Source organism: Periophthalmus magnuspinnatus, chromosome 2, assembly GCF_009829125.3.
Source record: "Periophthalmus magnuspinnatus isolate fPerMag1 chromosome 2, fPerMag1.2.pri, whole genome shotgun sequence".
Taxonomy (NCBI): Eukaryota; Metazoa; Chordata; class Actinopteri; order Gobiiformes; family Gobiidae; genus Periophthalmus; species Periophthalmus magnuspinnatus.
In genome coordinates, this window is record NC_047127.1 from 10,551,119 (window position 1) to 10,689,800 (window position 138,682).

The 138,682-nt window shown below is 38.9% G+C and overlaps 7 protein-coding genes, 1 long non-coding RNA gene and 1 other non-coding gene across 9 annotated transcripts; 5 read left to right on the forward strand and 4 right to left on the reverse strand.

Annotated features, from left to right (window-relative positions):
* The first annotated feature begins 4,521 nt into the window (after positions 1 to 4,521).
* On the forward strand, positions 4,522 to 26,065 carry LOC117382810 (uncharacterized). The gene is made up of 7 exons (XM_055228665.1): positions 4,522 to 4,678; positions 4,798 to 5,052; positions 6,392 to 6,439; positions 9,798 to 9,878; positions 22,697 to 22,728; positions 23,202 to 23,267; positions 25,928 to 26,065. The coding sequence occupies exons 1-7, from the start codon at positions 4,522 to 4,524 to the stop codon at positions 26,018 to 26,020; spliced, it is 732 nt and encodes a 243-aa protein (XP_055084640.1). The 3' UTR covers positions 26,021 to 26,065.
* LOC129456763 (uncharacterized) lies at positions 19,700 to 22,336 on the forward strand. The gene is made up of 3 exons (XR_008648923.1): positions 19,700 to 19,780; positions 21,132 to 21,223; positions 22,276 to 22,336. It is a non-coding gene; the product is annotated as an uncharacterized LOC129456763 (long non-coding RNA).
* A 16,859-nt stretch (positions 26,066 to 42,924) lies between the features above and the next one.
* LOC117383487 (protein jagunal homolog 1-B) lies at positions 42,925 to 49,060 on the forward strand. Its single transcript, XM_033980676.2, has 4 exons — positions 42,925 to 43,067; positions 44,139 to 44,236; positions 45,278 to 45,350; positions 46,640 to 49,060. Exons 2-4 carry the CDS (start codon positions 44,148 to 44,150, stop codon positions 47,027 to 47,029), a joined length of 552 nt encoding a protein of 183 aa, XP_033836567.1. The 5' UTR covers positions 42,925 to 43,067; positions 44,139 to 44,147; the 3' UTR covers positions 47,030 to 49,060.
* nfkbiz (nuclear factor of kappa light polypeptide gene enhancer in B-cells inhibitor, zeta) lies at positions 49,046 to 62,925 on the reverse strand. The gene is made up of 12 exons (XM_033980665.2): positions 62,852 to 62,925; positions 59,774 to 59,959; positions 57,215 to 57,294; positions 56,118 to 56,225; positions 55,204 to 55,598; positions 54,784 to 54,889; positions 54,515 to 54,661; positions 53,054 to 53,117; positions 52,005 to 52,180; positions 51,496 to 51,606; positions 51,103 to 51,270; positions 49,046 to 49,927 (listed from the first exon to the last, which is right to left on the reverse strand). Exons 2-12 carry the CDS (start codon positions 59,847 to 59,849, stop codon positions 49,889 to 49,891), a joined length of 1,470 nt encoding a protein of 489 aa, XP_033836556.2. The 5' UTR covers positions 59,850 to 59,959; positions 62,852 to 62,925; the 3' UTR covers positions 49,046 to 49,888.
* Positions 62,926 to 66,565: 3,640 nt separating this feature from the next.
* On the reverse strand, positions 66,566 to 87,481 carry gk (glycerol kinase). The gene is made up of 21 exons (XM_055227253.1): positions 87,294 to 87,481; positions 84,162 to 84,235; positions 83,968 to 84,074; positions 83,351 to 83,428; positions 83,181 to 83,260; positions 82,227 to 82,364; positions 82,044 to 82,153; positions 80,843 to 80,909; positions 80,623 to 80,640; positions 78,307 to 78,342; positions 78,161 to 78,228; positions 77,917 to 77,959; positions 77,583 to 77,663; positions 76,052 to 76,130; positions 75,366 to 75,462; positions 74,488 to 74,572; positions 74,287 to 74,407; positions 70,454 to 70,597; positions 70,256 to 70,342; positions 68,637 to 68,723; positions 66,566 to 66,951 (listed from the first exon to the last, which is right to left on the reverse strand). Exons 1-21 carry the CDS (start codon positions 87,387 to 87,389, stop codon positions 66,941 to 66,943), a joined length of 1,707 nt encoding a protein of 568 aa, XP_055083228.1. The 5' UTR covers positions 87,390 to 87,481; the 3' UTR covers positions 66,566 to 66,940.
* Positions 87,482 to 87,662: 181 nt separating this feature from the next.
* On the reverse strand, positions 87,663 to 87,734 carry trnae-uuc (transfer RNA glutamic acid (anticodon UUC)). Its single transcript has one exon. It is a non-coding gene; the product is annotated as a tRNA-Glu (tRNA).
* An 818-nt stretch (positions 87,735 to 88,552) lies between these two features.
* wbp4 (WW domain binding protein 4) lies at positions 88,553 to 94,769 on the forward strand. The gene is made up of 10 exons (XM_033979975.2): positions 88,553 to 88,662; positions 88,781 to 88,853; positions 88,930 to 88,992; positions 90,157 to 90,280; positions 90,882 to 91,118; positions 91,200 to 91,270; positions 92,335 to 92,410; positions 93,105 to 93,298; positions 93,676 to 93,881; positions 94,127 to 94,769. Coding segments are annotated over exons 1-10 (1,254 nt in total). The 5' UTR covers positions 88,553 to 88,660; the 3' UTR covers positions 94,335 to 94,769.
* A 529-nt stretch (positions 94,770 to 95,298) lies between these two features.
* mtrf1 (mitochondrial translational release factor 1) lies at positions 95,299 to 100,278 on the reverse strand. Its single transcript, XM_033982190.2, has 9 exons — positions 99,776 to 100,278; positions 99,512 to 99,600; positions 99,201 to 99,282; positions 99,013 to 99,120; positions 97,980 to 98,152; positions 97,268 to 97,385; positions 96,655 to 96,791; positions 96,142 to 96,240; positions 95,299 to 95,506 (listed from the first exon to the last, which is right to left on the reverse strand). The coding sequence occupies exons 1-9, from the start codon at positions 100,149 to 100,151 to the stop codon at positions 95,372 to 95,374; spliced, it is 1,317 nt and encodes a 438-aa protein (XP_033838081.1). The 5' UTR covers positions 100,152 to 100,278; the 3' UTR covers positions 95,299 to 95,371.
* Positions 100,279 to 100,555: 277 nt separating this feature from the next.
* Positions 100,556 to 104,673, forward strand: LOC117384994 (coiled-coil domain-containing protein 122-like). Its single transcript, XM_033982202.1, has 6 exons — positions 100,556 to 100,571; positions 100,911 to 101,023; positions 101,555 to 101,953; positions 102,968 to 103,084; positions 103,664 to 103,737; positions 104,577 to 104,673. The coding sequence occupies exons 1-6, from the start codon at positions 100,556 to 100,558 to the stop codon at positions 104,671 to 104,673; spliced, it is 816 nt and encodes a 271-aa protein (XP_033838093.1).
* The last annotated feature ends 34,009 nt before the right edge of the window (positions 104,674 to 138,682 follow it).

Here is a 138,682-nt window from a genome sequence, read left to right on the forward strand (position 1 = left end):
TGTTTTCCCAGTATAAAAGAACATACCTTACAGATTTGACCTTAACTGGAGGAGATTTTAATCCAGCACCTGATGAATCTTGATAGACAGTATTCTTGGATTAAACCCAATGGAAGTACTACGTCTAGAATTGGTCCGTATCTTTTAGTAACTATTGCAACAGGTGGGATTTTTTAAGTTTAAGGTCAGGCAGATTTCAGTACACTTTGGTAAAGAGAGGTGCAGATACTTGAGAGAACAGGAACTAAAATGAATTCAAGGTGTGGATGACTATTGTAAGAGAAGCCCCATGTTGGATTCGGATAAAGCTGCTTTTCTCAATCTCGAATCTAAACTGGACAAATTAAGCACAAGGAGAACCAGAGGAGCTTTCAAAATAAATAAGGAGCACATAACCAAACCATGAGTGTCCCAAAATAAACATGAATCAACTAAATCTACAAACGAGGGACTAACAACTAAAAGAGACAGAGAAAAAATGGCATACTGGCCACAAAACATATCAGATACTAATAAATGAAAGAACTTAAGGCCTAGGGACGTAACAATCCCTAAAAGTGGCAAAGACAAGAAATATTTGGACGACTTGAGGCTGATATAAATTGTTAGCTCATGTTATTGCAAAGAGGCTTAAAGAGGGTGTGTCACAAATGATCAGAGAATCTCAGTCTGGTTTTCTCAGAGGTCGGTCAGTCCATAAAAACATCAGACTTGTACTTGATTTATTAGATTATTGTGACAAATTGAAGATGATGGTTTTACATTATTTTTTAGATTTCTGTAGGGCTTTCGATAGTAGAGGCCTGTCTGCTTTAACCTAAGTGCTGTTTTGGTTTCTCCACCCAGACACACACACCTCACATAATGACAACTACAGTCTCAGCCTGTGTCTCCCTCTCCTGGACACATGATGCACACACAGTTGAGTTTGTTTTATTTGGATCAACTCCTCTGCAGTATATTTACAATTATAATGATATGATCAGACTGCAGTGTTTTCTATGGGCTGTGGAGAACAGGTCACAGCACTTTGAGTTTGAATGTTCCATAAACAAATGTGACCAGACCAGAATTAGGGTATAGTCTACTGTGTGTGAGACAAAGCTGAGGGGGACTTTAAACCAGTGATTAATCCTCTGAAAGTATTTTGGCTCAACTTACAACAGATGTGAGCTAAATTGAGGCAGGTCTCAGGTTAATTGAACCACCAGACTGTGGACCAAAATTAAAATATCTGTATTTATATTATTCAAAACGTCCAAAGTGAGATTTTATACAGAAAAAATGAATATAATATAGATTTTTTAAATATGTAACCCATCTCAGACACTCCAGTTAGTAGCCTAAATTCTTGGACCACTACTTTGTACTTGTACTTGTATAATATCATGTTGAAGTAATGGTACTTTTACTTACAGTACAGTTGTTACTACTGTCCCACCTCTGTCAAAGAGTTGTGTGTTTTGTTTCATGATGGTGTCAGTCTAGAAGACTCCTCCTCTGCTACACAGAGAATCAACTTCAGTGTTAGCAGCTCCTTCCCTCAGTGCGCCCTCTGCTGGCTTCAGTGTGACACTTTGACTTGTTTTGTTTTTAATACACTTAGATACTTTTAAAGAGCATGTCCCTGTTTTTACTCCATGTATTTGACCTAAATGTGTCTTGTCCAGTGCAGATATTTTGTACAAGCAGCTCTTGAGGTCAAAATAAGACCACTGTGTACTGTCTGCATCTAGTTATTACTATACTAGGATCAGGAAGTGCACTGTTAGCACACTAGTCATTGTTAACTTTACAGTGATGGTAAAACTTCACTCTGGTCTGTGAAAGTTGTGAAAAATGCTTATAAACTCATCATGGTGAAAAAAAAAATGTTTAAAATATTTTAAATGTTTTTTCAACTATCCTCCATTTTCTTTCTCTTTATCTGGGACCCCCACACTTCTCTTTCCACACACACCTCCTCCAGCTCCTCTGGGGGGATCCTGAGCTGTTCCCAGACCAGCTGAGAGACTCCAGTGTGTCCTGGGTCTGAGCCTCCTCCTGGTGGAACATGCCCAGAACACCTCCCCAGGGAGGAGTCCAGGAGGATGCCTGAGCCACCTCAGATGTCTCCTCTTCACTTGAGGAGCAGTGGCTCTACTCCAAGCAACTACAGTGTGACTGAGGTACTCAATCCCATCTTTAAGGGAGTACCCATCCACCCACTGAGGAAACTCACTTTGAGTGCTTGTTTCATGTTCTTGTATAATGTATTACCAGAAGCAAAGCTCTTATACATTTCTAGCCGAAAAATCAAGACAAATCAAGGAGACCCCGAAATACTTGAACTTCAAAATGTGAGGAGCAGCTGAAGTCTCTTGGAGGAGGCCCCGGGGAAGACCCAGGACATACTGGAGGGACTATGTCTCTCGGCCGGCTTGGGAACGCCTTGGGGTCCCACCGGAGGAGCCGGATAAGAGGAGGAAAAGTGATGGATCGAATTCAAGGAGTTTTAGAGACAAAAACTCTCCTGAACAAGCAGTGAATATAAAAGTCTGTCCTGTAAAATAACATAAAACACTCATTTGATTAAAATGAAAAAAGTTTCAAATGATAAAAACATTAAAACACATGAGTCTAAGTTTCGTATCATTAGTACCACAGATGTAGTGACGTCTGATGTGTGAAGAGGAAGTTTTAAAGAGAGGAAGAGTGTGAGAGAACAGGACTCATAGACATGATGGCCATGGCTGTGTTCAGACCTGTGCTTGTCTTTCTGAGTCTTCTGCACTGCACAGGTAAGAGACAATAACCTGTTTAAATGGAGCTACACTTATTGTCTAAATGTTTTATTCTTCATCTGAAGGTTTAAAATGTCAAACCACAAAAGTGTGTCTCAGTTTGTATAACATAGTTTTTGTTTCATCTGAATGTGAACTCTTGTTCACTTTCTGTCTTATGCATTTTGTTCATGCATTTATTTCATTCATGATACAAAAGAGGAACTATCAAGCTCCACATCTGAACATCATTAGAAAAAAGTCATTTCCAAATTTAATGATGTGACTTTCATTTTGAACTTTTCATTTGTATCTGTGTTGAGACTTTTAAAAAACACCAGACACCAGAGGCATCAGAGCTGCTCCTGCAACACGAGCCTCTGTATATTCTCACGTTTAAACACCAAACTGTTTTATATTGTTTCATTGTTGATCAGATGAATTACGTCTTAAAACTACACACAAATTGACCAGAGGGACGATGGTTTGCAGCAATAATGAGCCGTGGCTGTGGTGTTTGCATTAATTAGTCGACTTACAGTGTCTTTTCCTTCATAACTTGTCCTTGTAAAGTTGCTGTCTGACGTGGTAAAGTGTTATATTATTTTTATCCCCCACAGCTACAAACCATCCATAGTCCATCATGACATTGTCCCATTGTCACATTTTTTCATCCTATGGGTCTTTACAAAATAGATTTATTTTCTTAGCAAAACTAAGAAAATTAATCATGAACACAAAACTAATCTAGACTGAACACAACACTAAAGACACGACTTTTAACCTTGAAGTGAGCACATTTGAAGCCCAAACTCTGCAGTAAAGTGTCACAGTTCTCATCTCGGTAAAGAGTGACACTTCTTCAGTAACACGTTTAAAAACAGCTCACATGAACATTATCAAACTCTATATGTTATTGTTTAGTCTGGAATGTTCCACAGAATTAATATGAAGTAATATTAGTTGCCATTAAACTGATGGATCTTGTGTTCTCTGGTGGTGCAGTGGTTTAAGTGTTGGACATGTGTTTGCTGAATGTCTCCACCCTCTCTCTCCCCATTTCACACCAAGACTCTGCTGTTAAATGAAACTTTTAGATAAAAAAAAATTACACTCATTTTATTTATTTTTTTATCTGAAAAACAGAACTAGTTCATCTAAATGTTTTGCAGTGGCCCAAAGTTCTTCCTCACTGACCTGATGTTTTCAGAGCATCATAATTATTCATTGCTGAGTTTATAAACACGTTTCACAACTTATAGATACGAGATGTGTGTGATTTAACAACAGAGACTAAAGCTAACGGACTAAGAAATAACACTGCAGAGAACATTCAGTCTATACCTGCTCTTGATCTACCAGCAGTAACATGGCTCATGTGTTTTGCCCAAGGACATAAAAGCAGCAGTATGCAATGTCACTAGAGGGAATTGAACCAGCAACTGTCTCTACCAACTGCTCCCTCTTGAACAGTTTAATTTCTGGAATATTCTTCTCTTGCTGAAGGTTGCTGGTTCAATCCCTGTAATATAACCAATATTTTCTTATTTTTTTCCTTTATGATTTCTCTTCCACAGAATCAGTCTCAGCTCCACATGAGTTTGTGGAAGAGGGAGGAAAAATCACTTTGTCCTGTAACAATGTAAGAGAGAGACAAAGGAAATGTAGTGGAACCGTATGGATTTTCAACTCAGCCAAAAAAACAGAATCAACTCAAGAACTTATTACACTTGGAGAGGTCAACTCTGGGGTCACAGAGATGTCAAATCGACTCAGAGTGAATGAAAACTGTGGTCTGGAGATTCAAAATGTCCAGTCTCAGGATGCTGGACAGTTCTACTGTCAACAATACGATACATCTGTACAATCAGGACGCCTAGTGCCTGATGCTCCTGTGTATCTGTCTGTGGTCTCAGGTGAGTATTTTGTTATTAGATCAGGAGTCTAACCCACAACCTCCTGACTGAGAGGAGGAGACAGGAGAACCACTCTGCCACAGTAACACAGATTGACACAAGTGTCTTGTTTTTCACAGTGACTAAAAAGAACAATAAGGAGAACGTTCAGTTAAGATGTAATGTGTCCTCCTTTTTCTCTGATGTCAAAACAAAATGGCAGTTCAACGGCCGAGATGTCAATAATCTAACATTAATCACAACAGACCGTCGAGATGCCACCAGTGTCACAGTTCCAAAATCACATTTCTATTACAAAGACGTGGATCTGTTCAAATGTGAAGTGTCTCATGGAGTGAACAAGAAGATCTTCTCTCTCAGATCCAACAAACCAGGTGAGACCAGGAGGAGGAGTCAGTTTGGGAAAAATACAAATTTATTAAAACTGAAATCCACCACAGACGACAGGATTTTTCAGTCTTAAACTATTTATAAACGTGTGTCAAAAAGCACAGACCACAGAGGAGAATCATGTGAGATTCACTCTGAGATACTAAAGTGTTCAGAAGGTCAGAGCTTTGCACTTCTACTTTAGATTCAAGTCAGAACTGTGTCATTATTTGTGAAATGTGGTGTGATAGTTCAGATAAATGTTTTTAATGCACAGAGGCTGGTGATAAACTACAGGAAGTAGAGTCAGTGTCACTAATCTGCAGCAGCTTCACCCTGATCCTCCTGTGTGGATGTAAACACACGTGAGGATCTACTCTCACTTTTCACATTTAAACACTTCAAACTGGATTCATAGTGCTGTTTTGTGGACTGGGGTCATTATTTGCAGAGATTTACAAGAGCTGAGTAATGAAGTCATCTTTAAATTATTTCCACCATTTCCTGAGTTTGTATCTTGAGCCTCTGTGTCCATCACTCCGTCTGCCCCTGACGCTCTGTTTTATTGTCTGGTGCAGTGGAGGTGATGTTTTGTGGTTATGATAGACCGACCAGACGTCCCTATTTACCCGGGACAGTCCCAGTTTTGAGCCCTGTGTCCCATGTCCCAGCAGATTTATACAAAACCACTGATTTGACCCAGTTTAAGAAATTGGAGAAACAAAGTCAGAGAAGCAAATCAGGGCCTAAATGGAGCAGATGATCCTGTCGTGTGCGGCGGCTTAAGTACTACTAGGTTTTACAAACATTTGAACAGTAATAACCAGGACACTAAAATAAGAGTTCATTTACAAAACCAGATATTTGACTAAACTGTCCAAGGCTTAAAACTGTTTTTCTGAGATTGTTTTTCCATCCGTCCTTGAGTGAAACCTCAACTATACTGTTATTAACAATGTGAGGAGAAGATGGTGATATAAACATGAACTCTTTAACATGTTTTATTCATTTCAGGAGAGACTCCAACAACAACTACTACTACTACTACTACTACTACTACTACTACAACTACAACAGCCCTGACAAATAAAGGAGAAAAAGACTCCAGTGAAAACCATGCACCAAATCCATCACCACAGACTGAAGCAGGTCTACAGAGAACTAAACCTGTAGTTTTTCTTACACAGTAAATGTCATTTGTTTTATAAACCAACAGACTAAAGTTTGTGTAAGTCTAAGAAATCAGGGTCAGTGTAACATCACAGAGCTGTGTGTCTGACTTTGTGTATTGGGAAGAATAGAGGCGTCTGATAAGGACTAACCCTCCATCTCTTCTCATTTCAGAGGAAGCTCAAACTACAGCCTCTCCACAGAACAAGAGCACATATGGAGGTAAAGGAAACACTACGTCTGACCTGACACAGGACAGAGTGTGGGTTAAGTGTCCTACACTGGACACAGGACAGAGTGTGGGTTAAGTGTCCTACACTGGACACAGGACAGAGTGTGGGTTAAGTGTCCTACACTGGACACAGGACAGAGTGTGGGTTAAGTGTCCTACACTGGACACAGGACAGAGTGTGGGTTAAGTGTCCTACACTGGACACAGGACAGAGTGTGGGTTAAGTGTCCTACACTGGACACAGGACAGAGTGTGGGTTAAGTGTCCCACACTGGACACAGGACAGAGTGTGGGTTAAGTGTCCAACGTTGAAATATATTTTGGTTAATAAATTGCTTCCTGCTCCACGTCTGTGTTTGATCTGTCCAATCACAGATCAGCGTTTGGTTTGGGTGGAGCCAAAGGTGAAGCACCTGAACAAACCAAAACAAACATGGCGACGCAGACAGACGTACTTGAGCCGATTTGAGAAGAAATACAGACTAAGAAATACAACCACTTCAGACATGTTTCTGATGAGGGAAAAATGTTATAACATGGCAGAAAGCTCCAAAAAATCTATTCATAAAACCTTGCATGATAATGTTCTTCCCAATTACGCCCCTCCAGGTGATACTGTCGCTACACCTGGAGGGGTGTGGGGAAATGCCCGGCCACAAGGAACTCACTCTCGAGCACCCACCACTGGCTCCAGAGTGGGGCCCCGGTGATGCCATTCCAGGTGACAGTCTATTGTTGTTTCACTCATCAGAGAGGGGCAGAGCTGTCACCACCTGGTGGTGAGTTGGATCTGCTGGCGGAGGAGGAAGCCAGATAGACCTGTCAATCGTATTGTGAGGGTCTGCTGGGAACATCTGGTGGAGCCTTCGACTCATGCCTCCGGGAATGCTTCTCCCTGATCCCGGAGGAGGCTGGCGATATGGACTCTGACTGAGCCATGTTCTCTTCCTCTATTGTCAATGCAGCTGCTCGTAGCTGTGGGCGTAAGGTCTGTGGTGCTTGAAGGTCTGCGGTCCTTGTCGTGGCGGCAACCCCCGAACCCGCTGGTGGACATTGGAAGTGAGGGATGCTGTCAGGCTGAAGAAGGAGTCCTATCGAGCCTTGTTGGCTCATTGGACTCATGAGGCAAATGACGAATACCGGCGGGCCAAGCATGCTGCATCTTGTGCTGTCACAGAGACAAAAACTTGGGATTGGGAGGAGTTCGGAGAGGTCATGGAGGAGAACTATCGGACAGCTTCAAAGAAACCGTCCAACACCTCAGAAGGGGGAAGCAGTGCTTCACCAACACTGTTTACAGTGCGGGCGGAGAGCTGCTGACCTCGACTGAGGATGTTGTCAGGTGGTGGAAGGAATACTTTGAGGATCTCCTCAATCCCACTGTCACATCTTCCAAGGAGGAAGCAGAGACTGGGGACATAGGGGTCAAACTTGTCCATCACCCTGGCTGAAGTCACTGAGGTGGTTGGCAGGCTCCAAGGGTGGATGAGATCCGTCCTGAGTACCTCAATTCAATTCAATTCATTTATTTTTGTAACGCCCAAAATCACAACAACAGTTGTCTCGAAGGGCATTCATGTTTTGGTTGATGGGGGAAACCGGAGTACCCGGAGGAAACCCATCCAGGCACGGGGAGAAACATGAAAAACTCCACACAGAAAGGCCTGGCGACCCGGGGATCGAACCAAACCCTCTTGCTGTGAGGCATGAGTGTTGCCACTCAGCCACAAGTCTCTGGATGTTGTGGGGATGTCTTAGGTGACACGTCTCTACAACACTGCGTGGCAGTCAGGGACAGTACCGCTGGACTGGCAGATTGGGGTGGTGGTCCCTCTCTATAAGAAGGGGACCCAGAGGGTGTGTTCCATTTATAGGGGAATCACACTCCTCAGCCTTCCTGGTAAGGTCTATTCCAGGGTACTGGAGAGGATTGCAGGGTGGTTTTCGTCCCAGTCGTGGAACACTGGACCAGCTCTATATTCTCCATCAGGTCCTTGAGGGTTCATGGGAGTTTGCCCAACCAGTCCACATGTGTTTTGTGGATCTGGAGATGGCATTTAACTGTGTCCCTTGTGGTGTCCTTTGGGGGGTGCTCCGGGAGTATGGGGTCCGGGGCCCTTTGCTAAGGGCTGTCTGGTCCCTGTATGACCGGAGCAGGAGCTGTGTTTGCATTGCCGGCAATAAGTCAGACCTGTTCCCAGTGCATGTTGGACTGTTCATTATATTTATGGACAGAATTTCTAGGCGCAGCCAGGGGCGAGAGGGGGTCTGGTTTGGGAACCACAGGATTTCATCTCTGCTGTTTGCAGATGATGTTGTCCTGATGGCTTCTTCGAGCCAGGACCTGCAGCAGGCACTGGGGCGGTTTGCAGCCGAGTGTGAAGCGGCTGGGATGAGAATCAGCACCTCCAAATCCGAGGCCATGGTTCTCGACCGGAAAAAGGTGGTTTGCTCTCTCCGGGTGGGTGGAGAGTCTCTGCCTCGAGTGGAGGAGTTCAAGTATCTCGGGGTCTTGTTCACGAGTGAGGGAAGGATGGAGCGTGAAATTGACAGGCGGATCGGTGCAGCGTCTGCAGTGATGCGGTCGCTGTATCGGTCTGTTGTGGTAAAGAAGGAGCTGAGTCAAAAGGCAAAGCTCTCGTTTTACCGGTCAATCTACTTTCCTACCCTCACCTATGGTCATGAGCTCTGGGTAATGACCGAAAGGATGAGATCGCGGATACAAGTGGCCAAAATAGGTTTCCTCCGCAGGGTGGCTGGGCGCTTCCTTAGAGATAGGGTTAAGAGCTCAGTCATACGGGAGGAGCTCAGAGTAGAGCCGCTACTCCTACACATCGAAAGGAGTCGGCTGAGATGGCTCAGGCATCTGCTCAGGATGCCTTCTGGAGGCCTCCCTAGGTAGACATGTCCCACCGGGAGGGGGCTCCGAGGAAGACCCAGTACACGCTGGAGGGACTATGTCTCTCGGCTGGCCTGGGAACGCCTTGGAGTCTCACTGGAGGAGCTAGAGGACGTGTCTGGGGTGAAGGAAGTCTGGGAGTCCCTGCTTAGACTGCTGTTGTTTTAAAAGGCTTTGACAAATAAACATGTTACCAATAAAACATGTTTATTTGTGGTCCCTGGTTTTACAGTGTAGATGTGTCTGATCTGTCTCCCTTAGTGCTGTATTCCAAGTGGAGAAGTTTGTAAAAGTAGAGTAGTGGACAGAAGAGACATCAGTGTGTCAGCAGAATCTGGGCTGTGTTTCCCTGAGTAGAAAGCTCCAAAAAGTTCATTTAATTTAAGTACTATTACTTGTGATTGTGTAGAGGTAAACGTGTGTGAACTGTGTTAAACTTGTGTGTGCAGGTTGGCTGTGGGCAGTGAGGGCGGCTGTAGCTGCAGTACTTCTCACTGTGGTGGCCCTGGTCACACGGTGGAGAGTCAGAGGTAAAACAACTAAATACTGTATTTATGTGTCACAGAACACAGGACTGAGGTCAGAGGAGGAGCCTGTTTGTCTCCCACCAGAGTAGATAGAGTAGCCAAAAATGTACTCAAGTAAGACTGACGTTACTTTAAAATAACATTACTCAAGTAGAAGTAAAATGGTTTTCAGGAAAGTAAGAGTAACTTAAAGAGTAATTGTCAGAACGCAATATCTGATTTATATTTGATGTTAATATAACTGGAAGAACCTAAATAATGCACAAAACCAGACACGCAGAAACACAGAAGTTCAAATCATTTCATATTGTCGACATAAACCTTTTGTCACTTGTAGACTTAAGTCGTTTTCACACTACCTCATGTTAGGTCAATGCTCTGAGACCGGTGCACTTGGGCCATTGTGAACCTGACAGTCGCATTTTGGACCACATTAAAATCCTGCTCTGAGCTTGAAACAGGTGGTCTCGGAGCAGCTCCACTCGTGCTCTGGAGCAGGGCAAGTGCAGGTGAAAGAAAAGACCACAATCTATGAGCACGTATTCACAGGGCTCTGTCAGCTTGAAGCCTGTCGCCATGGAAATAAGTTCTGCGATGAGCGGATGGACTCTCATGAGGCTCATGGTGCGTGTTTGGGACACATGATGTGTGACATATGTGAACAAGGCCGACCCTAAAGTAAAGGATGTAATCTAGTGCACACTGGGGTCAATCCACAGAGCCACTAACGTGTGAAAACAACCTTACTCACTGTGTGAAGAGTAAACACTACTTTTGCTAAAGGAAGTGTACTGTTACTTCAAGAAATATTACTCAAGTAGGAGTAAAAGTATGCTGCTACAAGTAAATGTAACTGAGTACTACCCACCTCTGTCTGTCACCGGCTTGTATCCATGGAGATTTGCGGAGTGTGGTGGCACCTCCACCAGCACCACCGCACTGCATGGTATAGTCAGTAATATTTTCCTTTTCATTTAAAATGTCAAACCATATTTTTGATTCAGATTTGACAATGTTATTTTACTGCTGCTCTCATTGTACGTTTCAATCATAGACTGTATATAATGGACATGGCAAACGTGCAGCTGCCACACTCAAAACTGGAAGTGAGAATGGTCTTGAAGTGGTTCCTTCGAGGTCTGGCTGCAGTTTACTTTCCATTGAAAAGCCGTTACCCCTGTTTCTGTAACTGTCATCCTGACCTGAAAATGTTTGTTTAAACCCGCTCTAAATGATCCTGGTGTTTTTATTTTGTAAATCATGATGAACATTAATAACGAACCAGTCTGGTGCCTTTATTCTTCAAGGTCACTCCCGCTAGTATTAGTAACAGGTTTGATTGACAGCCTCGTTGCTAGGCATCTGTTGCCTGCCAAACCTCTCTGCAAAGCAGGAGACAGCAATATATGGTCCTTTTTTAGTCGCTGTAACTCCTCACCTCAATGATCTTCTTTTGGCTGGAGCCAAACACTATGGACCCCACACTCCCTCAGTCCACTTCTATATACAGTCTATGGTTGCAACACTGTACTTTTCTTGTGGGACAATTAAATATTTTCTTATCTTATTTATGAACTACATATGTGTTTGTTTACAGTGAAGTCTGAGGACACCGGAAACGACCCCCCTGTGAGTTTAACATTTTATTTTATAATCATAAATGTGCTACAGATCAATCATTTTTGTACAGCCCAATGATCGGATTGAACAGATAGACAAGTATGCTATAGTGGGCGGGGCTTACACAAATGTGAGATAACAGAAAAAAAAACAGGAATTTGTCAACTCTGCTTTGGTCAGTGTCTTCTGTGGTTGTGTTATTGGGCAAGACACTTCATAAATGTCATGACTCGGGGGAGGACATTGTTACAGACTGTGGTAGATAAAAAACTTAACTGAAAATATAAGATAAATATCTAATGCAGGTGAACTGCATGGTTCACAACTAGTGGGTCGATATTTAACCTTCCACACCAAGATGGATTCTCTCGATATTTGTGAGTTTATAAACTCACGAGAATCCATCTTAGTATCCATCCGTAGTATTTCAAGATCAGGACTAAACCAGGACTAGACTAGTGGTGCCAGGACTAAATCCAGGCCACCCCAGGACAAAGAGGGTTTAAAGCAGGACATATGTTTCTCTGGGTGTAAAGAGGATGTGGTGGAGGACGTGTGATCATGATCTAACAGACTAGTATGGTAACTATGGTAACTTGACTAACTGTATTTAAACAGACCAAACCTGTTCTCTGGGAGTACCATAGGACCACCAGCTCAGGAGTACCTAGCTGTAGGATTATTGTGCATGTTTGGGTTGTTGAAGTGACACACACTCTGTAAATGAACCAATAACTCAACTAACTCAGTGGGCCAGGTCTTGGTCTGTGAACCACACAGTTACTGCTGAGGTGCCGTTGAGCAAGGCCCCAGTCTCACAGGTTGTGCTGAGAACAGTAGTCCACTTGTCCCAGGACAGAGATTGTAAAAACAGCTCTTCAGGTCAAAATATGTCCACTGTGTAATGTCTGAATCCAATGCTAGTTTTTCATAGCGTTGCCGTCACAGTAAAACACTCTGGTCTCTGAGAGTTGAGAAAAGTGCTTAGCTCATCACTGTGAATAATTAGGATGCTCATATTGCATAAGGTAAATGAGGAATAACTAATTCTGTTTTGTTCTGTTTTTGATGCTTTTAAAACAGTAAAAATCAGGTAGAGTGTCTTTAATACAGATGAGGGAGGCTTAAACTGCAACTGAGAATATGCAGATTTATGTTGTAATACAGCAGGTTCAAGTTTATATGATCAGGTTCAACATTTGTGTTTTTCTAATAATCTCATGCAAACAAATATGTTCTTTATTAATGTAAGATATTGTCCTGTCCCTCTGCTCAGGTCAGACCGAGTGAGGAGGCAGTGACCTACAGCTCAGTGAAATACACCACTGTGGAGGATCCTGATCAGATCTATGTCAATGAATGAACCGACAACCAACAACAACCAACCCGCCCAAAACTCACCGACCATCAACAAATACACAATCAGCCCATCTACTGTCTACAAATGAACCAACAACCACACAACCAGCCCAGCACACACAAAACAACTCATTTTGACTGGTTGTATCTTCCATCTTGTCCTGTATGTGATGTAGCCTGTTTAACCTGTGCTATAAAGTCACAAAAGTAATAGTAGCTGAAGCCTAGTACTAGTAGTAGACCTAGAAGCAGTACTAGCAGCTTGAGTAGCAATAGTAGTAATAGCATATTCGGAGTATAAATTGCCTAGTAATCGTGATTGTAGTTGTCTTAGAATAGTAAGTAAGTACCTTGTAGCAGTGATTTTTTTATTTTTATTTTTTTTCATTTTAAGTCAATTTGAACCTATATAGTGCAAAGTGCTACAATACAAATCAAGAAATACAAACAGATATATTTATTTAGACGCATTTATATGTATTTCCCATAGCCTGTAGTAGTAGGAGCAAAGTTGTAGCTGTAGTAGTAAGAACTGAAAGTCACATAGAGGAGGAAAAGGAAAGAGGGGCAAAGGACGTCAGCCTCCTCTGCTTCCTGTTGGTTTTGTTGTTTTTGTTTTTTTTATAATTATATATAACATTTATAATCACACCTGCAGCTTTTTAATGTTTTAAATGAGCCTATGCATCTTTTTATTTGTATTGTCAGTATTTTGTATTTGTTTCTTTTGTTTGTACTGATACTTTACAGTGACATGACTCTGGGGGGGGTTCTACATTTATCTGTATGTTGAAATGTTCATCAGTTACCATGGTTACACAATGCCACATTAACATTTTCAGGAGCCTGTGATCAATACAAGTTTGATTTTCAACAAAATGGTGAGAGTGACTAACTGAAAAACTGCTAATGTGAGTAATGTAATTATTTAAGTTTAACTCAACTCTCCTGTTGTAGTTCCAGCTAAGTCAGTTTTTTTATGTTCAGATTGTGTTAAAACAAAGCTCAGACTAAACTCTAACTTGATGAACAGTTTCAGACAGAGCAGTGCCTACAGTTAGCATCACTCCTCCAGGTAATGATGATGACCTCAGCTGCAAAGTATCAACTGACAGAGCGATCATGAAAAAGTATGTATGTACAGTATTTCAAAAAGTAAACTGGAAGAAAGACTTTTTTTCATTGTAGTTGTTTTTATTTCACTGAAAAACTTGCATCCTTCATCTCCACAAAACATGTTCTCAGGAAGGAATATATCACTTTATTTCTGTATTTCAGTAACTCCAAGTCACTTTTCACTACTTAAAACATCTGTGTATTTTATACTTTTCGTTGCTGTGAGGTTATGTTCTGAAATCCAAGCTGAATCTTATTTCATTGAACAGAAGGGGTCGAAAAAGACGATCTATTTTTGTACCGTAAAGGGTTTAAATGCCATTGTGTCCTTCAAGCCTTTGTCGCCACCTACTGGACGATGCAATTTGGGAGACAACAGATCTGCTGGAGTTGCCATCTGCTTTAACACGTTTCATTTAAAGCTGATGACGATGGATACTGGTGGACAGATGTTATTAATACAGACAATGTTTCCATAATCTTATCAAATATCTGTGGGTACAGTAATAACACTCAAAATAAAGCTCTATTACAGGAAATGACTCATGTGTTTTCCCAGTATAAAAGAACATACCTTACAGATTTGACCTTAACTGGAGGAGATTTTAATCCAGCACCTGATGAATCTTGATAGACAGTATTCTTGGATTAAACCCAATGGAAGTACTACGTCTAGAATTGGTCCGTATCTTTTAGTAACTATTGAAACAGGTGGGATTTTTTAAGTTTAAGGTCAGGCAGATTTCAGTACACTTTGGTAAAGAGAGGTGCAGATACTTGAGAGAACAGGAACTAAAATGAATTCAAGGTGTGGATGACTATTGTAAGAGAAGCCCCATGTTGGATTCGGATAAAGCTGCTTTTCTCAATCTCGAATCTAAACTGGACAAATTAAGCACAAGGAGAACCAGAGGAGCTTTCAAAATAAATAAGGAGCACATAACCAAACCATGAGTGTCCCAAAATAAACATGAATCAACTAAATCTACAAACAGAATCAAATGACAAAAAACAAGTGACACAAAACAGAAATAAACTAGTGTCTCCAACACAGACAAAGTTTGACACAGGGACAAATGAGGGACTAACAACTAAAAGAGACAGAGAAAAAATGGCATACTGGCCACAAAACATATCAGATACTAATAAATGAAAGAACTTAAGGCCTAGGGACGTAACAATCCCTAAAAGAGGCAAAGACAAGAAATATTTGGACGACTTGAGGCTGATATAAATTGTTAGCTCATGTTATTGCAAAGAGGCTTAAAGAGGGTGTGTCACAAATGATCAGAGAATCTCAGTCTGGTTTTCTCAGAGGTCGGTCAGTCCATAAAAACATCAGACTTGTACTTCATTTATTAGATTATCATGACAAATTGAAGATGATGGTTTTATATTATTTTTGGATTTCTGTAAGACTTTTGATAGTAGAGGCCTGTCTGCTTTAACCTAAGTGCTGTTTTTGTTTCTCCACCCAGACACACACACCTCACATAATGACAACTACAGTCTCAGCCTGTGTCGCCCTCTCCTGGACACATGATGCACACACAGTTGAGGTTCTGACTAGTTTTATCTTGTTTTATTTGGATCAACTCCTCTGCAGTATATTTACAATTATAATGATATGATCAGACTGCAGTGTTTTCTATGGGCTGTGGAGAACAGGTCACAGCACTTTGAGTTTGAATGTTCCATAAACAGATGTGACCAGACCAGAATTAGGGTATAGTCTACTGTGTGTGAGACAAAGCTGAGGGGGACTTTAAACCAGTGATTAATCCTCTTAAAGTATTTTGGCTCAACTTACAACAGATGTGAGCTAAATTGAGGCAGGTCTCAGGTTAATTGAACCACCAGACTGTGGACCAAAATTAAAATATCTGTATTTATAATATTCAAAACGTCCAAAGTGAGATTTTATACAGAAAAAAATAATATAATATAGATTTTTTAAATATGTAACCCATCTCAGACACTCCAGTTAGTAGCCTAAATTCTTGGACCACTACTTTGTACTTGTACTTGTATAATATCATGTTGAAGTAATGGTACTTTTACTTACAGTACAGTTGTTTCTACTGTCCCACCTCTGTCAAAGAGTTGTGTGTTTTGTTTCATGATGGTGTCAGTCTAGAAGACTCCTCCTCTGCTACACAGAGAATCAACTTCAGTGTTAGCAGCTCCTTCCCTCAGTGCGCCCTCTGCTGGCTTCAGTGTGACACTTTGACTTGTCTTGTTTTTAATGCACTTAGATACTTTTAAAGAGCATGTCTCTGTTTTTACTCCATGTATTTGAGCTCAGTGTGTCTTGTCCAGTGCAGATATTTTGTACAAGCAGCTCTTGAGGTCAAAATAAGACCACTGTGTACTGTCTGCATCTAGTTATTACTATACTAGGATCAGGAAGTGCACTGTTAGCACACTAGTCATTGTTAACTTTATAGTGATGGTAAAACTTCACTCTGGTCTGTGAAAGTTGTGAAAAATGCTTATAAACTCATCATGGTGAAAAAAATTGTTTAAAATATTTTAAATGTTTTTTCAACTATCCTCCATTTTCTTCCTCTTTATCTGGGACCCCCACACTTCTCTTTCCACACACACCTCCTCCAGCTCCTCTGGGGGGATCCTGAGCTGTTCCCAGACCAGCTGAGAGACTCCAGTGTGTCCTGGGTCTGAGCCTCCTCCTGGTGGAACATCCCCAGAACACCTCCCCAGGGAGGAGTCCAGGAGGATGCCTGAGCCACCTCAGATGTCTCCTCTTCACTTGGAGGAGCATCGGCTCTACTCCAAGCAACTACAGTGTGACTGAGGTACTTCAATCCCATCTTTAAGGGAGTACCCATCCACCCTGCGGAGGAAACTCACTTTGAGTCCTTGTTTCATGTTCTTGTATAATGTATTACCAGAAGCAAAGCTCTTATACATTTCTAGCCGAAAAATCAAGACAAATCAAGGAGACCCCGAAATACTTGAACTTCAAAATGTGAGGAGCAGCTGAAGTCTCTTGGAGGAGGCCCCGGGGAAGATCCAGGACACACTGGAGGGACTATGTCTCTCGGCCAGCTTGGGAACGCCTTGGGGTCCCACCGGAGGAGCCGGATAAGAGGAGGAAAAGTGATGGATCGAATTCAAGGAGTTTTAGAGACAAAAACTCTCATGAACAAGCAGTGAATATAAAAGTCTGTCCTGTAAAATAACATAAAAAACTCATTTGATTAAAATGAAAAAAGTTTCAAATGATAAAAACATTAAAACACATGAGTCTGAGTTTCGTATCATTAGTACCACAGATGTAGTGACGTCTGATGTGTGAAGAGGAAGTTTTAAAGAGAGGAAGAGTGTGAGAGAACAGGACTCATAGACATGATGGCCATGGCTGTGTTCAGACCTGTGCTTGTCTTTCTGAGTCTTCTGCACTGCACAGGTAAGAGACAATAACCTGTTTAAATGGAGCTACACTTATTGTCGAAATGTTTTATTATTCATCTGAAGGTTTAAAATGTCAAACCACAAAAGTGTTTCTCAGTTTGTATAACATAGTTTTTGTTTCATCTGAATGTGAACTCTTGTTAACTTTCTGTCTTATGCATTTTGTTCATGCATTTATTTCATTCATGATACAAAAGAGGAACTATCAAGCTCCACATCTGAACATCATTAGAAAAAAGTCATTTCCAAATTTAATGATGTGACTTTCATTTTGAACTTTTCATTTGTATCTGTGTTGAGACTTTTAAAAAACACCAGACACCAGAGGCATCAGAGTTGCTCCTGCAACACGAGCCTCTGTATATTCTCACGTTTAAACACCAAACTGTTTTATATTGTTTCATTGTTGATCAGATGAATTACGTCTTAAAACTACACACAAATTGACCAGAGGGACGATGGTTTGCAGCAATAATGAGCCGTGGCTGTGGTGTTTGCATTAATTAGTCGACTTACAGTGTCTTTTCCTTCATAACTTGTCCTTGTAAAGTTGCTGTCTGACGTGGTAAAGTGTTATATTATTTTTATCCCCCACAGCTACAAACCATCCATAGTCCATCATGACATTGTCCGAGCTCCTGTTCCAGTTTCTCTGTGTCTGATGCACTTACTCTGTTTCTGCTTTGGTGTAAATTGGGGCTAAAACTTCATAAAGAGGAACATGTGAATGTAAATATGCAGCAGTAATGAAGACGATTTGACGGCAGAAATGCTGAAAACAAGTCTAAAAATGATGCATTTTCATAACAAAACTAATCTAGACTGAACACAACACTAAAGACACGACTTTTAACCTTGAAGTGAGCACATTTGAAGCCCAAACTCTGCAGTAAAGTGTCACAGTTCTCTTCACGGTAAAGAGTGACACTTCTTCAGTGACACGTTTAAAAGCAGCTCACATGAACATTATCAAACTCTATATGTTATTGTTTAGTCTGGAATGTTCCACAGAATTAATATGAAGTAATATTAGTTGCCATTAAACTGATGGATCTTGTGTTCTCTGGTGGTGCAGTGGTTTAAGTGTTGGACATGTGTTTGCTGAATGTCTCCACCCTCTCTCTCCCCATTTCACACCAAGACTCTGCTGTTAAATGAAACTTTTAGATCAGAAATATCTTTAAAAAATATTAAACTCATTAAAAAGGGTTAGGGTTAGGAAAAATCTGAAAAACAACTAGTTCATCTAAATGTTTTGCAGTGGCCCAAAGTTCTTCCTCACTGACCTGATGTTTTCAGAGCATCATAATTATTCATTGCTGAGTTTATAAACACATTTCACAACTTATAGATACGAGATGTGTGTGATTTAACAACAGAGACTAAAGCTAACGGACTAAGAAATAACACTGCAGAGAACATTCAGTCTATACCTGCTCTTGATCTACCAGCAGTAACATGGCTCATGTGTTTTGCCCAAGGACATAAAAGCAGCAGTATGCAATGTCACTAGAGGGAATTGAACCAGCAACTGTCTCTACCAACTGCTCCCTCTTGAACAGTTGAATTTCTGGAATATTCTTCTCTTGCTGAAGGTTGCTGGTTCAATCCCTGTAACATAACCATTGTCTTTTTTCCTTTATGATTTCTCTTCCACAGAATCAGTCTCAGCTCCACATGAGTTTGTGAAAGAGGGAGGAAAAATCACTTTGTCCTGTAACAATGTAAGAGAGAGACAAATCAACTGTAGTGGAACCACATGGATTTTCAACTCAGCTAAAAAAACAAAATCAACTACAGAACTTATTAGACTTGGAGAGGTCAACTCTGAGGTCACAGAGATGTCAAATCGACTCAGAGTGACTGAAAACTGTGGCCTGGAGATTCAAAATCTCCAGTCTCAGGATGCTGGAAGATTCTACTGTCAACAATACGATACATCTGTGCAACCACATCGTCTCCTGTCCTCTGATCCTCTTGTGTATCTGTCTGTGGTCTCAGGTGAGTATTTTGTTATTAGATCAGGAGTCTAACCCACAACCTCCTGACTGAGAGGAGGAGACAGGAGAACCACTCTGCCACAGTAACACAGATTGACACAAGTGTCTTGTTTTTCACAGTGACTAAAAAGAACAATAAGGAGAACGTTCAGTTAAGATGTAATGTGTCCTCCTTTTTCTCTGATGTCAAAACAAAATGGCTGCTCAATGGCCAAGACGTCAATAATCTAACATTAACCACAAGAGACCTTCGAGATGCCACCACTGTCACAGTTCCAAAATCATATATCTATTACAAAGACGTGGATCTGTTCAAATGTGAAGTGTCTCATGGAGTGAACAAGAAGATCTTCTCTCTCAGATCCAACAAACCAGGTGAGACCAGGAGGAGGAGTCAGTTTGGGAAAAATATCAATTTATTAAAACTGAAATCCACCACAGACAACAGGATTTTTCAGTCTTAAACTATTTATAAACGTGTGCCAAAAAGCACAGACCACAGAGGAGAATCATGTGAGATTCACTCTGAGATACTAAAGTGTTCAGAAGGTCAGAGCTTTGCACTTCTACTTTAGATTCAAGTCAGAACTGTGTCATTATTTGTGAAATGTGGTGCGATAGTTCAGATAAATGTTTTTAATGCACAGAGGCTGGTGATAAACTACAGGAAGTAGAGTCAGTGTCACTAATCTGCAGCAGCTTCACCCTGATCCTCCTGTGTGGATGTAAACACACGTGAGGATCTACTCTCACTTTTCACATTTAAACACTTCTAACTGGATTCATAGTGCTGTTTTGTGGACTGGGGTCATTATTTGCAGAGATTTACAAGAGCTGAGTAATGAAGTCGTCTTTAAATTATTTCCACCATTTCCTGAGTTTGTATCTTGAGCCTCTGTGTCCATCACTCCGTCTGCCCCTGACGCTCTGTTTTATTGTCTGGTGCAGTGGAGGTGATGTTTTGTGGTTATGATAGACCGACCAGACGTCCCTATTTACCCGGGACAGTCCCAGTTTTGAGCCCTGTGTCCCATGTCCCAGCAGATTTATACAAAACCACTGATTTGTCCCAGTTTAAGAAATCGGAGAAACAAAGTCAGAGAAGCAAATCAGGGCCTAAATGGAGCAGATGATCCTGTCGTGTGCGGCGGCTTAAGTACTACTAGGTTTTACAAACATTTGAACAGTAATAACCAGGACACTAAAATAAGAGTTCATTTACAAAACCAGATATTTGGCTAAACTGTCCAAGGCTTAAAACTGTTTTTCTGGGATTGTTTTTCCATCCGTCCTTGAGTGAAACCTCAACTATACTGTTATTAACAATGTGAGGAGAAGATGGTGATATAAACATGAACTCTTTAACATGTTTTATTCATTTCAGGGGAGACTCCAACAAGAACAACAACAACAACAACAACAACGACAACAACAACAAAAGCAACAACAACTACAACAGCCCTAACAATTAAAGGAAAAAAAGACTCCAGTGAAAACCATGCACCAAAACCATCACCACAGACTGAAGCAGGTCTACAGAGAACTAAACCTGTAGTTTTTCTTACACAGTAAATGTCATTTGTTTTATAAACCAACAGACTAAAGTTTGTGTAAGTCTAAGAAATCAGGGTCAGTGTAACATCACAGAGCTGTGTGTCTGACTTTGTGTATTGGGAAGAATAGAGGCGTCTGATAAGGACTAACCCTCCATCTCTTCTCATTTCAGAGGAAGCTCAAACTACAGCCTCTCCACAGAACAAGAGCACATATGGAGGTAAAGGAAACACTACGTCTGACCTGACACAGGACAGAGTGTGGGTTAAGTGTCCTACACTGGACACAGGACAGAGTGTGGGTTAAGTGTCCTACACTGGACACAGGACAGAGTGTGGGTTAAGTGTCCTACACTGGACACAGGACAGAGTGTGGGTTAAGTGTCCTACACTGAACATGTTTTGGTTAATAAACTTGTTGAATTACACAAGAATCCATCTTGTGCTGCTCCACGTCTGTGTTTGATCTGTCCAATCACAGAGCAGCTTTGTGGTTTGGGCGGAGCCAAAGGTGAAGCACCTGAACAAACCAAAACAAACATGGCGACGCAGACAGACGTACTTGAGCCGATTTGAGCAATATAAGGAATACAGGTTATTCTGTTTGAGAAAAATGTGCAGAAGGAAATGTTTGCGTTTGAGCTTTTCTCTCAGATGGAGCTAACATTCCATGATAATAAAGCTAAAAACAACTAGCACGTTAACAGTGCACTTGCTTATTATCAGACAATAAAACACTTTATAATTAGATGCAGACAGAACACAGCTGTCTTATTTTTACCTCAAGAGCTGGTTATACAATGTATGTGAACTGAGGAAAGACAGATTTTGCTTAAATACATGAAAACAAAAACAGGTACATGCTCTTTAAAGAGGGGGCATTTTAGGGGCATGTTTCTGATGAAGGAACAACGTTATAACATGGTAGAAAGATCCAAAAAGTCTATTCATAAAACCTTGCATTATAACTATGACTATGACAAATAATGATGTTACCAACCAATAAAACACACTGTAGATGTGGAAATGTGATTCGAGCCCCTGATCTCTCTGTCTAAGTGCTGTATTCAAAGTGAAGTTTGTAAAAGTAGAGTAGTGGACAGAAGAGACAGTGAGGTATCAGTGTGTCAGAGTCTGGGCTGTGTTTCCCTGAGTAGAAAGCTCCAAAAAGTTAATTTAATTTAAGTACAGTACTATTACTTGTGATTGTGTAGAGGTAAATGTGTGTGAACTGTGTTAAACTTGTGTTTGTGCATAAGTTCAGTACTTTTATTCTTGTATTTATTTACTGTGTCTGTGTTAAACTTGTGTGTGCAGGTTGGCTGTGGGCTGTGGTGGTGGTTGTAGCTGCAGTACTTCTCACTGTGGTGGTTCTGGTCACATGGAGGAGACTCAGAGGTGAAACGACAAAATACTGTATTTATGTGTCACAGAACAGAGGACTGAGGACAGAGGTTGGACTGTTTGTTAAACCTCCACCCTTCCTGGTGGAGGATCTGCCACTAAAGTAAAAACAAGATAAAACAAGGACCAGCTAAATATGGTCCCTTGTTGCAGATTAGTCGCTATAACTGTTCACCTCAATGATCTTCTTTTGGCTGGAGCCAAACACTATGGACCCCACACTCCCTCAGTCCACTTCTATATACAGTCTATGGTTGCAACACTGTACTTTTCTTGTGGGACAATTAAATACTTTCTTATCTTATTTATGAACTACATATGTGTTTGTTTACAGTGAAGTCTGCGGACACCGGAAACGACCCCCCTGTGAGTTTAACATTTTATTTTATAATCATAAATGTGCTACAGATCAATCATTTTTGTACAGCCCAATGATCGGATTGAACAGATAGACAAGTATGCTATAGTGGGCGGGGCTTACACAAATGTGAGATAACAGAAAAAAACAGGAAGTTGTTGGCTCTGCTCTGGTCAGTGTCTTCCGTTGTTGTATTATTGGGCAAGACACTTCATAAATGTCATGACTCGGGGGAGGACATTGTTACAGACTGTGGTAGATAAAAAACTTAACTGAAAATATAAGATAAATATCTAATGCAGGTGAACTGCATGGTTCACAACTAGTGGGTCAATATTTAACCTTCCACACCAAGATGGATTCTCTCGATATTTGTGAGTTTATAAACTCACGAGAATCCATCTTGAGAGTCTCTGCTGTGAGGTTAAGTGGACGAGCAGAACAATCACAGAGCAGATACATTTGAATGTTTTCTTCAAAGGTTGAACCTGAAGAGGGAGTGTCCTACGCCACCGTCAGCTACAAGAGGAACAACCAGAGAAATGAGGTAAGAACTGGACCAGGACAAGACCAGGACTAAACCAGGACTAAACCAGGACTAAACCTGGACTAAACCAGGACTAAACCAGGACTAAACCAGGACTAAACCAGGACTAAACCAGGACTAGACTAGTGGTGCCAGGACTAAATCCAGGCCACCCCAGGACAAAGAGGGTTTAAAGCAGGACATATGTTTCTCTGGGTGTAAAGAGGATGTGGTGGAGGACGTGTGATCATGATCTGACAGACTAGTATGGTAACTATGGTAACTTGACTAACTGTATTTAAACAGACCAAACTTGTTCTCTGGGAGTACCATAGGACCACCAGCTCAGGAGTACCTAGCTGTAGGATTATTGTGCATGTTTGGGTTGTTGAAGTGACACACACTCTGTAAATGAACCAATAACTCAACTAACTCAGTGGGCCAGGTCTTGGTCTGTGAACCACACAGTTACTGCTGAGGTGCCGTTGAGCAAGGCCCCAGTCTCACAGGTTGTGCTGAGAACAGTAGTCCACTTGTCCCAGGACAGAGATTGTAAAAACAGCTCTTGAGATCAAAATGACCTCTGTGTATTGTTTGAATCTAATTAGAAAGCATTTTATTGTCCAATATCCAGGTAGCACTGTGGATCATGGGATCCTCTTACAGAGACTAGGGGACTGGGTGGGCATCTCTGGTACAGCACTAAACTGGTTCAAGTCCTATTTAGAAAACAGGGAGTACTTTGTTGAAATTGGAAAATGTATATCAGATAAAATGTCCCTGACCTGTGGGGTGCCCCAGGGTTCAATCCTGGGACCCCTGCTGTTCAATCTCTACATGCTGCCGTTAGGCCAGTTAATACGCAGCAATAATGTGTCTTACCACAACTATGCAGATGACACTCAGATCTATGTCTCACTAGCAGCAGGTGAATATGGACCAGTGGATTCACTCTGCCACTGCATCCAACAGATCAGTGTGTGGATGCAAAACAACTTTCTTCTGCTAAACTCAGTCAAGACTGAAGTCATCATCTTTGGCCCACAGAAACATAGAGAAAGTGTCAGCAGTCACCTCCAGTCTCTCTCTCTAAAACCTTCAAATCAGGCTAGAAATCTAGGGGTAATAATGGACTCAGACTTGAACTTTAACAGCCACATCAAATCAATAACATCTGCAGCTTTTTACCACCTAAAAAACATTGCAAAAATCAAAGGTATACTGTCAAAGCCAGACTTAGAGAGACTTATCCATGCATTTGTCTCCAGCAGGTTAGACTACTGTAATGGCCTGCTCACTGGCCTCTCCAAACGAGCCTTAACACAGCTGCAGTACATCCAGAACGCTGCTGCTCGAGTCCTGACTAGAACCAGGAAGTATGAGCACATAAGTCCTGTGCTCAGGTCTCTGCACTGGCTCCTGTAGCTCAAAGAATAGACTTTAAAGCAGCTCTGCTTGTGTATAAGTCTCTCCATGGCCTAGGTCCAAAGTATATCTCCGACATGTTAGTGTCATATGAACCATCTCGCAATTTGAGGACCTCAAGGACCGGCCTCCTGCTGGTGCCCAGTGTCAGGACTAAACATGGGGAATCAGCGTTTAAGTTTTATGCAGCTAAAACTTGGAACAGTCTTCCTGAAGATGTGAGACAGGCCTCTACTTTGACAATGTTTAAATCCAGGCTCAAAACTGTTCTGTTTAGCTGTGCATATGACTGAAAGATTTTTATTCTGCACTCTTCTCTTTTAATGTTAATTTTATGATGATTATTTGTGATTATTTATGTTTTGATTTGTGTGATTTTAATGTATTTCTTATTCTGTAAAGCACTTTGAATTACCTTGTGTACGAATTGTGCTATACAAATAAACTTGCCTTGCCTTGCCTTGCCTAGTGGACATTATAATGCTAGTTGTCTGTGTAAACCCTAAGTCGTCCAGGTCTGATCCATGGCAAAAGACGAAGTTCAAATATGGAGTTGTAGATGGGGAAGAGATTATGTCTCAGGCCTCCATTCCTGTTTAAGGAAAACTTCAGAGAATTTTCAGACAGTATGAGATTCCTGTCTTTTCAAACCCTCAAACACTTCAAGACAAAAACTGGTTCACCAAAGGACAAATCATGAGCCTTAAACTAAATAATGTATCTACTCCATTCAGTGTAGTGAAGAGTGCAGTGAGCGTTACACTGGACAAACTAAACAGACACTCCATAAGAGGATGTACCAACACCGGCGTGAGAGCTGCTCTGGACCCCAGTCTGCTGTACATCTACATCTAAAAGACACTAACAACTCCTTTGAAGATAGTGAGGTTCAGATCTGAGCCAGAGAAAAGAAATGGTTTGAGAGAAGAGTTAAAGAAGCTGTTTTTGTTGAAAAGACAATCCTTCCTTAAACAGGAATGGAGGCCTGAGACATAATCTCTCCCCATCTATAACTCCATCCTCAGACCCAGAACAATGAGAACAATAGCAGGGTCATTAAGGGCAGTAAAAATCAGGTACAGTGTCTTTAATACAGATGAGGGAAGTTTAAGCTGCAACTGTGAATATGCAGATTTATGTTGTAATACAGCAGGTTCAAGTTTATATGATCAGGTTCAACATTTGTGTTTTTATGAGTAAATAGAATGTGTTTTGTTCTTTACCAATGTAAGATACTGTCCTGTCCCTCTGCTCAGGTCAGACCGAGTGAGGAGGCAATGATCTACAGCTCAGTGAGGAACACCACTGTGGAGGACCCTGCTCAGCTCTACGCCACCGTCAAGAAATAAACAAACAACCAAGACACGAAAAACTAATACACCAGCAACTAAACAACCGACCCAGCACATCTAAAACGACTCATTTGGACAAAAGTAATAGTAGGTGAAGCCTAGTACTAGTAGTAGACCTAGAAGCAGTAGTAGCAGTTTCAGTAGTAGCAGTAGTGGTAACATATTAGAAGTATTAATAGCTTAGTAAAAACAGTAAATGCAGTAGTCTTGTAATAGTATAGATAAGTAATAGCAGTAGCAGTATCCCAGTAGAAGTGAACTTTAACATTTTAAGGTCAACTTGAACCTGTTTGGTGCAAAGTGCTGTACAATACAAATTAATAAACACAAACAGTTTCATTTATATGTATTTCCCATAGTATGTAGTAGTAGTAGTAGTAACTTAGTTTTTGCTGTAGAAGTATAATAACTTAGTAGTAAAAGTTCTCATCGCAGTAATATTTTTGTTCTGCAAAGTTGATGTTGAGCTAAAGTTTCTGAGAAAGAAGAAGGAACTTGCCTGAATATGTGAGAAAGAAACAGTAAAGTCACACAGAGGAGGAAGAGGAAATAGGGTCAAAGGACGTCAGCCTCCTCTGCTTCTGGTTTGAGTTTTTACCACAGATGAGTGTCGTTTTGCTTTGACGAGGGAGAAACTAACACACAAATAGACACAGTTCTGGAGTCACAGACCACAGCATAAAGTTAATCAAAACTGGACACATTGGCACCACTTCTGCCTTTCAATAATGTGGTGATAAACATTTATAATCACACCTGCACCTTTTTAATGTTACAGTGGCATCACACTGGGGGGTTCTACAATTATCTACAGTGAGGCAAAAAAAAAGTATTTAATCAGCCACCAATTGTGCAAGTTCTCCCACTTAAAAAGAAGAGAGAGGCCTGCACTTTTCATTATAGGTACTTCAACTACGAGAGACAGAATGAGGGGAAAGAATCCAGGAAATCACATTGTAGGATTTTTAATGAATTAATTGGTAAATTCCTTAGTAAATTAAGTATTTTGTCACCTACAAACAAGTAAGATTTCTGTCTCTCACAGACCTGTAACTTCTTCTTTAAATGCTCCTCTGTCCTCCACTCGTTACCTGTATTAATGGCACCTGTTTGAACTCATTATCAGTATAAAAGACACATGTCCACAACCTCAAACAGTCAGACTCCAAACTCCACTATGGTCAAGACCAAAGAGCAGCCAAAGGAACCACAAACAAAACTCTAAACCTGCACCAGGCTGGGAAGACTGAATCTGCAATAGGTGAGCAGCTTGGTGTGAAAAAATCAACTGTGGGAGCAACTATTAGAAAATGTAAGACACACAAGACCACTGATAATCTGCCTCGATCTGGGGCTCCACACAAGATCTCATCCTGTGGGGTCAAAATGATCACAAGAACGGTGAGCAAAGATCCCAGAACCACACGGGGCGACCTAGTAAATGACCTGCAGAGAGCTGGGACCAAAGTCACAAAGGCTACCATCAGGAACACACTACGCCACCAGGGACTCAAATCCTGCAGTGCCAGACGTGTCCCTCTGCTTAAGCCAGTAATAATAATGCTGAGTTGCATCCAAAGAATGCAACACCTGTGAAGCATGGGGGTGGAAACGTCATGCTTTGGGTTTGTTTTTCTGCAAAGGGACCAGGACGACTGATCCGTGTAAAGGAAAGAATGAATGGGGCCATGTATTGTGAGATTTCGAGTGAAAATCTCCTTCCATCAGCAAGCGCATTGAAGATGAAACATGGCTGGGTCTTTCATCATGACAGTGGTCCCAAACACACCACCCAGGCAACAAAGGAGTGGCTTTGTAAGAAGTTTTTCAAGGTTCTGGAGTGGCTTAGCCAGTCTCCAGATCTCAACTCCATCCCTCATACCTTTTGAGGGAGTTGAAAGTCCATGTTGCCCAGCAACAGCCCCAAACATCACTGCTCTAGAGGAGATCTGCAGGAGGAATGGGCCAAACTACCAGCAACAGTGTGTGAAACTTTGTGGAGACTTACAGAAAACGTTTGACCTCTGTCATTGCCAACAAAGGGTGTATATATAACGAAGATGAGATGAACTTTTGTTATTGACCAAATACAAATTTTCCACCATAACTTGCAAATAAATTCTTTAACAATCAGATAATGTGATTTTTTTTAATTTTTTTTTCTCATTCTGTCTCTCACAGTTGAAGTACCTATGATGAAAATTACAGACCTTTCTCATCTTTTTAAATGGGAGAACTTGCAGAATTGGAGGCTGATTAAATACATTTTTGCCTCACTGTATATGATGGAATGTTCATCAGTTAACAAAGTTACACAATGAACACATTGGCCAAAACCGTTTTAACCTCCTAAGACTCAAACTCTTGCATCACATGCTTTATTCATTTGTCTTTGTTTTTTGGGCTGGTTGGGACCTGATGAGTGTAAAACAAAGAATTATCTTTTTACATTATGAGAAAAAATATGTCCACATATGAGACATTCACATTTGAATAATGATTTACATTTATTATTTGCAGCTATTTATTAAATGCCTAAACACAGCAACATTTTTCTTGGGTGAAAAAACAAAATGAGAACCAACAATTATGTCTCATTTGAAGTGTTGCCAACAGGTGCAGGAAGAAATATGCCTTTAACAAAGTCACAAAGCCAAAAATATGTTATATATACATATGAGGACGCCAGGCCCTAGGAGGTGAAGATAGTTTGAAAACTCAAGAAAGTGGATTTCCTGTTTAGGAATTTGATTTTCACAATAAAGGTGAGAGTGACTCACTTTAAAACTGCTAACGCTAGCTAGTTTGTGACTGTAATTCTGTGGGAGAGACTTTTTTAAGTCAGTTCTTTTTGGTCAGATTGTATTAAAACAAAGCTCAGATTTAAGTCAAACTTGAACAAAGCTTTAGACAGAGCAGTGCCCCAGTTAGCATCACTCCTCCAGGGAATGTTGATGACATCAGCTGCAAAGAATCAATTGACAGAGCGATCATGAAAAGAGAGTGTGGTTCTGTCACTGGGCTCTCCCTGTATATGAATAAATGAAATGAATAAAAAGAGCGCACACACACACACACACACACACACACACACACACACCCCCACACACACAGTGTTTTCTGTCAGACATGTGTTCTAATATATGAACTAGAGATTTTACTCACGACTTAAGGCCACAGTTAAAATATACTTTATTTTGCCCAACCTGAATTATACGTCTGTTAAACTTTGTAACTATCTGACATTAAAGAAGACATGTTGTACTTTTGTCTGCATATAGTTATAATCTATGACTCCTGTGGATCATTATGTTATAATTTGTACATTTATAAACCACAGGATGTAAAAAAAGTAAAGTAGAAGAAAACATTTTTTCATTGTGGTTGTTTTTATTTCACTGAAAAACCTGCATCCTTCATCTCCACAAACCTGACTCTTACTTGGCCTGGAGGAGGCCTCCTCCTGCTTGTTTCCATGGGAATGTTATTGCTGTTCCATAGTATGGCATTAAACCTATCTCCATGGAAGTGATGAAACTTTTTATTTCCATGGAATCATGCAGGTGACACGCCTCCGGAAAGTCATGTAATATATCTTTATAACATGGTTAAAAGCTCTAAATAAAATATTTCCACTTTAACCTAAGTGCTGTTTTGGTTTCTCCACCCAGACACACACACCTCACATAATGACAACTACAGTCTCAGCCTGTGTCGCCCTCTCCTGGACACATGATGCACACACAGTTGAGTTTGTTTTATTTGGATCAACTCCTCTGAGCAAAGTTAATAAAATAAAGCAGATGGATGTCTTATAATCCTGCAGTATATTTACAATTTCTTGTGAGTAAATATGATCAGACTGCAGTGTTTTCTATGGGTTGTGGAGGACAGGTCACAATTCTATGGTGGAGTTTGTTGTGTAATTGTCATATTGCAGATTTGTTGACCTGGTTTATGGTTAATATCTCTGTAATTACTGGATCTGTCCACATGAAACAAAAACTGGCCCAAAGTTGAACATGTTCTATAAACAGTCTATGGATGAGACGTGACCCTCTCAGTGTCTGACTTTTCTGATTCTTTTCTTCTTGGCAGCAGGATATTGGAATTCTCGCCTCATGACCAAACGGACTCAGGTTCGACTCCCAGGACTGAGGTGTTTGTGGAGTTTGAATGTTCCATAAACAGATGTATTTGTCTAGAGCAGAATTAGAGACAAAGCTGAGGGGTCTTTAGAGGATCCATCACTGGATTAAGTGCTTTTGTGTTGAAAATTTAAAAAAGTATTTTGTCTCAGCTTGGAGCAGTTGTGGGGTAAATCTCGAGGTAAATTGAACCACCAGATTAAAGCCTGACTTGTGGACCAAAATTAAAAAACTTTCATTTATAATTTTCAAAGTGGGATTTTATACAGAAAAAAATTGATACAATATGTAATATTTACTACTTTTAATGTTTTGTCTTCCAATTACTTTAAGTTACTCTTGCTTGAGATTTTTCCCTGAATACTTTTTACTCCTGCTAACTTCCTGGACCACTACTTTGTACTTGTACTTGTATAATATCATGTTGAAGTAATGGTACTTTTACTTACAGTACAGTTGTTTCTACTGTCCCACCTCTGTCAAAGAGTTGTGTGTTTTGTTTCATGATGGTGTCAGTCTAGAAGACTCCTCCTCTGCTACACAGAGAATCAACTTGTGTTAGCAGCTCCTTCCCTCAGTGCGCCCTCTGCTGGCTTCAGTGCCAGACTTTGACTTGTCTTGTTTTTAATACACTTAGATCATGTGTGTCAAACTCAAGGCCCCTGGGCTAAATGTGGCCCCCGACGTCATTTTATGTGGCCCACAACAAGATAAATTAAAAGGTTTGACCATCTTAAAATGTCATTTTATCAGGAGATACAGTTACACAGTCATATTTTTACATTTACGGAAATGTATATGTGATATTTGTAACTCGAATAAGAAATAAATACAGAGACGGTTAATGAACAAGTTAAAAAAGTTGTTTATTTGGATTACATGTGGACCTTTGAGAGTGGCCGTATTGCTGATGTGGCCCTTTGTGAAAATGTGTTTGATGCCCCTGACTTACATGCTTTTAGCATGTCCATGTTTTTTCCTCAATGTGTTTGAGCTAAATTGTACAAGCAGCTCTTGATATCAAAATAAGACCGCTGTGTACTGGATGCGTCTAATTATTAAGTATTTTACTATAAGAGAACCAGAAAGTGCACCGTTAGCACACAAGTTGTCGTTCACTTAACAGTGATGGCAAAGCTTCACTCAGGCCTGTGAAAGTTGTGAAAAATGCTTATAAACTCGTCATGGTGTATAAATTAGTTTAAAATCTTTTAAATAGCTTTTGAATTTAAGATGATTTCAACAATCCATCCATTTTCTTCCTCTTACTAAATACCATTCCAGATGCCTCCTGGACTCCTCTCTGGGGAGGTGTCCCGGACATGTCCCATGCGGGAGAGGCCCCGGGGAAGACCCAGGACAGGCTGGAGGGACTATGTCTTTCGGCTGACTTGGGGTCCCACCGGAGGAGCTGGAGGGAGTGTCTGGGGATGAGTGGGATTCTGGTGGTCTCTGCTTACACCTCTCATTTCTGATGCATTCATTTAAAAGTGTTTGGAGAAAACACATTTTCTAAACACTGAAGCCTTGAATACAGAACAATACAGGATTATTCAAACATGCACTTAACAGATTAACAACAAATCAATACATCAGTTGGTCATTAATAAAGATTCAAATATAAAAAAAATTAAAACACATGAGTCTAAGTTTCGTATCATTAGTACCACAGATGTAGTGACGTCTGATGTGTGAAGAGGAAGTTTTAAAGAGAGGAAGAGTGTGAGAGAACAGGACTCATAGACATGATGGCCATGGCTGTGTTCAGACCTGTGCTTGTCTTTCTGAGTCTTCTGCACTGCACAGGTAAGAGACAATAACCTGTTTAAATGGAGCTACACTTATTGTCTAAATGTTTTATTCTTCATCTGAAGGTTTAAAATGTCAAACCACAAAAGTGTTTCTCAGTTTGTATAACATAGTTTTTGTTTCATCTGAATGTGAACTCTTGTTAACTTTCTGTCTTATGCATTTTGTTCATGCATTTATTTCATTCATGATACAAAAGAGGAACTATCAAGCTCCACATCTGAACATCATTAGAAAAAAGTCATTTCCAAATTTAATGATGTGACTTTCATTTTGAACTTTTCATTTGTATCTGTGTTGAGACTTTTAAAAAACACCAGACACCAGAGGCATCAGAGCTGCTCCTGCAAAACGAGCCTCTGTATATTCTCACGTTTAAACACCAAACTGTTTTATATTGTTTCATTGTTGATCAGATGAATTACGTCTTAAAACTACACACAAATTGACCAGAGAGACGATGGTTTGCAGCAATAATGAGCCGTGGCTGTGGTGTTTGCATTAATTAGTCGACTTACAGTGTCTTTTCCTTCATAACTTGCCCTTGTAAAGTTGCTGTTTGATGTGGTAAAGTGTATAATCTTAACAGTTTAAAAAATGCTTACATGGACATTATCAGCGTCTATATGTTATTGTTTAGCCTGGAATGTTGTGTTTTGCCCAAGGACATAAAAGCAGCAGTATGCAATGTCACTAGAGGGAATTGAACCAGCAACTGTCTCTACCAACTGCTCCCTCTTGAACAGTTTAATTTCTGGAATATGAATATTTGATTTTAGATGTTTAGATCCTTCTTCGCTTGCTCAAGGTTGTTGGTTCAATCCCTGTAACATAACCATTGTCTTTTTTCCTTTATGATTTCTTTTCCACAGAATCAGTCCCAGCTTCATATGAGTTTGTGAAAGAGGGAGGAAACATCACTTTGTCCTGTAACAATGTAAGAGAGGGACAAAGGAAATGTAGTGGAACCACATGGATTTTTAGCTCGGCCAAAGAACCAAATGTAACTAAAGAACTTATTAAACTTGGAGAGGTCAACTCTGAGGTCACAGAGATGTCAAATCGACTCAAAGTGACTGAAAAATGTGGTCTGGAGATTCAAAATGTCCAACCTCAGGATGCTGGACTGTTCCACTGTCAACAATACAATACATCTGTGCAACCACATCGTCTCCTGTCCTCTGATGCTCGTGTGTATCTGTCTGTGGTCTCAGGTGAGTATTTTGTTATTAGATCAGGAGTCTAACCCACAACCTCCTGACTGAGAGGAGGAGACAGGAGAACCACTCTGCCACAGTAACACAGATTGACACAAGTGTCTTGTTTTTCACAGTGACTAAAACGAACAATGAGACGTCAGTTCAGTTAAGATGTTCTGTGTCCTCCGCTCTCTCTGATGTCAAACCAAAATGGCTGCTCAATGGCCAAGACGTCAATAATCTAACATTAACCACAACAGACCGTCGAGATGCCACCATTGTTACAATTCCAAAATCAGATTTACTTTGCAAAGACGTGGATCTGTTCAAATGTGAAGTGTCTCATGGAGTGAACAAGACGATCTTCTCTCTCAGATCCAACAAACCAGGTGAGACCAGGAGGAGGAGTCAGTTTGAGAAAAATATAAATTTATTAAAACTGAAATCCACCACAGACAACAGGATTTTTCAGTCTTAAACGATTTATAAACGTGTGTCAAAAAGCACAGACCACAGAGGAGAATCATGTGAGATTCACTCTGAGATACTAAAGTGTTCAGAAGGTCAGAGCTTTGCACTTCTACTTTAGATTCAAGTCAGAACTGTGTCATTATTTGTGAAATGTGGTGCGATAGTTCAGATAAATGTTTTTAATGCACAGAGGCTGGTGATAAACTACAGGAAGTAGAGTCAGTGTCACTAATCTGCAGCAGCTTCACCCTGATCCTCCTGTGTGGATGTAAACACACGTGAGGATCTACTCTCACTTTTCACATTTAAACACTTCAAACTGGATTCATAGTGCTGTTTTGTGGACTGGGGTCATTATTTGCAGAGATTTACAAGAGCTGAGTAATGAAGTCGTCTTTAAATTATTTCCACCATTTCCTGAGTTTGTATCTTGAGCCTCTGTGTCCATCACTCCGTCTGCCCCTGACGCTCTGTTTTATTGTCTGGTGCAGTGGAGGTGATGTTTTGTGGTTATGATAGACCGACCAGACGTCCCTATTTACCCGGGACAGTCCCAGTTTTGAGCCCTGTGTCCCATGTCCCAGCAGATTTATACAAAACCACTGATTTGTCCCAGTTTAATTCAAGAAATGTCCCAGGTGTTCCACTTTTTATTTGATCCCCACCAACAGTAAAAAGAGGAATATTTTGTCATTTGTTTGGCTAAAAAACAAAAAAATGTTTTTGAAAATGACCATAAGGCAAAAGAAGTATTCCACTGCACCGAAACTCCCTCTGATTAAATATTGACCCACAAGTGAGTCGAGAATATTACGTCCTCTTTTCACAGTTTTATTTATACCAGCCGTCCCAACCCACGTCTGTCTCAGTTTTGAATTTTGAAAATCTGATCTTAAGTACTATTAGGTTTTACAAACAAAGATTTGAACAGTACTAACCAGGACACTAAAATAATAATAATAATAGTTAATTTGCAAAACCACATATTTGTGAAATTGTCCAAGGCTTAAAACTGACCGTGTGCAAAGCGATAGCTGGCGAGTTCCAATCAGTGGGAGAGTCTGTATTTATTTTCCATCTCTGAATGTTCCTACAGAGGTAAGTAAACATGTGAACATTATTGAACTTGTGTGTGTGCATAAGTACAGAACTTTTACTCTTGTATTTAGTTACTGTGACTGTGTTAAACTTGTGTGTGCAGGTTGGCCGTGGGCTGTGGTGGTGGTTGTAGCTGCAGTACTTCTCACTGTGGTGGCCCTGGTCACATGGAGGAGACTCAGAGGTGAAACAACAAAATACTGTATTTACTGTATGTCTGAGAGAACAGAGGACTTAGGTCAGAGGAGGAGCCTTTTTGTTAAACCTCCACCTTTTGTGCTGGAGGATCTGCCACCAGAGTAGGTAGAGTAGCCAAAAACTGTCCTTAAGGTGTTATTATAAAATAATATTACTCAGGAGCTATCAAGATTCCGGCATGAAGAAAGGTTGGAATTTTGCGTTTTTCTTTTAGACCCAACAAAATGTGGCAAGTCATGCATTTTCTGTTTGCTAAACTTCCATTGAGTATCAGTAGTTACTGTTTGAGTCAGACATTAAATATGCCATGTAGAAAGAACCCTGTAACCGACACAACACGGGTGACAAAGCTAACGAGGTAACAAGACAATTAAAACTCTCATTTGGGCAGGGAGGATGCCATGTCTAAAAATGTCCACTTTGTGTCTTCGTCTACAAATGGAGGCCTTGATTTCCCGTAGATATGGAAGTATCAGCTCAGTGCCCATATGTGTGTTGCTGCTGACTGGATGCAAAATCCTGCCTCTGTCTTGATATAGAAAACTCTATGTTCAAGATTCCCACAAAAAATGCACTGTTTTGGAAATAAATTACAATTGATGTCTTGTAGTAATCCACTTACAATTAATACTGTTAGGGCCTGGCAAATTGTTCAGAAGCTTGAGGGTAGGACACATTTCACACCCCTGTGTGGTAATCTCCTTTTTTGCCTGGTGTTATGGATTTTGGTTTTCAAATTTGGGCTATAACATAGATTTGAAACAACATTACTCTTGAACTGGACGATTTCTGTCTGAGAGGCAGTTACTCTCCCCAAGGGTTAAGATCTCTATTAAAAGAAAAAGAAAATGCATGTGTTTGAACTGGATTTCAGACAAAAGCACCATGCAAGTCATGATGGCTTCAGACAGTACTGGAGGATGTATGCTTGGACTATTTGACCAGCAAACTGCATGACAGAGAAAATTTAGGACCCTTCCATGACATCAGGGTCGACCCTAGCCTTTAGGGGCCTAAGCTGTATTTACCCTCAGGAGCCTTCGTCACTTCAGAGCCACATATTTATATTTGACAACATTAAGACATTATCACAATCACTTACAAAAAGACTGTAAATTCCAGAGGCTACAGCAATAACCACAAGTATAACAGTATAAAACATATGAGGAAAGAGGGTCTGTCAGAAAAATTTTAAAATTCTGGATATTTTTTTCTTCGTTTCTTTCTTGGTTTCTGGTGCATTTTAATGTGTTCCAGTTGTGGGCTGTGGGCTTACATTTATCAGTTCTTCATGTCATAAAATGCAGAATTAGTAGTCAAACAATGTACTTAAGCAAGAGTACACTTACTGCAAAACCATATCACTCAAGAACTACAAAATAGTAATTCATGTTAAGAGTTTGTCAGACTTTGGATGCTGTGATTTCACTAAATGCTCATATTAATGAGTAGGACGCACAGATACTGATACCAGTATCGGGTGCCAGTACTCATACTAGTCAATGAGTTGCCGATACAAAGAGCCGATACCACTGTATCTGTGCGGCTCTTGTTTGAGGCTCACAGCTCATAACTATAAATGTTTTTATAGTTCACAGAGGATATCGGCGCAGGGCTTGTGTTTACAATAGTAGCATGCTAATGTTGCTAAGTGGGGCTGGTGATTATTTGCTTGTGTTGTATTGTAAATTATTGTAATTAACAAACACATTTAGGACTGAACAGAGCTTTTAAAAGACGTATATGTCCATATTGGACAAAGTGTGACTGTGGTAAAAGTAACACAACAGTCACTGTTATGCTAACAGGCGCGTTAGCAGTTAGCTCATTAGCAGTTAGCTCGTTAGCACTCAGCTAGTTAGCAGTTAGCTCAGAGCACAGTCTGTGAAGAGGAAGTGGTAAATATTAAAGCCAGATGCTTATCTAAATAAATTATTTTTTAATTATACCAAACTACAATGATTTCAGTAGATACCATACGAATTCTAACATGAAAAAGTGACTATACTATAACAATCCTACACTCACATCATCTGATAGTTTATGCCACAAAAGAATTAGCCACAACCAAAAACAGCCTAAGCCTAAACGGACTCACCTGCTGTCCTCTGTCCCTCTGAGGTGTGTCCTGTCTGTCCTCTGTCCCTCTGAGGTGTGTCCTGTCTGTCCTCTGTCCCTCTGAGGTGTGTCCTGTCTGTCCTCTGTCGCTCTGTGGTGTGTCCTCTCTGTCCTCTGTCCCTCTGAGGTGTGTCCTGTTTGCAGAATTACACAGGTCCAGCTTCACTGTTTTATCTGCAGGTCCACTGGTGTAAAATGGGACATATTTCGAGTCTTCTCAGAAAAGTCCTTCTTATCCCAAAACGATCTTCCTCTGGGGCTCTTCATACATTGTCCTGTACTTCAGATAAACTGAACTTCACTAACTTTTAGTGTTTTAGTTTGTAAAACACCCATTCAAATGTCCCTCTGCTGCCTCCTGGAGGGGAGGGGTCCTTCACACAGGTGTAAATATGTAACACCACACCACAGTCCGATTCAAAAAATGTAGACAGCACATATTTAGTTACTGAAAATAAAATACATCTAATCATTTAAGAGGGATATGAGCGCCATTTAGTTTTCAGAAAAAATATTTTCAATATAAATGTGTGGGCCCTTGGGGGCCCTCTGGTGGCCTCGCAGCCCTAAGCAGCTGCTTAGTCTGTTTATAGGCTGGACCGGCCCTGCATGACATATGTTGGTTTGGACATTTCAGCAATTTATGGAGAAGTTTTACAATGTAAGTCCGGTTTAGGTTTCATCCTACAATTGAGCCGGAATGTTTTTTCCTGTTTGTCTTTTTGTGGAAAAAAACTCAAATCAATAATAAATATATATTGTAAAAAAAAATTCTGATGATAATATTACTCAAGTAGTGGTCCAACAAATTACTCAAGTAAGGGTAAAACTTTTTGGGGGCAGAGTTGCAGATTAGCCTCAATGATCTTCTTTTGGCTGGAGCCAAACACTATGGACCCCACACTCCCTCAGTCCACTTCTATATACAGTCTATGGTTGCAACACTGTACTTTTCTTGTGGGACAATTAAATACTTTCTTATCTTATCTTATGAACTACATATGTGTTTGTTTACAGTGAAGTCTGCGGACACCGGAAACGACCCCCCTGTGAGTTTAACATTTTATTTTATAATCATAAATGTGCTACAGATCAATCATTTTTGTACAGCCCAATGATCGGATTGAACAGATAGACAAGTATGCTATAGTGGGCGGGGCTTACACAAATGTGAGACAACAGAAAAAAACAGGAAGTTGTCGTCTCGCGCTCTGGTCAGTGTCTTCTGTGGTTGTGTTATTGGGCAAGACACTTCATAAATGTCATGACTCGGGGGAAGACATTGTTGCAGACTGTAGGAGATAAAAAACTTAATCTAAAATGTAAGATAAATATCTAATGCAGGTGAACTGCATGGTTCACAAAAGGTATTGGTACTGGTATTGATATTTAATAAGATGGATTCTCCCGATATTTGTGAGTTTATAAACTCACGAGAATCCATCTTGAGAGTCTCCCGCTGTGAGGTTGAGTGGGCAAGCAGAACAATCACAGAGCAGATTTTATTTCCACAATTATTCCAATTAATTCCACAACAAGATACATTTTGATGTTTTTTCCAAGGTTGAACCTGAAGAGGGAGTGTGCTACGCCACCGTCAGCTACAACAGGAACAACCAGAGAAATGAGGTAAGAACTGGACCAGGACAAGGCCAGGACTAAACCAGGAGTAAACCAGGACTAAACCAGGACTAAAGCAGGACTAAACCAGGACTAAACAAGGACTAAACAAGGACTAAAACTAAACAACAAAACATAACTACAATGGAGAAACAATGGAGTTGTTTACGTAGACAACTTTGTAACATTAAAACACCAACATATGCCTCTGTTTGTGTGCCAAATCTTTTCAAGTCCTTTGGATGATCATTTTGGGTTTGACTTTATGACTGAACCAGGACTAAACCAGACCTAGAGTAGGACTACCAGGCTAAATCCAGGCCACCCCAGGACAATCAGGGTTTAAAACAGGACATACGTTTTTCATGATATAAAGAGGATGTGGTGGAGGATGTGTGATCATGATCTAACAGACTAGTATGGTTTGACACTGAAGCACGGGCACCATGAAATATTCTCACGTTCACATTTCTCCTGTGTTGGCCTCTCTGCACTCGTTCTCTGTCTGCTTCAGGATTGACTTTAAGATTCTGATGATTGAAATGAGCAGACCAGAGGATTTTGGATGTTCCAAGGTCCCAGCTAAAAACTCGAGGGGACTGGGCTTTTACTGGAGCTGGTCCCAGACTCTGGAACAATCTTTCTCTGTGTATTAGAACAGCCCAATCTTTAAATATTTTTAAATCTTTGTTGAAAACTCACTTCTTTGCACTGACTTTTAACACAAGCCGAGTATTTGTATTGTTCTGTCATGTTTCTGCATGTATGGTTTTCATAGGATTGTATTTTATATTTCCTTTGTACAGCACTTTTGGCAGCTGTGGTTGTTTTTTAAATGTGGTTTAGAAAGAAATTTGACTTGACTTGAATGGACACTGATGTAACTAAGTGTATTTAAACAGACCAAATCTGTTCTCTGGGAGTACCATAGGACCACCAGCTCAGGAGTACCTAGCTGTAGGATTATTGTGCATGTTTGGGTTGTTGAAGTGACACACACTCTGTAAATGAACCAATAACTCAACTAACTCAGTGGGCCAGGTCTTGGTCTGTGAACCACACAGTTACTGCTGAGGTGCCGTTGAGCAAGGCCCCAGTCTCACAGGTTGTGCTGAGAACAGTAGTCCACTTGTCCCAGGACAGAGATTGTAAAAACAGCTCTTTAGGTCAAAATATGTCCACTGTGTATCGTTTGGATCTAATTAAAAAGCATTTTATTGTACGATAATCACATTACCATGCGAGTTGTGGTTAGTTTTACCGCCACAGCAAAACACTCTGGTCTCTTAAGAGTTGTGAAAAGTGCTTAGAAACTCATCACGGTGAATAATTAGGATGTTCAGAATGCATAAGTGAGGAATAACTAGTTCTGTTTTTCACGTTTTTAACATAGTAAAAATTCTGTCTCTCTGCTCAGGTCAGACCGAGTGAGGAGGCAATGATCTACAGCTCAGTGAAATACACCACTGTGGAGGACCCTGCTCAGCTCTACGCCACCATCAAGAAATAAACCAACAACCAAGACACCAACAACCAAACAACAGCAATTAACTTTTTTCATTTTAACTTGAACCTTTATGATGCCAAAGTGCTGCACAACACAAACAAAGTAGGTTAGTTAGTTATAGCTGTAGTAGTATAGTAACTTAGTAGTAGTAGTAGCAGCAGAACTGGTAGCAGTAACTCAGTTGTTATCAGTCCAAGTCCTCATCGCAGTAATACTTTTGTTGTTGCAGTTTTTTGATGTTGAGTTGAAGTTTCTAAGAAAGTAGAAGGAACTTGGCCCTGAATATGCAAAAAAGAATTAGTAAAGTCACAGAGAGGAGGAAGAGGAGAGAGGGGTAAAAGAGGAGACTGGGGCAGAAGAGAAGAAAGGGGCAGAAAAGGAGAGAGGGGCAGAGGAGAAAGAGAATAAGAGAAAGAGGCAGAAGAGGAGAGAGGGGCATGAGAAGAGAAGAGAGGGGCAAAAGAGGAGAGGAGAGAGGGGCAGAAGAGAATAGAGGGGAAGAAGACGTCAGCCTCCTCTACTTCTCCTTGGGGTTTTTACCACAGTTTTATCAATGACAGGCACACAGTTCTGTTTGCAGTCACAGACCACAGCATAAAGTTGCAAAACTGGACGCATTGGCACCACTTCTGCCTTTCAATAACGTGGTGATAAATATTTCTAATCACACCTTATTTATATAGCGTAATGTTGATCAGTTACTATGGTGACACAATGCACACATTAGCAAACACTGCCAAAAGGTTTAAGAAGAGTTATAAGCTCAACACTTTGGCGATGCCCCAGGACTTAAGTTCTTTTATTTGTTAGTATCTGTCAGTTATGTTTTTGTGTGTGCCTGAATCTGTGTGAGCCCTCGCTGGTGATTGGAGGACTGTCTTCCCACCTGGTTAATCCTGTGTCTCACCTGCAGCCGTCTCCCCAACTTCAGGAGATTCAACACACCTGTTTGACCTCCTGACCTTTGTGGCCAGTATACCATTTTTTCTGTGTCTCATTTAGTATTTAATCACTCGTTTGTCCCTGTGTCTAACTTTTGTGTGTGTTCCAGACACTAGTTTACTTCTGTTTCTGTGTCTCTTGTTATTTTGTCACTCAATTCTGTTTGTAGATTTATGTGACTCATGTTTATTTTGGGAAACTCGTGGTTTATTTTTTTGTTATGTGTCCCTTATTTTGACACTTGTTTTTAATAGACCTATGTGACAAGTTTTTTGAGACAGGAAACTTGTCTTCCGTTAACCCTGCTATTTCTGGTTTCTTAGTTTAGGTTATTTTGTTTATACATTTGCTTGAATATTTTAGACCATTCTTGTTACTTTGCCTTTTACAATCCTGTTCATTAAAATACTTCTTTATTTTACCATTTTTCCATGTGTTTTTTGTTACAACACAGCTTGTATAGGGTCAGTGAGGTAACACCTTGTTGCATGTCTGTTTAGGAGGCGAATGGCACCAAAATTAAAAAAAAGAAAAAACAACAACTTGTATTTATAATTTAAAAAGGTCCAAAGTGAAATTTTAAACAGAAAAATACATTATATATTATATATAAAAAAATATATATATTATATATTGAATACAATATGTAATATTTTTGTAAATCTGCAATTCCATCTCAGACACTCTAGTTAACCTTTAAAAACTATATAAGTTTTCATTTATTTTGAATTATAATTTTTTATCAATGTTTTCTATGGGAGCAGGAATGGATCAGTTTATCCCTCCACGCCAAGTTTAACTTAAGTCATAAACATAATAAACATAGTAATAAATTACAAACTGACCTAGAGAAAACAGCTTTAAAAAAAAAAAAAAGAAATTAAAATTAGAAGATTTTCTCCCCCAAAAAAGTACCTATTTTGTTTCCAATTTAAAAAATAAAATGTATGCTTTAATTTCTAATGCAGTGGTTCTTAACGTGGGTTCGATCGAACCCTAGGGGTTCGGTGAGTCAGTCTCAGGGGTTTGGCGAAGGTCAAGACACACACTCATCTGATTTGCGGCCTGCAAGCGTCTCCAGACTCTGGTCGTGTCCCAATTCAACAAATGCACCCTTTGATGTGTCTATCGAAGTACCCGCCCGACTTAAATGAGGCGTTCGAATGGCATAAAAACATAAAACAACATAAAAATGAGAAAAGCAACAGACTTTGCTGTGAAAATGACATAAGAGTGACCTGAAGCCATCCATTTCTGACCTGGCCTCTCAAAAGGCAACAGCAGAAGTCACACTGATTTGCAGTAAATATTCATTATTATTCTAGCCTGATGGAAATTAGGTGATGGGTGTGTATTAAAATGTTAAAAAGAATAAATAGCATAAATACAATAAGTTCATTATTGGAATACATAAGGTAAAAAATTTAAATAATTTCAGTGTGGTAGTATTAAAAAAGGTCATGTCTTTGTGAAAAGGTATGTATGTAATTTGTTGTGAGTTCATGCATTGTATTGGTTTTATTCTTTGAACACAGTGATGTTAATGCACGGTTCATTTTGTGCACCAGTAAAACATACATATGGCTTGAATTTGAAAAAAATTATATTTTATTTTTCAATACAGAAGAGTTCGGTGAATGTGCATATGAAACCGGTGGGGTTCAGTACCTCCAACAAGGTTAAGAACCACTGTTCTAATGGCTCATGCGAATAAAATAGTTTAGTCTTGGGCTGCGCTGTTTTCCTCTCGGGCAGAGGCGGCGCTATAAGTAATAGCACCATCACACTGACACACGAGGAAGAGGCTGACCAATGACAAGGCGCCACGTCATCTTCCCCTGCAGTAATGGCGGCCTCCTTTTAGCACTGCGCTGCCACATCTGTTACCATTTGTTTTCATCTGTTTAACACCGCACACACAGCGACTGGACCAAGTAAGTGCGATTTTCTGTTCGTATTATGTTTGAACAGGTGTCTCTTTATCCTTTTAAGCCAATAGATGGAGAGATTTACCCCAGGTGAGCCAACACACCCCGCGATTTGTCCGATCTGCCCGGAGTGGATAATACACGGAGGCAATAAGGATTCTGTTCACGGTTCATTCATAGTGGTTCTAAAGAAACTAAACTGGTTCAAAAACTGTCTCTAAAATGTATTTTAAGTTATAGTAAAGTACACTAATTAACATTTCAATTTAGTGAAAAATAATAACAAAATGTATTTAATTTGTTATATGATTGTGTAAACATACAGCCATATTTTTTAGCCTAGATGCTGTTAATTTATTCATTTATTAAATTATTTATTTATTTAGAGTCAGTACAAATAGTTAAAGTACAAATCTGATCATCTACACTGAGGACAAACTGGGGTTGCCACTGCTGAGAAGAACAAATTATTGGTGCTAAATATTGGCAAGTGTTTTAATATTGGGGTGATACAGATCTCTGGGGAAACCCTGATTTAAATCATTTTAAAGATCCAGAAATTGCATAACAATCCGATTTTGGTGCAAAAGAAATTCACTTCTGTCAATTGGACAAAAGTTTTAAGATTGAAAAAGACCTTTCCCTGCTCATCCAAATGACTTCTGCAGTTTTGTTACAGGTGGGACACTGCCTAATACTTTATATGGGATTAGGAAGAGATCAGATTTTGGTGTGATGTGCATGTTCACATGGCCACTGTCAATATTTCAGATGGAGAGCATGGCTTGTATGACTCAAGGGAGGCAAGGTTTTAGAATCCAGTATCAATGAAAGATCAATCCACAAATGTTGGACCTGATTATTATTTGCTAGAGATTGTGTCCACAAATGTATCATTATCTCAGTGACTTTTCAGATGTGAATTTTTCCTTTGTGATTTAATAATGGCACCAATTCTTGTCTTTACAGTGAAATACACTGAACTTTGTGTCAGTTTTTGTTTCATTTTCCCCCCCAGTAATTACAGAGATATAAACCATGTGGTGTGTTTTTTTAATATAATACATTTTCTTTCAGATCAGCACCATGGCTTCTCGAGCAGGGCCCAGAGCCTCGGGGACAGACGGCAGTGACTTTGAGCATCGTGAGCGCGTTGCCTCTCATTACCAGATGAGGTATATGCTTTATACAGTAGTTTATACTTGGAAATTTACATGTACTAGGGTTGTCAAAAGTATTCATGCGCAGATATTAGGCCTGCATGATTTTGGGGGGGGAATCTATTTGCAAATGACCAAGTATTGAGATTGCGATTAATGTTAAAAAGTAGAATTGAGAGCCCCATGCTTTTCAGAACACATTTATAGAGTTCTAAACTACAGCTGCAACAAGATTGTTCTGTAAATGACGGGATATTTTTTGTTGCTTTTTATTTATTTAAGCAAGAACATCAAACTGAGATTACTATTTTTTTTTTGGCCTGGTCAAGGCAGCAGAACAGACCAAACAGTACATCAGCATACATTTAGACAATCACAAGAATTTATTAGCTAAAACAATTACAAGCCATAGATCTCATTTCCAAACAGTTATGCATTCATTTAAACTGATCCATTAGAACCATGCTTTATAGTTTATAGTTTACATTCTTTTTGTAAATTATCCCTGGATGTGGGTATATGGGATGGGACAGTAAACAATAATATCGTTTATCGTGATAAAAAGTGTAGACATTAATCGTTTGTGGGGCATTTTATGTAAGTGTGAGAATTGCCCACAAAGACGATCGATATTGTGTCACCAAATTGTGCGGAATAAAGCTACTTCACAAAATAGATGGCATCATGAGGAAAGAACATTATGTGGAAATACTGAAGCAACATCTCATAATCAGCCAGGAAGTTAAAGCTTGAGTGTAAATAGGTCTTCCAAATTCCACAATGTAACCAGTTTAGCTGTACACTTCGGGTCAAAGTGGCTTAAACATTCAACTCATGTCAAAAAAAAAAAAAAAAAAAAAAAGTGCTTGTAATTAGTATTGAGTATCTTTACTTTGGTATCGAAATTGAGTTTGAAATTTGAGTATCATGACAACACTAATATTTACATATTTAAGAGTAAGATGAAAATATTAAAAGGCCTAAATGTATGTGGAAAAAATAATTACTGTACATAAAATGAAAATCTGTCTTTCTTTGCTCATTCTTTTTCTACAGCGTGGCTCTGAAGTCTGAAATCCGAAAACTCAACATTGTTCATTTGCTCCTCTGGATTCTAATGGCCGCTCAGGTAAACAGAATAGAGTTTTTTTAATAATCTGTGCTGACACTGAGCCAGTTTTTGTTTCATGTGGATAGGCCCAGTAATTAGAGATATTAATCTGGCAATTTGGCAGTAAAGACAATTTCTACCATAGAATTCTTGGATCATATTCGATCAGTTGGATCAGACAGACACCATCAAATTCTGTTTTTAAGCTCTGGACTCTTTATCGTTCCATGTTTGGTGTTTATGTTTATACTTTGTACATTTTAGATACATAAAGTATGCATTCATTCATAGTTTTGATGCCTTCAGTAAATAGTCATGCAATTAAAGTGGAAAAAAACATTAAAGAGGGGGTATTGTGCTTCTCTGGGTTATTAACCACTACCACATAACATATTTTTATATTTAATAAAAGTTACCTTTTATTGTTTTTAAAATGCTATATTTGCAGTTAACAACAAATTAAAATGTGTAATTAGTTTCACTTTTGTGTTTGATGCTATGAGTTCCCCTCCCATTGCTCTCTGCGCTAAGTCACTCCCCCTTCAGTGTAACATCTCTGGATCTCTCCTAAAGTATAGCCTACCATTTCATGGAATGCACAAGAATGCTCCAAAAGTTTAATTTAATGTTTAAAAAATTAATTGTTGACACTTTTTAGTGACCTCTATGGAATGTGAGACATAGGTACTGTCGTAGGCCTATAATATTTATCATGGTGACTTGGGTCATGAAACCTGGGGGATTGTATTCGCCATAACATAGAAAAAAAGTCAATTGGAGCAACATCATATTCTTTGGACTGTGGGAACATAAACATCCACTATTTCATATTAGACTTTCCAAATGTATATCCAGAGACTGAAACTGACTGAAACATTATATAGGTCACTCCAATCGAAAAAGTCAATTACACCATAGTTGTATTATGCATGAGTTTGCTGGTTCAAAGCTATGGACCCCACCAGTATAATGTAACTAGGGCTCTATGGATCTTGTATGCAAAGTGCCAAGTGATTGAAAAGTGACACAAATATTATTGGGAGAATGTGATGCCGTGGCGGTGCAGGAGCAGTGCAGGAGTGATGCAGGGCAGATAGTGGCCAGGGCGCCTGTCAGGAAGGGAGAAAGATTACTGAAACCTGCACAGATGATGTATAAAACCAGTTCAGGCATGTGTTTGATGAGGAAACAACATTATAAGATGGCAGAAAGCTCCAAAAGGTTGATTTAGCATCATATCACCTCTTTAAATGAAAAAGTGTGGTTGTCTAGTAGTATAATCATATTTCTACCCTCTTTGTCCCCAGGTCACCGTGTCCCAGCTCGGCCTGGTTTCTCACAAAGTGGTGGCGTCTCCATACCAGTGGGAGTACCCGTACCTCTTAAGTCTGGTGCCCACCGTCTTCAGCTTCATGGCGCTGCCCCGGAACAACATCAGCTACCTGGTGGTGTCCATGATCAGCGCCGGGCTGTTCTGCGTAGCTCCCCTCCTTTACGGCTCCATGGAGATGTTCCCCGTGGCGCAGCAGCTGTACCGGCATGGGAAGGCCTACCGCTTCATCTTCGGCTTCTCCGCGGTGTCCGTTATGTACCTGGTCATCGTCATAGCAGTACAAGTACACGGCTGGCAGATCTACTACAGTAAGAAGCTGCTGGACCAGTGGTTCACCAGCACTCAGGACAAGAAGAGGAAATAGGGCTGTACTTTTATTTGATATGCTTGTATTTTTGAAGTTCCCATTTTGCGCTATTTTCTGATCCATGTTATAATGTTTCCTTATCACAAATATACCCTGTGTTTTACCTTGTGATGTCATGGTGATACAGGAAGTGCTCCACTGTGTTTTTAAACTCCGTACACCTTCATTAGAATCATTTGGATAATTTCAGTCCTAGAATTGCCCATCTCTACTGAACTAAAGGTAAAACGTAGCTGTTAACTTGAAAACTAGAGCTACATGACATCACAAGGTGGAACAGAGCTTTTAAACATGTTTTTGGTCGCCATGGGATCAATAGTTCACGTTTTCCAATTGTGTCTGCATTTGTCTACATTAAAAATTATGCCTGTTTCCAATGTGCTCCCTCTGCTGTTGACAACAAGAATGAATAATGGCAAAGTAAGTACATGAAGGTCTTATCCCCCATGAATACTTTGCTAATAGAGCCATGCGTTTGTTGCGTTCACAATTTCACTGTAAAACGAGTTCGTGGTGGAGCTTCGAAGTCCACTCTTGTTTCAGAAGTACTAACCAGCTACATGGTAATCAATTTCCATAACACGACTGTTTTAAGCCCAAAAAACACATTTAAAAAGCAAGATTTGGCTAAATGTTTTAATAACTTTGCGGTTTATAAAGTTTCAAGTTGTTTTTTTTATAGGTCTTGTGGTCAATAGTTACCACAGCGCTGATTAACCCCGAGCAAGCTTTCTGGAAAGTCAATGAGGAAAAATGAGTGAATGAGTGAAATTGACTTCCCGAACCAGGGTCGGGGGGGGTCCCTGTTGAGCTCCGTCAGTTATGGGCTTACAAACAGCACACACGAAGATTTATCTATGACGCAACAAAACAGGCAACATGCAAACTGAGCATTTTTGGGGCAAGATGACTTTGGATTCATGAATTAATGAAACGAGTGTGAATGAAACAAAATCCTACTCCAGGTATGTTTTTGACAAGGGGCCAATATAACATGGTTAAAAGGTTAAAAAAAAAAGTCAATTAATTTTGCATAATGTGTTCTTTAAAGGTGTAATATGGAACTTTGATGGTGGAGGGCACACCACCTACTTGTCTCCATAGAGATGTCATTGCTTTGCCTGGAATTTTCCACAATATTTATCCAATTACAACCATTTTTTATTGTGAAAAAACACCTTGAAAAACTGGGTTGACTCTCCACAGATCTGAAGAGTCAAGCACATTACATGGAGACAAACAGGTGACTGACCTTCCACCAGAAAAGTTGCACAATGTAGCTTTAAGATCGAGTCCTACACGTTCAATATTTTATTCATTTTCTTTTTGTAATTGAAGTTTATAATTTATGATGCTGGTGAAAAGGGTTGGCAGGAATAACGGTCGGACAAATATTACATAATGAATAATATTGCAGTGGATGTTTTGGATTTACAGAATTGAATTATCTGTAATAAAAGGCCACAAAATTAAAAAACTTGTAACTTTTAAAATAAGGCTGATATTAAAATCTGAACAGTCATGTATATGTTTTGGCATATTTCTGATGAATTCTTTTAAAGCTACTATCTGTATGCTTATTTAGTGGAAAAAAATCTAATGGAATCTATAAAAGAAAAGAAACTATACGTAACATGAACTGAAGTCTGTCTCCAGATACGAGGTAAACATGTTCAAATCAAATATAGTTTTTACTGATAATAACTGTAATGTTAATTTATACTGAGAATGAGAAAAACTTGTACGTTTCTCTATCTGCAGGTTAAAACTCTGGAAACCAAGGGTCAAATGTGATTGTACTTGTTAATTATTATTATTTAGTTTACTGTAAGAGTGCAGGCTACATACAGTTCTTGTTGACATTTTGACATTCATTTATCAGTTTCCCCGGCCCCTCTTCATTATTTATCACAAAACAGTCAGTAGTGTTTTTACTGTAAACCTTCTGTAGGCCTCAATGCAATAAACACAATCAGAGCACTGTATTGTCAACAAAGAGTTAATAAACAGAGACAACATTTGAACAGCAAGTTTTATTTCTTTTTTTTTTGGTCACTCACACAATAATATAAATCTTTGCTTGATTAAAACATAGTAACAATTTCATGGACTAATATTAAGTAAGTTAATCACTAAAATAACTGATATGTTCATAGACAATAAAAACTAAACCTTAATGAATGAAAGAACAAGTGGAGACTAGATCCAAATTGCACTTTTCAATCACAATAGTCCTCAAGTAGAGTAATGTTACTTCAAAATAATATTACTAATGAGTAGAAGTATCGAGTGGTGTTCCAAGAAATTACTAAAAAGTACTACTCAAATCAGAGTAACTTAGACAGTAACTGTTTGGTGACATCTGATTTATAATTTTAATTTAATGTAAATAGAAAGACAAAACATTAAATAATGCACAAAATCTGCTATTTTCAAATAAATCATATCTGAAGGGTCGGTGCAAGAAACACAAATGTTTAAATCATTTTATATTGTAAACATAAAGGAATCAAAGCTTTTACTCAGATAAGAGTACTGGTACTTCAATAAAAATATTACTCAAGTAGGTGTAAAAATATGCTGCTTGAAAAGTACTATTTCTTGTACTCAAGTAAATGTAAATTTAAACAAAATCTGTTGCTGATTAAAGATTTAGTCAAGTACATTAGCAAACTGTCAAAATAAACACTGTTATGCCCAACCAAAACCTCCACCAAAAAATACCCTAAATACTAAACACCCCACCCCGAGCCCCAAACCTACATTACACAGTAATGAACGTATGTTTCACAGAAACAACAGCGTCTGCCCTGGGAGCAGAAGTGAGCTGGACCGTCTAACTGACAGTGGTCTGAGTTACATCTGGAGATACTTCCCCCGGAGCACCTGCCGCACCTGTCGACACAAGACAGGTCAGGACAGACACAGGAGCAAAGTTCTCACAATCCAAAACTTTTTCCTGTTACTTATAAATGAAATAAATCATGACTGTCAACAAGCCTCATCAATAAAAGATATTTATAAAGATTTATAAATACACAGTTAGGTGAGCTACCCCTCCTCAATAGTATCTACACATACTTCCTGAAATAAATGTCTTTTGTATTTGTTTTGCTCTTTATTTTATTTATTTTTTGTTACTAGTTGCTCTTTACATCTTATTATTATTATTATTATTAAATCTGTCAACTGAACAAAAGTCATAGTTATCAGTCCTACAACTTTTTCTCCAGGTTTTAGATTTTAGATTTTTCTTTTACTATGTCTCATACCTGGACGACTGAGGGATTACACAGACATTCTCAGTTAAACATCTACATATCCATGGAAAAAAGTTATGCCACCAGATTACAATCTACCATTTAAAATATCAGAGTTTCAGGCACAAACTGGTCTTCAATATAATCATTTAACATTTTATCTTTAGTAATACACCACCAGTCAAACATTTGGACACACCCTCTAATTCAGTGTTTTTTTTCTTAATCTACAAACAGAAGACATCAAATATATGATACAAGATATATGGATTTATGTAGTAAAGGAAAAGAGTTAAATAACTCAACTCATACACTTCAACAAAATATATATTTTTTAAAATATTTATATTCAAATCCTCAAAATATAGACCCTTTGCTTTGTCGACAGTCTCTCAAATGGGCTCTTAATAAAATGGTTTTCACTTCACACTGTGCCACTGTGTTTTTAAAAATAAAAATAAATAAATAAAAAACAAACAATAAATAATAAATTAAATACAAATTTAATACAAAATTTTAAAAAATAAGGTAAAGACTATTTTTAAAAATCTAGACTAAAACAAATTTAGAGTTATTTTGATTTATTATTTTATACAGTTATTATTTTGAATTATTTAGTTATTTTTGTTTGCTACATTACTTAATTGTCATTCATAGTTTTGATGCAAATAATTATGGAAACACGTTTTGTTTTTTTTAAAGGAAGAAAAACTGCGCAAACTTTTGACTGGTTGTGTATTTCACTCCTCTCACTGAAGCAGAGACAGAGAGACAGCGTGTGGTCTGTGTTGTGTGTTGTGCGCTCTGTACCCTCTCGGCAGCGCCCCCTTCAGGCAGCAGCTGGTAGGGGAACTCGTTCTCAATGTTGCGGGCTCCTGGATCTGCTCCACTCCTCATGAGCATCTTCACTGCCTCCAGTTGAGCCTTAGAGTCCTGCAGAGCGCAGACGATGTGCAGGGCCGTGTTCCCGCTGTACGTCTGGACAGAGCAGATATTCAGATGTACGCGCAAAACAGGCAACTTCATTAGATTTAAGATTAAGCTGAAATATCGTTCTTATTTTACCCTAAATTTCAAACTTTTCTCAACAAACTGCCAGTTGTCTGATGTAAAACTACCCTGTCCCACCACACAGTCATTATCAGAAGAGCATGTATAGACTTCAGCGCAGTATATATAGTACAATAGTATATATGGTAGTACCTGCAGGTTGACCACAGTGGGGGTGGAGGGGTGGCTCAGGAGCAGAGACAGGAGATCTGTGTTGGCCTCCTCAGCGGCCATGTGAACACTGGTGCGACCACTTTTTTCATCCTGACGGGAAGAAAGAACAGTACTTTTACTCTGTACGCTTACACTTTATGCCACTATTTACAGTACTGCATTATGTAATAAACTGGTATCGAACCTAGATACACATTTGAGCTGGTATTGATACTAAAAAGCTACATTCACAGGACAGAAATGAACCTTTTCTGAATGATCTTGAGCTGTATCAGAACAAGTATAAGACACATAGACTAGTGCACCGCTATGGAACCTACTGGACAACTGAGGGATTACACAGATATAAGGCCACATGGGAATATACAAGAAAGTACTACCGTTTAATGTTGGAAATCACATGCTATTGTCTAAAAAAATTGTGTTTTTTATCATCAATATGTTTTTAAGTTGTCTGCTAAAATGGTAGTACAGGGTGTAATGCCGACCTTTGCCACAATGGAGGCGCCGTTCTCCAGCAGAGCCTTGATGCACTTGTATAACTTCTCTCCCGTCTTCAGTAGATGGCGTCTCTCTTTACATGAGCCCGTGGCCCGCCTCAAACCCCTTAACTCCCTGAGCACGGCATTATGGGACAGAACCGCCATATGGAGCGACGTCAGACCTGCAGGAACAAGCAGGAACGATAGAAGTAGTAGTATTAGTAGTAGTAGTGCAGTAGAGTATATTGAATTTCCCTTGGGATGAATAAATTATCTAGTAGTAGTAATAAAGTATCTATCTAACTCTGTAGTAGTTGTAGTAGATGTAGTAGTAGTAGTGCAGTAGAGTTTATTGAAATTCTCTTGGGATGAATAAAGTATTTAGTAATAGTAATAAAATATCTATCTAACTCAGTAGTAGTTTTAGTAGATGTATTAGATGTAGTAGTAGTAATTGTTAGAGTAAAAGTAATAATAGCTGTAGTAGGTGTAGTAGTAGTTGATGTAGTAGTAGTAGTAATAGTAGTTGTAGTAATATAGTACTAATAATAGTGGTAGTTGTAGTAGAAGTAATAATTGTCAGAGTAAAAGTAATAATAGTTGTAGTAGATGTAGTTGTAGTAGTAGTAGTAATATAGTACTAATAATAGTAGTAGTAGTAGTATTAATAATAGTGGTAGAAGTAGTAGTAGTAATAATTGTCAGAGTAAAAGTAATAATAGTTGTAGTAGATGTAGATGTAGTAGTAGTAGTTGTTGTTGTTGTAGTAATAGTAGTAGTAGTAGTAATATTAATAATAGTGGTAGTAGTAGTAGTAGTAGTAATGGTAGTAGTAGTAGCTGTAGTAGTACACGCTGTACTTGGGTACATTTTAGCCATGTAACTTTACTTTTACTTGAGTACATATATTCAGTATTCTTTTCACCAGTGGTAGTAGTAGTAGTACAGTAGTAGTAGTAGTAGTAGTAGTAGTAGTAGTAGTAGTAGTAGTAGTAGTAATAGTAGTCATTCCCATTACAGTGTACTAGAAATATAAGAGGACAGGATGCACGTACTATCATAGTTGACCATGTCCACATCCACTTCTTTGCCCAGAGTTTTGAGTGTGTTGAGCATGGCCTGAGACGAGTACAGAGGACACAGTTAAACTACAGACTAGAGTATTCTGTCATTACACTGTGGGGCATATTCACCAGTTATTCAGTTACTAATACTAGAGAAATATTGCTGAAGCCTTCTGTGATGTGTATAACAGCAGATTAGTAACAGAAGTATAACTGCTTTAAAGACTAGGCTAAATACATTGTAAAAAGTGACAGTTTAAACCTTAAAGGACTCGCTCTGATCTGAATCAACTGGATTTCAGCACTGAAACTGGCAACACAAACTCAGGTCATGTCAATTTGATTTGAACATGTTGACCTCAGATATGGGGACACAGATAAGTCACGTTTATGAAATCTGAACTACAAATTCTCCATAGGTTGGTTTCATTAGAGTAGAAACTATATCCCTCAGCTTTTATATAACATGGAGTAATTGTACTGACCTATTGTAAAAAGCCTGAATAATGTGAAGAATAGGATCTTTACACAATCTGGGCTGTTTTTTGTCTGCACTGTAAAACCAGGATCAGACCATAAACACTGGGAGAAATCCTACACCACTTACAGAGCAGAACAATACTCAGCGATGGACTATCTGCTTGTGAAATCATGTACTTATTACATGTACTTATTACATATGTACATGTGGTCATAGTTTTGAATGGAACTTCCCATTTAAAGGAACTGTATGTAAACATTTTATTTAGAGGTCCTATGTTATGCAAAACTGACTCCTGTGAGCTTTAAGTCATGTTAGAATGTCCTCAAAAATATAACCACAGTTGTGTTTTGTTTCATTCACACAGAATTGCAGGATTTGTGTGTTAAACATGTATCAATGGAACAAAACACAACTCCAGGTTTGTTTTTGATGAGAAGACAACATTGTAACAGGGTTGCCAGTTCCAAAGCTGAAGTCCAGTTGGTTTAAACCTAGAAGGACTCTGTCTGGTCTGAATGGTCACTACCTAAACCTCAGCACCTGCAGCCAAACATGAATCAGTGCTAGTGCAGCTTCTGCAGCTCAGTGAGTGAATTCAAAATAACAGTTATGAATCTAACTATGGTTCTATGAATCCTGGTGGGATGAAGGGAATCCTGGTCTGTCCATATACTGAGAATATAAAACTTGAATGTAACAGGGTGTGCCCCACAGGGAGAAGAGCTGGAGAGCAGTCTATGGCCCAAAAGGAGAGCAGTCTATGGCCCAAGGGGAGAGGAACCTATGGCCCATGGGAAAAGGAGCCAGAGAGGAACCTACGACCCACAGGGAGAAGAGCCTGGCCACATTTACATTTCAAATTTTCCTCTATATCCTGATTAAGGCATGGACAACTTCAGTTGTGATTGTAGTATATTTTTATAAACTGTAAGAGTGCAGGATACATACAGTTCCTTTAAGAGTCTTACCACAAGGCTTTCAACATGGCCCTTCTCCACACACACTTGCAGAGGAGAGCGCCCCCAGGTGTCCCTCCTGTACACCTGTGCCCCATGCTCCAGCAGATCAGACACTATCAGGGGTTGGTTTGTAGCAGCTGCTATGTGCAGTGCAGTCTACAGTAGAGAGTGAGAGAGAGAGGAGCAACATTCAAACACATAGAGGGTCATGACCCATGGTTTGACCAGCCCTCCCCAGGCCCCACCCCTGGCCCCAGGCCCCACCCCCACTCCCTCACCTGTCCGTTCCGCTCTGGAGTGTCCAGAGTGCCATTTGCAGACATGATAGCTGCAACAACATAAGTTAGGGGCCGTTTACCCTGGGCTACTGCAATGTGCAGGGGGCTGTGAGGATGAAAACAGAACACAGAACAATGTTAGGCATATTATTTATTATTATTAGTTATTTTAATTATGGATTACTATATAGTGCCTTTGAAGATAACCAAAGCAATTCACGTAGCATTATTCAGTTCCTTCTGATGCTGCCTAAAGGTTGAAATGCCGGCTGCCGATCTGCATGAATGGCCTCTCTGACCATAAACAGTCAGGCCTATAATGGGATTCAAACTACCTTTTCCATACATCTACACCTGTAAATTGGTTTCATCTGAGAAAATACCACAAAGCCATAAGTGATTTCTGAACATGTGTCTTACGTGTCTCCGTCTTGGTCCCTCATGTTGAGCACTTCTGGGGGCACAGCCTTGATTCTCTTGAACTGCTCTTGAATCTGCCAGTGGAACAGAGTGGAGCCCAGAGAAGCCCCTGCACCCAGCCCCACGGGACACGTCTGCCCAGAGGGGACCATGGGAGGGGATGGACAGACCTGCTCAGAGGGGACCATGGGTGGGGCTGGACAGACCTGCTCAGAGGACCAGACTGGACTGGCTTGCTCAGACTGGACCATGGGAGGGGTGGAGGAGGGAGCGGCGGAGAAGGAAAGGGGGGTATGAGGGTTAGGGTCCATGGGCTCCGGGCACAGGTCAGGTGGTCCCATTTGAACTTCAAACTCTGGCTTGTCTTGGGACAGATAGCTCCAAGTAGAATTTTCCTGAAACGTAAACAATAGACCATATTCACTTTTTTGTATTTGTTTAGATACTTTTAGAGACATACTGTTATTTCAGTAGGTTGGGGTCACGTGACATCACATCAGTTCTAGATAAAACTGAGCTGGACCTGAACAGGTTCTCAGACGGAATTTGCTGTGTCAGATTATAGATTTGTTGAGCTGGTTTATCGTTAATGTCTTTGTAGTTACTGGGCTTATCCATATGAAACAAAAACTGGCAAAAGTTCAACATCTTCTCTGGCAGTATAAGTAAACAAAAGTCAAATAATTTTTTCACAATAGCTTCAGAAAGTGGTGCCCTTCTTCAGCCCCAACGACGTGATTATTGTCAGTTAAAAGGACTTTAAGCCTTAAGATTAACATGACAACTTTGTGGAGCCAATCCCAAACAAATAATGAGACGGTTCAACATTTGTGGATTATAAGTTTGGAGATTGGAGATGTACTTTTACTTGAGTACAAATCAGCACTCTTTCTACCTCTTCTTTCAGAGCTTACATAGCAGTGAGTGGCGGCCATGTTGACTTCTGTGTCCACGTGCTGAGGAGCGTCTGGCGTCCCGCACTGTTCAAGCACCTGCCTCTTAAGGAAAATCTCATCCTCCACCTGAAATCAACAGAAAAGACATCAGAGAAGGTTTGTAAAGCGCCTACGACAGGTTGGATAACTCATTTTACTAAAACACAGTTAACATCATATTTAGAATTAAAAAACTTCAAACATTTTTTCTCAGTTTGGCAATTTTTTAGGTTTCAGATTTTTACTTCCTGGTTGGAAATCATGGGAAATCCATTACTGTCACCTAGCAACCATGTTCTACACTGGGCCAAAGCTCCTCTAATGTATGCAGAAATTATGATTTGACCAAAAAATATAAGAAAACACCTCTATTTTTTTGAAATAGTGTTTAAAATATTGAGAAAATAATTGTTTTTCTAGGGTGTTGTGATGAACTTTTGGAGCTGTGTGTTTTAGAACTCTCTACTTCCTGTAATTTTCAACATATTTTTCAACTTTTCCTCACAAACTGCTTCTTGATTGTTTTAAACTAAAATGTATATTTACAACAGGTATTATCCCACTAAATAGAGTCAAAATTTCATACACACTTTCAAACATGGGGATCACTGGCTCACATACTGACACAGGGTTTAGGTTTCTTCTGTAAACAAGAATGTGCTTCCTCATACAAGCTACAAATAGACTGGGTGATATAACCAAAATGAGAAAAAAAATGACTGCTCATGATTTTATTTTGTCTTATTAAAAACCAATAAAATGTCCGTCCTGAATGTAAACAAAACAATACTGACTTTAAAGCAGAACTATTCTACAAAATGGACTTCTCAGAGCTTGAAGTTGTTATTGTTATAGTTGTTTCCCTTCTCATTTACTCCACAAGTTGAGTTTCGAGTGATTCTTTCATTTTTGAGCTTTCTAACTCCAAGTCAGCCGAATTGTTTCTTTTATTAAGTTGTTTTAGATCAATATTACGATTTAAACTGTGCAAATTATAACAAAATGATCCACAGGTGTCATAGATTATAGCTATATAGTAAGCACAAGCACAGTATGTCTGCTTTAATCGTTACTACCATCTGGCGTCTGATCTTGAGCAGGTCCTTCACAGTTGTCCTTCTGTCCAGCACGGGCCACGGCTCGGAGAAAGGACAGTCTGTGAACATGAAGAGAGATACGGCAATGATATTTAGTGTTGGACAAAACCAGATATGTAATGATATGATAGAAAATGTTTGCTTTTCTGTCAACTCAAGAACATCGTCCATTTAAAGGTCCTATATTACACAAAATTGACTGTTGTAGTTGTATTTTTTAAGTTAATAGCTTTTTTTTTGCTTCAACGGAATGGGTTTGCTCAACAATACACTACAGTGACCTTCAGTTGTTGACTCTTTTTAATATTTTAGCTTTACCTTTTGTTTAGACTGTCACAGAAACGCTAGAATATTGTCTGATGGAGGAGTGAAGAAGTTTCAACGAGGCTAAAACAACTACTACAGGTTCAAAGTTTGCCAAGTCCAGGGCTGAAATTATTTAAATGATTCTAGTGAAGGTGAATGAAGTTTAAAAACACTGTGGAGCACTTCCTGTATTACCACATGACATCACAAGGAGTGGCCATTCATTCACTCAATGTTAGTTGTTTGTCTTTTGTCTTGAGCCGTACTTAGTTCTTCTGGGTTACTTGTCCATTGTATTACATCCTTATTACATTACATAACGCTGGTGCTAGTTCCTCTGTACTCATACAGTACTGAGTGATGCTTATCACTTTTCTACACAGCACAATCTTTAAATATTTGTAAATCTTCGTTGTTGCACTGGCTTTTAATAATAGACTGTATAAAGAATTGGACTAAGTGAGTGTGACGGCACCAATAGCGGTCAGCTCCCGTCAACTGAAGCTCATCGAGGTTATGGTCGAATTTGGATCCAGGCTCCATATTTGGAATTTCGACAGCGAGTATCATAGCAACCAAAGAGCCAATCTGGAGCGAAACTGTTAAAGGTAATGCCCCTTTCCGCCCGCACCACTGGTTTACAAGGGGTGGACGCTTAGCAACGCTGTCAATCAAACCTGTTGCTAACGCTAGAGGGAGGCAGCTGATTGTCTCTTAGCAAAATAAAAACCTCAGGATCATGTAGAGCGGGTTAATACAAACATTATAACACCAAAATGACGAGTCTGACAGCAGCAGTTACAGAGAGAGGGACCACGGTTTTCTTATGTAAAGTGATTTGGAGCCAGAGTCGAAAGCATAGCCCATGATCACTTCCTATTTGGACTGCGGCAGCTAGCAGGTTAGCTATGTCCATTTATATATACAGTCTATGCTTTTATCTCAAGCTGAGTGGAACATTTGCATCGTATTGTTTTATTGTGATTTTACATGTTTTATTTTATAGGACTGCACTTTATACCGAACCAGATCAAACCCGGGCCCTTCTTCATCTCTACAGTTGGCTGTTCTGCACATTTTCTTGACTCATGAACACGCCTGATGACTCAAACATTACACCCACAGCTTTCCCTTCCATTCTGACAGACTCCACAAGTTCAGGCTCATCTCCATTTAAACCAGATGTACTTTTATTGCTCCACTGCAGCGTTGTCCAAACCCGTGATGGAAAGCAAAAGTACTGCACAATTTTTAGGTACAGCAGATACTTTGTACTTTTACTTCACCACATTGAGAGCTAGTACCGCATCTCTACTTTCTACTCCACTACATTTTCGAACTGAACTCAGAGGAAAAAGTACTTTCTGTATGGTTTGAGGGATTATTTTTAAATAGGTCACGTTTATTTTGTCAGGAGAGGGATTCAAACCAACAACCTTTGGATCATTGTTCATGGTGCCATCCTGACTTTTGAGTTTTGAGCTCAAGTCGCGTTAGCAAAAGTATACAAATGTGTAGAAATGAGGAAACTAGAAATACTTTTTAATCAAAATCACATTTCACAGGTTAATGGTTACCAGAAATCTATGCAAAATACTTAAACGTGACCTCAAGAAGATGTTTAGGTGTGACACTTTTACTTGTTGTTCTTGTGTTTGTACTTTTATTTAAGTAAACATAACTGAAAGCTTCATCCTGCACTAGTCCAAACAACATCTCCACTTTTCCTGTTGATCCAGTCTTCAGTTTATATTGTCTCCTCGCATTCTGTTCTGTAACATTTTAACATTATCCATCACTGTCACTGTGTTTACTTTAGATACATTTATTGAAAAGATCATAAAACTTTGACTGATCTCTCTCAGTATTTTTCATACAGATGGATTTCAGTCTGTTCTCAACACCCTTCTTCGCACCTCGAGCCAGAACCAAACACCGCCGTCCAATCAGATTTGCTTATTTCAGTGATGCAGTTGAAACGAAGGAGCTCATTGGTCACGTGCCATTTTGAATAAAACCACATTTCTCTCACCCCAGGTTAATAGAGTTTGCTTTCCTCATTGATTCTGCAGAAATCCATTATATTTTTCTTTTTTTTTTCCACATAAGCAGCCATATTTGTTTTAATACGGGCGGACCATGCACTTCCTTATTGGCTAATCCACCTTTTGGTTTTGATAAACAAACCGATAGCATTAAAATATCTCTTAAATCTACGTCCTGCTGCTTTACCTGCAGTGTCCGGGCTCAGATTTCCCATAAACCCTGGCGGTTGTCTCCATTGGTGCTCCAGCGTGGCCAGCAGCATTCAGAAGGCTGGTGGAGTAGAGCGTAGGTGGAGGGCGGGGTAGGTGTAGCTAGCTCCTGTCTGCTTACAACCAAGAACAACCAAATCTCTTGTGCGTGTCCCAACAGGATCTGTGACACAAACAGGAACTAGGGTCACAAATAAGGAGAGGGGGAAGCGGCAGGAAGTACTTGCATAATGTACAGCACAGTTTTCATTTGCTTTTAACTGTTTTATTTCAGGTATGCAAAATGTGTAAATGATAACGGTTGTTGACGTGGTTTATGGTTGATATCTCTGTAGTGACTGTACCTACCCGCATGGAACACTAACTGGCACAAAGGTCAACCTCGTCTCCGTCGGTATAAATAAACAAAAGTCATTCATTTTTTCACATAAGCGTCAGAAAGTGCTGCCATTACTCAACCCCAAAGCCATGATTGTTGTCAGTTTAAAAGAGTGTAAGCCGTAAAATTAAAATAACAAGTTTGTGAAGCTAATCCCAAACAAATAATGAAATGGTCTGACTTTTGTGGATGTATTTGTGCGTATTTATGTTTGTTGTACAGTTTGTAAAGAGCCCCTCTCTGTTCAGACTCTGGATCATCTACTCATTTTGTAGGAATAAACTGTGTATTTTCATAGACTGTATATATAAATGGACATAGCTAACCTGCTAGCAGCCATGTTCTAAATAGGAATTGAGCAGTGGGTGCGCTTCTGGCTCCATCAACTCTGGCTCCAATTCACTTTCTATTGAAAATCTGTGTCCTCTCTCTATAACTGCTGCTGTCCAGGCGTGTCATTTTGGCTTTAAAATGTTCATCTTAACCTGCTCTACATGATCCTGGTGTTTTTATTTCTCTATTGTGTCCGTAACTCAGTATATCAACATTAATTACAGACAAATCATGCGCCTTAGCACTAGCAGCAGGTTTGATTGACAGCCTTTGCTAAACGCCCACTTTACCTTCAACCGCATTGCTCTAGATTAATCCTCTGGTTGTTATGATACTCGCGGTCGGAATTCCTAAAATGCAACTTGGCTCTAAAGTCGCTCCGATAACTGATAGTTTTGACAGGCTTCATTTGACCAGAGCTGAACTCTGTGGGTGACGTCACACTCACTTAGTCCACTTGTGTATACAGTCTATGGTACTTATTTAAAAAGTTATCAGTTGAATCTAGTGGGCTAGTACAGCAATATTGCAGTTTTATTTTAGACTTGGCTCATCCCTAAGTTAGAGTAGAATAGAATTAGAGGAGAGGAGAGTAACAGTAGAACACAATAGAGTTAGAATAGAGTTAGAGTGGAGTTAGAGTTAGAGTAGAGTTAGAGTGGAGTTAGAGTAGAGTAAAAAGAACAGAATAGAGTTAGAGTTAGAGCGGAGTTAGAGTGGAGTTAGAGTAGAGTAAAAAGAACAGAATAGAGTTAGAGTTAGAGCGGAGTTAGAGTGGAGTTAGAGTAGAGTAAAAAGAACAGAATAGAGTTAGAGTTAGAGCGGAGTTAGAGTGGAGTTAGAGTAGAGTAAAAGTAGAACAGAATAGAGTTAGAGTTAGAGCGGAGTTAGAGTGGAGTTAGAGTAGAGTAAAAAGAACAGAATAGAGTTAGAGTTAGAGCGGAGTTAGAGTGGAGTTAGAGTAGAGTAAAAGTAGAACAGAATAGAGTTAGAGTTAGAATTAGAGTGGAGTTAGAGTAGAGTTAGAGTAGAGCAACAGCAGAACAGGATAGAGTTAAAGTAGAGTTTGAGTAGAGTAACAGTAGAACAGAATAGAGTTAGAGTTAGAGTAGAGCAACAGCAGAACAGAATAGAGTTAAAGTAGAGTTAGAGTGGAGTTAGAGTAGAGTTAGAGAGGAGTAACAGTAGAACAGAACAGAGTTAAAGTAGAGTTTGAGTAGAGTAACAGTAGAACAGAGTTAGAGTGGAGTTAGAGTGGAGTTAGAGTAGAGTAACAGTAGAAAAGACTAGAGTTAGAGTTAGAGTAGAGTTAGAGTAGAGTAACAGTAGAACAGAACAGAGTTAGAGCAGAGTAGAGTAGAGTAACAAAAGAATAAAATAGAGTTAAAGTACAATAGAATAGAGTAGAATAGAGTTAGCGTAGTGTAGAGTAGAATACAGTTAGCGTAGAGTAGAGTAGAGTTAGCGTATAGTAGAGTCGAGTAGTCCAGTTTAAGACCTGGTTTAGATCTAGTAGTACTTGGAAGGTCAAAGGCAGTAATTTTGTGTTACTTGAAAAGGAGCATAGACTTCACCCAAATGGACACATAGAACTTAGGCCTGTCACGATAACACATTTTGAAGTCAGATATATCGCTGCTGTAAATACAGACGATAAACGATAATATTGAAACAAATTTATGCCGCTGACACAAAAACCCAAGAGCAAGTTTAAACCACAAAAACTTGCAGCAGAATGACTCATAGCAGCTATTAATTCAAACTTTTATGGCTTAAATTTTAATATATAGCAAAAAAAACCTACCAAAAATGTCCTCGTAGTGCAAAGAAAATGTACACATGATAAATACTGACCCCCAAAACACTGAATAAATTTAATAAATACATTGCATATACTGAACAATATGTCGATATAGTAATTATCATGACAGTACTACTAGAACTTGCTCTTGATAATGTGACGCAACATAGTACCACACAGCACTATACTACACAGACACAGTTGTTCAATCAAAGTACTGTACTCTGAATATTTGCAGTATATTATGGTGTGAAAATGTAACAGGATTAAAATCAGCTTATCACCGATTGGAGAAGGAAAAATCACACATGCATCACTTTTTCTCACTAAAACTGTGCAATCTGAAACTGAAATTGTACGATCAGGTAGTGCAATATAGTCTTTTGATTTTAGGAAAGTAGCTGTACTCTAAATACCCCCAAAAGAAAGGATTAAGGTTACTCAAAACTAGTATTCTGCATTACCAAACAAATACTGCAAATAAATCGTCAACCAACAAAGTAAAGGTACATTTGTGTTAGCATGTGTAATATGAAACTTACCCGCCTCGTCGCGCTCTGCTTCAGAATCCTGTACTTCACAAACGCCGTACACAGAAGTACGCAGGAGTACGCGGTATGAGGGAGCGCAGGTACTCCAGTAAAGCTGCCAAACCACTCCCATGTAACTGCTTCCTCTCCTGGGGCGGCCCCTTCTACAAGGAAACTGTCACATTTTTCATTTGGCTCATCATAACTGCTTGATCCATACACACTGTACATACAATTTAAACTTAGTCACATTTATTTTGGTGCATATTTTGACACAGAATCTTTGTGGGAACATGCAGTTTGACATAGCGTAGTTTTGACAAAGAAAGGCAGTGGAAAGGTGAGCGATACTGATAAAAAAATATACCTTTTTATTTTTAATTTCTAACAATAACAAGATCGTATTTTCCAAAAAATGTCAAAAATGTGTTCTTAAAGGTCCCATATTACACAAAACTGACTCTTGTTTCCTTTAAGCCATGTTATAATGTTGCCATCACTTCAAAACATACCTGGAGTTGTGTTTCGTTTTATTTACACATATTAAAGTAATCCTGAATTATTAGTCTGTCTGTATTCCCAAACCTCAAAATGCTCTGTTCCACCTAGTGATGTCATCAAGTGGTAGTTTTAAATTTTAGTTTCACCTTATATTCAGTTAAGATTGTCAATAGAAAGTCTCTAATATCTGCTGGAGTTTAAAAATGCATTGGAGCACTTCCTGTAATACCACTTGGTGACATCACAAGGTGGAACAGGGTGTTTTCTGTTTGAGAGAAGAACTCAGCCTAAAATATGCAGGGTTTGTGTGTTAAACATGTGTGAATGAAACGAAACACAACTCCAGGTATGTTTGGGATGTGGAAACAACATAGAACAACGATTAGAAAATAGTGTAATATAAGCCCCTCAATTGTTTTAGTTGAGATTAAATTACTGCACAAAAAGTGAAAGTACTGTAAACATAACCTTAAAGTACAGAAATACAACTTTGTTATTGTTATTACTCTGCTAATTCCTTTCTGTAATTCTAATCTTGCATTTTCAAAAACAAGTTTGTTCCATATCACCGCACCTCTATTCAGTGTCAAGTAGTTAAAGAAAAACAAAGAGAGCTAAAATGTCCAGAGAACTTTGTACCAGCCTGCACATGATCTAGAGCCACAGTTTAATAAATAACTCCATTATAAGGAAATCCTTATCTACACATTGACCCAGGTTCAGCCTTCACAAAGTCATGGAAACATAAAAAGACCTATATTACACTAATTTCTGATCTATGTTATAATGTTGTTTCCTCATCACAAACAGACCTGGAGTTGTGTTTTGTTTCATTCACACATGTTTAACGCACAAACCCTGCATATTTAGCCTCAGTTATTCTCTCAAATTGAAAAATCTTCAATCTGTTCCACCTTGTGATGTCACGTGGTAATACAGGAAGCGCTCCACTGTGTTTTTAAACTCCACAGATTCCTCTCAAACGTGTGTGAATGAAACAAAACACAACTCCATGCATGTTTTTGAGGCGGTAACAGCATTATAACATGACTTAAAGCTCACAAGAATCACTTTTGTGTAATATAGGACCTTTAAAGTTGGACTGTGTCACATTTCTGATGGGGGTACGACGCCTGAATGCTCCACAATACGGCATTAAAATGATCTATTTAATTTAAAGACGTTTTTATTGCTCCAAAATCCATTGAAAAACACAAATTCTCACCTCTAACTGACCTGCTTGTCGCCATGGAGACGTTTGACTGGAGGGTTTCGCAATATGGCATCGAAGCAACATCTCCATGGATAAGAAGGTGGCTGACCTTCCACCAGAAAAGTTACACAGTGTAGCTTTAACAGTGAGATACATATAACAATCAAAGTTCCATTGGTTAATCTACTTGTACATATCCCTTTAGGCTTGTTTGTAGTACTTTTACTGTACAGTGGAGTAATAGTATGGTACTAGATCATCCACTTAGCAGCTCGGCTAGACAGGGAAGATCTGGGAACACCCTAAACATTGGAATAAACAAATTATGATTAATCCAGAGGGTGTCAGCTGGTACCAATCCATCGACAACATTCACGGGATGACAAAGAATCGTTAAAAGTCATTGTCGCGTAAGGATCTTCCTATAGCCGTAATCATGAATAATCCAAAGGGTGTCAGCTGGTACCAACCCATCAATTACTTTTTACAGGACGACAAAGCCTTGTTAAAAGTCATTGCTGAGTGTAAACTTTTGCCGTTTTATTTTGGATCGTAGTTAAGAGTGCAAAAGTGGCATTTAAGATAATGAGTAATGGACTTTTATTTGGGATTGATGAACTTGCCTGGACCTGGCGAACATCTAGTGCCCATTAACTGACTAAGGAGAGCAGATAAATGGCGTAAATATCGAGAAATAAGCATGTTATGTACTTTAATATGGGGATAAGCTTCGCCATTCATTTGTATGTGAAGGAGCTTTCGATTTGACCTAACTCTGAATAGCAACAGCAGTTATAGAGAATTTTTTCGTCAATCAAGGTCTATGAATTTGAGGACAGGACCTGGTTTATGAATAATATCTGAAACAAACACTAGCAAAAGTTCAACGTCTTATCTGTCAGCGCACATGAACAAAGGTGAAATACTGTATTCTTATCACAATTGTGTTATAAGTGGCACTACTCGCCAACATACTACTATATTTTTTGTCAGATGAAAGGGCTTTTAAGACACAAGATTAATATGGCAAGTTTGTAGAGCCAATCCCAAACAAATAATGAGAAGGTTCAACTTTTGTGGATTATAAATTTGGATATTTCCCTCAAAAACAGTGAATCGCTCATAGAGTTATACAGGACTATGGAATATGGACTATGACATGAAATTCTAAAACGCCATGAGTGATGCAAAATGAGCACTGTTGCCATGGCGATCAACAATTCAAAACAAATGATTCTGTCTTGTGAATGATCAGCATTCAAAATGGCTCCTACAAACAGGAAGTAAGGGTGGGAGTGGAGCTAACTGGAGGCTCTGCTCTGTCTGAAGCTCTATTACTCATTTTAATCTGAGCTTTGTTTTAACACAATCTGACCAAAAATAACTGACTGTAGCTGGAACTACAACAGGAGAGCTGATAATAAACCAGTCCCTCTCAAATAACATTACAGTCACACGCTAGCTAGCATTAGCCAACAGTTTTTCAGTTATTTGTTCTCACCTTTTTTGTTCAAAATCAAATATCTAAAAAGGACATGAGCACTCGTATTGATCACAGGCTCCTGGAAATGAGTTGTTAAAATCCTTTTTGCATTTTTTCTTGAGTTTGCTAACGTGTGCACTATGTCGCCATGATAACTGCTGAACATTCTGCCATAGACATACATGTAAAACCCCGTTATCTATAACCATGCTATTACTGTAGAAAGTGAGTGTAGTACAATTTGCCCTAACCCTTTTTAAATAATTGTCATTTCAGTGCATTAAAACTTACAAAACCATCTGCATAACTTAACATTCACTTTTTCAATTGCCACAAATCAGTTATTTACAAGTTCAAAATCTGTAGCTAGCCTAGTGTTTCAAGTTCATTTTTGTCCCTTCAATTCATTTCACAATACTGGCATTTTTCCAAGTGCCAATCCGTGTAATTCCTTCTTTCCTCGGTCAACTGACAGTGATAAAAAAAATTAATAATAATAATAGGAAAAATAAAAACATAAAGTGCTCTAAAAAAAAATCCTGAAGCTACAAGACAAAAATAGCCTGTGTGCGACCGTTAAAAAAGTGGTTACGTCTATGCAAATTACACAGACCAGTAGAAAAACACGCCAGTCACACACACGGGAAATCATACTGCCACAACTAAAGTACAAAAAATACTGCATGGATACTATGACCAAAAAGTACCAGAGTCCCTCGTCTTCAGTAGCAAAAAGCAATACATATTAAAAGTCCCAGTATCAGTCAGATTGTCCACGGTTTTCCTTTCGGGATGAGGATTAGGACCGGGCTAGAGTCATCTTCTGGAATGTTCAAACACAGAGCCCATAGCACAGAGCGGGGGTCCATGCTGAGTGATTCTTCAGATCTGCATGAGGATCCATCTAGGTGTTACCTGGACAAGAGAATATATATTGAAATTAACTTTTTTATTTGAAAAAAAAAAAAAAAAAAAAAAAAAAAAAAATAGATACAAACAAAACTGGGTTAAAACAGGTTAAAGTGCACTATGCAACTTTGGAAACATATTGTCTCCATTAAATGTTTCACAGTATAGTATTAAACTTCTCCATAGATACATGCAGATCAGTAAAAGGCATAGATTGTAAGTGGTCATAGCTGTCACGTTGCAAATAAAAGGTGAGCATGGGTGTGATTCGGCTCCATCGGCTCTGGTCCCAATTCACTTTGTATTGAAAAAACGTTGCCCCTCCCTCTGTAACTGTTTAAACTATTTGTTTTAACCTGCTCTACGTCCTGGAGTTTTTCTTTTGGTATTTTCTCCATTTATTAAGTAATGACCATTAATAACAGACCAATGACTTGCCCTCTTTACCCGCGGTCACACCCACTAGCCTTAGCAACAGGTTGAGTGACAGCCTCGTTGCTAAGTGCCTGTTCTCTTGCAAACTAGTGGTGCGAGTGGAAGGCCCTTCAACACCCTCGCTCCTGATTGGCTCTTTGGTATAAAGGAAATTGTAATTATTGTCATTTTCTTTCAATCAGCTGATGGACCCAGAGCTGACATTTAACAACTCTATAGGCTGCGTTCACGTGACATCACAACATTCTAGTGACCCTATAGGACTGTTAAGTGATATTGTTGCACACAGCACATCTGCCAGCTGAATCAAAACATGCACATCTTTAGAATTTCTCGATATTTTTGCAGTGATTCATCATCCCTTTTTAACACGCGATGAATTCAATGAATCATCAAGACAAGAAGCGTGACAGTGTGTGACACATTTAACAATCCCATAGTCTAACACTGAGCTGGAGGACAGGTCAGGATGGTGGAATCTGCCATTTAACTGTCATTACTGTCAGTATAAATAAAAATAAATAAATTAATTAAAAAAAAGAAATTCAGAAAGTGGAGCCATTATTCAACAACTCAAAGTTGTCAGTTAAAAGGACTTGACATGAATATGATAAATTTGAGGAACCAACCCAAACAAATTGTAAGGTTCAACATTTGTGGATCATAAGTTTGAAGATTTCTTTAAAAAACAGTGAATCTCCCATAGAGTTATACAGCCCCCTGCCCTCTGTCTGAAATCAATCAATCAATGAATATCATCAAAATCTAGAACGTTAAACTATTAAGGAAAATAAATAAATTTAACTGGTGATATGACTTAGGGTTGTCAAATGTATCTAAAATCAGATACTATTTGTGACTAAAACTAGTATCAAAACTCATTTGAGCAGGTATCTACTGTAAAAAAAAGTCACATTCACATGACAGAAATGAACCTTTCCTGAATATCTTTAGAATGATTTTGAGCTGTGTCAGAACAAGTATAAGACACATAGACTAGTGTATGAGGGATTACACAGATAAAAAGCCACATGGGAATATAAAAGACTGTCTAAAGAAAGTTTTTTATAATCATCATGGTATTTGAATCAGTATTGAGTATCGAGTCTATTCCTCAGTATCGAAATCAAGTTTGAATTTTTTGTATTGTGACAGAATATGGCTTGAAGGTAAGGCATATGAAATGCTGATTTATTGATAAAATTGTATGCATTTTGGCTGTCACATGTACAGTGGTGAATGAGAGAGCTCCTGACCTGCGAGGTACTTGGCTCCCACCAGCATCACCATACTGCCCATGATGTAGAAGCCCAGAGGCATACTGCAGAAGATACTAGGCTCACCTGCAGGACACACACAGACAGTTACCAGGATAACTATAGTTGTACAAGTACACTGCTTTGATGATGATGTCATCAACATTCCCTGGGGGTGTGAAGCTAACTGGAGACACTGCTCTGTCTGAAGCTCTGTTAGTTAGGTTAGACTTTAATCTGAGCTTTGTTTTAACACAATATGAACACAAAGAGTGGATTTAGCTAGAACTAAAACAGGTGAGCTGATTTGTGCTCATAAACAAGTCGCTTTCAAAAAACATTACGGTCACCTTTTTGCTGAATCTCAAACACCTGAACAGGATCATGAACGCTCGTGCTGATCACAGGCTCCTGGAAATGTGTTCATTTTGTATTTTTTCTTGACTTTTCAGAGTGTCTTAAAACTTTTTAGGCAGTGTTGACTAATGTGTACATTGTGTCATGGTAACTGCTGAACATTCCACCATAGTCATGCATGCAGAACATCCCCAGAGTGATGTCACTGTAAAGTATCAATAAAGTTGAAAATTATATTAATCAGTCAAGTTTAGAGACATATATTATAATAATAATAATAATAATAATAATGCCTTACACTTGTAATGCGCTTTACAGGCTTGTCAAAGCCTCTCAAAGCGCTACACTATAGTCATTATTCATTCATTTCCACACATATTATGATCCCACACTTATGATTATGTGCAGTGTTTTAGACAGACTAATACTGCAAAAAACAAATAATAAATTATTACACAGCAAAATCATGTTTAGTGGATAGAAATAATTTCCATAAGAGTTTATTAGAACTATACACTACACTACACTACCAGTATTTCTTTATTTGCATATTTGACTATTTACATTGTAAATTCTCACTGAAGGCAAAAAACAATGAATGGAAAGTAGTAAATACAAGTATGAAGTAACTCCAAACATGTTTTATATTTTAGATTCTTCAAAATTGCTTTTAACCTTTGATTTGATCACTGCTTTGCACTCTCTTGGCATTCTACTAATGAACTCTGATGAGGGTCAGTTATGAAGTAAAAAACATTTCAGGAGACTTTATCATGAAGCTCACTGACAAAAGGCAAAGGGTTTGCAGCCCCGTTGACACAAAACGTTTTATTGTCCTGTAATCAGGAAGTGTGTGTTCACAAGTGTGTAGCTTTAACGTTATGGAAAAACTCAGTAGTACTGGTCTCTGAGAGTTGTGACGTGTTTATAAACACATCATGGTGAATAATTAGGATGCTCAGAATCCATAAGGTAAGTGAGGAATAACTTTGAGACACTGCAAACCCTTTAAAATGGTTCTGTTCTATACTTCTGTTTTTCACATTTTAAGTAAATATCAGGTAGAGCGCCTTTAGGAAATGTGAATTTAAAATATAAAACACAGTTAGACTTACTTAACATGTTTTTCTATGCTCTAAACACGTGGCTTCATATAATTCAGTATGTATTTGCAATGTGCAAAGCAGTAAACATAAAAAGGCACTGAATAAATAAGAAGGCGTGTCCAAGCATTTGATAGTGTATAGATCGCAGTGACGTACTGTTCCCGTTCCCCTGCGGCTCCGTGGTCTCCCAGTTCATGGCCCTCTGCACGGCCTTCTTCCAGCGGGCATACCTGAACTCACTCTCTGGAACACGGACAGAGTAAATGAGACGGGCTTGGACACATGATACATCCTGTACATCTGGACAGACAGACGTGTGGTACTTTCACATACTAGTATTACATGTACATGTACCTTCAGGGTTGATCTGCGGCTCAAACTTCTCACAGGTGACTTCACTCAGGTCCTCTGGGCACAGGCTCCACACGCTCACACCCTCTGCAGCTCCGGCCGCCATCGCTGCCCCCAGAGCTGTGGTCTCAGGCATCGACGGCTTCACTGCAAGAGCAACACAAGAGCACATTTATTTTATTTTTTAATTATAACTTGGTTTGGTGAGATATTACCTGTGGTCAGTTAAGTGAAGGTTTGTGGAAGAAAGTTGAAAAGAAGAGAACAAAAATACAGGAAGTAGTACTGAGTTCAAAAAAAGAATCCCTCTATCTAGTGTCCATAGCAGCTGGTCAAAGCCTGATCTCGTCAGCTCTCAGAGACTAAACAGGGCTGAGTTAGGACTTGGATGGAAGACTGCTGCAAATATCAGGTGCCACAGTGGGACACCGGTGGGCATTGTGTCCTTAGGCAAGACACTTCATTCAGATTGCCTAGTATGAATGTGGTGTGTGAGTGTTGGTGGTGGCTGGAGGGGCCGATGATGCAGATTGAAAACCGCAATTGTGTCAGTCTGCCCCAGGGCAGCTGTGGCTGCAATAGTAGCTTAACACCACAGAGTGTGGAGTGAAAGAATAATACTCTGTAAAGTGCTTTGGTTGTCATGAAAGGCGCTGTATAAATCCAGTGGCTAATACATTAAGCATAAATAAATTAGAGCATTGGCTTTTGTTTACAATACTGTTGCTTAGTAACAGTTATATAATTACCCCCGCGTACATTTCACTAAAATGGACAAATTATGGAATACTTGAATACTAATTTTCAGTAAATTCTTAAATGAAATGCAATGCAATTTAAGTGCATCTGACACTTAAATTTTAAGATTTTAAGTGTCAGATGCCCTCCCTCTGTGTCAGACTCCCATGTCTCTGTTTGCCCATGGAATCTTATTCAGTTTAAAAGCTGCAAACTCTGTTTGGACCTCTACAAAGATGTGTAGTTATTCTGAACACAATTGTGAGATTGTTTTGTAGGCGTGTAAACTTGAGCAGTTGGAGAAAAACATTATTGTACTGATGAAAAAACACTTCCTTGTAAAGCTGGCCCTCTCTTTGAGCCTATGCAAAAGAATGCAAAGAGCGATAACCATAAACCAGTTTAGGATCCACAGGCTGTGAGATCACAGCATTGGACTGTCTGTTACTTTTATTTTCACCCAGATGTCCCAAGGGAGAGTTCAGCGCTTAGTTGCTACTGTGTATTGATTTGTATTTGTATTAGGGTTGTCAAAAGTATCAAAAATAAGATTCTAATTACTAAACTACTAAAAATAGTATGAAAACTTGACACTCATTTAAGCAAGTAGCAATACTAAACTCTCACAGGACAGAAAATGAACCATTCCTGAATAGCTTTAGAATGAACTTGAGTTGTATCAGAACAAGTATAAGACACATAGACTAGTGTACAAACATGGACCACTATGGAACACATCTGGACACTGAGGGAATACACAGATATACAGATGAAACCAGAAGTTTACACACACTATATAAAAAGACCCATCCACTTTGTATTTCCTTCCACAAGCTTCTCACAATAGTTGGCAGGAATTTGGCCCATTTCTCCTGACCGAACTGATGAAACTGAGACAAGTTTGGAGGCCGACTTGTTCGCACATGCCTTTTCTGGTCTGCCAATAAATTTTCAATAGGATTGAGATCAGGACTTTGTGATGGCCACTCCAAAACAATAACTTTATATAGTTTTGCAGGATGCTTTGGATCACTGTCCATGTGGAAGACCCATTTGCACCCAAGCTTTAACTTCTTGGCTGATGTCTTGAGATGATACAAATGTATTTCCACATAATGTTCTTTCCTCATGATGTCATCTCTTTTGTGAAGTGCACCTCCCTGCAGCAAAACAACTCCACGACATGATGCTGCCACCCCCGTGTTTCACAGTTGGGATGGTGTTCTCAGGCTTGCAAGCTTCCCCCTTTTTCCTCCAAACATAACTATGCTCATTATTGCAAAACTGTTCAATTTTAGTTTCGTCAGAACACAGGACATGTCTCCAAAAATGAGAGTCTTTGTCTCTGTGTGCATTTGCAAACTGTAATCTGGCTTTTTTATGTTTCTTTTGGAGTAATGGCTTCTTCCTGCAGATTGGCCTTTCAGCCCATGATGGTACAGTCCTCGTTTCACTGTGGATAATGACACACTCCAGATTCAGCAGCATCTTCACAAAGTCTTTTGGTTTTGTTCTTGGGTTGATATGAGCCATCTCCTTCCTGAGTGGTATGAAGGCTGGACACGCCCATGGTGTTTATACTATAACAGTTTGAGCAGATGAACGTGGCACCTTCGGATGTCTGGAAATTGCACCCAGAGATGAACCAGACTTGTGCAAGTCCACAGTTCTCTTCCTGATATCTTGGCTGATTTCTTTTGGCTTTTGAGTTACACAAAGAAGCAGTGTGTTTCAGGTCTGCTTCAAATACATCCACAGGTGTGTCTATAATTAACTCAAATGTTATCAGAAGCTTCCAAACACATGACATCATCATAAAGGCATTTCCTCATAAATGTATAGTAATCTTACTGTATTAAACTTCTGACTTTGAAGAAAGTAATGACAAAGTGTCTAAAAAAATCCTCCTCTCATTATTCTGGTATTTAGCAAATAGAAATAATTTTGGTAATTTTAATTGACCTAAAACAGGAAAAGTTTAGTCTGATTTCAAGTCAGACAGTGAGAAAAAGAAGCCTATGCATGTTTTTGAGTGTAAACTTCTGGTTTCAAATATAAGGCCATATGGTAATATAAAAAAGTACTATCATTTAATGTTGAAAATCACATTCTATTGTCTAAAGAAAGAGGATTTTTTTATGATCATCATGGTATCGGAATCGGTATTGAGTATTGAGTCTATACCTTAGTACTGAAATCAAGTTTGAAATTTTAGTGTCATGACAACGCTACGTTTACTGACGGAGGACTGGCTGCAGTCCATTGAAATATCAGATTGTGAGGACTGTTTTCAATGACAGTATGTTATCAAATCATGCATTGCATCCCTTTGAAATCATAAGATAACCCCAAGAAAACATGTCATGGTTTGTGATAATATCTAAGGGAGTGTCCACATTTGTTGGTTTGGGGGACACGGTGTGCTTCTGCATCAGTGCTCATGATGTCAGTTTAGTTGGCGTTCATATTTGAGTCCTGTGAACTCAACTGAAGTGGCTGAGATTTCGCCATAGACCTGACAGTGAGGACAGTGTGATTTGGTGCTTTGCTGCCCTCAAGTTCAGATGCTCTTGTGTTCTGATGCAGGACAATGACTGAACTTGAATATGGCGATTAAAACAAGTCAGAAAAAACTGAAAAACTGTGACTCCACACTGATGCAAATTGTTCACATTCACTATAGGGTGGCCCAACCAGTTATTAGGTTCAGGGTTTACTTGGATATGGATTTGCCCCTTATTATATAAAACATGAAAACTGCATTTTATGATGACTTAATAATGTCTGCATTTGGAAAATATACTTTATAAATTGTCTTAAAAACTACGCAGGAGAAATCAACAGTTTTATCTGTGACTTAACAATCCAGGCAAATTGCAAACGGAGCATTCTTGAGTACTCGGAGAAGACAACTTTGGAGCGTGAATGAGGAACAACATTGTGACATTGTTAAAATCACAAAAAAAGTAAAGTTTGCAGAATGCGTGTCCTTTAAAATTGGTCTGATGATCTCAAACATGGATATATGGTAACTACGCAAAAAAAAAAATCAGGAAAGGTTGGCATCTCTGTACTCTGTGTCTATGTTGTTAGCGTACCCACTGGGATGCACAGTATGTCGGCCTGTAGTTGCATGAGTAGCCGGTTGGATGTCATTCCTCCGTCCACCTGCAGCTGGGTCAGGGGGATACCACTGTCCTGGTTCATGGCGTCTAAAATCTACAGAAAAACAAAAGACAAATGTAACCCAGCCATCTGACCTGACATATCTGATGATGTGCAGGTAAAACAGTCACTACCTCTTTGGTTTGAAAACAGACAGCCTCCAGCGCAGCAAACGACAGGTGATTTCTGTTAGTGAACTGGGTCAGACCACAGATGATCCTGGAGATTATAATACGATTAGTATTCATTTATTGCAATTTATTACAGATTTAAAGCAACACCGTGTAACTTTTTGGTGGCTGCAGTTCACCTCTATGAAAATAGAAAGTTCAAAACAAACAGAGGAACATTTTATCCAAAAGCAATAATATTTTCATCACGACACGCCATGTTTGAGTCAGGTTTGACAGGTGTTACATCTGCCATCTACAGGTAAAAGAAAAAAAATCAAATAAACGTAGAGATGGTAGCTTTAAATTTTTAATCTTTTAGCTAAAAAGTTAAGTACAGGGGGTTTTGGGTATTCATTAACGTTTAGTCTTTCAAAAGTTGCAGTAGCCAATTAAGATGTTTACTTAGCTATAAAGGTTTGTTAAAGGTGCACTCTGTAACTTTTATGCTGCGGGGTCCGTAACCTGCGTGTCTTCATCTGAATGTTTTCTCTTTGCCTGGAATGTTCCATAGTATGGCATTAAACCTATCCCTCTCTGAAACCCATTTTACCATTTATGTTAATAACGCATCCCGTGTTCTGGTTATATTCATTTGTATAGAATAAATGTTGATGTAACTATTGTATCTTTCTGAATATTTCAAAATAAAAATTTGAAAAAAAGTTACAGACGACCCTGCTGAAAGAATGTGTTTTTTAAGGATTTTTTTTTTTGCAATATAAATAACCTCAATATAGACAAGATAAATGCCATACTGTAGAACATTTCAGGTAAAGTCATAATACCTATATGGAGACGGAGTATTGTATTAGCATTCTGAAAGTTGTGTATCGTCTCACCCTCTGGCACTAGGCTCCCAGTAGGGAGCGTACAGACCCGAAAAGGCAGGGACAAAGTAACAGCCATACGATGTGCCCACGCTAGCAGCCAGCTTCTCTGTGCACAAGAACACAATAAACAAAACAGCGTTCATTTAAACAGACAAATAAAATACACAGCAACTGTCAGAAGTGGACAATATATGGTGTAGGTAATCGTTATGAAGGTATGTAAAATTAAAATATCAAGTATATGGGTCGTGTTCACGTCAGAATGTTGTAGAATCCTGGACAGGTCAGAATTCTATGGTGGTAGTTTAACTTTATGATTGCTGATTTGTTGTCCTGGTTTATGATAATTATCTCTGTCCCATTTTTTTTTTTCATGTGAAACGGCCCAGTAATTACAAAGTTCCACGTCTTCTCTGTCAGAATAAAATCAACAAGAGTAAAACTATTTTTTCATAATAGCTTCAGAAAGTGGGATCATTATTCAACCCAAAGACACGATGTTGTCAGTTGAAAGGACATTAAAAATAGTGAGTCTCCCATAGAGTTGTATAGACCCCCTGTCCTCCGTGTAGCATCAGCAAATTTTAGATCATGAACCCGACCCGTTGTCAATAAAAGCTCCATGGCATTTTGCTTGTCAGTGTCTGCAGTGTAAATGGTGTCTGCTGCCCCCTAGTGACAGAAGGTGCACATACCAAGCTCTTCGTGGGAGGCGATGATCCCGAGATTGTCCTGCAGCCAGCGGACCACAGCTCCAGCAATGGCAACTGACCCCTGTGCAAAGACATTTAACGGAAACATTTGTGTAACTTTTACTTTGATGGCCTTTTAATCATCTTTTCCTCACCATGTATTTTGGTTAATTTGTGCTTTCCCCTACCACCTATCTCCGCCCACTGATCAGTATGGTTGAAAAATGTCATTTAGCATTGTAGTCACTGAACACATTTCTTTAATAAAAACATTTTAGATACATATTGATTTACAATGAAAAATTATAAAATTATGATCTACGTTTTAGTTTAAAGATCCTATATTACGCAAACTTGACTCTTGTGAGCTTTAAGCCTTGGGTTTTGTTTCATCACATGTTTGAGTAACCCTTTATTATTAGTCTACACCTCCAAAGCACCTTGTGAGGTCATGAAGCAGTAGTTTTCCAATTAAAAGCTACTTTTTTCCTTTTGTTTAGTAAAGATTGTCATATTCCAGGGCTAAAATTATCCAAACGATTCTAGTGAAGGTGTGTGGAGTTTAAAAATACAGTGAGCGCGTCCTGTATTACCACATGACATCACAAGGTGGAGTCAGAGTGTTTTCTGTTTGAGAGAAGAACACAACCTAAATATGCAGGGTGTGCAAAAACAAAATCCAAAACCTCTTAGCATAATTGATTCTTTGTTCCTAAACATTTTTTTCCTCAATCAAAGTGCAATGTATTTTACATTGTCCAGCGTTTCAAGTATGGTAAGTTGTTTTTTTACTATGGTGTTCAAGAATAAATAATAATACATTACTGATAGCATGATTTATTTATTTTATTACTTTACTCTTAAACCTGGTGTTGAATACTGTGTGCCTCAAACATTGAGGTGAACTTGTTTCTCAGTAAGAATGTAACACCTGTTTATTTTAAGATGTCCTCACTGACACCTCTTACTTTTGTTCTTTGACAACAGACCTCTGTAAGCGTTTTTCAGTGAAGTATTCTACCTTCTGGCAACAATAAATGGTCTACCCATTTATGACCTTGTATGAGCAGTATGTACACTTAGTTTAAATCCTTATAGGACCAGCCTTCTACAGATAGTACCTTTCTCTGAGTATAAGTACTGGAGGCTCCTTTATAATGTAACTCACAAACACAAACACAAACACACATGTCTGCTGTTTTTATCTTCATTCATCTCATGAGATAAACTTTTTCACATCTCTACCTGGTCTGCGATCACTTCCTTCACAATTACAATTACTTTGTAGGTTGTATAAAATATAAAATGCACCAGAATGCAGGAAATGACACATCATTTGCTCAAGACCCTGTTGCACTTGCAATAAATTCAAAATGTTATATTCATTTTATTATTGCAATGTTGAAATAATATATGTGATTATTACTGCCTTTCAGTTGGTTTGAAACAGTCAGTCTTTTGCTATTAAAGGTTACAGACTCTAACCTACAACATGATTTTCATTTGACACTGATGAGTACAGTGTAGCGTGTACCTCGAGTGCGTAGCAGGCAGGTTTGTCTCTGCCCAGTTTATAGGCCACAGTGGTCAGGAGGCCGTGGTCAGACATCACAGGCTGAGAGAGGAGACCAGAGACAGTGAGGGACACATGATGGACACAAACCTTTACTCAAATACTATTACAAAACATTACTATATCCATGTTATGCCCTACAAAAGCCATACGAGAAATTCCTAAAGCAAAGTAAAAGATCATACAAACTAACTATGGTACTCATTTTGATTGAGATATACAGACATTTAAATTACTTTTAATCAATAAAAGGCATCATTAATAGGATCATGCTCAGTAAAGTTAACTTAGTCACCTTGGATCCAGTGTTTCGCAGCAGAAAACACCCTGTCCCATACCTGAAAGACCAAATTAAATCAAATGAACTACTATGACGACAGAACACTGCACTGTACTATATCATCAAAGAGGTTCATGTGTACTGTTGATATTTTGCATGTGCAGGCCTATTGCTGCTTTCCCAGGTAAATGGAAGGTCAGATATTTCCCAGTTGAAAGTTACAAACTGCAAAGTATCAATAATCTAGAGGTGGACTCACGTATTTTTGGCCTGTCCATCCTGGAAGCACATCTGTCCAACCAGAGCGGCCGACTGGTCCCCAAGACACTGCAGGACAAAACTACATGAGGCAAATCCTGATAAAAAATGTAAAGATTGTTGTTTTAAATATGAGCAGATTCTTACCCCGGAGATAGGAATTCCTGTCAACGCTCCAGATTTCTGTTGGAAAAAAGGAAATATATATAGTGACGTGTCTAATGGCATAAATCTGTTAAACTATGGTGGTTTGAGGACTTATTTAGATAATATATTTTAAATAGAGTTTACATACAACTTGTCCTTAAAAGTGGACAAGTTGTTTATTAATATTTTTGTAAGGATGTTTTTGCAGATAAATTGTAAAGAAAATTAATCAAAAGTACTTAAAGGGGATCAAAAATATAGACAAACATCTTAATATTTTTGTTAACTTAAAAACAATTACAAGGAATAAGATAAAACATAAAAAAAAGTCTCAGGGTAAGTTGAAACACTAAATTAAAGCCTGACCCTTGGACCAAACTTAATCATACCGGTACTTGCATTTATAATTTTCAAAAAGTACTAAATGAGATTTCATACAGAAAAAATAAATGCAATAGTTTATACTTTTGTAAATATGCAACCCCAGAGAAGTTATGTCATGTTTATCAAACTCAGACACTTCAGTTAACCTGTAATTTTCCATAATTTTCTCGTGATTGTTTTTTATGGGAGCTGCGGTGGATCAACTTACCCCAATGTCACTTTTTTTGGATAAATTTAGTTCTCTGCTACTAAAAAATAATCGTTTTTGAGATTTAATGGGCGGCTCAACTTAACCCAGTCTCTTCTATAATACATTTGATTTGAATTGCATTATTGCTATAACAACAGAAGCCCGTTACCATAGCAAATCCTTCAAATCAGGAAGAGAAACGCTTTGTCAAAAACTCATAAATTTACATTAATTATACATTATTTGACAGTGAAAGCCAAATAACACAGAGCAGGCCAGGGACACAAAGGGGAGCCCAACCGCAGTGGAGCCTTCAAAGCCTCTTCACTCCCTCCGCCCCGTGTGAGAGCTTTGAGTTCATAAAGTAGTGCCAAAGGGTGAAGAGATTTGAATAAGAGGAGATCTGTTATGTCCGGAGCATGCCACAACACAAGCAACGTGGAGCATCCAGCACATTTCCAACATGTCTACGTAACACGGAGACGTCTGATAAATACGAACAGTGTTTCTCAACTGGTGTCGGGCTCCAAGAAATTGTAAAATATGAATTGTTTTTAGGGTTTTTGAGTCAGGCCTAAATATGCAGGGGTTTAAACATGTGTGAACGAAGCAAAACACAACTCCAGGTCTGTTTGTGATGAGGAAGTATTATAACATAGATCAGAAAATAGCGTAATATGCCAATGCCAAGTAGTTCAAACTGTCAGAAGAGCAAATAATATATCTAAGGCCTCAAAGATACGCTATAAAAAGTGTAGTGTCTCATGTTTTTTTTGCCTGGAATGTTCCATCGCAGTATAGCGTTGAACCTTATTATCTTGCATTTTTTTCCAATTGCAGGTGTATTACTTAAAAATACTTTGAAAAAATGACAATTACAATGGTGGGCTCGCTTCTCTACAGATGTGACCTGTAACTTAGCCTGTTAGCATCATCGTTTTTTCTTCATTCACGGCGATACATGCATTAAAGGGCTCACATTACGGTATTTTCTGATCTATGTTGTTTCCTCGTCACAAACAAACCTGGAGTTGTGTTATGTTTCATTCACACATGTTTAACACACAAACTCTGAAAACACAAAACACTCAGTTCCACCTTGTGATGTCATCATGTGGTAATACAGGAAGTGCTCAGCTGTGTTTTTAAACTCCATACGCCTTCACTAGAATCATTTGAATAATTTAAGCCCTGGAATTGCTTATCTACTTCTACTGAACACAGAGATGTTAACTTGAAAACTATCACTTCATGACATCACAAGGTGGAACATAGCGTTTTGCGCTTTGGAGATGCAGACAGACTAATAATAAAAGGTTCAACAAAACAAAACTCCGGGTATGTTTTTAGTGAGGCAACAACGTTATAATTTGGCTTAAAGCTCAAGTCAATTTAGCTTAATATAGAACCTTTAATGCATCACTGCGGGACATTCCAGGTAAGGCTACAGCATTTCCATAGAAGCAAGTACAAACCAGAAAAGTGACACAGTGCACCTTTAATCAGCGTTAAATGTTAAAGAAATGTACTGGTGATAGCTCGGAGTATTTGTTTTGAATAGTTAGTACTGGTTAATGCAGTATTAGTACACGGTATTAGTAGTGACCAGAAGTTTTGGTTTTGGAATGTGTTTATGAAGAGCGAGTTTTGGAAATGCGCTGATGCGGATGGTGTTAGCGTGAGGAGCTATGAACACATGAATGAGTGGATTAGATGAACAAGTGATGCCGAATGCTACTTACCAGACTAGAGCTTATCTTCTACCAGAGAAGAAGAGACAATGACACACAGTAACGCCTAAGACTTTGTCCAACCAGCATGCAGATATATATATATTTAAACACACTATCAGTCTAATCAATCAGTCTGGTACATTAGTGCTACTGCAGACTAGAATAATGGTCAAATGTGGTATTATTATAAACGTGTATCTGTACAAACCAAAACTTGAAACGTTCTTACCATGAGGCCATAGATTTCTGAGGAGCTTCGCACTCGGGGCAAAATCTCCATAGGAATTCCAAAGTATCTGACAATAAGATAAATATAATCTGGTATGTTACTCTGCATTTCAGAGGCTGTATAAAAATCATCATCTTGTTATATTAAAAGGTCCTATATTATGCAAAATTGATCCTCCTCAAAAACTTGTGTGGAGTTGTGTTTTGCTTCATTCACACATGTTTGACACCTTTATTATTAGTCTGTCTACGTCTCCAAAGCTCAAAATGCTCTGTTCCACCTTGTGATGTCATGAAGCAGTAGTTTTCAAGTTAACAGCTTCATTCAGTTCAGTTGTAGAAGAAAAATTCAAATCTGTCAACTGGACAAAAAGTTGTTCCGTAGAGATTTCCGTAAAATCACAGTGGAGCACTTCCTGTATTACCACATGACATCACAAGGTGGAACGGAGTGTTTTCTGTTTGCGAGAAGAACTCAGTCTAAATATGCAGGGTTTGTGTGTTAAACATGTGCGAATGAAACAAAACACAACTCGAGATCTGTTTGTGATGAGGAAATAACATTATAACATAGATCAGAAAATAGAGTAATATGTGCCCTTTAACTAAATTAAACAAACTAGCAAAGCCACAAATACAAAGTTCCGGTTTAGTGGCATAGCTTGATTACGCCCCTCAGCAGCGGCTCTACTCCGAGCTCCTCCTGTGTGACTAAGCTCCTCATACTATCTCTAAGCACCTAGGCACCCTATGGAGGAAACTCATTTCGACTGCTTATATCCGCCACCTTGTCCTTTCGTCATTATTTTTGTTAATACTGCCCACCGCCATTGCATTGTTGTACAGCTTGATACATGTTTAATTAACTTGTTAGTAGCAATAAGTGAATTTGTCCACTCTTAGGTTAATGAAGATGAACCTTGTGTCTTGATACTTGCTGGTATTAAAGATAGGATTGTGGGATTTAAGCAGTTTGTTCTTCCTGTATATGTGGTGTCCCTGTATGGATCTAGTTATGCTAGCCAGTTAGCTCTGAAATGCTTTTTAAATTACTTTTAGGACCAATGCAACACGCTTTTTACACCAAATATGTTTCAGACGACAGAGATTTTTGTATGAGCTCTCTTTTCTTCTTGTATTTTACTGCTCAATGTGCTTAAACTGCCCCTATGATTGATAGATATTGCCATAACCCCTCATACTTGCAGAGCTCGGGGTCCCAGTCCATAGTGTGAATGTTAAACAGCATAGTTCTACTGGCGTTGGTCACGTCTGTGCAATGGACTCCGCCGGACTTCCCTCCGGTCAGACACTGAACACAATCACAACGTAACATCATTAAGTAAAAGCGATGAGAGATTTTGTGTTTGAATGATGTGTTTTACCCAGATGAGCCAGGAGTCGACGGTCCCAAACATGGCGCGGTGAGACAGCACGGCCTGGTGCACCTCCTCCACGTTGTCCATGAGCCAGCGCAGCTTCACTGCACTGAAGTACGTGCTGATGGGGAGTCCTGTTTTATGCTGAAACAGTGAAGATACACCAACATATGAACAACATGCAAAGAGTGCTGTTTAATAGGTTAAGTGGCAGATTAATAATGAGCTTAATCAGTTTTGAATTATGTAATTTTTCTGGAGGGGTCTTGTCTCCATGGAGATGATTTTGCTTTGGCTAAAATGTGCCACGGTATGAAATTAAGCATTTCTATCTAACATTTAGATCATCATAGACGTTTTTATAGCTCAAAAATACCTTGAAAAACATGGAGAAGAAAACATTTTGGCCACATTCACTACAACAAAACTGGGACTATATCAGGACAAAACCCAAAACTAAACCTGAACTAGACCAAGACTAAACAAAGAGTAGAACAGGACCAAACTAAGTCTACATCAGGAGTAAACTGGGCTTGGTTTAGAACATTCTAGGCGAGTGGTTCTCAAATTTTACAGCACTAGAGACACCTATATGTACTTTCCGTTACCTGAAGAACCCCTACATGCTTTACGTTGCATTTCACTTTAAACCTCCCTTTTGAGGTTTAGCTTATGTAATAAAATACATACTTTTATATTTGACTACATTTTATAGCAGGTTGTGAAAGAATCTATTTTGGAATTGCCTTCCTCATTTCAGCATGAATAAAAAACTAGCCCAGTTCATTTTTCACCTCAGTTCTATCTTGTAAATGAAGTCATGTGTCACATTTAACTGAGGCACTGGCTCTTTTATCGCATTATGTTAAATCCACCAATCAGATCACAGGAATCACAACTCGCCCACCCCTAAGATACGATATTTGTCCGCGTCTATTGTATCATTACATTTATAATCACCTTCAAATGATTCTTATTTCTTCCGGGAGTTTTGCTGATCAGATTCTCAACTGTCGACTGAGTCCGCAGGTCCAGCCAAACTGCGATCACCCAACACATGCAGTAGTCAACACTCTATCAATAATATACTTCAAAACGACGACGTAAATACTAAAGATTCACATACTTACCGACAGCATTGTACAGTGGCTCCCCTGTTTCCTTGTCCCAAACTATTGTGGTCTCCCTCTGATTAGTCACTCCGATAGCTGTGCAGTAAAACATTCAGTTCACATTTTGCAAATACAGTATATAATTATTACATTTACTTCTATGGTGTATTAACAGCGAGCACATACCACATTCAGATCACCATGCTACTTATATTGTTTTGAAAATGCTATATTTGCCAAAAACAATGTACTAACATGTTTTATAAGTTTAACCTTTAACCTTTGCTCTCTGTGCTACGTCGCTCCCCCTTCAGAGCACTATCACAACACAATCAGTGTGCATCTTGTTAATGAAACTACTGCACATAACATCAGGTTTGGCAAGGTGTTGTGTACAGTTTGTATCATGTTTTTGTATATTTATAGAGAATTGTCATGTGTGAATCTTACAGCTAACCATAAGGAGGGTTTGAATAGGGTCCGGGAGAGATCACTAGATTACATAAACATGGATGGATGACATCTAAAACCTCTTCAGGCATGTTTTTGATGAAGGAACAACATTACAATATGGTAGAAAGTACATTTTGCACAATACGCCCTCTTTAAAAAACTCCTTTCTCTGGTTTTTATACCTTTAATATTTGAGATGTCAATGTTGAGTTGGGTTAATTTTTCACACGTCCGCTCCATGCACTCGTACACCGACTGCAGAATTTCTTTTGGGTCTTCCTCCACCCATCTGGAATTTCAAATAAATGTTGCAATTATTCTAATGTTATTGTAAAAAAAAATGATATCATTTTTCAGTAAGACAGGATGAACCTACCCTTCTTTGGGGAAGCTCTGTTTGATTTCCACTTGATGATGGCTGAGCAGCTCTGACGTTGTTGAATTAAATACCTATAAAATACAGACAAGCAACATGTTTTCTATCAAATACAATATCTTATATTATACAGTCCTATTATAGAGTGAAGGGTTGTATCTGGTTGCCATGGTGCAGACAGCTGACAACTATGAAATCTCAAGACAGCAGCGTCACAATTGTAACTTAAGTCACATCAGCTGTGTCTCAACTAGGACTTTAGCACTTTATCACACATATAAATATCCTAGCTCCTAACCATAGCCCTTTGAGAGGCTCTGCTTTGAAAAGTTAAAGTGCATATGACAGGTTTTTTATGTTTTTTCTGTTCTGACTTGGTTTGGTGGAATAGCACCTCTGGTCAATATTTATCATAGTTTTAGATCAGTAAAGTCACAGTTTGTGTCACTTTGCCAGAGGAAGTAGCACTGAGTCTTAAAACAGAATCCCTCTGCCTATGTCATCAACATGGAAAATGCAGAGACAATTTACATACAAAGATGGCATTTTAAACCTTCATTTAACAAAATGAAGGTGTTGCACTTTATTTTTATTAGCCCAATGATACATATTGTGTAATTTAGACAAGTTTTGGCCCTTGAAATCATTACTTATATGTATGTCATATGCTGTTGGTGTCCACACAGGAAGTAAAATGATAAACTTAACAAAAAATTTTAAAAGCTGGGCAAGGTTTTTAGTAAAATCTTAAAGCTACATTATGTAACTTTCTGAAGAAATTGAGAGTTATGCCTTACAATGGAATATTATAGCGAAAGGAACAACATTTCCAATGAAACAAGTAGGAGGAAGCTTCCTCCAGGCCAAAGGTCAGATTTGTGGAGATGCAAGCCCACTCACAGTAAGGATGCATGTCTCTCATTGCAATAAACAAAATAAAATAACAATAGTAAAACCTGCTTTTATTCAAGTATATGTTGGCTAAAAAGTTATATACAATGTTTTAACAAAATGAGTAGTTTAACCTGCCATATGCACTTTAACTTTGTAACTGCAGCAGAATCCAAAGAGTGAGTTACAGAGATATGATTTTGACTGTTTACACCAGTGAGTCACACCTGTACACTAATGCTCTAAATATGTGAGAGTCCAAGACAAGACCAGTTACATTCAATACACACCTAACAAACTTCTGTGCAGTGGCAATAACCAGCTCCTAGCACTAGTGGAGGGAGTAAGGTAGTCAAAAGTATCAAAAATCACATACTAATCAAACTAGATACTGATTTGAGAAGGTTTTGATACTAAAAAAGTCACATTCACGGGACAGAAGTGAACCTGAATATCTTTAGAATGATCTTGAGCTGTATCAGGACAAGTATAAGACACTTAGACTAGTATACACCCATGGACCACTATGGAACCTACTGAACGACTGAGGGATTAAACAGATATAAGGGCACACGGGAATAGAAAAGAAAGTACTATGTGTTGAAAATGTGTTGAAAATCACATTCTATTACCTAAAAAAAAAAAAAAAAAGAGTGTTTTTATTATCATGTTGGTATCAGAATCAGTATTGAGTATCAAGTCTATTCCTTAGTTAGTGACAACACTTGGAGGAAGATCGAAAAATTATATTATTGCAATTTAGGGCTGGGAGATGTGGTAACAAAAATCAAACTATGATTTCATGGCTGTGATGATGTGATAGTTTTGCAAAAACTTCATACTTTCATTCACAAATTTTCAGTATAACACAGCTCTATTAAGGCTAAATCACAATCACATCTAAATCCATTAGCAAATGATAAAGGCTGCAATTTTTGAAGTACCATATTTACCTTCACAAACAACCATATATTTTCATTTTTAATATTCTGCATAAAAACTGTTAGCCCTGTAGTTTAGATCTGTACAAACTTGTTCTGAGATGTGATTTTCATATTAGTTTGTCAGTTCAGATTCTGAACTAAACTGAATCCTATTGTTAAAACTAGGGCTGGGCAGGTTCATTTTATCACATTAAGTATCAATATTTCTATTTACAGGCACATTTTAGTACATTCCTGATGCATTGTTAAAATATAACAACCTAAAATTATAACTACCTAAAATTATAAATTTAATGAACTCCAAAAAGTATATTATTATTATATCGTGACAATATGCATCTCACGGAACTATATTTACTGCAATATGCTGTGGGAGACAAAACTGTGAATATGCTATTTTTTAAGTTAAAATAACTAGACAAGAATTTGGTTATAATACAAGAATTAAGATTTATTTTGGATTGGTTGATTGATTGATTGATTGATTGATATTTTTACATTTTATTTATCATTTTGTTATTTTTTCATGTAGTCTGCAGTGAAAAGAAATAGAATATCATAGGCTATGTCAGGAGTGTCCAAACTTTTCTAATTAAGGGCCACATATAAAAACACAAAGCTGGAGGCCAATTGAGGGCCATAGACTGGTCACCAATACAGTAAATACTTCAAATCTGCATTATTATTACAAGTTAGACTGAAGCACTAGACCTTTATTCATGCTTACATCCTCAATGGGACACAATAAATATTTGATATGGGCTTGTTAAAGTAGATTTTCAGAAATGTACAGTAAAAAGTATTGTTTAAAGTAATATGGGACAATTCACCTGGAAGCTTGAGGGCCAAGAAAAATTGGTCTGAGGGCTGCATTTAGTCCCTGGGCCACAGCTTGGTCATGCCTGATCTATGTGGTTCCTCTATGTATTTTTTAGCTATTGCTGCACCATAACAATGAACTTTAGCTAAGACATTTCTAATTCGATATAATGTGAGGGCCCACGATATTATTATTATTATTATTGTGAGACTCTTGACGATACTACATCACGATATTTGGGTCATTGCTGCATCCCTACCTAAAATATTATATTGTGTATTTTGTATCTAATCTGCTGTATGTGTGCTGCAGTTAGATTATTCATGCCTGCTTTATGTCATTGTATGCGAAACATAAAACACTAGATAAGCAAATATAGCATACAATCATTCCACAGAAGTGTCTACATATTGTGCACAGACAGTGTCCAGTGTCCCTGTCCCCCGCCCCTGTCCTGTCATGCTTCTTCAGACTCACCAAAAACCGTGTGGAGCTGGTTCCCTGATCAATGGCGGCGACCAGCGGCCCCAGCGTGATCCGATGTGAGGACGCGGCCATGGTGCTGCTGTTCATGTGCAGCTCCAGAGCTTTGGCACCGCGGTGGGTCAGGTCGAACCTCGGATCACCGGTGCAGACAAAGCGGCTCAGGATTTACCCCGGTCAGTCTGTCAGTGAGTCTGGCGCACAGCTCATGCGTAGTGTCTCTCATTGATGACGCAATATCAGAACGTTCTTGCTTCAAATTTTCAAGGTCATTAAAATTCAAATATGAAATAATAGTAATAATGCTGAAAATACCACATGTCAAAGTAAAAAAATGAATCTTAATTGAGAAAAAAAAGGACGTTCCCATACCGGGAGTCGAACCCGGGCCGCCTGGGTGAAAACCAGGAATCCTAACCGCTAGACCATATGGGACCGCATAGTGAAACATGAAAAAACAGGGGTTAAAAACAGTTGCAGGTGAAGACGTATACAGTGATTATAAACTGGTTACAATTTATTCCTGTGATTGCCACTATGATGACTGTGATGAGACACTAGGAATCAATAAAACTACATAAAGCATATTTTATATACAAATTTTACCTCTACTCGCGTTCTTACTGGGAGAAGTGCAAAAAAACAGGACAATTTTTATGTTTTAGCACCTGCAAAACAATGGACACAGGGAAATTGCACAGTGATAAATTGTGTTTTTGAGTAAATATTTTACTAAAGAATATGTGAAAATGCTTAAATTTGGCCATTTGTTGGCGGTACCCCAAAAACTGTGACACCACTGAACATTACTTGAATAATTCTACAATTTCTTATGATACAATCCCAAAGATATGATGCTTTTGATAGGAAAAACTGCAAAGAAAATAATGATTATGAGAAATTGTGTTATAAACATGATTTGAAATTCTGAATTTTATATTATGATACGTTCGTGGAGCATACGGGTCTATGATACAGTCACTGATCATCACACAAAAGCTTGAATGATAAGTCCTGTTGTAACGTCAATGTTCCACCAGGTGTCGCCAAACCATCACAAATGTACACAAACGCTACCTCTTCTGAACACGTTTCTGACCATAATATATTTATTTACAGCAATTTTAATATCAACTTATTTTTTTCTCTCGCGTTAAATACTTGAAAATGATCGTTTATAGAGCTGTTTAAAACAAAACAAACAAAAAATAACAATAATTTCTGTACATGAGTGGTCGCGTAACTGTGACGTCATTACTAATGGCCGTTGTTGTCGTGCGTTTCTGAAATGCTCAAGCGGCGTTTATGGGTTTTTAGTTCATCTATTTCTTATTTGGACCTTTTCAACACAAGAAAACACAATGTAATAACAATTTACACATAATTTAAAAGCTATGCATGAAAAGTCTAAGTGATTATTTTGTGTTTATTATTTATAAGTCCAGGCTGATCTGGTTCACTATTTTCTTATTTTCTTCCAGGGCTGATTACTGGAAGTCTCAACCCAGGAAATTCTGTCAGTATTGTAAGTGCTGGATCGCGGACAATAAACCCGTGAGTACTAAACAATCAATTATAACTTCTACAAAATGATCAGCAGTCTACGAGATACTAACCTCTTGGTCCACAGAGTATCGATTTCCACGAAAGAGGGAAGAACCACAAAGAAAATGTTGCAGCAAAAATTTCAGAGGTATTGAACATTTTGCCAATTACCTATTTATTTAAAATTATTTATTTAAAATTATTTATTTTAAGTCTGTTCTGTTTTGATGACCATGTCTGCAGAGGCGGTAGTGTAGCCAAAAATTGTACTCAAGTAAGACTAACATTACTTCAAAATAATATTACTCTGGTAGAAGTACAAAGTAGTGGTCCAAGAAATCACTCAAGTAAGAGTAATTTAAAGAGTAACTGCTGGGACATAACATCCGATTTATAATTTGAAGGTCAAAACTTTAAATAATGCACAAAATCTGACATTTTCAAAGGATTGACACAAAAATTAGAAAAACATATCTGAAGGAAGAAAGAAACACACAAGAAACACAAATGTCCAAATCATTTCATCATCATCATCATTTAAAATTAAACTGAATTTACTGGGCCAAAAAGTATGTATCAAGTATCTTTTTCTTAGGGTAGGTTTATTGGATATCGCGATATCAGTGATATTAGCGGATTTCCCCAGATGTTGATACCAATATGTTTTCTGCACTGCTCCAGTCTGTGTGTTTGTGTGTCATTCCCAGTTTGTCCTCAGTGTGTCAGATTTGTCTTTTTGAGCAGACTAAATCAGTGAAAAGTTATATTCCAGATAAATACATTTTGTTATGACTTTTTACAAAAGCAGTGCATTCATTTGTAAACTTCACTTAAAATTTGGTGTGTACTATAGATTTTAAAAGCTTTTTTTTTAAAAGCTTTTTTTAAAACGCAAAATCTGTTAATATCAACTTTCAACTACAACAGCAAGACAAAATATCACATATCGGTATCTTAAACTTTGCATTGTAATTATATGACAATTTCAGTTAATTAACTTTTTTCTTCAGATTCTATATCAAGTTGATTTGCTCTAATTCCTGAGTTGAAGTTTCCTGTTATAGGTGACATTTTGAGTACTTTTCACCATTCAAAAGATATATTACATTGTTTTAAATTAAGTGTTAATTGCTATGTCAACAGTCCTAATTTTTTCATGATTCTAAACCCCATGGATGAAGAGTGTTTTTTATTGTATTTTTTTAGCTATTTCTATGTCCAAATATTGTCCGTTGTGGATTCAAAAGTTTGTAAAAAAATGTATGTATGTAAATGTAAATGTAAACTTTAATGTGTTTTTTTTCTTTTGCAGATTAAGAAGAAGAGCATACAGAAAGCCAAGCAGGATGAGAAGGCGTCTAAACAGTTCGCTGCCATGGAGGAGGCTGCGATGAAAGCTTATGAGAAGGATCTGAAACGCATGGAGAGGGAGGCAGGTCTGTGTGTATTTTTCTTTTGTTTTTCTGATATTTTTTAGGGTTGGAGTACTTCAGTTGTTCTGTTCATTAACTGGTTGATGGAATCTTAGTTGAAGAATATCTGTATTAATCTGCATTTTATTTTCATTATAAGGATTTAATTAAGACAACAGCAGTTCTTTTTAATAAAAGAAACAAGTTGAAGAGTTGGAGAACAATGTAACAAAGTAACTACAGAGAAAGGGGAGAGTGGCGGTGAACACAGGAGTTGATCGGCAATATGGCATCTTGAAAATAAGTGATTAAAGATTGCTCAAATATGCCCAAATCACTCCAAATACAACTTGAGAAGGGAAACAACTATACCATGGTTAAAATCTCTGAAAAGTCAATTTTGCAAAATGTATCTGCTTTAAGATAACTAGGATGTGTAGTTAACGCCACCCTTCAGTTATAAGGCAGTGACTCACAAGTTTTCAGCAGAACTGGATGAGAAATAAAACTTTTGTCCAGCTGATAGAATTCATTTTTCTTTTGCAATGGAACCAACCTGGGCAGCTGTGGGACAACATTGCGACATTTTTGTTCATTCCTAATATTTCACTTTTCTTTCTTGCAGCATTTGGCCCAGATACTGAAACGACATCCGAAACTTCAACATACCAACCTGTGCCAACGGTACAGGCTCCTAAACAGCCCCAGGCCCAGGGGCAAGAGCCCAAGCAGAAGAAGCCCCAGAAGAAAGGTGGACATCCCAGGCCTCCAGCCCAGCCAAGGCCCCACCCAGGAGCTGCACTGTGGGTGGAAGGGAAGACCAGCGAGGGGTATACGTACTACTACAACACAGTCACTGGTGGTAAGTGAGTACTTCTATTTAACATTTGAAAGCTCATTTGAACACTCCGGATATGTTTTAGTCACTCGTTGTCATTAATAGAGTCTCGGTGGGACAAACCAGAAGATATTCCAGGAGTAGCGTCTAATAGTGCAAAGCCTAGGAGCACAAAGGTATGTCAGATTTTCTAGTTCTAGTATAAACAGGGCTAATGATGCTATACACTATATTTTATATTTTAAGGCTTTTTAATTACTCAGTATTCTAAATAATGCATTTGTCCTGACGTTTGTAAAGAGAACATATGACAGGTTTTTGTGTTTTTCAATTCTGACTTGGTTTGGTGGGATAGTACCTGTGGTCAATACGTATCATAGTTTTACATCAGTTAAGTGGCAGTTTGTGGAAAAAGAGGTGAAAAGAAAAGTACAAAAATACAGGAAGTAGTGCTCTAAAACAGAATACCTCTACCTCAACACCAAAAAAGCCATCCAAAATGCAGACAATTTATGCGGAAGGAACACATGTTGGCACGCTTGACCTGTAAGTGTACCCCTTTATGGAGACAAGCAGGTGGTGGACCCTCAACCGGAAAAGCTACATGTGTACCTTTTAAATGAAATAACATAAAATAAATATATGAACTTTTTTAAAATAACTGAATACCTGGTGAAACCAAATGGAAGTTTTATTAATACCAATTGTAAAGGGCCCGTATTGCGCTGTTCCTGATCTATGTTATAATGTTGTTTCCTCATCACAAACAGACCTGGAGTTGTGTTTTGTTTCATTCACACATGTTTAACACACAAACTCTGCATATTTAGGCTGAGTTCTCTGTTCCACCCTGTGATGTCATGTAGTAATACAGGAAGTGCTCCACTGTGTTTTTAAACTCCAAACACCTTCACCTCCATAATTTGGATGATTTCAGCCTCGGAATTTCCCATCTCTACTGAACTAAAGGTAAAAGGTAGCTGTTAACTAGAAAAAAAATACAGTAGACAGACTAATATTGCAGCATTGTTCAAACATGTGAATGAAATAAAACACAACTTCAGGTATGTTTTTGAGGAGTTAACAACATTCTAACATGGCTTAATGCTCACAAGAGTCAATTTTGTGTAATATAGGACCATTAATATGATTTCAATCCATTTTAAACTCTACAGAAACCTTGATAAAATAATTCTTACTTTTTTTTTGGTTTGGACTAATCCTTACTTTTCTCCATTAGACTCCTACAGCAGCAGTTTGGACAGAATCTGTGACCCCAGAAGGTTATAAATATTACTACAACATTGCAACAGGAGGTACAGTAGCCTTCACTTGTACTTGGCATCTGAAACTTTGTATTTTATTTTCATAAAATAAATACAGAAGTTTATAATTTTTAATGAAATACAGTAGAAGCATTACCATTATATTATGTTAAATCAAGATGTATATTTAGAAAGCAGTATTTTTTTTCAGGTACTTTTTATTGTTTGAAGTTTCCATATAGTCTCCATATTCATTCCACAACTTTGCTCCATGGTGGGAGATGACATGTATGTCTATGGTGGAATGTTCAGCTGCCACCCTGGTGACACAATGCATACATAGCAAACACTGTCAAACAATGTTGTATATCATCTGAAAACTCAAGAAAACAACACATTTTCAGAAGCATGTGATCAATACAAGTTTTCATGTTCCTGTTTAGGTGTTTGATTTTTAACAAAAAAGTGAGGGGGACTAAATTAAAAACTGTTGGCTAATGCTAGCTAGATTGTGTCTGTAATTTTATGTGGAAGCCACTTGCTTAACAGCTCAGATCAGCTCACTTGTTGTAGTTCCAACTAAGTCAGCTCAGACAGAGCAGTGCTCACAGTTAGCATCACACCCCCAGGGAATGTTGACAGCAGCTGCAAAGTATCAATTATAAGAGTGAACATGGCATTTTTATAACAAAGTAGTTACAAAACATCAGAGCACATATTCTAATTTCTTCAACTCTCTATTCAGAATCCAGTTGGGAAAGGCCTGCAAACTGTAGCATCATTGAGCCGCCCGGGACCAGTGAAACGCAAGAGGGTCTGGAGGAGTCCCCAAACCCAGCACAAAGTCCAGAGGAGGCGGTAGGAGAGGAGGTGAAGGCGGAGGACACATCTACAGAGGGTGATGCTAAAGAGTCTACTGTACCCAAAATACAATTCAGGGTATGCAGTTATTAGTTAATAGTGATGTTGACTGAAAACATTTAAAGTGCATTTTTACATTTTTAGTGATTAGTTTTTACATCAGTTAAGTTAAAGTTTGTGAAGAGAAGTTGAAAAAATGGTGAAAGGAATCTGAAACACACAGATTACAATTTAGACTCTACGGTTTAGCCTCTAGGGTTTATTCTGGGTTAGTACTAGTTTAGCCCTGGTTTAGTCCTTGTTTAATTCTGCTTTAGACCTGGTTTAGTCCTAGTTTAATGGGTTAGTATTAGTTCAGCCCTGTTCTAGGGAATACCAAGATGAACAAAGTGGTTTCATTTATGTAGAATGCTAAAAGTTGCACAATAAATGAGTGAGGTGCATTGTACTTCCAGAAAAGAAAAGCAGAGTCTGATACATCTGACAGTCCGGATGACACTCCTAAAGACAGTGAAGAGGAGCAGAGACAGGAGGAAGAAAGAGGAGGAGGGGAGGAGGAGAAACTGGAGGAGGAGAAACCGGAGGAGGCCCCCACCGGACGATTCAGACCTCCAAACCCCTATGGCACCTGGGAGCGCATCAAAGTGCAGAAGGACCCTTAGTAAGTGCTCTTAAACACTTTTCTGGTAGAGGGTCCACCTGCTCGTCTGCATGGAGAATTGCCTCGTTTATAATGGTCCATTTAATGATCAAATTTACGAATTACAGTAATATATTTAATTTTTCAGTAATATTAATTCATATAATATAATATCAAACAACATAGTGCACTTTTGACGTAGCCTACATTTGATCTGAAAACAGCAGTCTAACCTGTCTTACATCCTTGTACCTGTTTTGTTGTAGTGCTACTGTGGACTTGCAGCTGCCTCAGGTCCAGGTGTCAGAAGAAAGCAAGCCTGTAGAAGTCCCTCCTGAGCCAAAGCACAAATTCAAAACGCGTGTGATCACATCTTTAGGAGACAGCGCCAGCAGCGTCCCTGTCACCTTCAAGAAGAAGAAAACTCAAAACGGAAAATCACGAAGTCTACGGCAGAGAGACGACGAGGACTGAACAGCTCCCATTTGGACATTTGTGGACCATTTCACCAAGACTTTAGTTTGTCTTTGAAACCATGATCTCATACTTTTACATCTTTGACTTTTGGACACACGAAATGTACATTAAAATGTTTTAAATAGTTTTCCCTGTGAGTATATATGTAAATGAATATAGGCTTAAAAAGATTGCCATTGTGGAAGTTTAAGAGCAGTAGATTTGCTTTTAGCATATAATCAGTAAACAAGACTATTGGTATACACATAATGTAATTTGGCATTGTAAATTCTATTAGATCTGGTTGATATTCAAATCTCGTTTACATTGGCAGCTACTGATTACATTCATAAAATATAATTATCCTTAGGACAAGGGATAAAATTTTCCTAATACTATAAAACATTCATGTTGAAGCTGTTTACTGACTCACTGATTAAAGGTCCTATATGCAAAATTGACTCTCATGAGCTTTTAGTCATGTTACAATGTTGTTCCCTCCTCAAAAACAGACCTGTAGTTGTTTTGTTTCATTCATACATGTGTGAGTAACATTTTATTATTTGTCTGTCTACATCTCCAAAGCTCAGAATGCTCTTTTGTACAAAACACAACACCAGGTATGTTTTTGAGGAAGAAACAACATAACATAGGTCAGAAAATGGTGTAATATGGGCCCTTTAATATGGACTGCCTCAATTCAAATAAATACATAAAATCACTGCTATAGTGCCACCTATAGATATAAGGCAGTGTCCACCAGTAATCTGACCAGAACTGAAAAAGTGGCTTGAATGAGCAGCAAAACGTCTTCACTCCTACAACTTTTGGTCCAGTTGACAGATTTTATATTTTTCTTTTACTATGGATCAGACCTGGGTGACTGAGGGTTTACACAGACACCTATAGGAAGACACTTTGGAAGTAACAGGACAGATAATGCTGAGGCAGGGGTGAGGTGTTAACACTGACTTACACTGTATTTTAAAGTTACAAACTTTAATGGTTTAGTGCAATTTAAACATCACCAAAAATATAAATAAATGACATAGGCACTATTTGTCTGCAGTATTTTCACACATAGTTTGTTTCAGACTTTGCTCTACTAACTCCAGTAGAGCCTCTGTCTCAGCATGTTCCAGAACGTTCAGGATCAGATCATCGAGTGCCTCTCCTCCTCTCATGAACTCCTGAAACAGACAAAACCAAACATTCTACTGAACTGAGTCTAAAACTGAGCTCAATGCAGGTCAAAATGCACATTTTTTTAAACGCCGTTCAGCTTCACTAGAATCATTTGACTCATTTCAGCCCTGGAATGGGCAGCCCCATAAGAAACGAACTGCCTGATACAACAGTGTCAGGTCACATATCAGGGTCACATTAAACACACTTTTTTTTTTAATTATGCAGGCGCTACAAGAATAAAGCTGCAACATTTTTACTTTAAAGTCATAATTTTATAAGAATAAAGTCCAGGCCAGAAGAAGTCATAATTTTACAAAAATAAAATAAATTTTTTTTTGAGAATAAAGTTTTGAGAAAAAAGCTGCGATTCTACCAAAAATAAGGTCGACATTTTATGATTTAGGGGTTGACACTGAATAAAAGCGAACTCAGACTATACTTAGATGAGTGAAAAACTTACAAAAATGCCCCCAAAAAATAGAATTTTTGAAATGGTGTCGTAGCCACACCACAACAGCAGAAAAGACTAGGTAGGCGGGGCTAAAAGTTCAAACTAAAACATGCTCCTCCCTCATGGTTTAAATCAGGTACAGGCCTTTTAAAGGATAATTCCACAGTATTAGTCTTAAATTCATACTTTTATATCTCTGGTCGTATAGCCTGTCCTGTGGTCAGTAACTCGATCCTGGCTGAAGTTGTATGTTCTGATCCTCTCCGACTGAGACCGGCTTCCCACCTGTGACAGCACAAAGCACAAGCTGAACAACACAGTGAAAGAGCAGCTCTGTTTGATGAATATGGTAACATTATCTACTGTGTTAATTTGATATGTCATATCATAGGCTGAATTATTGTGGCTTTAATTGGTGTTTTAACACAAGTTTGGCATTAGTATTTCGCTTTTTCTTTCTTGCAGTGAATTAATGAAAAAATAAATAAATAAAGCCATTAGTCAATGACACCAGCTTGCCATAAGAATACGCACTTTGTGAACACTAAGTACGAGTACGGTGATGACGGCATGTTTTTGATGGAGGAACAATATAGTAACATGGTTCAAAACAGAAAAGGTCTATTTTTAAGGAGAAGTAAAAGAAAATGCTGAACATGCTACAGTATAAAATGATGTTGCTTTGTTTGTCTTATTCACCTGCTGCTTCCTGGCTGTATGCCTCTGCGCCACCTCTTTACCCATGATGCTTTGGTAGAGTCGGGCTTTTAACATACGCATGGCCGTGTCCCTGTTCTGGAGCTGAGAGCGGCTCTGCTGACACTCAGCTGAAATACCTGAGCAAAGTATTAAGGATTCAATATTTCAACCAGACCAATTACACTCTTTTGTAATTACACACATTTTGTTTATTGTAAACAGCAATAATGTAATATTGCACAGCAAAATGAATTCTGGCAAGTTTTGTGAGTTCACAAACTTCCAATTGCTTCCAGTGAGAGCCATCCCAGATTGATGTGTAAAACTCAATTCATCACGAGAGCCTGGTTATTGATGTAAAACAAATTAAAACAGGTCCACTAACTTCCAGTTCAAAACTGCAGAACTCATAGTGATAGTTCAACATGGCAAGCAGTCACACTTATTCACACAGTGTTTTTATTTATTTATCTTTTTTGTTTCATTTTTTTCAATGGCTACATGCTGTGTGAATGTCCCAGAGTCGGCATTTTTTTTACAAGTATCACAAGTACAGAGAAGTTGTCGGCTATAGGGGGTAGGTGAAAACACACATGCAGCAGTCTGGACTGACCTGTGGGCAGATGCACCACCCTCACTGCACTGTCGGTGGTGTTGACGCTCTGTCCTCCTGCTCCTCTGGATCTGAATGTGTCCACGCGAAGGTCCTTCTGCTCAATGCTCACATCAAACTGCAACACAAGTACAGCACAACACACACGTCATTAGAAACACAGCCTGTATGCCCACCTTCTATTATTCTACTTCTTTATATCAAAGGGTTCATTATGTAACTTTTATGAGGAGATGTTATAGTTAAACATGCATATCTTGCATTTATTCGATTACAGTCATTTTATTGCTACAGAAAATTGTTCTATTCGGCCAAACATTTTGAAACATTTGAGCCAAAGCAATTTCGATTGAGACAAGAAGTTGGTGGACTCCTCAGAAAAGTTGCATATTGCACCTTTACAAAGTTAGATAAATAATTTTAAAAAATACTGACAATAATAAATAATAATTTCTTCTTTCATGATTTTGCCCTTCCCTGGGGTAGACTGACGGAAGCAAGGCTGCCAATCTGTGGCATCGGCCCCTCCCACCACCAACACTTACACACATACCACATTCATACAAGGCAATGTGGGTGAAGGACCATATTGCAGACCTTCTTTCAACCTTCAGGCTGGAGGAATACTGCTCTAAACATTATCGCCTCCAGTACCAACCCACAGACAGTAAAATTGGGCTTGTTAGGCCTGTAAATGCTTGGAATACTCTACCTCCACAGGCTGAGGCAGGATGATGACAGTCATGGTTCCTGTGTGGATTCTCTGCATCCTGGAGGACAGGCCCACCTCAGGGATCCTCTGCACCCTGTGTGTGCCCCCCTCGTGTTTCAGATGTCTGTACACACTGTCTCCGGCGATCCGCACGGCCGCATGGTGCAGACCACCTACAAGACACATTCAGATCATATTAAAGGGATGCTGGGATGTTATAGGAATAGATTATGGATTATTAGGGATGGACAATATTTCAGTACCAATATGAATAACATTGATTTTGATACTAAGGAACAGACTCAATACCAATTCCTATATCACGATGGACATAAAAACACTCTATTTATACAATAGAATAAATAGTAATTCTGATTCAGTCTGAAAATGCAATTTTCAACATTAAATCATTGTACTTTCTTTTATATTACCATGTGGCATTATATCTGTTTAATCCCAGTCATTCAGGTAGGTTCCATAGTGGTCCATGGGCATATAGTCTTATATAGCTCAAGGCCATTATAAAGCTATTCAGGAAAGGTTAATTTCTATCCTGTGAATGTGGCTTTTTCTCCCTTCCCTTACCTGGTTGGATGACCCAATACTTGGCTAGGGTGACCCCTACCCTACCGTGGATAAGCCTCCCTCTGTCCCTTAGCTAAGTGGGTTCTGGCCCTACAGTCTTGAGCTCTATCTGCAAACGGATGAGCATTAGTCCTGGACACATCTGCAGCCTGCCTGCCCCTCCTTAACTGTGGTGCTCCTCAAGGTTTCTTTTTTCCCCACAGTTTTTTTTTTTTGTTTTTCCTTGCCAAGGGTCTGAGGACAGGGGACATTCTGGGACAGTTATCCATTTGCTTGTTGATTAATTTGCTTATCTATTTCTGCTTCATTGTTGATTTTCTAACTTTCTGTTGGTTAAATCACTTATCATGTTCAGAGGAAACGGCTGTTGTGATTTTGAGCTTTACAAAAATAAATTGTAAAGCTCAAAATGTATTATGTTTATAGTAAATATGAAATGATGCGTTACCATAGTCTGAAGGAGTGTAGTTAAACAGCTCAAAATCCCAATTCTTGTAGTGCACATATCCTTGGTACATGTCAAACATTTCTCTGGTGAACTGCTGGCAGATGTCCCCTGAATGGCACAGAAAACAGTGAGTGTGTGCCTGTTTCACACATTACTAAACTCATGTGAATGTCCTGTCTGTGACTGACCTCCTGTGGTGCGCCCTGACACCACCTCCAGTATGACATCGCTGGAGTCCAGAGGGTCACTGGGAACTATCGTCTTCACCATCTACAGGAAAAGCAATTGCATTTACAACCACTTAATCATATTATGCGTTTTCTCAAGTATTAAATTACAGCTATTGTGATATATGAATTAACCAAAAATACAACTTTGTGTGAGCTAATGATGAGGGAACACTGTTATAACGTGGTCCCCTTTGAGATTTGATTTTTCCCACATTGCCCAGTCCATGTCAATCTTTCGTGTCAACATTATTCCTTGTGATCAGACTTACATCTTTTCTCATGTCTATGATCCTCTGAGACAGCAGTGCCTCCTCCTCCTTCAGCAGCTCGCTCATCTGCACATCTTCAACTTTGGTGCCTGCACAACCAGATCAGACTACTGTTTAAAGAACACATATTGCATTTTTCTCTGGTATTTAGTATGAAAGCAAAACTATTATGAAAAATATATAATTTTCATAGCTTTAAAACATGTAATAGTTGTTTCCCTTCACCATATATGACATTTACATACTAACCTACACTAGACTGACCTTGTAGGAGAGATAACACCTCCTCGTGATCTTTCAGCGCCTGTTCCACACTTCTCCACACCGTCGCCAGCGGCAGGAGCTCGGTATGTTTCTGCACGATGGCCCGCCTGTCTGCCTCGCTGAGAGAAGCCCGCTGCAGCCTCTCATCCAGGCTCCTGAACTCCTCCATGAGCTGTCGGATGTACCTCTGCACAGAGACGTTACCGTACAGGCCCCCTAAAGCCCCGTGACAGAACCGCCGACCGGGTGGGAAGTTCAACCCGGCTCTGGAGTGCTTTACCGCAGTCGGATGTCCACAGATTGTCCTCCATCCTTCTCCTCTTTCTCGTAAACTTCTACACAACGCGTGCAACCGAAACCAGCGGTGCAATAGCATTTGAATACATCTAATTTATGTAAGATATAATAGAAATGTATTAAAAAGTTTGGTTTAAAAGCTTATATAGCCCAGCAAAACTGCACACGCTTGCTCTGTTTTGGTTGTACAGTGGGTTCAACGTGACGTACAAAAACCCGGAAGCAGTGCAGTGCGTAAAGTCGCAAAGGCTCATGGGAATTGTAGTATTTAGTTGTGACTGCGCTACAACATGTATTTTTTATAGTCTTTTTTTTTAAAGATTTGTTCATTATTTTTGTCTATACTATATATGAGGATATTTAAAATAAAATAGTTAAAAATGCACATTTTACTAATATGAAATAATTTTTGACTATCTAAAACACCCAACAAGGCTACAGACCATTTTGTTATAAATGTGCGTTTAAAGTGGTTTTAATAAAATGTCAGTGGAAAATGGTAAGTAATAACTAACGAAAATATAAAATTGTGTCATGTAATTTAGTGAAAAACAAAGATAAATTTCAGAAAACGATAAAACACTGAGAAATAAATTACTAATGTTTAGTTAGCATCTAGGCTAGCTAGCTTAAACTTCTTTCAACACTACCCTTATCAACCAGTCAAATTAATAACTTATTTATTATATATTTCAGATTTTTCATGCTATTAATATGTTTTATGTATGTATTTATTTATTTTTATGTAATAACTACTGCGTGTAAAACTATTCTGTAATTTGTATGTATGTAATAAAACAAAAATCTATTTGAAGATTACATTTTTGCTGTTTCCTAGGTTCTCAGGACTGTGGGTTCACTTTGTCAAAAGTGGTGGAAGATGTGAGCCAGCACAGTTTTGCTCAGACAGAAGCCCTGAAGGAGAAACAGAAAACTCTGCAGTCCCTAAAGGTTTTGTTTTGTCATTTAACATTTCAGAAAGAAGTTAACATAGTGTTGTATTTTAATCTTTACGTAAATGCAGACGTGGGAAGAGTAGATAAATTTATACTTGAAGAAAAACTACTCTATCCTAAGCTAGTAGAGTTTCAAGAATATATATAAAAAAAGAGATTTATAATTTAATGTGAAAGTAATTGGTAGGAGGAACTATTAAACAATGCACAGAATCTGATATTTTTAAAGGATAGACACCACAATGAGAAAAGCTAAATCATATCTGAAGCACAAATAATTTCACTTACTCACAGTGAGAAGAAGAACCAAAACCTTTACTCAAGTAAGAGTACTGTTACACTGTACAATCTATTACTCAAATAGGAGTACTGTTACACTGCCAAATATATTACTCAAGTAGGAGTGAAAGTATGGCCTGTTAAAGTAATTATTTAAGTAAGTTTAACCCTCTGATGTTGTTAACATTTAGGTGTAACAATAGTTTGTGCTGTATTTAGCATGTTTTTAATCCGCTCTTTCTTGTAGGCATCCTTATCCGATGCAGAGAACCAAACCAAACAAGTGGAAATTGAGCTGCGGTCTAAAGTGAGGCTGCTCCTGGCTTTGGAGAGCAACACAGAACATTTGGAACAGCAGACACAAGTCCTCCTCCAGGGCTGTATCAGCATCTCCCAGGAGAACACAGATCTCCAAAACCTGATCAGGGAGGAGCAGGAGAAGACCTCCACTGCCATGGCCCTCTACGACTGTTATCGGGCTAAGATGGAGGAGCATAGAGCGGCGGTCATGTTAGCAGTGAGCCAGACGCAGGTCCATAAGGAGCTAGAGGAGAGACGGGAACATGTCATGGTGTTAAAGCAGAAGAAAGAAGAGCTAAAGGAAGATCTGGAGAATCCCAATGGAAATGCTGTGCAGATGGCAAAGGTAATAAAGATTTTATTTTTTTTTTATAAATTGGGCTCATGTAATATAATAATAGAATAATATTCTAAACTTTCAACAGTTTAACGCAGACATGGAGGAAGACAATACATTGAACTGTCAAAATACATTCTTTTTTTTTACCTGGATTACAGTTAATAATGACAGGTGTTATTAACATGAAACAAAAAGTAGCACAAACACAGCACAACTTGCACATACTGACTGAGATGATTATTTTTCCTTTAAACTAAAAAGCAGTGACATACCCAATGTTGACAACTTATTAAGAAAAAACAAAATCATGATTATTTGGGTCACAACTAAAATAAATATTTGAAATCATTTGAATAGACAACAAATTAAACAAGAGGCTTTGCTCTAGAGGGTCAGAATTTGAAGTTAATGGAAGCAATAATTTTATTATTTTACTTCCTAGTGTGTTGGTAATTCCATACCTATTACCTCTAAATTACACAATAGTTAGACTAATATAAATAGTCGATAACTATTTTGTTAAATCAATGTGTAGTCTATCAGAAAAATGTGTTCCTTGCGCATAAATATACATGTATATGTCCTTATGATTCTCTTCAGTGCAGGGATCAGTTCCACATTTATCAAAAGTTAAAAAAACTCTCTGCCTTGAAAGACCGAAGAGCCAAAACATGTTTTAACCCTACTTTTAACCTTACTTGTCATGTGGTAATAAAGGCTTTTGAATAAAATTCAATAACATTTTGAGCACCCATTGTTTTGTTTTTTGGTTGTTGTTTTTTTGTTGTTTTTTTACTTTACCTTTAATTATCTTAACATGTTTAAACATCTGCCTAAAAAGTACAGCTACCCAAACAATCTACTCAGTTACAACGAGGGTAGTATTTGTAATTAGTTACTTTCCACTCCACTGTCATAGTGGGTAGTTTAAACCATAATTGGTTGGTTACTTTTGAAAAAGCCCTGTAACTGTGAAATATCTGAGATTTAATGTGTAACCTTTATTGTGGTGTGTTTCAGAGGAAAACCAGTGCTTTGAAAGAGCAAATCATTGCAAAGAAAAAAGCAATAGCCGAGAAAAGAAGTAAAGTGAGGAAGGAGGCAGAGACACACAGCCACATTAAGAAAGACATAGAGGTCTGACAATACCAGTGTGTGTAATGTTATGTATAATATTTCTAAACTTGTTTGTGTCATAATAATTCACACCATCTCACTATTGTAGCCAGCTGATCAGATAGCAGAGTAGGTATTGAGAATATTACACTTAAACTTACTCTTTGTTTACACATTTTTGTCCTTCTTTGGTTAATTGCTTAGTTAAAACTATAGTAGCATTGGTGTAGTCCTATATTTAAGGCGTGGTTTATCTTAAGTGAGGAAAGTCTGAGATGCACTGGCAAACTTCATTGATCCACAAGGGAAATTACTTGGACACAGTCAGGACCGGCAGCAGAAATTTGGGGGCCCATGGCAAGAAGTGTCACATGGGCCCCCTCTCTTATATGGATTAATAGGAAGAGGGTCCAATTCTGGGCCCCTTAGACCTTGTGGCTTGGGACAACAGACGCCTTTGTCCCTTCCTATCAATTCCCCTGGTCACAGCAGCTCACACATTACAATATGATAACAAAGAGCAACAAATTTAGTTTGGTACTGACACAAACAGTAAAGTATATTTTGATGAAAAATATTGTTCATAATACTGTTTTTCAGATTCAGAACAGACGTTATGAGGCCATTGTGAAGCGTCTCCACTGCCAACTGAGCAAAGCACAGGCTAACCGCAGGTAATTACCGACACATATTATAAAAGCAGGGAGGACTTTGATGTTATGAAATGTTGAACTAGATTATTTGTAAAAGACTGGGTCCACGAATTTGCCATGTTAAAGATGCACTCTGTAATTCTTGTGTTGGAAGGTACATCATCTGCTTTAAAAAAAATAAATGGCTAGATAGATGATATATCACCATGTTACCTTTTATCACTGCTCATCCAAGTCGCTTCTTCAGAACTGTAGAAGCGGCTTGGATGAGCATTGAAACGTCTTCACTCCTACAACTTTTTGTCCAGTTGACAGATTTTACTTTTGGCCTTTACCTTTTATTGTTTTGAAAAGGCTATATTGATCAAAAACAATGTATTGGCATGTTTAAGAAGTTTCACTTTCATTTTTGATGCTATGAGTTTCCCCTCCCTTTGCTCTCCATGCTAAGTCACTCTCCCTTCAGAGCAAAACACTCAGCGTGCATCCTGCTAATAAAACTACTGCACATCACATCAGGTTTGTTGCTGTTGCTATGTGCAGTTTTGTATATTTATGGAGAATTATCATGTAAGAGCATGGATGTCGTAGGCCTGTGGGCGGAGCCTTGCATAGAATCTTACAGCTAACCATAAGGAGGGTTCGAATAGGGACCAGGAGGAAGTGCTGAAATGCTAAAAAGCTAAAAAAAAAAAAAAAAAAAAAAAGTTGATTTTGCATCATACCCCCTCTTTAATATCACTGAAATACACAAAATCTTTGGATCATTGGAGATAACAGGAAGTTCTGCCAAAGGTTTCTGGTCCTATTACACAAATTAATATAGTTGTAAGAAATGAAAAGTGCTCATTTGTTTCCAGGCAAATGTCAGCTGAGGTCTACCACATGGAGAGGCAGATATCAGAGCTCAGGAGACAACTGGAGACATCCCCACATTCTCTGGCCAGCGCTAAATAAATGTCACTTCCTATTTATTTACATGCAGGTATTCATTTACTCATAAAAGACCTATTCTTATCCCTGTTTGTGTAACATGTGCGTAATAGCAGTTCATAGGTTAGGTCAACAGGGGGCAGCAGAGTTTACTGCTTAGCTCCTGCTGTTTCTGTCACATGGGACTAATGGCCTGTTCTTCCTTTGCCATTCAATCATTTATGAGTTATTGCTACACGTTCTGTTATGAAACTGTTATACTTTAACCCAAAAAGTGTCTGTTTTTAGTGTGCATTTTAGTAACCTTTTTATTTGTACCTTTATTATTATTAATTAAAGCCCGAGTATGTAACTTTCTAGCCAAATGATAGACTAAAATCAAACCTTTTTTTTCCATTATGCTTGTTTTTATTGCAAGGACAAACTTAGAAAAACATGTGACCTTGCACCTTCACAAACACGACTCTTACTTGGCCAGGGCCTCTTCCTGCTGGTTTCCATGGAAATACTGTTCCTTTGACTATAATATATCTCCATGGAGAATGCTCGGAATCTTCAGTATGGTTTTCACTTTCTTTTTCCATGGAATTATGCAGCTGACATGCCAACAAAGTTACACAGTGTTGCTTTAAGTTTGATACTATATAATGAATGAAAAAGAAACATTGAATTTGATGTTTTGAAGCAGCATTTCCCATAGATTGTTTTAAGATTATGGTGGAAGAAATCATTTTTATCCATCCATTTTCTTCCGCTTTACCCGGGGCTGGATTTCATCTCATTCAATTTGTGGAGTGTAAACGTCACTTACTGCCTATATTCAATCTTTAACCAGTGATTTTTGTCCAGTGTAGTGTCTTTTTACATTTAGGATAATACAATGAGGAGCAAAGTCAAATTTTGTTATACTGATGTAGTCCAGGTTGTTTTTAGACTATGGTGTTTAGGGCCATAGTCTCCTGTATTAATGGGAAAATAAGAATATTGAGTAGGGCTGCAACCATGTAGCAGTTTACAAGTCAGTGATGATTTTTTTCAATTAGTCGTCTAGTCAAGCAATTTATTTATGATGTGATTTGAAGATTTTTTACAATAGAATTTAGCCTAAAATATAGTATAATAGTAGTTTTCATTAAAAACACACAAAAATATATTCTTCTTTTAACATTTTTTATCAGCACTGTCTCTCTGATTAAGCCTATTTTTATAGCAATTGCCATATGTCCAGATAACGATGAACAATTATTTTAGTAGTCGATTAGTCTTGATTATTCATATTAATTAATCCAAACCAAAGGCTATATCGGGATATTTTTGCACTGTTGTGGTTAATTTTACAGTTAGTGATGCACCAATCCAGCTGTTACAGTTCCGATACTGATTTTGATACTATAGCCGATACCCGTGCACAGACTGAGAACAGCATTTATTTCCTTTAAACAAAAATAAAATAAGACAAAACTGATCCAAATGTGCTATGTAGCTGTTAATTATCTCAAGTAATCACAGAACAACTTTGTGTAAATAAAAATTCAAACATTATGAGACTTTCTAGACCAACAACAAACATTAAATAGTCTTATTACATTGATTTTTATGTCCAACCAGGATATTGGCTGAAGTGTTAGCTGGAAGCCGACATCCGATCCAGCAGATTTTTCAGATCAATGCATCGCTGTTTCAAGTGCACAATACCTGAAACTCAACCAGGACATTTTTAGGCACAGTTTAACACATTACTGATACATTGCAAAAACTATGAGCTTAAAAAATCACAAATGTATACATTTTTATCAGCCATCTCCCACCCCTATTCTTTCCTTTTGTGGTGTCCACCTAAGCCCACTGACCCAAATGCCCACTCCTCAGCGCTGGGCTTGGGGACACTGTGTTCCAGCTTCTGCTCCACTGATTCCGTTGACATTCTGTGAGGGGACACTTCCTCTGGCTCTGGCCGCTAACAAGGGTGCTCCTGTGCCTCTCATGCACTACTCCGCAACTAATGCAACTGGTAAATGAACATTCTCAAGCTTTGGATTCGACCCAAGTGCGACGAGAGGGAGCATCTTTGACAAAGGCTCTGCCTGGCTGCATCTGCGCTTGACTCGTTTACTGTTCTGTTAGAACAGAACAGTTACGTAAAAATATGTTATGTAAATATCGTATTGCATTGAGAAGTACTTGGATTGCAGTTAGTGTTATCTTTTTAAGGAACTGTATGTATCCTACAGTTTAAAATAGATACTATCACAACTGAACCTGTGTTGCCAGAGCCTTAACCTGCAGAAAGAGACTCATAGAAGATTTCCTCATTCTCAGCATATGGACCGGCCTCATGTGAAAGCTCAGAACTCACCCTCTGAGCTGCAGAGGCTGCACTAGAGCTGATTCATGATTGGCTGCAGGTGCTGGGCTTTAGGTAGTGACAGTTCAGATCAGAGACAGTCCCTTTAGGATTTAACCAACTGGATTGGACTGGATGCATTGAAACGGGCAACCCAAATGAGAGACTCGTGAGGCTCATTCTGTTTTTTGATAATTGTCTTGAGAACCAAAACACTAAATTGTAAAGTAAGCTACTTGACCCTCACGTTTAATGTTTTTATGATTAAGAATCAATCAGCATTACAGTTGTTATCAGTAAAAGCTATATTTGATTTGAACCTCGTATCTGAGGGCACAGTCATGTTTATGGAATTTGAAATCAAAATGTTACATATGGTTCCTTTAAGCTTTGTTAAATAAATATATCTGGGAAAATTCATTTTAGAGAAGGATGAAACCTGCACTAAAAAAGCGAATCCAAGCTAACTAATCAAACAATCCCGTGCAGATCGTGTTTGTAGAGATCCAAACTTCAGTTGCTTAAATAATTGCAGCATTTACAAATTACTATTGCTTCAAATTGTGATTTTGATTCAATTATGATTAAGATTGTTTTTCTACTGCACATTCTAAACCTGGAAAATATGATATAAACATTAATTTTGATGCTACTAGGACTGAACGATTTGGGACTTTGGCACTAGCTAGCTCACTGTGTCTCGAAGCTTATGCTAGCTTTTTTATTTTAAATGTATAAGATGCAAATGAATTAAAATAAAGACTACCTGATTTGTTTCAATGTAGTATACTCGTGTTGTTTTAATGTTCATTATGCCTCAAAATTTGCATTAGACCTTTAAATATTTACTAATTGTAGTGTGACTCGCTATTGTGCTCAGAGACTGTTGTGATTTTTCTGACAAGCATTGTGATTACATTTTTATGTTTTAATTATATAATCCTGTTCAAAGTTTACACTTCACTTCACACTAAAAATGTCCAGAAGAATTGACAAAGTCAAGACTGAAATCTGAAGTGGCAAAGAAATACAAGAATCACATTTCAGAACATGCACATATCTAAACTACAGGATTAGCAGTTTTTATGCAGAATAAGACAGGAGATTTGCTAATTGTGTCCATTCAAATTGTGATTTCAGTTACGTTGCGAGTCATCTCGGGCCCTTGGTCCCTTCCAAAACAGTGTAGTTTTGCTTGGCCTGTTTTCCCTTTGCTGCTGAGGCTGGACATATGAGAGGCCCCACACTAAATACTAGACAAGCCATAATCTTTATGAGCTTCTATTTAAAGATATCGCTCTAAAATCTATCCCTGAGTCTATGCCATAAATATATGCAGTAAATTCTCACTTAGCCTGAGGTACGTGAGAATGCATTACATATATGTTTATTGCATCCACGCAGCATATACTGTATAGTCTTTAAAACACAGCAGGGTTTCCAGGGTTTGTTAGCATAAAGTGACATTCAAGTAAATATGCAAAACTCCAGACTTATATGTCATTAAAAGAATTACATTTGTTACACATACATTGTTTTGAATGTGTTTTAACTCCCAAAAGTGAACATTTAAATGAAAAATGAAAATTTGCTGTTTTCCTTGTTGTTCTGTTCAAGTTTTTGTTGTATAATTTCAAAGTAATTTTCCTTATTTTAGGTGCACTATGTAACTTTTCTGGTGGGGAGATGCTATCTGCTCATCTCCACAGAGACATTATTGCTGTGCCTGAAATGTTACACAGTATGACATTAAGCTTATCTATCTTACATTTATTCAGTTACAGCCAGGTGTTTTTTATTGCTATGGAACATTCCAGGCAAAGCAGTAGCATCTCCCTGGAGACAAGCTAATGGCAGACTATCCACCTGAAATATTACATAGTCTATACTGGCACAGAAGAGTCAAAATGGAAATACAAGTCATATCCATAGTAGTTGTACATTTTGCAGTAGCAGTAGCAATTGGAAGCATGGTAGTGCTAGCAGAAGCAGTACAAGTAATAGTACTAAGAGTAGCGATGTTTCTAGTTAACCTGATTCTCACTAGACTGATATGTGCGTCACTCTGACTGTCTGAAAGAGTTTGGGACCAATGATGGTAGCATTCAAACACACTGATTGGTTGAAGTGTCATGGCAGCAGAAAAAGCTGAAAAATGTAGTTAACTGTAGTTGAATCCAGCTGAAAGAAAAGCAGGCATATTTTCCTCCACAAATGCACAAAGCACTTCCCTGTGCATGTTTGTCACAAACAGTATACAGTAGTTCATATTTCTGGTCAAATATTGTTGGTGTCGCCATGTTTGTTTTGGTTTGTTTGGTTCTGGCTTTCGCCAAATCACAATACTGCCCTGTAGCAAACGCTTCAGACAGAGGCGGAGCAGAACAAGATGGATTCTCAGGAGTTTGTGAACTCACAAAATTTGCAAGAAGTAGTTTTGCAATAGTAATGGCATGCAAAAATAGTAAGTTATATCAATATACAATACTATTCTTGGCACATTTCTGCACTATGTGTCCTCTTACTTAATGCACTGGCCTGGAGTGATGCATTGTTACACTCTGTATGTGGCCCTTACGTAACACACATCTCCATTCTCCTGAGAGGCTCCTCGCTGAGGCTTTTGTATCACACTACAAAGTAGAAATACCTTTCACACATTTATTAAACCTGGCTTAGGTACAGCTGCCCCAACACATGCTGTTTCTGTTTATTTGTACACCATATTTGAGCACTCCTTTTTTGGCATGACTTATTTTATAAAAATAAACTTGGTCATGGACACACAGTATAATTGAAGGGGGGGTAAGCTTAAAACAGCAAAACAAACTTGTAAACTTGGGTGTTTTATGGAATCATATAAACAACCTGCTATTCAGTCATTTCAAAGCTGTTGGATGTTATATTGTTCATTAAATCTGGCTCCTGTCCTGTGTCTGGTTAGACTCTTTGATTGCACACTCCAGGGCCTATAAAGCACACTTGAAAAGGCTGGGAAAAACTGTGTGCGTGTATGTGTCTGTGCACGCATGTGCATATGTTTGTGTGCATGTGTGTGAAGGCGTGGTTCCTCATTGATGTGAAGTGCACTTTTTATGACCGTCTTGAGAAGTGAGAAGAGAAAGGGAGAATAAAAAGCCTCCATTTTGCTGCTCTGCTCAGGGATGGGACTCTCTCAATTTACATGCACTTGTTAAACTATTATTTGGTTATGACTTGCAATTCAGACTGGCCTACTGCAAATTTGAATTTTTCTCCTGTTAAAATTTGCATAAAATGGGTCGCCATCCAATTTCGGTATTTTGTATTTGCAAAGGTGAATGGTACATCTACTTGAGTAGCTTTTTCTATTCAAATGTTTATTCAAATACCTTTTACAAAACAGAACAAAAACAATGTTAATGTAAAAACATCTTTATGACGGTGGCGTCTCACCTGCATGATTCCATGGAAATAAAGTGAAAACCATTCTTTGGAACATTCTCCATGGAGATAGATAAGTTTAATGCAATACTGAACATTTCCATGGAGACAAGCAGGCGGAGGTTAGGAGTCAGGTTTGTGGAGATGCAAGCCCACTCACAGTTAAGGATGCAAGTTTTTAAGCATTTTTCAGTGCAATAAAAAGATCCAAATGGAAAAAAGGTTGGTTTTATTTTAGTTGATGTTTTGGCTAAAACGTTACTGCAGACACGTACAAACTAAACTCCAGAAGTCTGACACCTTTTAAATAAAATTGTATTTGTTTTTTAGATTACTTAATGGTACTTACTTATTTTTTATACTTAATGATGCAGTGACCTCATCAAAAAACACACACTGAGCGCATAGACTTCCAAGTGAATAGGCCCTTATTATCTTACGCAGTACTTTCTAGTAGAACAAGTTTCAAGTTTTCAGATAAACCTGATATCAAATTGTATAGTTTAGTGTGTCTTATTGAGTATCTAAGCATGAGTAAAGGTCTGGGGGCTCAGTCTAACTTGTTATGAATACACAGATTATAATTATTTTGCCTCTGTTGTAAAAAGCTTGGACATCCCTGGTCTGTACATCTCTATTTGGCTGATTCTGATCGCTTCACTGCTCAAATGACCTTCAAAAAAAATGCACATCAACTCCAAAGCTAGCAGCTATTGTTTCTAACCTGATTAAGACTAATTCACTCCGAACTACTTTGACTTGTTTTCCAAGCTATGAAATGAACGTGAAAAACGCAAGCTAATGTGTTTTTCATCTCAAAATAATCTAGTAATATCTGACGACATTCTCTATGCTGATAATTAAACGTCTAGACTTGCCAATCGCCAATGCAAATCCCGTTTAAGCTAGCATGGAATTCTACTAGCTTTAGCAGTTAGCTTCAAGTACATACCATTAGCCTCACATATGTGCAGTGTATGAAAAGGACTGGCACATTTATAGCCGTGCCTGGATGGGGTCCAGTTTGTCGCCTGTTGTTGAAGCAGTTCATGGATAAATCATTTAGGGCATGCCTCAAGTGTTAAATGTGTGCGTAGTAAATACCTCCATTCCTCCAACCGGCTTGAACTTGTGCTGCAGAGTTTTACAAGGAGGCTCACGCTGCACAACATGAGAAAAGTGAAAATACTACACAGTACTGAGCTATTGGTTTCTGTTTAAAGGGGCAGTCGCTGTGTTCACATGCATGCTAGGAAAACTGGATAACTGGATATTTTTCAAAATGCATGTAAACCCAGGGACTATGGTTGATTTATCATGGTTCGAATCCCAATAGCACATCTGGAGAAGAGATTATCTGCTGCATGTAACAACCCAACCCGATTTACATTAGGCGGACACTATGAGAGGCAGTGCTAATGCTAAATTACTAGACGCCCCTGAATATCTCATAGTCGCCTGTTCGTACCGATTGGGTTCTTTACCTGCTATAGGCTGAGACCATTTTTTTTCTATTATTGTGTTGTTTCAGAGCAATATTGCGGTTTACGACTGCTTTTGATGCAAACCGCAATTACTTCTATTCTATTTTTAGTTTATTTATGGTGGAATGGGTTGGGTGTAAGTTGGAAGCATTTCAAATAGTGAGTCCACAAAAAAACGTGCTATTTAAACACTTTGCAGATAGGAGACACGCTCATAAACAATCCAGAGCCTAGGCCCTTAGAGGCAGGTGAGAGTTGAGAGAAATGGGGGAGGAGGAGGAGGAGGAGGAGGAAGAGGAAGAGGAGGGGTATTTATGCTGCGCCACGCTACACCTGTCTTCTGTCTTACACACTGGAGTCACAACAACAGCAGAGGATGACATAATCAAAATATGAACTTGATACACACATTCATATAAGTTGACTTTTTGGTGGGGGATTCTACTTGTCTCCATGTTATTATTTTAGGTTGTTGGATTGATCGATACGTTTAATGCCATACTGTGGAAAATTCCAGGCAAAGCAGTAACATAGTGTACATGTAATTGCAAAAAAAACATCTTGTGTCAACCAGAAAAAAGGTGGTGCCCTTTGCAGGTGGGTGGAGAGTCCCTGTCTTGGGGAGGACTTCAAGTATTTTGGGGTCTTAGGGAAGGACAGAGCATGAGATTGACAGATAGATCAGGTTTAGATCTCTGTTCTTACTCTCACTTATGTTCATGAGCTTTGAGTAATAATCGAAAGAACAAAATCGTGGATATAAGCGGTTAAATAAATAAAAACTTCCTCTGTAGGGTGGTTGGGAGCTCCCTTAGAGATAGGGGGAGGAGCTCAGTCACACGGGAGCTCGGAGTAGAGCCGCTGCTCCTCCATGTCGAGAGGCGCCAGTTTAGGTGGCTCTGGCATCTGTCTCGGAAGCCTCCTGGATGCCTCCCTGGGGAGCTGTTCCGGGCATGTCCCACCGAGAAGAGGCCCCAGGGAAGACCGAGATCACGCTGGAAGGACTATGTTTCTCAGCTGGCCTGTTAACGCCTTGGGGTCTCACCGGAGGAGCTGTGGAAGGGTCTGGGGTGATGGAAGTCTGGGATTCCTTGCTTAGACTGCTGCCGCTATGACCCAGCCTCGGATAAGTGGAAGAAAATGAATAGATGGATAAGGGATCTTTGGGATATTCAAATACCCTTTTGACCATAAGTTAAATGAAATCAATTAAGGCAAGGCAAGGCATTTTTGGATTATGGGTTAGACTCCTGGGTCGCTTAGGCCTGTTGGTCTGGAGTTTGCATGTTTTCCCTGTGTCTTTGTGGGTTTCACTCCAGTTTCCCCCATGAGTCCAAAACATGCACAATAGGTCAAATCCTCCAACTAAGGTAGTCCAGACCAAGACTAGCTCAAGATTTGGATTTGATTACTCAGTGGTTTTGAATGCAGAGGACAAATTTCCCTACAGGGAAAAAAGTGTGGCTTAACCTTAACCAAGAACTCAAACTCCAAATTACAGAAATGCTTGAGTACACCACCAATTATATATTTTGTGCTGAAACCTAGCAATAGTTGGTTTTAATTGCCATGACAACGATCCAATTTTGTCATCTTTCTGAAACCCATGGACAGGCAATGGTATTACCACCAGCTCAAGTGTAGTTATACTTTACTATCATCAAAAAAAATGCAGGCTGTTTTCTACCAAAGCTTTTCTTCCTTTGATTCAAACTTTTAATTGGTATCTACTGAGTCATGAGAATAGCATTCCAAGAACAAAGCCTCATCCCAAGTGACTCAACTAACTAGAAGGATTCCCCATAAATCAATAGGACAGTCTATTAACAAGGACCACGAGGGACATGTGTTTATTGTCTTCCTAGAAGCAGGTGAACTTAATCCATCAGGTTATTTCCAGGAGTGCCTTTTTTCTATTGCTAATCATTAGAACATTATAAAACTTTCAACCTCGGGCCATTAGCTTAGTCAATTAGCATAATTAGCTAACTGTATTTGACATCTTCTGTTTGTTCAAGTTACTACGGTCTATATAAAGTTTATCAGACAGCCGTAAATGGAAGTGTGGGCCTTAGTACAATATAATGGCTAAGCGTGGCTAAACAGTTGGAAAGCAATTGAGGACTCATCCCATTGGAGGGCCCTCTATGGTCACCCCTGAGAAAAGCATAATTGCTCCCACTGGCGTTTGCTGGAGTAAACAAACTAGTGAAACAGCTGACTCTGCATCGTGGAGATGAAGTGTTTCTGGTTTTTCTTGTCTACAGAAATCAATGCAAAAAATCTTCTCTCCCAAAAATACCTGTTCTGTGTTTTGTTTCGATTCACACTTTTCACACATTTACGAGAATCCGTCTTGACATATTGGGTGGAGGGCCAGTCACACAGCAGCATTGCGGTTTGTGTTGAAGCCAAAGGCAAAGCCAGAGGCAAAGCGCCCAAGCGAACCAAAACCTACATGGCAACGGTGACAGAAAAACATGCAGAGGGAAGATATCTGTGCCTTTCTCTCAGCTGGATTTAACTAGAGTTAGATTTTTCCGGCTTGTTTTGACAAATCACATTGAAATATTCATCATGATGTTTTGCCTTTTCCTGACTGCTTTCAGTGAGCGCCGTTCCAGATTGATAAATGTGTAGAACTCACTTTAGGGTGCTGCACACATCAGTCTGGCACGAGCGTAGTTAACCTTTGAATAATCCTGACCTCATATGGTTTATTGCACCTTGTGATGTCATGAGGTGGTGCTATTCTCTATCCACCTTCACTGGACGTTTTTAGCTCGTAGTAACATGGTTGCCATACAGCTACAACTTTACCTGGGAGTCCATTATCTGCATTAGGACACATCATATCATAAAGAGAGGAGGTCATTTTACTTTTTCATTGGATAATTAACTTGCGAAAGAAAAATTTTGATTAAATTGTATTAAACTTTACAGTGCAACGAAAGGAAATTTGGCATCTAGAATTACAATGAAGCAAGTACCACATAAAAAACAGTATGACATGCTACACAGATATGATAGTACTATTATACAAACAATTTTACACTCTTAGAGCAGGTTTAAAGTGCATAGGACAGATTTTTGTGTTTTCTTTCTAATTCTGACTTGGTTTGGCGGGATGGAACCTGCACTAAATATTTATCATAGTTTTCCATCAGTTAAGTGGTGGTTTGTGAAGAGAAGTTGAAAAACAAAGTACAAAATATGTACAAGGAAGACATTTTTCTGACAGATTACACAGTCGAACATGTCCATCCAGGAAGGAATGTAAAATTATAAACTAAAGAATAAAGAAAACCATCAATGTTTTGCAAAATACGTCAAATATAATGATGTGTTTTTTTACTGAATGACTAGTCTAACCTGTCGTATGTACTGTGTGTTGAGTAAAGTGGAAAATTGGTCAACTTTGAATGGAATGAGTTATGTATAAACCTGAAACTGACAATAATATTTTCCTGTCTCTGTCCTTTGTCCAAACACGCTGAGTCACGGGGCGTCTCTGGTGCATTGTCTCGTCCTTGCTGTGGCGTGCCGAGGAAAACCCAAAAGACGAATAGGCGTGCGAAGGGTGCGGCCACCTTTGAGGAATGCTCAAACAAAGCCATCCACGCTTCTTTCCGGAACACGGGCTGGGATGAGCGGGTGACGTGGTGGGCAGGTCCAGGTGAGCTCCAGGGAAGTGACGGGCTATAAATAGACAGTTATAAATGAGACCTTTCACCCACACACAGTAGGAGAGACAAACAAAACCTCGCCTTGTACCAGAGCAACGCACAAAAACAGATACCTATGGTTTGGTTGCGGAGCCTGGGGCCATATAGATTGTCATTTATGATACATAGCTTAAACATTATTTGGAATTTAAAATATATATAGATATGTTGGAGGTATACACTCTTTCACACATCTTTTAGCCAAGTTCATAAACGTAATACTCAAATAATTGCATAGATGTTAGTCACATTTATATTCTTGCAAAGTTATTTCAATACTTATTACTTGTATTTGTATTTGTGCGTGTTTGAGCAATCTTTAATCCCTTATTTTCATTTTCCTTTAATACATGCTCGCTACCCTGTACTTAATTTGTCCTCCAGTATTATTTTCTTAATCGGTGACATACGTAGGATTCGGCAGCATCGCGTAGTTATTTTGGAGGAGGAGCCAACAGCATGAGGTGCTTTGTTGTGATGATGATTATGGCGACGTCAGCTCTCATCGGGCGCCGCAGTTTTCTAACACTGGCTTGCAGCAGACTTGTTTCTTTTATTAAGTCGTTTTGGTTTAATATTGTGATTTAAAATGTGTAAATTACAGCATAATGATCCACAGGTGTCATTATAATTATAGAGCAGACACAGTCACAATAGGTCTGCTTTAATAGTAAAATTGTAGTAAAATGTGAATTGTAAAATATAGCAATTAAATTTTAAACCGTTGATGGCTACAATCCACAACCCTCTCTCACCGCACGCAATAAACCACTTTGTTAAACTAGTTAGTTAGCACGAGACGCCCTTGCAAGGGGAAACCACACATCGAAACGCTCCCATTATCATTTATAATAAACTATGATTTAATCCGCGCAAAGCCTTACAGTCACAAACACCCACCTCTGAGTCATTTGTGCTAATGCCATGCTCAGCGTTTGCATCGGTCTAGACACGCAGATAAGCTAGGCAAACACTAGCCCATACATTAGCATTAGCATTTCCTCTGGGTTCATTGGCCCCATCTGTTTAAGTCTGTGCAGTAAAGGTTGTGTAACATAAGCCCCAGATGACTGACTGTGCATTAAATGTGTACTACAGATGTCAGGGGAGTGGAACAGGCTTATTATAATTAGCTTTAGTACATTTTGTTACGAAATAAAAAACAACAAAAAAACCCTGAGGAAAGAAACAAATTATTCCATGATAATATTGTGATGTTCTAAATAATCATAATGGTAAAGTAGCCAAACATTGTACTCAAGTGAGAGGACTTTAAAATAATCTTACTCCAATAAAAGTACAAAGCCGTGGTCCAAGAAATGACTCAAGTAAGAGTAACTGTTGGGACGCATAATATCTGATTAATAATTTGAAGTGAATGTAATTTGTTTCTCACAGTGGGAAGAGTAACCAACACTTTTACTCAAATAAGACTACTGTTACTTCAATAAAAATATTACAAGTAGGAGTAAAAGTATGCTGCTAAAACACAATTTTTTTAATGCTTTCTGCCATGTTATAATGTCCCCGCATCAAAAAATGGTGAAATGAAATAGTTTCTAATCAGATTGTGAAATGGAATATGTTTTCATTTCATCATTTTCAATTTCAGTTCCTAAAATTTGACGCTAACCTGAATAAATAAGAAATAGGGCACCATTTTGTGATATGTACACAGTCAGATCTAGTCTCACCATTTAACCAGCGCAGTGCAGATGAGCGTGCGCTTGGTGAGATTTTAGAAAGTAGGACAGCCGGGGTGGGGAGGGGGTGTTATAGCAGAGCGGGCGAGTGAGTCCTGCCGGGTTGTTCATTACATCATGTGTACACACTGTGAAGCCAAATGGCCAGACCAAACATCGACAGGGTACATTTTGAATTGAAAGAAGGAAGAGGTGGTGCAAAGGAAGTTGGATACCGATTGTGTTATTTTTATATTTATACTATTATTTTTAAAACAGACCTATTCAGAGCTTTTAGCCATGTTTTAGTTGTTTCCCTTCACATTTACCTTCTCAAAGTTGTAGATTCTTGCATGTTTGAGCAATGGCTTATTTTCAAGACGCCATTTTGTCGATTAATCCCTGTTTTACCGCCCCCCGGTACACGCCCCCTGCTCTGTACTTACTTCGTTCTTCAATTTTATTTTCTTAATCCGTGATACGCGTAGGATTCGGCAGCGTTGTGTAGTAATTTTGGTAGCTTTCATCGGGCACCACAGTTTTGTAACTCGGAAATCAGCGAACATGTTTCTTTTATTATGTTATTTTAGATGAATATTGCGATTTAAAATGTGCAAATTATAACATAATGATCCACAGGTGTCACAGATTATAACTATATAGCAGATACAAGCACAATATGTCTGCTTTAAAGTGAACTATAAGTGTAAAAGAGGTACAGTATTTGATTTTAATAATCCACAGCAAGAATCTGGTACAAGTTTAGTAATATTTAGGTCAATGTTGTTTAAAAGTACAGTATGTAACTTTCTGGAGGAGGCACGTCACTGGGAAATAGACAGATAAAACCATACATCCCTGGAGATAAGTTATAGGCCATATTGTGGAAGATTATAGCCAAAGGAACAACATTTTTATGGAAACAAGCAAGAGCCAAATAAAAGTCAGGCCTGTGGAGATGCTATTATTTTAGTTTAATTTTAGTTTATTTTTTCATACATTTTATACTATAGAAGAACTTTATTGTCACAGACCAACATTGGTTTTGAGTTTCAGTGCCACACAAAACCGCACATATGTTGAAATTACATAATAACTATAACAATATATCATAGTGGCCTTGAAAACTTTTCCATACCACCTGAGAAAATATTTGTACAGTATTTTCTGATCTATATTATAATGTTGTTTCCTCATGTTTCCTCCATCATTTGGATAATTTCAGCCAGTCTCTTCTGAACAACAGTTAAAATGTAGCTGTTAACTTGAAAACTTCCGCTTCATGACATCACAAGGTGGAACAGAGCATTTTGAGCTTTCTAGATGTAGACAGAGTAATAAAAAAGGGTGTGTGAATGAAACAAAACACAACTCCAGGTGTGTTTTCAATGAAGTAACTGCATTATAACATGACTTAAAGCTGACAAGAGTCAATTTAGCATAATATAGGACCTGTAAATCTAATCATTGCTCCTTATATGCCTGCACCAGACCTCCACATCGCTGCTTTCCCTGAGAATGTAAATACAGTTTTTGTTTCTGATAGAGCCTCTCCTGTCATTAGCCTGTTCCATATGCTGTCTTGTACATACTGTTCCACTTGTACCACTTCCCCTCATGCACAAAACCACAGCTGCATTTTTATCACTCTCATTTTTCACTTTTTTCATTTGGGCATCTCCGCTCCGAACACCAGCCCCTCCCACGTGTTTGTAACCGCCCTCTGTCCCAATTCTATAAGAACAAAACATACACTTATATAAGAATTCTATATCCGTATACTTTTCCAGATGAGGGCTGTGTAGGTGCAGTGGCATTATGGGTTTTCATGTTTTTATATTGGTCTTGTTAAATATTAGTCCTTTACTAGAACACCAGGTAAGTGGCAGTTTGTAAAGAGAAGTTGTAAATAAGTTAAAAATTACAGGAAGTAGCGCTGTCTTCTAAAACGTTGATGACATAGAGAGAGATAAGATAGGACTTTATTGATCCCATAGAGGGGAAGAGGGACACATAGAATACCATCCATACGTCTGCCATAAAGTACTGTGTGTGCAAAGCATTTGATTCATTTAAAAGAGACATGTTGTGCATAATCTACGAGCTCTTCTTCACTATAGTTTGCTAAGTTAAGCCAAAGTTAGATTTTGGGTGATCATTTGATTAGTCATGTTTTGTTCTGCAGTTGAGATGTCAATGCACAGCAAATTTGTACCACCTAACCCCGCCCTCAGATCTGTGCTTGGTGGATTATTCCAAAAATGTTGACTCTGGGCCAGAAACATATGGCTGAAAAACAGAAATTTTTCAACAACAAAAAAAAATCCACCATATGTATTTGTATTTGAGATGCATTAGCCAAAACAACATGGAAAAAGCTAACAAGAGCCTTTGAACAGCCACTGGTTCTGTACTTTAGACTATAAAGAAGGATAAGACTAACTGAGTGTGACGTTACCTGCAGCGTTTGGCTCCAGTCAAATGAAGCTCATTGAGGCTAGCAGTTATAGCGGAGAATTTTTTTAATTTCATATTTGGTATTCTGAGCGTGAGTATCACAGCAACCCTAGATTGATGCTGGGGAAGGTACCGCCCCTTCCCGCCCGCAGCCGCTGGTTTAGCAGAGAGCAGGCACTTAGTAAGACTGTCAATTAAACCTGTTGCTAATGCTAGCGACCTTCGGAAAGAGGGGGGCTGATTGGTATGTTATATCTTGGTTCACAGACAAAATAGTGAAATAACAGCACCAGGATTATGTATAGCAGGTTAATACAAACATTTTAACACCAAAATAACAAGTCTCACTGCAGCAGTTACAGACAGAGGGGCAACCACTTTTAATGTAAAGTGTACCAGCCAGAGTCGATGGAGCCAGAAGTGCGCCCATGATCACTTCCTACGTGGAGTGTTAGCTGCGTCCATTTATATATAGTCTATGATCACTATGCATAAAGGCTTCTTTCCCATTGTTAGGTCAGAATACTTTTGTGTGAACGTTAAGTATAGTTTTATTAGATGGCAGTAGTTCAGTTGGTGCTGTTGGTCCACTGATCCAAAGGTTGGTGGTTCAAATCCTGCTCTTGAAATAAACATCATTGGTTGAGTGGTCAGATCCACTGACCCACACGTTGGTGATGCGATTCCAGCTCCCACAGATGAATGCTATTGTTGTGTCCCTGGGCAAAACACCTCACCCCCAGTGTCTGTGTACACTGGCGTATGCATGAGTGTGTGAATGTGTGAGTAGTTCCTTGATGTAAAGTGCTTTGAGTGTCTTGAGGGTGGAAAAGTACTGTATAAAAATGTGACCATGACCATTTACGAATGACCTCCTTGGTTTCACATGTGTCACTGAAAAAAAAAACAAATCTGACTGGACGATCACGTTTGCCTGGGCTTGAGACACAATGTAGGACGTGGGGCCCAGACTGATAACAATCTGTACAAAAATACAGAGACATCATTCTGAATTTGCCAGGCAACTCACACTGTAGTTTACCAATGTAATGTAAGGTAGCTAACAAAGTAAACAAATTGCTTAGCTAATAACAAATTTTACTGGTTAGCTCTATTAATTGCTGTTATAGAGTGAACTCTTACTATTGGTGACAAAAATTCCAGGTAAAAGCACATGAATGCAAACAAGTCAGAATTCCAACTCCTCATCTCAGAAACCTGAACATCCAGGAATGAGGATGAACTTATGAACTTAACGGAAAACACAGTCTTGATCTCTACTGCTTTGTGTTTTACAATGTACATGTCAAACAATGATCTATATAGGTGAGCCGTCTCTAACTAACAAAAGGTGTAATTCATTTTTATTTGTCACAGAGTAACTGCTATGTAAATTAGGTGAGCTTCGGGCCTCGTTTACGGTATGGGTGCTAAGTGAGAATTACGGAAATACCTCTAAGTATGTCACATGCTGCTCATGTCCAACCAGGAAATAAAATTTCAAACTTGAATTTAAGATGATTCTGTGTTTTGTAACTTGTTATATGTACTTATACTTAGCAGAAGCTCTTCTCTGGACTAGTGCTTGTCATGACTCGGGGCGCGGCTGTTGTCTAGACTCACCAGATGGTTTGACATTTGAAAAGTCAAAGGGAAAACTGCAGGATGTAAACAAATGCATAAGGTTAGCATAGCAGAGGTGCTTTAGCATAGAGCAGCTGAGATGGACGCATTTGGAAGCTAATATTTGTCTGTTTGGCTAGCAACAGCGTTAGCGGTCAACATGATGCGAGGCTACGGACAAACTTGGTACTTCCTGTTGTATAACGTATAATCATTTATGGAAAACAAACTTCAAGAGGGGCTATAACACTTCTGCGGGAAAGGCTTATATCTGTTAACACATAACATATTTAGATCACCATTTAACATTTATTGTTTTGAAAATGCTATATTCGCTGAAAACGTTAAAACTTTTACTCTGATTCAGTTTTGTTTTTGACACTCTTAGTCACTCCCCCTCAGAGCGCTATCACAATGCAATCAGCTTGCATCCCTCTAATGAAACGACTACACATCGCATCAGGTTTGTGACGTTTTAGTGTATTGTTTTGTATCACGTTTTTGTACATTTATGAAAATTGTCGTGTGGAAGCATGGGTGATGTAGGCTTGTGAGCTGAGCTTTGGATAGGATCATGCTGCTAACCATTAGGAGTGTTTTGAATGGGCCCGGGAGAGATCACTAGATTACTCAAACATGCATGGATGACATCTAAAACCTCTTCAGGCATGTTTTTGATGAAGGAACATTATGACATGGTAGAAAGCTAGATAATTTGAGTCCCACTTCATATATATATTGTGTAAAATGTAACACAATATAACATTAACCTTAAAAAATTCAAGTGGTGCAACTAGGTCAAGTTACAGGTCAGGTCTGTGGAGATGTGACTCGACTCACTGTAAAAATGCATGTTTTGCGATGCATTTTAGTCTGTGAATTGACCCATAGTGAAATAAATGTTGGATAAATTGCTGCTACTTCATGGAGGCAAGCAGACCAGTAGAAAAGTTACAGAGTTAAAAGAGTCCATCTTTAAAATTATACAAGGTTTTTAATAGGAATACTGAGCCATCCGCCGCACAATACTAATCTGAGGTCACAAGTTTATTTCCAAGACTACCATGTGATTTGAACACATTGTACTATCACAAAAAGTCTTCCTGTTTTAAGACGGGAACTTGATCCACAATCATTCCGTTTAGTATGTTATGCAATTAGAACATAATACTTTTAGATTATGGAATACACACAAGCAAGTTTGTGTGGGCCCCAAGAGTGAAAGAATTGAAATTGTAGGGTATCTGATGTCAAATAAATATATAAATAAACCAAAATATTTAAACTACACACACAAGCAGCACAGAAATTTGCATAGTAGTTGTAGGAAATGAATACGTGTCAAGTAATACTATACTTCGAGGCTTAAGGAACTGTGTACTACTGTTTACTGCCTGCAGAACAATAGTCCTTCTTGGAATGTATTGTATGTAGGGATGCACCGATCCAGCTCTTTCAGTTCTGAAAGAAGTTTGAAATTGTGATTAGATTTGCAAATAATGTTTTAAAATCGAAACAGAGCTCATTTTAAACTCTAAACTACAGGCTTAGTTGTCTGGCAAGTCCAGACTGATATCTCTCTGTATTTTTTATACACAGGTATTTTTTATACACAGGTAAATTCAGTCTGGTCACCACTCCCTTCATCGTGTCTCAAGCCAGAGCCAAACATGATCGTCCAATCAGAATGTTCAGATCATTTCATGTTGTCAACATAAAGCTTTTGCCACTTGTAGACTTACTCACAGTGATAAGAGTTCCAAAAACTAGTACTGTTACTTTAATAAAAAATATTACTCAAGTAGGATCAAAAATATGCTGCTAGAAAAGTATTCTGTACTTTTAAAGTAATGCAACTGAATAAAGGTCTCTTCACTTCCCACATTACTACACTTATATAATAGCATTAGTATTTTGTACAGGTTGCACAACTTGACAGCGCTAAGCTAAAATGTGACACTGACTGGAATAGTAAATGTGATAATGACGGCGGAAGACTTTGAACAGTAACAGACAGACTGACGAGCTTCTGTCAGGGAGGTAATTGACTGTGACATGATAAATCATAAAGTCAAAAGGTGAAATTAGCATGTGCTGTAAAAATAACAAGTAGACAAATAGACCTGAGGAATACAGCTGAAAATTCATTCTAAATCAAGATAAAAATGCAGGACCAGGTATTTCTAGACTACTGCTAACGCTTGTAAGTACTTTACACTGAGTTGCATTATATTATAGTTTAGAAACATGTTATAGGATTATAAAGTGTTTGTTGACACATAAAATCACCACAAAATCTGCGATTTAGTGATTTCTTACTAAAACCATGCTGTCCAAAGCGTAAATTACATGATCAACTCCTTTGATTTCAGAAAAGTAAGTGCATTCTGAATACCACCAAATGAATGAATGAGTTCTGCACACTATCAATCTGGGATGACTCTCACTAATTGTCACGATGATGATTTGAATCTGGTCGAAGCATCACAACAGTGGAATAAGCCAAAAAAGCAAACTTTGGGCTCCATGTTTCTCACAAACTAAATAGTCTGTATTGAGGCTAAAATAGGCTGAAGTGCGTCTGTTGGCGTCGCCATGTTTGTTTTGATTCACCCAGGCTTCCGCAGAAACCTCAATGCAAACCTGTGATCGGTGCACCAACCACCTGTCAGGCCCTATCACACCAGCACCAGAGATCTTGCTGTACGAGGTTATCGCGTTTGTGCACTGATCCAAAGGTTGGTGGTTTGAATCCCGCTCTCTATAAATGGTAGAGCGGTCACAGGTTGGCACTCCCACAGGTTGGCAGTGCAATTTTTCCCAAAGATGAACGCTGTCCTTGGGCAAAAACACTTAACCCACCATACACCAGTGTCTGCGTACACTGGTGTATGAATGTGTGTGAGTGGGTGAGTGGTTCCTTGATGTAAAGTGCTCAGAATGCTTTGAAGGTGGAAAAGAGCAATATAAAAATGTACCATTTATCATGGAACAGTAACAGAATGCAGTTACTCTAAATTTGTTTTCAGTACAGATATGTAGTTATTTCCCAACACTGCTGACAGATCAATATTGAAAATAGTCAAGTCAAGTGTGATGTACACAATTGATATACTGATGTGTATTGCTGCCACTGCCCCATTTCAAGTACTTTCCCCTGAGGTAAAATGTCTTTTGTATAAACCAGACAAAGGTGGGAGACGTCCGGATTATACATTGAAGCTGGAGTACATGAAAGTTGCTCTGTACTCCAAAAGTACACAGTGCCATTTGAGGTGACTTTCTTGTTGGCCCGGGGCTATAGGATGTCCTCACTCTGTTCCATATGAACGTGTACTGCTGATGTATGCGTATAGGCCCGATCAGGACACTCTGTGCTCACAAACTGAAAGACAATGCAGAGAGAGAGGGACAGAGAATTAGAGAGAGCGGGAGAGAGAGAGCAAGAGAGTGGGAGAGAGAGAAAGCAGGAGAGAGAGAGACAGATGGAAGGGGAGAGAGACAGAGAGGGAAGGAGAAAGAGTGAGAGGTAGAGAGGGTCCGAGAGGGAGGGGGAGAAAGATAATGGCAGAGGGGGGAAGAGAGAATGAGAGAGGGAGAAAGGGAGAGAGACAGAGAGAGAGGGGGGGGACAGGTGTAGAGGGAGAGAGAATGAGAGAGGGAGAGGTGGAGAGGGAGGGAAAGCAGGAGAACAAGAGGGACAGACAGGGAGAGGAGGAAGAAAGGAGCGAGAGAATGAGAGAGGGAGAAAGGGAGAGAGACAGAGAGAGGGGGGGGCAGATGTAGAGGGAGAGAGAATGAGAGAGGGAGAGGTGGAGAGAGAGGGAAAGCAGGAGAACAAGAGGGAGAGGAGGAAGAAAGAAGTGAGGGAGAGAGACTGAGAGAGAGGGAGAGAGAAAGCAGGAAAGAGAAACAGAGACGTGAGATGGAGAGGAGAGACGGAAGAAGAGAGAGAATGAGGGTGAGACAGAGGAGAGAGAGAGGGGAAAAGAGAGCAGGGTGCATCCAGACTCATGTACTGTACTGTACTAGAACATACTGTACTTATCAGTATTCTACCCCCCTCCACTACACACAGGGGTGGATCACTACTACTGCAGTACTACTACTACTACTGCTGCTACTGCTACTACCTTATGCACACTGACCTACATCTGAACCCATGGACTCGCACTCTATTCTCATCACACTGACTGGATTTTGCAGAATGTTTGATTTTACATTAAATATTTATGTTCCAGTCCATGTTTTGTCTGGTAGTAAAAGTATTTCTGATGATGGGATTTTGCTATTTCAAAAATTCATGAAATATTAATAAAAAACAAATATTTTTTTAAAAGATCTTCTTGAAGATGAGTAAATTTGATGTTTTTCCCTAGATTATGAAAGTAGTACACAAAATCAGACAATGTGAACATATTTGAACCGAGACAGAGGGAGAGAGGGGGAAGAGAGAGGGAGGGAAAGAGGGAGGGAGCAACAACAGAGAGGGAGAGAGAAAGCAGGAGAGTAAGATGGAGAGACAGAGAGAGAAGGGGGAAGAAAGGAGAGAGACAGAGAGGGGGGAAGAAAGGAGAAAGTGAGAGGAAGAGAGAGGGACAGATAGGCAGGGGGGAAGAGAAGGAGAAAGGGGGAGAGAGGGGGGGAACGAAGAGGTAGAGAAGAAGAATGGAAGAGAGAAAGCAGGAGAGCAAGAGGGAGAGGCAGAGAGAGACAGAGGGAGAGGAGTTGGGGAGAGAGGGAAAGAGAGAGCAGGAGAGAGAGAGAGAATAAGAAAGTTGGAGAGACAGAGAGGGTGAGAGGGGAAAGAGAGAAGTAGAGAGAGATGGAGCAACAGAGAGGGAGAGAGAAAGCAGGAGAGTGAGAGGGAGAGACAGAGAGAGGGGGAAGAGAGAAGTAGAGAGAGGGAGCAAAAGAGAGGGAGAGAGAAAGCAGGAGAGTGAGAGGGAGAGACAGAGAGAGGGGGGAAGAGAGAAGAGACGGGGGAAGAGAGAAGGAGCGAGCAAGAGGCAGAGAGATGGACAGAGAGAGGAAAGTGGATGAAAATATGAGAAGGAGAAAGGGAGAGAGACAGGGAGAGAGAGGGGAGAAGAAAAGGGGGGAGAAGAAGAGGTAGAAGAAGAGTGCCAGCGAGAAAGCAGGCGAGGCAGAGAGAGGGAAAGAGAGAGCAGGAGAGAGAGAATGAGAAAGTGGGAGAGACAGAGAGGGTGAGAGGGGGAAGAGAGAAGTAGAGAGAGATGGAGCAACAGAGAGGGAGAGAGAAAGCTGGAGAGTGAGAGGGAGAGACAGAGAAGAGGGGGGGAAGAGGGAAGAGAGGGGCGAAGAGAGAAGGAGAGAGTGAGAGGCAAAGAGGGGGACAGAGAGAGGAAAGGGGAAGAGAATGAGACAATTCTCTTTCCCTCTCTTTCCCTTGAAAGAGAGGGGAGAAGAGAAGGGGGGAGAATAAGAGGTAGAAGAAGAGTGCCTGCGAGAAAGCAGGCGAGGCAGAGAGAGGGAAAGAGAGAGCAGGAGAGAGAGAATGAGAAAGTGGGAGAGACAGAGAGGGTGAGAGGGGGAACAGTGATATAGGGGGAGAGACAACGAGAGAGGGGGCAACAAACGGAGACGTAGAGAGAGGGAGAGAAAAAGCAGGAGAACAAGAGAGCGAGACAGAGGGGGAAGAGAAGGTGAAACAAGGTAGCATACAGTTGCATAACAAATGTGGTTATGAATATTCTATGATGTTTTAAAGGAAAAAATATTTTAAAAGGCAACAGAAAGAGCTAAATGAAAAACACAAAAAGATGCTGTAGTCTTATAAATCAGGGTGTGTGTGTGTGTATATATATATATATATATATATATATATATATATATATATATATATATATATATATATATATATATATATATATATATATATATATATATATATATATACACTTTTGTGGTTCATTTTACACTCCATTCAGGTTCTGGGTAATACTTAATAAATACTACACCTTCTCCTCAATAAAGCAGGAACAAAGACTTAATTCATAATGAACAAATAGTTGATCACAGTGTTACCTTTTATTGTTTTGAAAATGCTATATTCGCCGAAAACAACGTATTAACATGTTTTATAAGTTTCACTTTTGTTTCTGACACTCTGGGTCCCCCCTCACTTTTCTCTCTATGCTAAGTCACTCACTCTTCAGAGCGCTATCACAACACAATCAGCGTGAATCCCACTAATAAAACTACTGCACAAGTTTTCCAACATGCTTTTTTATATTTATGGAGAATTGTCGTGTGGGAGCACGGATGATGTTGTGGGCGGAGCATTCCACAGAATTTTATAGCTAACCATAAGGAGGGTTCAAATAGAGCCCTGGAGAGATTGCTAAATTACTCAAACAAGTATGGATGACATCTAAAACGTCTTCAGGCATGTTTTTGATGAGAGAACAATTCTATAACATAGTAGAAAACTCCAAAAAGTCGATTTTGCAAAATACCTCCTCTTTAATGAATTAGTTGCCCATTATGAATGAACGCACCTGTACACATTTTCTCCATGAATTTGAGCAATGTGTACTGCCTCTGTACAGATATATTGTATAAGCAGCTCTTGAGATCAAAATAAGTCTGCTGTGTACTATCTGCATCTAAAGCATTTTATTCTTCGATACTCAGAAAGTGCACAGTTAGCATGCTAGTTCTTGTTTGTGGTTAAACTAATCATGGTGAATAATTAGGATGCCCCTAATCCATGAGGTAAGTGAGGAATACATTTAAGCCACTGAAAACTTTAAAATGAACTAGTTCTGTTTTTCACGTTTGTAAGACGGGAAAATTCTGGTACAGCGCTTTAGTCCATGCTTAAGGTAAATTAAGATGTAGTTATTTTAAAATGGAACCACCTCTTGTGCTAAACCTGAAACTGAACCAGGAGATTTACAGGCACATTTACAGATCTATTGTGCTTGTGTCTGCTATATAGTTATAATCTCTGACACTGTGTAACAAACAGGCCAACTACAAAAGTACCAGCACTTTACACCCTTCACTATATGCACTCTGAATTACCCTTACACTTTAATAGCACAGAGCACTTTGAACATTATTTGTACTTTAAATAAGACAATTGCACACAAAGGATTTCAAAATGTTTATTTAACTTGTCTGTTCTTGTACCTAACTTTAGATCAGTGTCACTTTACTTGAAGCTGCGTGTTTTGGAGGGAAAAGAAGACAAACTTAAAGTTAACAGCTAATAATAAATAAAATTGGATATGTGCAATATTAGTACAGTGCTTGTTTAAGAATGTTTTTATTAATTTAATTTGTAGTGTTTTTAGTGAATAGTGTGTTAAGAATGTTTAACTTACCTGCTGTGTCCTTGTCTCCAGGTTTCAAAGGGGGACAGGACCAAGGTAAGGAATGCGTAGAGGAGGCATGTTGGGCATTTATAAGGTTTATGGGTTTCAAGTATATTTGGTGTTTCTTTTTATATATATATATGTAAGAAGTTAATTTAGTTTATGGATTTATTTGGTTTAATGGAGGTTTAAGAGTTTTAAAGAGCACTTTTAAATAACACTAGTTTTTGGGACAGTATAAAAGGAGCCTGACACAACACACCAACATGGTGCTGCTGGAGGAGACACTGCTCTGCAAACCTCCATTGCACAATGCACTTGCACTTTAGTAATTGACTGAAAAGAAATACAAATTGTGGACCCCGCCTGTGCTGCTGCCTTCTGTCTCAAATCCTACCTCTGAAATCCAGCCTATGTTACACACCCATGGTTCATTATGCTATAATTTGGACATTTTAAATCACAATCTGACCTAAAATGACTTAATCAAATATACAAGTTCACTGATTTAAGTATTAAAAAACAGCGGAGCCCAATGGGAGCTGACGTCGCCGTAAACGTCATCACGACAAAGAGCCTTGAAGGTGTCAGCCGCTCTGATGTATAGCTGCACAAAATGATCCAAAATGAATACGCGATGCTGCCAAATCCTACATATGCCACTGATTAAGAAAATTGGAGAAAGAAGTGCGTACGTCACAGTGAGCATGTACATGTTATTGATGAAAACGGGGGCAGATCGGAGCAATGACGTCTTGAATACAGGAGAATAAAGATGAGTCAAAGATACATGAATCACTCTAAAAACAACTTCAGAGAGTAAGTGAGATGGAAACAACTATGATTATAACATGATTTAAATCTCTGAAAAGTCAATTTTGCACAATATGTCCACTTTAAAGCATTTTTGATGAGTTGCCAAAGATTTATTTTTGCCTATATCCTCTCTTAACACAGTCTGTGAGAGGAGAGGGTAAACGAAGTATATGATTATAGTGTCTTATTCCCAAGCAAGCGGAGGCATGTACAGTGGGGTTATGTAAGGGCCAGTTTACTTCTGCTCCACTGACTCTGACAAACAAGAGCCTGTGATGTGTGGTGCACAAAGAGACTTCCACAGCACAGGGTTTTACAGGGTTTTTCATGATACTAACATTTCAAACTTGATTTCAGTATTAAGGAATAGACTCGATTCCCATACCGCGATGATCCTTTAGACAATAGAATGGGATTTTCAGTATTTAATGGTAGTACTTTCTTTTACCTATACCTGCTCAAATGAGTATATAGTTTTGATTTGTTTTTTCAATAGTTTGGACAAATTAAAGCTATAAAAATGTTATAATTGGATGTTTTAATGTATGATATGTCAACACTGCGGCTGCTTTGACACTTCGTTTGGTCATGGTTTAAGCCCAGTTTGGTCTAGTCCTGCTCTAGTCCTGGTTTAGTCCTGGTTTATCCCTGGTTCAGTCCTGGTTTAGTCCCAGTTTAGTCCGTATTAGCTCTCACAAACCCTTTGGTAATATTCACATGCATATATTTTCTGGTTCAGCCAATCAGAGCCACAGTTATAGCTCTGTCTAATGGGGTTTGTGACAGATAAAGTACCGTGTTATGAGATGATTATAGGGCTGGCCAATGTCTCATTTTTTTCCTCATATTGATCGCGCCTGACTTTTGATTCAATTTCACTTCACTCGTTTCAAAAACTATATAAAAATGTAACTTTTTAGTATTGATTTCGTGAATATAAACAATAAAGGGTTCATTTCCTTGTCTTCTCTGTCTGTCTGTCTCTGTCGCTCCCTCTCTGTCTCTCTATCTCTCTCTCTCTCTGCCTCTCTGTTTCCCTCTCTCTCTCAGTTTCTGTATGTCTCTCTCTGTCTTTGCCTCTCTGTCTGTCTGTCTCACTGTTTGTCTCTCTCTCTCTCTGCCTCTCTGTTTCCATCCTTCTCTCTCTCTGTCTCTCTCTGTCTGTCTGTATGTCTGTCTCACTGTGTCTCTCTCTGCCTCTGTTTCCTCCTCTCTCTCTTTATCTCTGTCTCTCTCTCTCCCTCTGTTTCTCTGTCTCACTGTCTGTATGTCTGTCTCGCTCTACCTCTCTGTTTCCCTCTCTCCCTCTCTGTCTCTGCCTCTCTCTCTCTCTCTCTCTCTCTCTCTGTCTTTCCCTGTTTCTCTCTCCTTTCCTTGTCTCTTCTCTCTTTCCTTTCTCATGCCTCTCTTCTCTCTTTCTCTCTTGCTTTTCTTTGACTCATCTCTCCCCTTTTCTACCTTTTGCCCCTTTTCCTCCTCTTTCCTCATTCACTTCTGTTTATGCTATCTCTCATGTTTATGCTCTCACTTCCTTCTCTCCTCTCTCGTCTTTCCTCTCTCATTCTCTCCTTTCTCCCCTCCCTCTCTTCTCTGTAATTCCTATCCTTCTCTCTCATTTCATGTCTCTTTCCCTATTTTCACATCTCTTGTATCCCACCATTATCTTCTTCTTCATCCTCCCTCCCTTTCTTCCTTCACCCATCCCTCTCTCCTCTGGCTAATGCTCTCTCCACGTGTCCTCCATCTCTGAACCAAAATCATGCTTGGAAAATTTAAAGAGACAGCGACGCCAAAAACATTCCACTTCCTCCACGATTAGAATCTAGAGCCAAACTGTAAAGAGGGTTCAAATAGAGATCACTAGATTACTCAAACATGCATGGATGAATCTAAAAAGGCATTTATTTGATGAAGGAACTATATAAGCTCCAAAAAATTAAGTTACAAAGTGTTGTCCTGTCAGGTGTTTATGAGCTGTTTTACATATTCTGAAGAAGTGTACCATAGTCGTTCAGCCAGTGCAAACAGTAGAGGTGTGAATAGTGTGCTAGTGTCCTCTGTGGTATGTAAACATGAGAGCAGTGCCAAAGAGGAGCTCGTACAGGTTTGGAGGGACATCTCTTGATTAACGAGGGGATATGTTATTTCTATGGGCCGTGAGCTGTCAGCACATAACATATTTAGACACCATGTTACGTTTGATTGTTTTGAAAATGCTATATTCGCCGAAAGCATGTTTTCTATGTTTTGTTTTTGTTGCTCTGAGTCTCCCCTCTCTTTGCTCTTCGGGCTAAGTCACTCAGCAATCACACAATCAGTGTGCATGTTTTTCACAAACATTTTTCATCACCATGTTTGTTTTGGTTCACTTGGGCTTCTCCATAAAATTCAATGCTGCTCTGTGATTGGTGCCCCAACCACTTGTCGGGCCCTATTGCACCAGCGAGGGCACGCCAAGATAGATTCTCATGAGTTTATAAACTCCATCTTCTTGTGCAAGGTGTGGACAGCATGAGGCACTTTGTGTGCTGGCGTGAATTAACTCCTCATACCTCATTGGGCTCCTCCATTTTCCAACCCAAAAGTCAGCGGACTGGTTTCTTTTATTAAATCATTTTTAAATGAACATTGAGATTTAAAATGTCCCAATTATAACATAATGATGCACAGGGGTCATAGATTATAACTATATAGCCAACACAAGCACAATGTCTTCTTTAAAAACACACTGAGCATGTTTTGTATCTTGCAAAAAATGAAAAATAACTGTTGAGAGTGCTGTTCTGCTTGGTCATCAGCTGCTGAGTGTTTCAAGCTATTTTCAGATTAGCATTTTTAGCTCCTCACACGCAGTACAAGGTCAACACTTCCCTCTGTCTGTCTGTGGGGACGCTGACAGGAAGTGTGTGCTAGCTTTAGCGCTATCAGCACAATGTGGTAGAGACAATGCACTGTGGGTAGGTTAGGTCTAGAGCTCACATACACTCATAAATGGACTTGTATGTCAAGTGCTGAACAGGAACAGAGCTATGTACCAATCAAGTACTAGCTTATATTTTTTTGGATAACGTATGTAATTTATTTCCTGAGAAGCTAAACGAAATCAAAACTTACCTTTGAATGGACAACTAGCAAACAAACCCTGCACTTCATTAGGCTAATATAGAACTAATGAAAAGCTCCAGTAGGCCTAGTTAAACCCTCAACATTTCTGTAGTAGGCTTAGTCAAATCCACCCCGAAATATCTAGGCTACTGTGTTGATTAAAGAGGGGGTATTATTCAAAATAGATTTTTTTGAAACTTTTAACATTGTTCCCTCATCAAAAACATGCCTAAAGAGGTTTTAGATGTCATCCATGTATATTTGAGTGATCTAGCAATCTCTCCCAGGCTCTATTCGAACCCTCCTTACGTTTAGCAGAAAGATTTTGATCAATGCTCTGCCCCCAAGCCTCCGTCACCCATGCTCCCACGTGGCAATTCTTCATAAATATATGAAAACACGATGCAAAACTGTACACAGTAACTTGACAAACGTGATGTGCAGTAGTTTCGTTACCAGGCTGCTCGCTGGTTGTGCTGTGATAACGCTCTGAAGGGGTGTGGCTTAACACGGAGAGCAAAGCGAGGGGAGACTTAGAGCTTCGAAACAAAAGTGAAACTTATAAAACATGTTAATATGTTGTTTTTGGCAAATATATCATTTCCACTATTTACTATCTAGCAGAAGCCAGAATTATACATCTAGCACTCTACATGTTTATTGGTGTCACCATGTTTGTTTTGATTTGTTTAGGCGCTTTACCTTTGGCTACGCCCCAAACTTCTGTGAACTCAACAATTTTACTGGAAAAGCACTTTGAATTACTTTGTGTACTAATTGTGCTATACAAATAAACTTGCCCTGCCTTGTTTTGAAATCTATTTTGCTGTACAAGGCTGTCCCTTAACATTAAATGTTACTCTATACTGTGGTACTTCATTACATATTTGGATCATTTTTGGATAGGATTCATCAGTAAAGGAGCTTTAAAGGGCCTATATTACACTATTTTCTGATCTGTGTCATAATGTTGTTTCCTCATCAAAAAATCCCTGGAGTTGCATTTTATTTTAGCCACATGTTTAACACACAAACCCTTCATATTTAGGCTCAATATTTCAGCCCTGGAATTGCCAATCTCTACTGAACAAAAGGTAAAAGCTGTTAACTGGAAAACTACGACATGACATCACAAGGTGGAACAGAGCATTTTGAGCTTTGGAGATGTAAACAGACTAATAATAATGGATTACTCAAACATGTGTGAATGAAACACACTAGAGTCCATTTTGTGTAATTTGTGTGACTCTTGTGAGCTTTTAGTCATGTTATAATGTTACCTCATCAAAAACATACCTGGAGTTGTGTTTTGTTTCGTGTTTCTTGTGCTGGGACAGTGGACATATATTATAACACAGATAATTTAACACAAGAGCAAGTGTCTCTGCCCTTTAGAGAAAATCTGTCTCTTTGTCTAAAGTAAACAAAGCGAGACGGGGAGTGTCTGAGGATAAGATAGTGCTGGTCACATGTCAATCACCAGCACAAACATGATCAGGAATAACGCTTGAATGTTGAGATATTTAAGACTTCCATTTAAAAGCTTAAAGAGGACATATAGTTAGTCTCAAAGCATAAATGCCTAAGTCATTTTTCAAGACTCATGACCTTAGGCAAAGTGAATTGTCTTGCCTAAGTACACAAAGACAGTTTCTGCCACAGGCACCCCACTGTGGCACCTGATATTCCCAGTAGTCTTTTATCCAAGTGCTAAATAGGCCAAGCCTTACTTAGCTTCTGAGATCCGATGAGATCAGGCTTTGACAAGGTTTGGCCACAAAAACCTAGTAGTGGTAGTTGTAGCAGTAGCAGTAGTAGTTGTAGCTGTAGTAGTAGCAGTAGCAGTGGTAGTAGAAGCAGCAGTAGGAGTCAAAACCAGGTCAAATGGAAGTCATGAGAATGTGGTCTGTATGGTCACATCCATGAGACCTAGAAGTAGTCTGAGTATCAAAAGGAGAAGTACTACTGTGACCAGTAGCGGCAGAAGTAACACTACTATATCAGCATAAGTTATAGTGTCTAGTAATTATGAATATTCAGCCCTGTACATGCAGTACCTTCCTTTGGTAACTTTGTCAATACAACTGTGAACTTCTTATGTGTCAATATTTGAGAGGTACTAATTACTTTGATGTACTTGGAAGACATTTAGTGTAAGGAGTAAGCCAAATATTTGTACTGCTGTCTGGGTTTCAGCCAAAACAGCCACATAAACCAGACAGACCAGACTGGCAAATATAGAGTGAGTACTTTTAAGAGTAGCTTTGTCACACCATACTTCAATCTTGTAGTTGGCTAATATTATTTGAGGTATCAGTATGCTTGAGAGTAGTACTGATAAAAGCCTGTACCTGATTTTTACTGTCTTAAAAACATGAAAAACAGATCTAGTTCATTTTAAGCAGTTTGCAGTGGTACAAACTTATTCCTCACTTTCTAATTATTCACCACGATGAGTTTATAAGCTTTTCCCAACTTTCAACTTTCACTTATTTTTATCTCAAGAGCTGCTTACACAATTTATCTGTACTTTGGCAAGACACATTTTTCTCAAATACGTGTGAAAAAGTCAGGTACTGTCAGAGGTGGTAGAGTAGCCAAAAATTGTACTCGAGTAAGAGTAACGCTACTTCAAAGTAATATTACACAAGTAGAAGTACAAAGCAGTGGTTTGAGAAATTAGTCACGTAAAAAGTATTTAGGAAAACTATTTCTCAAGTAAGAGTAACTTAAAGAACAAGCAACATCTGATTTATAATTTGAAGTTAATGTAATATGAAGATCAAAATTTTCAAAGGATAGACACAAAAATAAGACAAACTACATCACATCTGAAGGAGCGGTGCAAGAAACACAAATGTTCAAATACACTTACTGACAGTGGGAAGAGTAACCACAACTTTTACTCAAGTAAGCGTACTGTTACTTTAATAAAAAATATTGCTCAAGTAGGAGTAAAAGTATGCTGCTCTTCTTTAAAGTACAATTTCTTTAAAAAGTTAGTCCAGTAAATGTAAGTGAGTACTACCCACCTCTGTGTACAGGCCTTTAAAAATCATGTTAATTCATTTTTTAATATATTTTTTTCTTTTATATTTGCGTTAATGTTAATTCCTTCTTTGCTTCTTCTTCACACAACCATTTCAGATCAGGCCTTATCCTCAGCTGAACCTCTACACTCTATGTCATCCGCCTCATCTGTTTATATTGACAATAACAACACTTGGGACACTACTAAAGGCATGCAGTTTTTGGAATGCACCCGCCCTAAGCAGAGCGCAGGTGCCGCTCCTCCTGACTCGGGGCCCCCCTGCGCTCCTGTCGCGTTGCTCTATTTCGGTGCTAAGCTCTTTGTTTACACCTCACGTCAGCTGGAACCCCAAACACACACTTGACCTACATGTAGATCAAAGTAAGAGTAGAGTTACACCAAAATAATAACACTTAAAGGGCCCGTATTACGATATTTTCCGATCTATGTTAGAGTGTTGTTTCCTCATCACAAACATACCTGGAGTAGTGTTTTGTTTCTTTCACACTGTGGCCGTTCCACCTTGTGATGTCAGAAGTGCCACACCGTGTTTTTAAACTCCATACACCTTCACTAGAATAATTTGGATTATTTCAACCCTGGAATTGAATTTTTTTACTGAATTAAAGATAAAACGTAGCTGCTAACTTGACTAATAATAAAGGGTGACGCAAACATGTGTGTTTTTGATGAAGTAACAACATTATAACACGACTTAAAGCTCACAAGAGTCAATTTTGCGTAATATAGTTTAAGTACAAGTACAAAGTCTGGGATAGGTTGGGTATTGGCTGGGTGCTGCTGGGTTCTGGGTAGTAGATGGGTGCTGTGTGGGGGATGGGTGCTGGTGGGTGAGGGTCATTTACAGTCTGGGTGATTGGGGATTAAAGCTGCGGGACACCTCCCCTCTCACAGTCTCAGAGGGTGGTCTGGGACAGTGGAGGGAAAGAGGATTTCTGAGGTCACCGCAGGGTCACACGGTCTGTAAATGTCTGGACATACTGTGATATTTATATGCACAGCTGTCAATCAAAGTGATGCAGGTCAAGTCCTAAAAGAGAAAGGTGCCAGTGGGTGATATTGATATGAGTGTGTTTGTCATGTTAGACCACTAACCAAGTGTTTGACAGATATATATCTTGGTTTTGATTGGATGTCCTAATTCTCCTGCTGTTCTTGAATTTAATGTTGCAACAGTGTAATTTCCCTTGCCTGACAAATCCAATCTGATATTTGTCTGTTGCGTTGCGTCACAAGCCAGGACCAAACATGATCGTCCAGTCAGATTTGTTTTTCTCAAAAGGAAAAAGGAACTCATTGATCATCCATCATTTACAAACAAAATTAAATTTCTCTCCGATTGGCAGAAGTTGGTCATTGATTCTGCAGAAATCTGTCATGTTTTTCAGTCCCCTGAGATATTTTTTACTTCTTTTTTTTTCCTCGGAAGCAGCCATATTTGTTTTGATATGGTCAGACCATGCATGTCCCTGATTGGCTAATCCACCTGCCAATCACGCCCATTTGAAAACAGGGAGCTTTTTAAGTAACCAGACTCACATCTTTGTATTGAAATGTGTACAGTTGTCCCTTTACCTTTCATGGCCTCACTGTTTCGCAGATTATTTTAGTGCAATTTTGCATGCAGTGTGACTCTGAAGTGCTGAAACCTTTGCTGACAGCGATGACATTCATCACTGTGAGGAGCAGGATGATTCAGAGGCCAGGCCATCGACAAGTACTTTTCACGCAGTACCAAGCCCATTTAATGCCATCAAGGGCTGGTTTGACAAATCTCAGAAACCTTTGTAGATACCGCTGGAGCAGAGGCATGCATGAACAGCAAATTTAAAGCGATCACCGAGGAAGGGAGATATAATATACGAAGGTTTGAACTTTGAAAGTGTTTAAACAAGAGAGAAATGTGAGAAAATGTTAATGCCTGTCTGAGAAAAGTGTATAAAGTGTGTGGTGAGGGGTTTTACAGCTGCAAAACATATGGAATAATGATAAAAAATAAAGCTGACTACTTCGTGCCTATTGTGGATTATTTTTGGAACATAACCCCCATGATAAATGAGGGACCACTGTATTCTGGATCTCAGGCAATAAGTTCCCTATTGTGGGACAAATAAAGTTTTATTTGACAATAGTTATTAACTGAAAAAAAAAAATCTTGAATAAATGTTAAAACTGCCCGAAAAAAATGTATTCTTTGTGCATTAAGTCACTTCCCCTTCAAAGCGCTATCACAATCAGCGTGCATCCCACTAATGAAACAACACATTGCATCAGGTTTGTGAAGTTGTAGTATATTGTTTGGTATCATGTTTTTGTACATTTATGAAGAATTGTTGTGTGGGAGCATGGGTGACGTAGGCGTGTGGGCTGAGCATTGGACAAAATCTTACAGCTAACCATAGCTGAGTTCTAATCGGGCCTGGGTGAGATCGCTGGATTACCCAAACATGCATGGATGACATCTAAAACCTCTTCAGGCATGTTTTTGATAAAGGAGCAACATTATAAAATGGTAGAAAGCTCCAAAAGTCCATTCAAATACCCCCTCTTTAACACTATTTTCAAATTTTCTTTTCAAACTGCCACTTAACTGGTATAAAATGAGCCATAATATTTACCACAGGTGTTATTTACCTTACATCATATTATATAACGTATAAACTTGCCATTCGCACTATAAAAAACCCCATACATACGGCCTAGGCATGGCTGGCCTCACACACACATGCATTATTAACCTCAGCATGGCACAAATAGAAAGTAAATCCGCATGATCCAGGCCTCAGAGAACATCCTGTACCGCCGCTCGCACTAGTCTTCAGTCTTCAGCCAGGACGGACGCGGCTTTGTGAATGGAGCGGCGTTTAGGAGAGGGACATCTGGAGTCGGGCGGGGGCAGCTATAGGCCAGGGGGCTCGGGTCAGGCTGGGGACCCTCTGCAGACCTCTCATGGGGGTAGACACTTCTATCGAGATACAT

Bases quoted from the DNA above. Each gene is read 5' to 3' on its own strand.
- LOC117384994 (XM_033982202.1), top strand. The intron at 103,085-103,663 runs GTCTGACAATAC...ACTGTTTTTCAG, and splicing joins ACATTAAGAAAGACATAGAG to ATTCAGAACAGACGTTATGA. The intron at 103,738-104,576 runs GTAATTACCGAC...ATTTGTTTCCAG, and splicing joins AAAGCACAGGCTAACCGCAG to GCAAATGTCAGCTGAGGTCT.
- LOC117382810 (XM_055228665.1), top strand. From the start codon at position 4,522: ATGTCAAATCGACTCAGAGTGAATGAAAACTGTGGTCTGGAGATTCAA. The intron at 6,440-9,797 runs GTAAAGGAAACA...TTGTGTGTGCAG, and splicing joins GAACAAGAGCACATATGGAG to GTTGGCTGTGGGCAGTGAGG. The intron at 9,879-22,696 runs GTAAAACAACTA...GTTTGTTTACAG, and splicing joins CACACGGTGGAGAGTCAGAG to TGAAGTCTGCGGACACCGGA.
- mtrf1 (XM_033982190.2), bottom strand. From the start codon at position 100,151: ATGCTATTGCACCGCTGGTTTCGGTTGCACGCGTTGTGTAGAAGTTTA. The intron at 99,121-99,200 runs GTCAGTCACAGA...TGTGCCATTCAG, and splicing joins GTCAGGGCGCACCACAGGAG to GGGACATCTGCCAGCAGTTC. The intron at 96,241-96,654 runs GTGAATAAGACA...GTGCTGTCACAG, and splicing joins ATACAGCCAGGAAGCAGCAG to GTGGGAAGCCGGTCTCAGTC.
- wbp4 (XM_033979975.2), top strand. The intron at 91,271-92,334 runs GTATGTCAGATT...TTTCTCCATTAG, and splicing joins CAAAGCCTAGGAGCACAAAG to ACTCCTACAGCAGCAGTTTG. The intron at 93,299-93,675 runs GTATGCAGTTAT...TTGTACTTCCAG, and splicing joins TACCCAAAATACAATTCAGG to AAAAGAAAAGCAGAGTCTGA.
- LOC117383487 (XM_033980676.2), top strand. From the start codon at position 44,148: ATGGCTTCTCGAGCAGGGCCCAGAGCCTCGGGGACAGACGGCAGTGAC. The intron at 44,237-45,277 runs GTATATGCTTTA...CTTTTTCTACAG, and splicing joins GCCTCTCATTACCAGATGAG to CGTGGCTCTGAAGTCTGAAA. The intron at 45,351-46,639 runs GTAAACAGAATA...CTTTGTCCCCAG, and splicing joins GGATTCTAATGGCCGCTCAG to GTCACCGTGTCCCAGCTCGG.
- gk (XM_055227253.1), bottom strand. From the start codon at position 87,389: ATGAACAGCAGCACCATGGCCGCGTCCTCACATCGGATCACGCTGGGG. The intron at 84,075-84,161 runs GTAGGTTCATCC...TTGAAATTCCAG, and splicing joins CAGAGCTTCCCCAAAGAAGG to ATGGGTGGAGGAAGACCCAA. The intron at 75,463-76,051 runs GTATGTGCACCT...TCTTGTGCACAG, and splicing joins CGCCTCCCACGAAGAGCTTG to AGAAGCTGGCTGCTAGCGTG.
- nfkbiz (XM_033980665.2), bottom strand. From the start codon at position 59,849: ATGCTGCTGGCCACGCTGGAGCACCAATGGAGACAACCGCCAGGGTTT. The intron at 57,295-59,773 runs GTAAAGCAGCAG...TCATGTTCACAG, and splicing joins TCTGAGCCCGGACACTGCAG to ACTGTCCTTTCTCCGAGCCG. The intron at 54,662-54,783 runs GTGAGGGAGTGG...TCTCTACTGTAG, and splicing joins CTCCAGAGCGGAACGGACAG to ACTGCACTGCACATAGCAGC.